The 121,896-nt window shown below is 37.6% G+C and overlaps 20 protein-coding genes, 1 long non-coding RNA gene, 1 other non-coding gene and 1 pseudogene across 44 annotated transcripts in view; 10 read left to right on the forward strand and 13 right to left on the reverse strand.

The window, feature by feature from the left end:
- Window positions 1-3,102, forward strand: part of LOC113682317 (dimethylglycine dehydrogenase, mitochondrial) — a 10,870-nt gene extending 7,768 nt beyond the window's left edge. For both annotated transcript variants that reach the window (XM_089203040.1, XM_027199481.2), the window contains 6 exons: window positions 1-83; window positions 754-971; window positions 1,114-1,271; window positions 1,679-1,738; window positions 1,826-1,960; window positions 2,429-3,102. The exon at window positions 1-83 is cut by the window's left edge and continues 48 nt beyond it. In XM_089203040.1, coding sequence (XP_089059166.1) covers window positions 1-83; window positions 754-971; window positions 1,114-1,271; window positions 1,679-1,738; window positions 1,826-1,960; window positions 2,429-2,659 — 885 coding nt within the window. In that variant the 3' untranslated portion in view covers window positions 2,660-3,102. The remainder of the gene's footprint in view (window positions 84-753; window positions 972-1,113; window positions 1,272-1,678; window positions 1,739-1,825; window positions 1,961-2,428) is intronic.
- LOC113682319 (betaine--homocysteine S-methyltransferase 1) lies at window positions 3,087-9,709 on the reverse strand. 2 transcript variants are annotated; one of them, XM_027199484.2, is made up of 8 exons: window positions 9,176-9,709; window positions 6,249-6,367; window positions 5,961-6,152; window positions 5,578-5,725; window positions 4,958-5,161; window positions 4,567-4,697; window positions 4,201-4,298; window positions 3,087-3,775 (listed from the first exon to the last, which is right to left on the reverse strand). In XM_027199484.2, exons 1-8 carry the CDS (start codon window positions 9,324-9,326, stop codon window positions 3,592-3,594), a joined length of 1,227 nt encoding a protein of 408 aa, XP_027055285.2. In that variant the 5' UTR covers window positions 9,327-9,709; the 3' UTR covers window positions 3,087-3,591. The 2 variants fall into 2 exon arrangements, with proteins under 2 accessions (XP_027055285.2, XP_089059186.1); XM_089203060.1 differs by having other exon boundaries at window positions 5,961-6,176; window positions 9,176-9,707.
- A 3,434-nt stretch (window positions 9,710-13,143) lies between these two features.
- On the reverse strand, window positions 13,144-16,682 carry LOC113682314 (RNA-binding protein 8A). Its single transcript, XM_027199479.2, has 6 exons — window positions 16,386-16,682; window positions 16,238-16,297; window positions 15,823-15,900; window positions 15,200-15,336; window positions 14,440-14,573; window positions 13,144-13,736 (listed from the first exon to the last, which is right to left on the reverse strand). Exons 1-6 carry the CDS (start codon window positions 16,447-16,449, stop codon window positions 13,703-13,705), a joined length of 507 nt encoding a protein of 168 aa, XP_027055280.1. The 5' UTR covers window positions 16,450-16,682; the 3' UTR covers window positions 13,144-13,702.
- Window positions 16,683-17,359: 677 nt separating this feature from the next.
- LOC113682302 (uncharacterized) lies at window positions 17,360-19,130 on the reverse strand. Its single transcript, XM_027199462.2, has one exon. It carries the CDS (start codon window positions 19,128-19,130, stop codon window positions 17,571-17,573), a length of 1,560 nt encoding a protein of 519 aa, XP_027055263.2. The 3' UTR covers window positions 17,360-17,570.
- Window positions 19,065-27,601, forward strand: LOC113682303 (mitochondrial import inner membrane translocase subunit TIM44). The gene is made up of 16 exons (XM_027199464.2): window positions 19,065-19,276; window positions 19,395-19,538; window positions 19,935-20,036; window positions 23,504-23,593; window positions 23,889-23,969; window positions 24,125-24,184; window positions 24,412-24,501; window positions 24,739-24,808; window positions 24,961-25,030; window positions 25,267-25,352; window positions 25,441-25,533; window positions 25,832-25,956; window positions 26,076-26,126; window positions 26,309-26,398; window positions 26,542-26,652; window positions 26,844-27,601. Exons 1-16 carry the CDS (start codon window positions 19,229-19,231, stop codon window positions 26,961-26,963), a joined length of 1,431 nt encoding a protein of 476 aa, XP_027055265.2. The 5' UTR covers window positions 19,065-19,228; the 3' UTR covers window positions 26,964-27,601.
- Window positions 27,602-28,071: 470 nt separating this feature from the next.
- Window positions 28,072-30,824, forward strand: LOC113682291 (transmembrane protein 35B). 2 transcript variants are annotated; one of them, XM_089203076.1, is made up of 3 exons: window positions 28,072-28,202; window positions 28,836-28,963; window positions 30,010-30,824. In XM_089203076.1, the coding sequence occupies exons 2-3, from the start codon at window positions 28,850-28,852 to the stop codon at window positions 30,328-30,330; spliced, it is 435 nt and encodes a 144-aa protein (XP_089059202.1). In that variant the 5' UTR covers window positions 28,072-28,202; window positions 28,836-28,849; the 3' UTR covers window positions 30,331-30,824. The 2 variants fall into 2 exon arrangements, with proteins under 2 accessions (XP_089059202.1, XP_027055249.2); XM_027199448.2 differs by lacking the exon at window positions 28,072-28,202 and having other exon boundaries at window positions 28,747-28,963.
- A 46-nt stretch (window positions 30,825-30,870) lies between these two features.
- On the forward strand, window positions 30,871-36,769 carry LOC113682292 (uncharacterized). 2 transcript variants are annotated; one of them, XM_027199449.2, is made up of 13 exons: window positions 30,871-31,400; window positions 31,932-32,049; window positions 32,153-32,185; window positions 32,303-32,329; window positions 32,546-32,602; window positions 32,733-32,840; window positions 33,062-33,097; window positions 33,275-33,387; window positions 33,497-33,551; window positions 33,897-34,077; window positions 34,552-34,811; window positions 35,148-35,254; window positions 35,590-36,769. In XM_027199449.2, the coding sequence occupies exons 1-13, from the start codon at window positions 31,330-31,332 to the stop codon at window positions 35,810-35,812; spliced, it is 1,389 nt and encodes a 462-aa protein (XP_027055250.2). In that variant the 5' UTR covers window positions 30,871-31,329; the 3' UTR covers window positions 35,813-36,769. The 2 variants fall into 2 exon arrangements, with proteins under 2 accessions (XP_027055250.2, XP_089059185.1); XM_089203059.1 differs by lacking the exon at window positions 30,871-31,400 and adding an exon at window positions 31,487-31,792.
- Window positions 35,457-39,133, reverse strand: LOC113682288 (DNA-directed RNA polymerase III subunit RPC7). 3 transcript variants are annotated; one of them, XM_027199445.2, is made up of 7 exons: window positions 39,001-39,133; window positions 38,502-38,631; window positions 38,243-38,305; window positions 38,066-38,131; window positions 37,644-37,708; window positions 36,889-37,002; window positions 35,457-36,479 (listed from the first exon to the last, which is right to left on the reverse strand). In XM_027199445.2, the coding sequence occupies exons 1-7, from the start codon at window positions 39,121-39,123 to the stop codon at window positions 36,393-36,395; spliced, it is 648 nt and encodes a 215-aa protein (XP_027055246.2). In that variant the 5' UTR covers window positions 39,124-39,133; the 3' UTR covers window positions 35,457-36,392. The 3 variants fall into 3 exon arrangements, with proteins under 3 accessions (XP_027055246.2, XP_089059199.1, XP_089059200.1); XM_089203073.1 differs by lacking the exon at window positions 38,243-38,305; XM_089203074.1 differs by lacking the exon at window positions 38,066-38,131.
- A 24-nt stretch (window positions 39,134-39,157) lies between these two features.
- On the forward strand, window positions 39,158-41,760 carry LOC113682289 (pyroglutamyl-peptidase 1). The gene is made up of 6 exons (XM_027199447.2): window positions 39,158-39,238; window positions 39,820-39,872; window positions 40,013-40,129; window positions 40,487-40,613; window positions 40,913-41,018; window positions 41,135-41,760. The coding sequence occupies exons 1-6, from the start codon at window positions 39,205-39,207 to the stop codon at window positions 41,295-41,297; spliced, it is 600 nt and encodes a 199-aa protein (XP_027055248.2). The 5' UTR covers window positions 39,158-39,204; the 3' UTR covers window positions 41,298-41,760.
- A 425-nt stretch (window positions 41,761-42,185) lies between these two features.
- On the forward strand, window positions 42,186-46,770 carry LOC113682310 (uncharacterized). 6 transcript variants are annotated; one of them, XM_027199473.2, is made up of 10 exons: window positions 42,186-42,580; window positions 42,992-43,066; window positions 43,352-43,401; window positions 43,695-43,752; window positions 44,168-44,398; window positions 44,491-44,663; window positions 44,779-44,920; window positions 45,056-45,163; window positions 45,797-45,925; window positions 46,123-46,770. In XM_027199473.2, the coding sequence occupies exons 1-10, from the start codon at window positions 42,539-42,541 to the stop codon at window positions 46,255-46,257; spliced, it is 1,143 nt and encodes a 380-aa protein (XP_027055274.2). In that variant the 5' UTR covers window positions 42,186-42,538; the 3' UTR covers window positions 46,258-46,770. The 6 variants fall into 6 exon arrangements, with proteins under 6 accessions (XP_027055274.2, XP_089059188.1, XP_089059187.1 ...); XM_027199474.2 differs by having other exon boundaries at window positions 42,515-42,580; window positions 42,995-43,066; XM_089203062.1 differs by lacking the exon at window positions 43,352-43,401 and having other exon boundaries at window positions 42,508-42,580.
- On the reverse strand, window positions 46,233-48,479 carry LOC113682309 (uncharacterized). The gene has a single exon (XM_027199472.2). The coding sequence runs from the start codon at window positions 48,477-48,479 to the stop codon at window positions 47,034-47,036; it is 1,446 nt and encodes a 481-aa protein (XP_027055273.2). The 3' UTR covers window positions 46,233-47,033.
- A 905-nt stretch (window positions 48,480-49,384) lies between these two features.
- Window positions 49,385-51,034, reverse strand: LOC113682323 (activated RNA polymerase II transcriptional coactivator p15). The gene is made up of 5 exons (XM_027199487.2): window positions 50,872-51,034; window positions 50,699-50,776; window positions 50,020-50,128; window positions 49,795-49,893; window positions 49,385-49,596 (listed from the first exon to the last, which is right to left on the reverse strand). Exons 1-4 carry the CDS (start codon window positions 50,932-50,934, stop codon window positions 49,811-49,813), a joined length of 333 nt encoding a protein of 110 aa, XP_027055288.2. The 5' UTR covers window positions 50,935-51,034; the 3' UTR covers window positions 49,385-49,596; window positions 49,795-49,810.
- Window positions 51,035-51,586: 552 nt separating this feature from the next.
- On the reverse strand, window positions 51,587-62,606 carry LOC113672727 (uncharacterized). Its single transcript, XM_027189060.2, has 15 exons — window positions 62,430-62,606; window positions 61,806-61,882; window positions 61,377-61,453; window positions 60,828-60,899; window positions 57,143-57,703; window positions 56,743-56,807; window positions 56,295-56,368; window positions 56,138-56,201; window positions 55,858-55,945; window positions 55,614-55,661; window positions 55,140-55,260; window positions 54,970-55,018; window positions 54,449-54,580; window positions 54,077-54,172; window positions 51,587-52,451 (listed from the first exon to the last, which is right to left on the reverse strand). Exons 1-15 carry the CDS (start codon window positions 62,496-62,498, stop codon window positions 52,254-52,256), a joined length of 1,791 nt encoding a protein of 596 aa, XP_027044861.2. The 5' UTR covers window positions 62,499-62,606; the 3' UTR covers window positions 51,587-52,253.
- Trnat-ggu (transfer RNA threonine (anticodon GGU)) lies at window positions 58,897-58,969 on the reverse strand. The gene has a single exon. It is a non-coding gene; the product is annotated as a tRNA-Thr (tRNA).
- Window positions 62,607-62,629: 23 nt separating the features above from the next.
- On the forward strand, window positions 62,630-67,846 carry LOC113672663 (ubiquitin-like protein 7). Its single transcript, XM_027188984.2, has 9 exons — window positions 62,630-62,860; window positions 63,278-63,391; window positions 64,243-64,325; window positions 64,437-64,521; window positions 65,462-65,519; window positions 65,690-65,843; window positions 65,923-66,094; window positions 66,445-66,614; window positions 67,098-67,846. The coding sequence occupies exons 1-9, from the start codon at window positions 62,728-62,730 to the stop codon at window positions 67,215-67,217; spliced, it is 1,089 nt and encodes a 362-aa protein (XP_027044785.2). The 5' UTR covers window positions 62,630-62,727; the 3' UTR covers window positions 67,218-67,846.
- Window positions 67,703-72,207, reverse strand: LOC113672665 (uncharacterized). The gene is made up of 11 exons (XM_027188985.2): window positions 71,967-72,207; window positions 71,510-71,561; window positions 71,268-71,326; window positions 71,007-71,086; window positions 70,512-70,585; window positions 70,275-70,345; window positions 69,777-69,883; window positions 69,368-69,432; window positions 68,947-69,041; window positions 68,812-68,870; window positions 67,703-68,708 (listed from the first exon to the last, which is right to left on the reverse strand). Exons 1-11 carry the CDS (start codon window positions 72,025-72,027, stop codon window positions 68,601-68,603), a joined length of 831 nt encoding a protein of 276 aa, XP_027044786.2. The 5' UTR covers window positions 72,028-72,207; the 3' UTR covers window positions 67,703-68,600.
- Window positions 72,208-72,351: 144 nt separating this feature from the next.
- Window positions 72,352-73,540, reverse strand: LOC113672666 (uncharacterized; annotated as a pseudogene). The gene has a single exon (XR_016185645.1). The product of XR_016185645.1 is annotated as an uncharacterized LOC113672666 (transcript).
- A 185-nt stretch (window positions 73,541-73,725) lies between these two features.
- LOC113672667 (ras-related protein ORAB-1-like) lies at window positions 73,726-82,080 on the reverse strand. Its single transcript, XM_027188987.2, has 2 exons — window positions 81,105-82,080; window positions 73,726-74,737 (listed from the first exon to the last, which is right to left on the reverse strand). Exons 1-2 carry the CDS (start codon window positions 81,226-81,228, stop codon window positions 74,157-74,159), a joined length of 705 nt encoding a protein of 234 aa, XP_027044788.2. The 5' UTR covers window positions 81,229-82,080; the 3' UTR covers window positions 73,726-74,156.
- On the forward strand, window positions 75,371-80,473 carry LOC113672661 (uncharacterized). Of its 4 annotated transcripts, none has more exons than XM_027188977.2 (3): window positions 75,371-75,506; window positions 76,292-76,754; window positions 77,221-80,473. In XM_027188977.2, exons 2-3 carry the CDS (start codon window positions 76,337-76,339, stop codon window positions 79,383-79,385), a joined length of 2,583 nt encoding a protein of 860 aa, XP_027044778.2. In that variant the 5' UTR covers window positions 75,371-75,506; window positions 76,292-76,336; the 3' UTR covers window positions 79,386-80,473. The 4 variants fall into 4 exon arrangements, with proteins under 4 accessions (XP_027044778.2, XP_027044779.2, XP_027044780.2 ...); XM_027188978.2 differs by having other exon boundaries at window positions 75,381-75,502; XM_089203041.1 differs by lacking the exon at window positions 75,371-75,506 and adding an exon at window positions 75,609-75,730.
- Window positions 82,081-82,226: 146 nt separating the features above from the next.
- On the forward strand, window positions 82,227-94,185 carry LOC113672662 (COUP transcription factor 1). Of its 4 annotated transcripts, none has more exons than XM_027188981.2 (4): window positions 82,227-82,299; window positions 92,049-92,368; window positions 92,487-93,023; window positions 93,259-94,185. In XM_027188981.2, exons 2-4 carry the CDS (start codon window positions 92,068-92,070, stop codon window positions 93,531-93,533), a joined length of 1,113 nt encoding a protein of 370 aa, XP_027044782.1. In that variant the 5' UTR covers window positions 82,227-82,299; window positions 92,049-92,067; the 3' UTR covers window positions 93,534-94,185. The 4 variants fall into 4 exon arrangements, with proteins under 4 accessions (XP_027044782.1, XP_089059192.1, XP_027044781.1 ...); XM_089203066.1 differs by having other exon boundaries at window positions 92,049-92,362; XM_027188980.2 differs by lacking the exon at window positions 82,227-82,299 and adding an exon at window positions 91,634-91,903.
- A 3,971-nt stretch (window positions 94,186-98,156) lies between these two features.
- LOC113672668 (uncharacterized) lies at window positions 98,157-107,118 on the reverse strand. 5 transcript variants are annotated; one of them, XR_016185646.1, is made up of 5 exons: window positions 106,860-106,994; window positions 106,449-106,569; window positions 105,768-105,865; window positions 100,264-100,337; window positions 98,157-98,842 (listed from the first exon to the last, which is right to left on the reverse strand). It is a non-coding gene; the product is annotated as an uncharacterized LOC113672668 (long non-coding RNA). The 5 variants fall into 5 exon arrangements; XR_016185647.1 differs by lacking the exon at window positions 105,768-105,865 and having other exon boundaries at window positions 106,860-107,118; XR_016185649.1 differs by lacking the exon at window positions 106,449-106,569 and having other exon boundaries at window positions 106,860-107,054.
- A 1,347-nt stretch (window positions 107,119-108,465) lies between these two features.
- On the forward strand, window positions 108,466-112,624 carry LOC113672670 (protein HTATIP2). Its single transcript, XM_027188991.2, has 6 exons — window positions 108,466-109,021; window positions 109,674-109,785; window positions 109,926-110,026; window positions 110,590-110,733; window positions 110,926-111,028; window positions 111,771-112,624. Exons 1-6 carry the CDS (start codon window positions 108,899-108,901, stop codon window positions 111,932-111,934), a joined length of 747 nt encoding a protein of 248 aa, XP_027044792.2. The 5' UTR covers window positions 108,466-108,898; the 3' UTR covers window positions 111,935-112,624.
- LOC113672671 (protein JTB) lies at window positions 112,480-117,838 on the reverse strand. Its single transcript, XM_027188992.2, has 6 exons — window positions 117,688-117,838; window positions 117,493-117,611; window positions 116,427-116,518; window positions 114,345-114,424; window positions 114,222-114,270; window positions 112,480-113,767 (listed from the first exon to the last, which is right to left on the reverse strand). Exons 1-6 carry the CDS (start codon window positions 117,819-117,821, stop codon window positions 113,651-113,653), a joined length of 591 nt encoding a protein of 196 aa, XP_027044793.2. The 5' UTR covers window positions 117,822-117,838; the 3' UTR covers window positions 112,480-113,650.
- Window positions 117,839-121,896: the final 4,058 nt, after the last annotated feature.

Raw genomic sequence — 121,896 nt, forward strand, 5'->3', positions numbered from 1 at the left:
TATGCTGAGCTGACTGTTTCCACTGTGTCACCTGAGCATTATTTCTTGTTGACAGGAAGTTCTTCAGAGTTTCATGATCTCAGGTTAGTGCGACGCTTTAAGTTGCTGTAACTGCTGTACATTGTGTGCATAACACATCTGCATTTATCAACCAAAAAAACTGTGTAACGTAATTATCAATTTATTATTCTGAAACAACTTAATGAATGGATACAGTGTACGTGTACGTTGCTGAGGGAATCCACCACAACTGTCCACCACCGATTACCTGTGTTGTGGTTCTATTTCGTAGTTCTTTTTCTGACTGAAACACGGCTGTTACGTCACTTCCAATGCTAAATTTTCTTTTCCTTCCTTTATACAAATGTCGAGTCTTTTTTCAAATGGTGATTTCACAAAACTTCCGTTTTATGCCAAGCAAGCTAACCAGCAAGAAGGGAAGCCATCTTAATTTTGCAAATTACGCTTAATTCCAAAAGTTATGATGCGCGAAGTACAGGATGCACAGTGCGGTATTTTGTGACGCGCCTCTTTGACTCTCATAAAAAAAAGACTTAAATCAAATTTACCTGCAACAATTTGACATGTTGTAGAGGCTCTACATTCGTTATCATTCACCACTCCCTCCTCACTAATCGTTACCTTTCTTTTTTAATAAACAGGAATTGTAATCTGCGCTCTTTCCATAGCGGGAGGAGAGAGACGGAATGTTCGTTAAAAATGCTATTTTTTCTGTTCTCCAATTCTTTGTAGATGGTTAAAAGACCATGCCAGTAAGGGGAATTTTGATGTCACTATTGGAAATGTAACAGATGATATATCAGTGTTGGGTATAGCAGGGCCATACTCCCGCAGCGTCCTGTCCAAACTTACTCCCACGGATATGAGGAACAGCCAATTTAAATTCTTGACTTTTAAGGACATTGAACTAGCTGGTCTTCCTGTGCGTGCTATGCGAATTTCGTACTCTGGTGAGTAGAACTTTGGGTAGTGGAAATCTGGTCTTGATTTCTTGGCCATAAATTTTTTGAGTATTTCCAGGTTCGACCTCTTTGATCACTTTGCATTATTTAGAAAATGACAAGTGTTCCTGATATTTTCATTGGGTTGTAGGTGAACTCGGTTGGGAATTATACCACAAGAATGAACACACAGCTGAGCTGTACGAAGCTCTGTTGAGAGCTGGGGAGGAGTTTGGTATTGGAGACTTTGGTACTTACGCCATGACGGCACTGAGAATTGAAAAAGGATTTAGGGCCTGGGGACAAGAGGTAAAGTGTGTCTTTCAATTCCATCTCTCACAAGCCGAGTATCCTCAGATCAAGCTATAGATATAAGGCGTGATTAAGTTGATCTGATTCCTTGTTGTTCGTTTTGGTAGTTTTTTGTGGAGTGGTCCTCGCATAGTTTGAGATCTCTGAGGCTTCCTCTTTACGTCCTATGAAAAAGACTTGACTGAAAGCGGGATTGCACGGCAGCGAGACGAGAGAAAGTAATAAAAGGAGGGAAGAAAGGGTTCTCTCTCTTCCATGTGACTTCTGCTGAAAATCCCGCCATTTTTTTTTCTCGCCCACCTGTCCGTGTCCGCTGACTGACAGACCGGCACAGGGTAGAAACTAAATAGCTACATTATATTTGAGTGAGGAAAAAATGTATTCATTATCTCACTTTCCAATAGATGAATATGGACACCACCCCTCTAGAGGCTGGCTTGGATTACTTCATCAAATTTGAGAAGGTAAACTAAACATTGACATAGCTGAACGTTATATTACATTTGGTGACTGAACTCAAGCTTAAAAAGCAACGCTCTATTTGTTCGTAGGGCGTGGACTTCATTGGGCGACAAAGTTTACTTCAACACAAGGAGAATGGAATCAAAAAGAAACTCTGCATGTTAACGGTGGACACAACTGATGTGGATCCTGAAGGAAATGAAACTATTTGGTTTGGAGGAAAAGTATGTTACTTGTTATCTGCTTTTGTTTTCGTTTCCTTTTTCCACCCTCCAAAATTGTTTATGAAACTCATCTTTCTTTAGATTTCACGACTCATGATCACACGAGTTTAAGTTACAGCAGCACCTTATTAATTCAGGACCAGCGGTTAAAGTTTATTGAATCAAGAAAAAAGGAATCTTAAGACCTCAACATTTTTATGAGTCACAGAACAGCCGAAAAATTTTGAAAATCTGATTCACCGCGTTGCCTCATGGTCTGTCTGACAAGCTTTCTACCGGCTTCCTCGTCTTTTGTTCGTTTTCCTCTCAGCCATCCCAGGCTCCATTTTTCCCTTCTCCACCATCCCAAAACCCAGAGTCCATGTTACTCGTTCACCACCCTATCCGTTCTCTGATCGTATATTCCCAATCATATTCCTTGGAATCGTACCTCTGTGAACTTCACACTAAAGCAAACCTCTTTGGCAGGTTGTTGGTAACACGACATCTGGAGCGTACAGTTACAGACTTAAGGAGAGCATCGCAATGGCTTACTTACCTCTTGAACTGACGGAACTTGGATCCCGGGTCGAAGTGGAGCTTTTGGGAGCCAAATGCCCCGCAACAGTAGTAAAAGAACCACTGTTCGATACAGAACCTGTGCGCACAAGACGGCAACTAAAAGCTGCCAAATTAATCAAAGGAAAAGCTGCTTTATAATGTATAAGAAGACAACAAAGCACTATCATCTTCCCCCTCCCCCCTCATTAGACATTCCCTTTCCTATTCATTAGTTCTAAGAAATAACTCATTACGTTTACACGGCTCTTTGTCTTCGCAAGAGGAAGCTAAAGATTGAAAACAGCAACACACCCCTCCGATCAGAAGCCTTCCTTAGAGGATTTAATCCTGACAGATAGAACATGCTTTGTGCCTTCCTTCTCGTGTCTATACATCGAAACCCATTACGGTTTGGATGACCTAACACGTTCATATTCTGTACAGTGTGTGATTTTGAGTTCGCATTGATCAGAACTCATTCCTATGGGGTTTTTTTTAAGATACACACTAAAAATGTGATGTTGTGATGTTAAAAGAATATTGTAATAGTTTTCAACCTGCCTCAGGGCTTGTGAATAGATAAATCTTTCGAGCAAAAGAAAGGTGTCAGCGTTTATTATGCATCCTATTGAGTTTTACAGCTCACGTTCATTCGTTTTAATTTAATTTTCTGATATCAACACATTGGCTGACCCGCAAACAACCACAGCGAGCCGAAGGCGGGTCGGTTACTCAGACACCACCATCATTATTTATGCTAAGTTAGTTTATGAAGAAGTCCATTGGGGTAGTTCCTAATTGAATTATCTATAACCAGAAACGCTAAGGATCAAATGCTAAATTATGACAAACTCTTTTTGGTGCAGAGCGATTGACAACGAAAAATCCACAATTAACAAAACAATTTTTAACAAGTCGTTTGATACCTCCAAGCTTAAGACAAATATGTTATCACACAATGTGTCATTAAATGTCCCTTGAAAACGTATCTAGACGGATGACTTGGCGAGAGAATTAAAGACATGAAAAGGAAGACTTTGGAAAAGCCGAAATTAATGCAAACAGAGTACAAAACACTCAAGTTTCATGGTTCAGTGAGTCTCTGCGTATGCAGCAAGCTTATGCAGTTCCTCGTCAGTAGTCAGAGTCTTTTGTTGAATCATGTTTTTGTCTGCCACCTTAAGATTTCCCCACTGTGAATCCAGCTCACGTAAAGCGCTACTGAATGGCCGACCACTGGTGGGCTGCAAGTTCTCCCAATGTGATCGGCGAGCCCTGAAAATCATTAACGGTAAAAAAAGTTTTATGGAACTTCGGCATATTTTAAATTTTTTTGTATCAGTTGCACTTGCCACAACTTATTTGGCTTTAAAGACTAAAATGTTACCATTCTTGGATCAGCATTTGCGAACAAATTATCAAAGGCATCACTTATTTAGCTTTAGTTACTTTACCCCTGGGATATCATTTTTTTTTTCGATCCTTAACCCTCGGGTTTAGTTTTGCTGCGGGATTGCGAGTGCCTATAAACCAAACTTGTCATCAGAGGTACTGTACGTTTCCTTTGTCAGATCCCAGGGGTAATATCTCATTTGGTCCTAAATTACGGCGAATGTGCTGCCGAAAGGCCTCTCCTCATAGGCTATGCCTTTCATCACAACTAACCTTTGCTTAGTTTAATCCCTGAGGGGTTCTCTTACCTGGCTCTAACCCAAGGATAGGTGTGCTGCCGTAGGGCGTCTCCCCATGGAGCATGCTTCTCGCTAGCTGGAGGTAATTTACCACGTTCTTTTGCAAGCTGGTAACAGCAACAATAAAAAAAAAAGATATGTTGAGCTTTGATTGTAGTTTGAATATCTCTTCTTTCTTATTTGTCAAAAACATGCACGATCCACAACAAAGATTAAAAGAAAGCTTGCAAACCCAAGCATTTTCATGCACGGTTTCATTCATTGTTCGCTGATGCATTTTGTATTTTCTCTGCAAAATTGTTCAAGTAGATACATTGTGGGACGACGGATTTTACTTTAATTTATCTTAGTTACTCATGACATGAAACTAGAGACCTCTTCAGCTATGGCTCGAACGTGATAAGGCTCCATTCCACAGCATGCTCCAATGTATCGAATGCCCATATCATAAGCTTTACGAGCGTACTTGTGCATGTCAAACCGAGTGAGCAAACGAGTCTCCATAGCTAAAAGAAAAGGGAAAATAAAGAGTGTTTGCGTCGAAATATCCCGGAAATAATAGTTCTCAGGTAAGTGAGTTAGACATCAAAATTACATTACTTAGGAGTAGTGAAGTGGAACTTTCAAGGTTATCAAGGTGGTTCTAGGCTTCACAGTTTGTTAATAAATCGAAAAAAAAATAAGAGAGCAAAGTAAAGCAGAACCACGCGCATTCCAAATCACTCTCGACAATCAATTAAAAATTGCAGTATCTTAACTATCACACCATAAGGAAACTCCGCTAGTCCTGTAATGCCCATTCGTCTGGCTGGGTTAGTGTGGTCGAGACACTCCGGTGTCTTGTAACCCATTGGCTGAACAATCAGATGACGTTTGAGTCCTTCCTTTTCCAGGGCCTGTTTCATAATCTTCATGGTTTCCAAGCATACGTCCGGATCATAATAACAATTCACACCGATCATGTCGGCACCTGCCGAAAAATAAGAAAACCAAAAAAATTGTATCATTTTGTAATTCATGGTAGTTTTTTCTTCCTTTTATTTGGCTAAGAGCCTAGAATGTGGCCTGCAGATAACTGCATATACATGCATGATACCGTTTATTGTGTCTTGTTGCTCCAGACGTAATGCGTATAATATTTTTCTCATTCACGCTTGAGCCCGTGATCGTGTGCGGAAAAAGCCAGCGTGATTTCCTCGGCTGTTAGAGAAGAAAATCTCCTTCCCGACTCAGACGCAGATTCATTCAACTAAATTGAGAAACTTATGCCGCAGTATGGCTCCCATGAGACAAACACTTGAGACAAACCCAGTCTTTGGGCGGATTTAAAGCATCGAAGTAGTAAGGCATCGAAGGAAGGCTAGCAGAGCTTCAGATAACTGTTACCTGCTTTAGCGATTCTCACAGCACACTCTTCAACAGACACTCCTTCCAAATCTCCGGCAGAACAGATGTTAAGGCACATGGCAATTGGTTTTCCTGTGGCTTTCATCACTTCAAGGGCCCATTCTGCTTCCTCTACATAGAAAAACAACTAACAAAGACAATTTAATCAGTTCACATTCCCAATTTTAACCAGAGTTCGTGAAACAAGCCATATCCTGCACATAGGATAATTTATGTCCGATGTGGAAAGCTGTGAAAAGGGTAAACCAAAGTTATTTCAAAATTACTATGAACAGAAACTCTTGTGTTGCTTAGTTACTGGGGCGGAATTACGGTACTGATTATGTTCAAGTAATGCAAAGCGTAGGAAGATGTAACGTTACCTCTCCGATCAGAAAATCCACGTCATTCTTGACAAAAATGTCGATTTGTTCCTGAAACTCTCTCTGAACGGCTTCTTTACCAAGTCCTGACATGTATGAGGGCGTTTGGCAGATGTTACCTGCTACGAGGGCGTCGCCCTCGTTGGCCACTTGACGCGCGAGATCACACGCAGCTTGATTGATGCGCTTGCACTTAAACAGAACGAAGACAAACAACTTGATCAAAGTTTATTTTTAAATCACTACCCTAAATCGATTTGAAAGAAACTTCAACTGAGTTGTTCTTACCCCAATCTTCTCGGAAGCCGTGTTACCACGATTGCGTAACTTGTCATCACTGGCGTAGAAAGTAAACGTCTGCATCACATCGGCGCCTGCCCGAAGAAACTCTCGATGCAGCTGTAAGACTAAACAAAACAGAAGTAAGAAGCATTTATTTTCTTCCTTTAACCATTGGAACAAAAAAGACTCTCGGTTTCCATCCATCTCATTTTTTATGGCCCGTAATTCATCCCTTACGTCTTATCTTTTATGTCTTTCCGCCTCTTTTAAATTTTTATTTGTATTTGACATTCGACATTTTGAATTTTCCATGCCAATACATATTTTCCGGTCCTTATTCTTTATTCTCCGTTTCTTATTTTATTTTCAATTCAGCCTTTTCCATTGCACATTCTCTGCGCAGCATTTCCGCTTCGTCATTCCCCATTCTACATTTCCCAACCTCCAATAGGGATTTTTCCTTCTGTAGTCTCGACATTGTATTCCTCTTTCTCGCTCCAACTCTCACACGCTCTCCATTTCTCGTTTTCTAAATTTTGATCGCCCCTCTATAGTTGACATTATCACAGATGCTATTTTTTTCAACGATTTTCCATTTACCCTCTGCCATTCCCTTTCCCCGTTCCTTCCTTTACGCTCTTTGTACTCCAATTCTTGCTCCCGACCCTCATATCCCGTTCTCCGAACACCATTCTTCTTTCTCCTTCGCCCGTTCCCCAGGTTCCTCAGTTACTCGGTTCTACTGTTCATCGGTTCTCTCTTTCCATATGATAACATGGTGTAGTTGAACAGACTTATCTTGAAAATCCGGTTGAACAAGTTTTTTGATGCTCTTACAAAAGAATGTTTAGGAATTACATTTATCTGCGTCATTACGCTCGCGCCAATGTAAACAACTAGCAGGTAGTGGTCATTGGGCCCTCAACACCATGACAACTAACTGTGTTCCAATGAGGGTGAAGGTGTTCACATGCTGATCACGTGTTATCTTGATGATGATTGACGTTGTCATGCACGGACAGGTCCGGGTCACATGACGAGCACGAGATTTTTGCTTAGAAAACTCTTTTGTCGGTCGTTTTGTATTTCAACGTGTTTGGATTCCGATCACCTGAAGCATCATAGCGCAAACGCTCGAAATACTTACAGACGCATACACAAGTCGTATTGTTCGCGGCCAATCCACACTCTCTTTTGTAGCACCGACTCTATGGAACTCTCTTCCGAACAACATAAAAGAGAGCAGTTCGCTATCAGACTTTAAGACCTGTATAAAGACATACCTTTTTAACAAATTTTATAATTAACCTTCTTAACAAATTTTATAATTAGCTTAGCGAGTTAATTAGCTATTTTAAAGTTAGCTTGGTCGCTAGTTAGTTGGTTAGTTAATTAGTTAGTCAGCTAGTTAGTTAGTTAGTTAATTAGTTAGTGAATTAGTTCTATTATAAGTTTTACAGATTTTTTATTAGCTAGTTTTTACTCATATTTTAGTGATGTTTACGTTTTTATAAATTTATCAATGTCTTTTATAAATGAATTGTAAAGCGCTATTGAATAGCAATAGAAATAGCGCTATATAAATACTGTACTATTATTATTATTATTATTATTATTATTATTAAGATGTTATTGAGCGGTAATTTTGGACCGGATTGAGTCGCGAACTGTGTATCCGTTGTAGTTTCTGGTGATTTCTGCCGTTTTAAGCTTGCTTTACCATCACTGTTATTCACATCATCTACTTTTATTACGTTGGTAAAATCTGTACAGACATCACACAAACCAACTCGCGCACAAAGTAAGAAGAGTATATTGAAGGCTTGAAATTATATTACGATCGATTTTCATCAAGAAATGGGCCAGGAATTTTCCACAATAGTGCAAATACTCGTGAAGGCTGATCGAGGAAAAGCGATTGCGTATTGCGTGACACTCGGTAAGCTGTAAGATGACATGTTATTATTTACCAGACGTAAAAACTCTTCAGACTCTCAGTCTGCATTTTGTACCCACTCTGCAGTCTCCAGTCTATATTTTGTATCCGGTCTGCTGTCTGCATTTTGTACTAACAGGTATCTGTGGCACCAATACAGTTTATTTTTGGTTACATTTATTCGCACAACACACATAATCTACCACAAAATACCTGTGTGTGAGGTAATTCGACATTTTCGTTCTTTTCCACGTTAATACTCTTCTTTCCTTTTGTAAGAATGTAGACCATAAGTAATCCACCCACCCTACAAAAAATAACTCTTGCATGCATAGCGTGCCTATGTCTTGAAATAGGTGTATGCACCTTAGCCAGACTTGAGCTCACTATTTCAGTATACTAATCCGACACCCGTAGTATCACTACACTTGATTCCAAGGATCCAGTACCATCCAGGTATCCCAGTTACCCTGCTCACAGGGTCTAGTTCAATGTAAACAACTACATGCATTATGCAAATTATAGTTCAACTAGTGGGGCCATTCACACTTTTTGTCCCTTCAGTTTAAATTCATCCACTGATGAATTGCCTGACAAGAAGGGGCCGCTAAGTTATTCTTGAGGATTTAAGGGGTACCACGTAACATCACAAAGAGAGGAGTTAAATTTCCGAAACAAATTCGGGAGATCCATGTTATTTCAACAGGGTTCGAATTATCAGTTACTATATTTAAGGACCCTCTCCCTCTACTTAAAAGGTCACTTCAGGCCAAACCTTTGATGTTTCTTATTTTTTCGCAAGTGATTATGTTTTTCACCTCCTATACTCACTACAACGCACTCCTGATTGTATGTGGTGATGAAATGTGGTGTCTGAGATCGACGCTGGTCGCATTTTAAAGTTAGGTTTCCACTATACATATGCAAATAGGGCATTGTGTTGAAATTGATTCGACACATACGATCAATCCTCGAAAACAGAAGGAATAGATCTTACCTGCTTCTGGATACTCTACTGTAGCTTCTGGTGTCCACACTCCCGCTTTAACATAGCCCCTTCTCTCCATACAGAACAAAAAGCCCCCATCTCCTACAATAACCTCGCCGGAGTCAAGACGCTCTAAAATCCCTCGCTTTGATGAAGACATTGCATAAAATGAACTGTTACTTGGGAAAACGTGTTCTTACGCTTCAAGTAACAAGCGCAAGATGAAAAAAAAAAATATGTAGCTAATCAAAGCGTCATGTTTTTCCAGGTTCAAAACAAGTTGCAACTAGTTTGACCAGATGTAAACCAGATTGCTCGCGGCATCTTTAACATTTGCACCAAAAATATTGATAGTGATTTCAAAACGTTGTTAAGCGAGTAAAACTCATACATATTCAGAGAACTTCTTCCCTCTGAGCCACCTTGCCTGAAGGCATCATAAAGAAAGGAAAGAAACCACAAAAATAAAAGTAAAACTTAATAATAATGGCTAAATGTTTTCTACGCCTTTGTGTCTTTTCTGTGTCACGCACCAGTCAACACGTAACAGTGCAAATCATGAAAATTTGGAAGCTGGAACAAGGAAATCTGGAACTGTTCCCGTATCTCCATGTTTAGTTCAGAGAAGGATTTGGTCATGAAACTTAACATGAAGCGCAACGCAGCAACCTGAGTCAATTGAAAAAACAATGTTCAGATTTCCAAAATTTAATTAGTAATATTAAAAATGAACTGTTAATCAATGTGAACAAACATGTTACAGTCCCTATGATTTATTTGATTTAAAGGAAAATGATGGTTTATTGCGTTGAAACATTGATCTCATCAGTAGTTAGTGAACGTGCAACGGAAAAATCGATAACATCAAAGGATCAAGCTTTCACCCCTTTGAAATAATCTTCTCCTCCCTCCTTCGCGTCGGCGCTATTTGGCCATACTTAGTGGGCTATCATTTACGCGAAACCCACTTCAATCCTGCTTAGCATGAGAAGTACACTTTCCTATCTTCCAGCATAAAATCGTTATCATTCGAAAATACCATTATGTTCCTCCACGAGAGCGTTAAGTATCGGAAGAGGAAGTGGCGGAGACAGAGTGGTGGAGTATCATAAAACGCGGAATGACAGGCATCAGAGAAAATATCTATTTAGTATAAAAAAACTTGATACTCGACTCGTTCTCCAAGTAGAATAAGGTTCATTTCTTTTTTATTCAGCCAGAATTTCATGCGGTGGTTTGTCTAGACGAACGTAAATGTTTTGTGAGCGAGAAAATGCAAGGAAAATATAATCATTCACGGAAACTCACATAAAATAGTTATTTACCTGAATTTACCCGAGTTAAAGTCATCTTGGATTTCAATTTCCCTACGTCAAGAGGTCACACGGTCCTCTGTCATTAGTGTTTGGGTAAAAAAAAAAAAAAGAGACAAATATCATTCCTACAAAAACATTTATGCGCGCAAATAACATCGTATCACGAACTACTAAAATTACGAGTGTTTGGTAACTACTTAAATAAGGAATATTCTGGCTGAATGTTTAGGAATTGTTTAGGCCAGTTACACTATCTTGAAATCCTTATGCGAGTCTCACTTGTGAGCCTTGGTTTGTTATATGCTGCAAGGCCACTCATTTATTTTACCCTTTGAGTGATGTGTCCTTGACCGTATTGAGGCTTCATTCTCGTGCAATGATCGTCATTGCTGGTCGAGTTTGGGTTTGTCTTTGACCTTGCTCAAAATCCACACAGGAAGTTTTGATTTGGTTTTAGTTCTCGAAGATTGGTTGTTTTTCAAGTACTTTGTTGTTCGAATGTCTTGTGAGATTTTTTCGGTTAGCGCTCTAAAAATATGTGTACTCTGCCAAGGTCAGTTGTCCCATAATTCAAAACATGCCTACCAGTAGGGTAATTAAGAGCATATACTTAGGGCTGAATTTAAGAGAAAGAGGAAGGAGACAGTTTCAGAGAGTGAAATAAACTGTTCTTGATCAGACTCCTGGTGCCTCCCGATTGCGCGCGGATGTTGGAGCTGGTCTACCCCAACAGTCCAATAATGGAAAACACGCCTGAAACTCTAGTATATCAAAGCGTTTTCATTCTCAATTCATTGTAATGGCGATCAAGAGTGCACAAAGAATGCGACAAGCCCTGCATTACAAGGATAACACGTTTTAGCGCTTATAATGCACAACAAGATCTTTCTAACTTTCATGGCATTGTATCGCTTCCATTATTTTATGCTAAGTATCTAAGTAGGTTTAATAAGAATTCCATTCGAACTAAAATATAATTATACTTTCCCAGTAACTTACTGGATCAGATCCTAGATTATGACAAACCGTTTTGCAAAATTTGGTGCAGAGCTATTGATAACAAAAACTTATCGCTGAAGAAAATAAAATTTCCAAAAAAGTCTCTTGGCACCTCCGAGCTTTAAACCAAAATACAAGCACACAGTACGTCATTAGCAAGCTGACTCAGCAATACTGTGACATCGAAAGTAAGACTTGGGAAAAGCCCTAATTAATACAAACAGAATACTGACACTCAGTTTCATGGTTCAGTGAGTTTCTGCGTATGCAGCAAGCTTATGTAGTTCCTCGTTAGTAGTCAGAGTCTTTTGCTGAATCAAGTTCTTGTCTGCCACTTTTTAAAGTAATCTTAAAAGATTTCCCCATTGTGAATCCAGCTCACGCAAAGTGCTACTGAACGGCCGACCGCTAGTGGGCAATGAAATCGGCGAACCCTGAAAATCATTAAAAGTAACAATAAAACATGATGGAACATTACTTTCTCTAGCCTTCTTCTCTTGCCTTCTCTTTTTGAACTTCGGCTTTTTTTAATACATCGGTCGGACTTGATTGAGCTTATTTAAAATTAGCTTTAACATAACCCCTTCTCTCCATACAGAACGAAAAGCCCCCATCTCCTACAATAACCTCGCTTGCATCAAGACGCTCTAAAATCCTTCTCTTTGATGAAGACATTGCATAAACCGAAACATTATTTTGGAAAACGAGACTTCACGTTTCGAGCGAACAAGCGCAATGATACTAAAAATTTTCAGTTATGCTCAGCTTTAAAACAAAGTAGCCCTAACCCTAAGCAAAAACTTGTTTTATCGAGTTCAAAACAAGCTCAACTAGTTTGACTAGACAACTTGACAATTAGACTGCCCTTAAGTCATTGCATCTGCAAGAGAAATTAGTACTTAAATCTTAAAGACGTTTACATCGAAATAGCTCTCCTGCTTCTGACCCGCCTTGCTCAAGACGGAAATAATTTTGGAAAAACCAAAAAGAAAATATATATTTTTTACCATATTTGGCAGTAATGTCGCAATCTGATTGGTCAATTGGCCGTTGCCGATAAGAGTACAGACATCGCTGCTTGCATCAACGTGTCACGCAATGTCTATAATGAATGACTCTGAAATTTTGACGTCGATATCGAGGTGGAAGACAAATCCACAGAGATAAAAACCACATTCACGCAATCAATTTACAAGGAAATATGTAACAGTTTAAGAGGAGAGTTAACAATCAGCTCTTGGGATTTAAATGATTAAGCCCCAGGAAAAAATACATGCTATTACTGCTATTGGTAAGTTTCCTCTTCGCCAGTGCGCGGTTTTTAAAGAACACAAACCCAACACTCGTCTGAACTCAGGAATCCAAAGAACATACGCAACATGGTTGACAAACGAGTTGGACTAATTCAAAATGTTCACCATGTGATGAAACATCCAAGGCTTTAAAGGCTGAGTAAATAAGGGAGGCTTTAGAGGAAACGGTATCAACGATCATGAAGAAAAAAGAAAAGCTAATAATAACTCCCGACTTTGTAAATGAAATAGGACAACTTACAGAGCTCAATATGAGATCAACGAGGGCCAGATTAACAGCAAGAAATAAGGTTTTCTTACAAATTGTCTGCTTTTTTGTTTAGTTGCACAAATAATTTAGTTTCCCAAATTAACTCCAAGAAATTGATTGAAAACTAAAAGCAGTGAATTCTCCAAGTAATTTACAATCTCTACGTAACCAGCATATATTTTATGTGACAAGATTTACGACAGAAGATAATAAAATGCGTAGAGTAATTAACTGCAGTATGATACTTAACAATTTTATAACAAGCAATCAGAGCTAAAATACAGTTGGGTGTGAATAACAAGTTTCCATAAGACTCTTTTGTTTTTCATGCGCTCTACTGCACTTTCTTTATCCACCTTAGCTTGTGACTGCCATAGTCTAGCTTCAGAATCAAAGTTGAAGGCATAACTAAAGGATAAACTTATATTTTGGTCACAGTGAGACAGAGTTAATAATGTTTCATGATATCAAAAAGCTTCAGTCCTTGTTCATGTACCTTAGTGATGATATTTTAAGCATCAAGATGTGCAACTCTAAATCAATATCCCTACTCAGTAGTAACGTGAGAATCACATGTGTACAGTTGATACATTTGTTACAAAACAGATGAGGATAAAGTCAAACTAATCAGTACTTTAGGTGAAAATTAAACAATGGTCTAGTATCTTCTTGTGTCTCTCCTTCTCCCAGATCTACAAAAAGAACAATACATCGGGAGTAAGTAAGCTTGAGAGACACTTTGATATATCCCTTAAAATCTCGTTATATATTCTGAATTTTGCAATGTATTTCATCAATCCTAGCGCTGATTGCAATTGACTCATATGCATATAAATTAGCCTTCCTTGGCTATGAGTACTTCTGCAAGCACCTCAGAGAATAATAATCATACCTGACAAAACAAAAAAGGTCTATAAAACCTTGTAAAAGGTTTTAGGCTCACTGATAAACAGGGCAGACTAAATTTGGGGGTGGGGAAGGGTAACAACTTGTGTCAAAAAAACACTGTTCAATGAGTTGAAACAGAATACATTTTGGAAAAACAGTTCAAAGCCTTAAAAAAGTCTTCCATTTGCAGGTTTTGATTGCATGCTAGACAAACTGTTTGCACTAATTGCAATAGATACAATGCAGGATTTAATACTTAAATGGTGACATTAGCTGGGGAATACATGAACAGTGATCTCAACTTGATTCACAAAACAGTTCTATGATGTGCTTGTTCTAAATGAGAAACCCTTCTTAGAGAGCAGGTGCAATAGAAGAAACATGACAATGAAAAATTAGAGTATTTTTGTTCAGCTCAAAAGCACTTAGCCAATCATGTTAGCTTAACAATAGTTCATACTCTGAAATAGACACAGACAGTCATAGAAATCTAAAGTACTCATCTACCCTGCAGATTTTCTTGGCCCTCTCACAAATGCCCAATCCACAGATATTTTTTGCTCCAGAAGGTCTGACCCATTCAAGGCTTCCATTGCCGCTTCGGCTTCTTTGAATGTCTCATATTCCACCAGTGCATAACCCTACAGTACAGTGAACAAGCTCATCTGTTAGTGACATACTCAACTTACCAAAGAAGTATATCCTTAGAGAATCTAACATCTCAGAGTAAAAAAGGAAAAGGGGTTTCAAGCCTCGCACCCAAATTTCTTCACATAAAATATTTGAGTAGTATGTGGAGTATAATAATCTACTTTTGTTTTAACCTTTTGACCTTTAAGAATGACTAACATCTTATTTCTCCTTCCAATTTCACCCAAATCACACAATAGGTCACAAGAATATAGGTAATGATCACCACCTAAAAAAGCTCTTGATTTTCATAGAAATTCTCCTTGTCAGTATCTGAGGAAATGCATAATGCAAATGGTAATTTAATGGCTTGGCAAGGATGGGGAGCCAAACAACCAAGGAAATCGATTTCAAAAAGGCACTGCACATAATTTGTCACCCTATCAACATGCCAACATTTGTCCAAATTCTCCCATGAAAGTTTCCAGCTCTTTGAACAAGACATTGGGGCTTAGCAAAAGCAGTGGTAATTTAATTCAAATGAAACAGTATGGACATTATAATATGCATATTGATATCAGAGAGTAAAGGATTAATTGCACTAACTGTTTGTACTCCACAACACTCTTTGATTTACCTTCAGAAAGCCAGTTCTTCTATCCAAATTGGCATGAAGATTTTTTATTTCTCCATATTCAGAGAATAAGTCATGAATGTCATCTTCTTGAGCTTCTTCATGAACATTGGTAACAAACAGAATCCAACCTTCGACAGCTGAAATAAACAGCAAACTTGTAGAATCCTTTAATTTTCTTTTTCATAGTTTGCTTAATTAGATATATTCGTTGAAGGTTCCAAGATAAAGAAATTTTAAGTAAAAATATATGCAACATTCTAAATTATGCTGAACATGGGCCAGGACTGAACATAGCAAAAAGATATATTTGTTGTTTGCTGAATCAAAAACTTTATATGTCTCTATTCATATGTCTGTGAAGTCTCTGCAAACTAATCACAAACTTTTAAGTGCTCCAATGTGATTAATATTGCTCATTCAGGGCAAAGAGTGCAGTTGGAAATGATTGAAAACCCCATTCTGTAAGCAACTTTATAATTTGATAAGTTTATTATTTTGTTCCCATAGTTTTGAGCATTCTTATGCATACTTGGAGTGGTAGGTTGACAGTTGCTGAGTCAAGTTTCTTTTAGAAATTCATTTAACTAATCAGATATGGTTAAAAAAAAAAAGAAAAAACATACATCGTGCTGGGCCTGTTCCACTAGCCTCATCAGTTTCCATGGATTCATACTGTTCTTGGGCACGTGAGGATGAATCACCTGGAATATTTGACCACAAGATAAGTCAGCAATGCATGGACCTTAATCCAGTAAGGCTGTGTTAGCAGTGAGTTGTAAAGGACAAAATATCTCGGTTCAATGTGCCAAATAGCAGTTTCTCTCCCCCTCAAAAGGAAGTTTTCTTTCAGTTGATTAGGTCTTCGATCGATCCTTAGACATAGTGACTGTACATTTTGACGCCTTAACTGAGTCCCAGTGAGCTTATCGCGCACCAGAATCGAACCTCTCAAATACTACGAAGTGTTATTTGATTTACTTGACATTCACCACGGCTCAAAGCTTAACGTTACTGATCGAAAAGTTTTGCTTTACGTACTCGCTTTGAATCCTCTTCCTTTACGCTTTGTGACAGTAGACTTCAATCTCTGAATTCCGTCTGCAAAGCAGCACAAATCACAACAAAATTAGTTTGAAACTCGCATAATCTTAATATTATTTCTAGCTGATGTCATAAAAGCTCTTACCATCGCCTTCGTCCTCTGAAAAACCACCTTTGTCTTCCACATCCACATCAAGAACATCCGCCATTTTGCTTTCAAGCGTGGTCTCAAGTTAACAAACGCATGCTCAGCGGATCATAACGCACGCTAGTCAGTTTGGGGTAACGCGGGCCCACCAATGAAACAGACTTCCCTGTTAGAAATTAGACGATTTCTGTTATATTTAGGTTTTTTTACTGTGTGACGAGATTATGAAGAGCCTTTTTCTCATTTACATCTTTTTTGAGACCAGTGGAACTGGAAGGGCACTGGCACGAAAGCTTAAGGGAATGGGAAGAGAAGAGATACAACATTCATGGGGGTGTGAAGTGGGAAGGAAATACCATTATGTGGGAGTCTCCCGGATACAGAGCGAATCTCTCGGTCTCCCATATGGTTCACCAAATCTCCTGTGTGAAAGGGATGAACAAGCTTTTAAAGATTTTGCTCCACTGTAGACTAACATTGTATCCCCAGATTTACCCAAATCAAACCAATATTGGTTTTTCAAACTAGTCTTGCCATTTCCAACAGCATTTTCATGCAACCACATCTCGACAGACACTCAAACATAGCCATCTCTGTAATTTGGGAAGGGAGATCCATTTTATTGGGGCCAGATCAATTTTTTTAGTTGGGGGGAGGGGTGGTGCTGAGCTGATGCTGTGGTAGCATAAAGGAAAAATCTCTGGATTTTATATCTCCACAGGTTGGCATCTGTAAAATACTGAATTGTGAACCTTGATTAGACTTTAGTTGGCCTTTGTATCTGGTGAAAAAAGATGGGACATAGGGTTTATAAGTAAAGGAAGCTGGAGAGCAGGATGAGTAAGAGAGGTTTCAAGCCATGTCTCCTGACTTAGTACAGGTCCTTTTGCAGCATTGTGATAAAAGTTATAAACATTACTGTTGTTGCGTTTTTGCATGACACTTTTCAAATAAAGTTACAACTCACAAGATATTTTGACAGAAATTCCTATTTTTCTTCAGAATGATCTACTGTAGTACATCTTTTATTTTGTTTTAGTAGTTATTGTATTACCGTAAATAACAAGTTCATAAAGGTTATAGTTTGCAAGCAGCTAGGAGAAGGATAAGTGCAGTTTTAATGATAATGGTTTAAAAATTAGTCCATTAAATAACAATAGTGACAATGTCCCTGCTTCAGAATCAAGCATCGCTGTCTTCATCATTGTCATTTGAAGCGTAGAGTGTCTGATTTCTCCTCATAATTTTCAAAACCTTTTTTTGAGGTTCTAAACATGAACTATCATGAGTTACCTCCTCATGCTCACAATGTCTACCCTCAGTGTGAGGAGAGTCATCTTCACACAATGCGTAGTGCTCTTCACTTTTAGTAAAAATATTAACAGGCTTTGGAAGTTCCAAAAGAGACCTGTTTTGATTCAGTTTGTTCACATCAGGAGTTGGAACAATACTGACAACAGATGAATCAATGTTGGGTTCTGCTTCAGTCACATCAACTTCATCATCATCAACAATAATTTCGTCAGGATTGCCAAGAAAGGTGGAGTTATTTTCATCTCCATCACTTAGCTCTATTTCTTCAGGATTGGGGCAAGGAGTAACAGACTTTTCAGAACAGCAGGGATTGTTGATTCCAAGTTTGGCACAAAAAGTCTCAGTTTGAGGGTTCATAACAGCCAGTATTTGAGCCATGTAAACCTTTTTTGGTTTATCTGGATTGTATGGAGTGGTAGTTATCTCAAAATTGTCTGTAATCTTTGGTGGGCTTCCAAATGTTTTAACAACTTCATCAACCATCTGACCATCAGGTATGTACTGTGATATTTGTTCTGCATTTGGTATAAATGTTGTCCTTGGTGTTGAATTGTTAAGGGAACTTGTAAGCTTTGTTATTGCAAGCCATTCAGGATCATAAGTCAGCTCTAGGGATGCTTGCGAAGGACCAACATCAATCACCTGCAGAAACTCTCGTCTTGGAAGGCATTTATCAAGGGCAAGAAACTTGGTGAATTTGAATCCTTCTTGGGATTCATGTGGTACTAAGGCTGGAAACTTTGTGTGCAGGTGTGCTGAAAACCAGTATGTTGGCTTCAGTGAAGTCAGTAACTCTGCTGCTGGAGGACTTCCCAATGTGTTGCTCTCAATCTCCGGTTTAAGAAAGTCTTTAAACCTGTATAATTCTTGAAGGTTTCCATGGTGATAAACTCCTTGAGGCCAGTCATGTGACATGAAAATATCAATTGGCTGTGAAATAAGTTTCAACATGAAGACATCAAAACTTCTAATGTGATATGCACTGCGAACAGTGGAATTGTTGTATGGTGGCCTCTCAAAATGTCCTTTGTAGTAATCATGACTTTTGTAGATGCCTGACAGACCACCAATTCTCATACCACCGAAGTTGACCACTCCAGCATACCCCAGATAGTAGATATTTGGGGCTACCCACCCTCCATAAGGTAGTTCCCACAAATGATTGGCAGCCTCATGATTCCCTCCTATGAAGATTGTAAGTACAGGGGCCTTCTTCTCTCCGGAATAGTACTTGTAAAATGTTTGCATATGCCGATACTTTGGAGGGACTGCCATGCAAGAAAGATCATCTTCATTACGAACAGCTTGAAAATCTCCACAGCACAACAGCAGGTCAACTTTGATGTCTTCCTTCTTTTCCAGGTGTGCAATGGTTTCGTAAATCTTGTCCAATTCACCATGACAGCAACCTTCAACAGCGATCTTCATTTTAAGGGATTTTTGATCAAGCAGCAATTTTTATAACGCCACGAGCTCAAATCCTTCGGCACATGAGCCCGCATTAGGTTGCACTTGAGCATTCGCGCATGCTTCGATGTTTCCTCGAGTTGTCACGAAATTTAAAGATGGCGCAGGTTAGTGATGAAATACTTAAGTTTTATTTCCTTAGATTGTCTCCTTTCCTCAACAAGCTTCATCACCCTAGCGGAAGATAAGCTAAAAATTCTGCTTTTGATTCTTGTTTTGCTACAGCAAATGTTACTCGGAAGGTACGTCTGTCAAAGTTGTCGTAACTTTGCGCGTGTTGGTCTGTTAGATACACGTGCAAATCAATATCTTGTGAGTTCTTCCATTCTTCCAAGTAGACTTCGACAAGGAGAATGCAACTCTCAACAGGTACTGTTTTTCAGTGTAGTATTTGTGTGTTGTAGCGCATTAAGTTAGCGCCACAGTCCTTTGGAAGTGTAATGTTGCTAGCTAGTAGATTAGACGATTATATAACTATGATCATCAGGTATTTCACGATAAATTAATTACTCGCTGCCTTGAACGACTGATTTTGAAGTTGTATGTAAATTGTATAAATCTTCATGGTTTTTTTTCAAGACATCTGGTGTGACATGACAATTTCACACACATGATATGAGGACTAATCTCCCTAACCAGTTGACAGTCAATGAGAATTTTTAATTTCTATCGAGACAATGCATTAAGACTGTTTGGTGAATGTGCTAAAAGATTGTTCCTTGGAGTGAAAGAGGTGATGATGGTGTTGATGCCTTTACATCACAGATCAGATGGTATGCTTACAGAAGACCAGACCAACAACCTGGGTTAATTGGAAGGTTTATAGAAAATATCAAGGAAGGCTTTGAGAGAAACAAAGAAATGCAGGTTTGTTCAAAGAATGTGTTCAGTCAAAGTTATCAAATATAGTTGATGAAGGTTTATTAAAAGTATTCAAAAATAGCACCCAAGTGGTGAAATACATGTGAATTTACAAGCATACTTCAAATATTTAAAAAATACAAAAATCTTACATTTGACTTCAAAATTAAGAGTCTAAAGGGACTGGGAATTACAAGAGTCAGTAGTTATATACCAATGAAAAAACGCTTAGGTTTGCTTGACTACAAGGACTGGGCGTTAGACGCCATTGTTGGAAAGAAAGATTTTTTAAATCTTTCGGTCCGGCATTTAAAGAGTGATACATGGTTTTTGTTGCGCAACTCATAAACGTGGCAATCGGCGCGCTTTGGTGGAATAAGGTGGTACAGCCGTGACCCAGGCACACAGATACCGTCCCAAACTTTCTTGCAGAGTTCGTCTCTTCTCACATTTAAGCGAGTGGAGTTTGCAGCCACAACGGCGTCTTTGTAGCTCAGCGCCGGAAATAATATACGCAGAGCTCTTTTCTGAACTCTTTCGATCATGTCCTTGAGGTAAATTGGTAGGCTAGTAGACCAAGTGACGCAGGCGTATTCGAGGACCGATCGTACCAAGGCATAAAATATGTTAATAAGGTCTTCGGGTGGAATTCCGGACCGCTTGAGCACTCTTAAGATGTAAAGACGTTTTGAGGCTTTGGAGACAATCTCACGCACGTGCTCATTCCACCCAAGAGTGTCGCTGATAGTGACTCCAAGGACCTTGTGTGAGGAGACCCGTTCTAAGGGACGTCCATTGACGCACAAAGGGCCAAGATCTGGCCGTGTTTTAAGCGAACAAATCACAAGTTCCTTGCACTTCTTTGGGTTGAGGTTCATATTATTGCGCGACGACCACTGTGCAATGGCGTCAAGATCTTTCTGAAGGGATGATGTACCGCCTGATGGGATGACCTCGGATATTGTTAGGTCATCTACATATTTCCAGTGGCTCGATAGTAATGGAGTTTCAATCGCGAGATCGTTAATCATCAGGAGGAACAGGATGGGGCCAAGCTTAGTGCCCTGCGGGACTCCAGCGTGCACGGGCAACCAAGGGGATACAATGTTCTTAATCTTAACAGCTTGGCGACGGCCATAAAGAAAACTGCAAATCCAACGGATAATAAAACCACGGACCCCAAGGTGGATGAGTTTACTGACTAAGATAGTGTGGTCAATATGGTCAAAGGCCTTACTAAAATCCAGGAAGCAGGCCCTTAAGAACATACCTGGTTTGTCAATAGAGGACAACCAGTTGTGCATCATATCCAACAGGCAATAGATGGTTGAAGTCCCTTTGAGGCAGCCGAATTGGCTGAAATCGATGAGGTTCACAACATCCTCAATTAGCCATTCAACTACGAAATCCTCCAGGACTTTAGAGACGATTGCTGTTAGGGAGATAGGTCTTAAATCTTCCCTACCGGTTATGGGCGTAACCTTGGGTACCGGTGTGACATTAGAGTCTTTCCATGCAGTAGGAAAGGAGCCTGATGCAATAGAGGTGTTGAATATTCGCGTGATCGGCTCAGCGAGCTCAGCAGCATATTCTTTCCAAATACGAGTCGGAATCCCATCAGGCCCAGGGGCCTTAAAGGCGCTGATGGCAAGTAGCTTTTTGTAGACCCTTTGTGTCTCGATCACGGCGGTTGAGGGGATGGTAGGTAGCAGGGCAGTGCACTTGTATCAAGTGGCTTAATGTCAGATATTACAGATACAAAAAACTCATTAAGGCGTGATGCGAGAGTCGCGCCAGAGATAATTCTGCCTTCCTCGTCAGTATAACTGAGTTCGTTAGGGCTGCTAGCCTTCCCTGCAAGCTTATTCACCATACTCCACCATTTCCTCGGGTCAGTGCTCTTGAGGTTATTAACTTTGTTTTTATAGAACTCGCATTTCCGGCGGGTGATAACCTCTCTGACCTTATTTCTAAGGCGACGCCATTTCTCCTCCGGGCCATTTAGATAGGCGCGTTGGCGCTCTAATATGAGAGCCTTAATCTCAGGTGACATCCAAGGCTTGTCCATTGGATGAATCTTCACGTATTTGGACGGAAAGTAGATATCGCTGGCTGATGAAAGATCCTTAGTAAATGAGTCAGTGAGAGAGTCAACTGATGGTGAGTCACCGTCTACTTCTAAATCACTGAACCAACGGTGTGAACACGCCCACCTCCCAAAAGCGCTTATTGCCGACTGAGGAAAGCGACGCATCGGGATCCTTTTCTTTTCAACGCACAGCGGGTTTAGTTGGTTCATTGAAAGCGGATTCCAGTGAACAGAGCCATGGTCCGAAGACCCTAATTGCGCGCTGACAATTGGTTCGCTGTAGTATTCACTAAAATCCGTTAAAATAAGGTCTAGTATGCTGTTGCCCCGAGTGGGTCTGATAACTACTTGTTTTAGGTTATGATTGGCTAACATGTCTGTGATGTCCTGGGTGTTAAAATCGCCTAATAACACTACACCACAGTCTGGATAAGAAGTCTTTACAGAGTCTAGTGTTTCTATGATGTACATTGTGCGATCTCGCTGCACTTGCGCAGAGGCCACAGGAAAATACACCACCCCACATATAATACCAGATAGTGGGCGTGGTAGACGATGAGGGCGTAACCATAGCCACAAACACTCGTGTTCTGGAGACTCCAAGTCAGATCTACGCTTGAAAGGTATCTCTGAAGACACGAACGCGCACACGCCACCCCCTATTCGGTTGTGGCGGTCACGTCTCGCGATGTTGTAACCTGGAATGGTAAGGATGTTATTATCGATGTAGTCATGCAGCCAAGTCTCCGTAATAATTGCAATATCCATGTGAAACGTTAAAAGCTGAGCAGTCAACTCGTCCAGTTTGTCCCTGACCGATCGAGCATTTGCCATGTAGAAACTTGGGAAGCTGTAATTGGGGCGTTTTTGAGAAGTAATCCTAGTTAAATTGATTACTTTCACTGCTCGTTGACGATTTACTGGTTTACTGGGTCCACGCACTGCGCTGCGAGGTGTGATCCTGACCGGAATCGATCGTGCGTCCTCTCCTATTGTTCGCGGAACAAAAGGACAGCTACGAGAATTAACATAATCACCAGTAAAGATGGAGACACAATTATTTAAATTTCTTGATCTTGAGTTGTAATTATTCCTGGATTGACAGGGTCTTGAAATCACAGGAATCGGCATGTGTTTTTGAGTGAAGGTATTCCGAAAGCGTAGAATGCCCAGGTCTTGGAGTCGGTGTTTTAATTCAGGACACAAAGAGACGCTATTAATAGAGGCAGCCAAATTACGCAAAGCCGATATGTTCATATAGTAAGAATCATTTCAAAGTTTGAGTTTGTTTTCAGTGTGTCAAATGTGTAAATTTGTATACAGTGAATATTACCGGGGGTACTTAAGACGAAAATGAAAGATTGAGTTTTTTTTCATCGTGTAGGAAAATATTAGAAAATTTCAAGCAGAAACAAAAAAATATGAGCAGACAGAGACATTGTCAGGGAGAGTCAAGCTTGTCAATAAGATTAAGGTGAGTCTTGAGGTGTACTTTTTAAACAGAGGAGTATGCCACAAACTGCACCACTTGAAGTAACCTAAATGTAATTTACAGCTCCATTGTAAGTGAGGTAATCTGAATAAGGGTAGTCCTTAAGAGCACTGTTCATGATGCTCTGACTGACTATCCATCTACCAGCTAAGAAGTCATTGTTTATGTGATAAAAGTAACTGTTACTCAAAGGTTCAACCTTTTAACTATATTAAATTATGCAATCTATAAAAAGTTGAATGTGATGACAAGAATGTGTGGCATTTGTCATTCCTAGGATAATGTGTCATCGGCATCAATGAAAACTTCAGCAGTTGTGAAGAGCTTTTCAGGAGCATTTTCAACAAAAGTCTCAAAGGTTTGTTTGTACACCAGTGTGTATTTATTGGCAGGGTTTGATTCGTTGCTTCAACTTGATATGTGTTGTTACCGAGAGAAATGTCTCATCATTTGATAAGTTATTTAATAATGTGTATATAAAAATGACCTAAGTGTTAAAATTGGTTTCGTCAGGCATACGATGAAGCAACATCAAGTGAAGCATTTAAAAAAGGAATTGAGGTCACTGAAGAGGTATGTGGAGTAAAAAGGAAAAACAACAACCACAATAACTGGAAATACTAGAAATGATTGATCATCAGTCAGAGGCTTGCTTATTAGTGAGCAACATTTTGAGGGATTGTTAGGCAGACTGACCAACTGACAGATTCACTGACCATTTGAATAAGCAGGTACCAAACCAGACATGATTGGAGCATGAATCTTGTATATGATTGTAATATATGGTTCTTGTTTTTTAGTTTGCAAAATCTGCTAAGGAAGCTGCTTCAAAGGTCCAAGAGCAGAGTGAAATCCTTGGAAAAACAGAAGCATTTAAGGCTGTGTCCACTGTGAGTAAACTGCATAGGTAGCAGTTTTATTGTCTTCAGAGGGATTTACTTCTCATAATATAAAGTACTGAACCACTTTCTGTAATTTGTGACTCTTTTTGGTGAGATGGCTTAAAAACCTCAGAATATTACTTCAGGGATAACCTTGTTTGGAAATTTAGATGAACTTAAAATTTATCTTTAACTTGCTGTTATTTCAGTATTTGCCTCTTTCAAATCTTTCCCACCTTTTTGCAGGGTTTTAAAACTTTCAAGCATGAGGTTCTTGATGAAGAACTTGAAAAATCAAAGCCATATAGAACACCAGGTTTGAGAAACTATGCTATCATTGTAATCAGTGCACTGGTCAAGCTGATGAAGCTTGGCAGACTGTGCTGTGTACATACACCTTTTTTCTTTCTTTTTGGGATAATATTCATATGACTAACATTTATATGTATTTTTTCATGGATTATTAAGAGAAACTAAGACGGCGTACTGAACAGGAAGAAGGTGTCATGAAGAGAGAGAGGAGAATTGAAGCAAATGAGTAGGTATCTATGTATTCATAGGCAGCTGTTCAAAACACAATTTGATCAAATATTATTTGGTTTTTTACATGAAACTTCCATTTAATTTCCATACAACAATTTACAGAGATGATCAAACTAAGGAACAAGCTGTTGTGAAAGTTGGTGTGTTTCTTTTGCAGCGGCGTCCATAAAAAACAGATGATTATTGTTATTAATAATGGTAATTACTAATAACAATTGTCATACCTTGCAGGGATGCAACGGGAGTGGTGCTTCACAAGGATTCAAAATGGTACCAGCAGTGGAAAGAATTTAAAGACAACAATCCTGTTGTGACAGGTAAGATCCTTCATACCTCCTCATGATGTAGTGTTGAGATTTTTAAGCTGTCAAATATAATGTGATTATATTATTGGTCTCTCATCAGGGCTTTTTAATCTTAAAACAAAATATGATGAAAGTGACAATGTGGCTGTGAGAGCATCAAGAGTTGTGACAGATAAGCTGCAAGACATTTTTAGTAAGTAAACAGTACTAACACACTTGTCCACAAAGGAAAAGTGCATAGTAAAGAAGGCTTGTTAGCCAGTGAATACTTTCTCTCTCCTTCTGTTCAAATGATGTTGCACCAGAATTAGTAACAAAAAATTTTAAAGAAGTATTGGTGGTTATGACTAGGATAAGGATCATGATGGTATTGATTGCTTTTGAATAGTTTTCATGTGGATAATAACAAAGATAAATTGTATTAATAGCAACTTTAAATAGTAAAGTTTTCATGTTTTTAATAAGTTCTCAATAATTTCCTAATTTTTCAGGTGATGTATTTTCCCAGTCGGATACTGCAAAAACAATGGCTGAAATAACAAGAATTGATCCACAGTTTAACAAAGACAGCTTCCTAAAAGAGTGTGAATTTGAAATCATTCCATCAGTTCTTGAGGTAATTGATCAGATGGCTTTTGTAGTGAGAAAATGTGTTACTTGCTTATAAACATGGTTTCATGTCATATTTTTACATGCAATTATTAAAAATATTATTTTATCTCTTTTGTTTCCAAGGCTTTCTTAAAAGGTGACCTGGAAATATTAAAAGACTGGTGCCATGAACCGGTAAGTTATTTATCAACTCCTCGGATAAAAACTGTAGTAGGTGATAATTTTATGACACTGTAAAACCAAGCCTTTGTTCTGAATTCTGAGCAATCATACTTGCAGCAATTAAAACGCCCTTTGTATACTGTTAGGTGTCTCAAAGAAGTCTAAAACCTAAGAAAATTTTGTTTTTTGTCCAGGCGTACAATGTCTTAGCTGCACAGATTGAGCAAACTAAACAACTGGGACAGAAATTGGAAGCAAAAATCCTTGATGTCAGAGATGTTGATGTAAGTGCTGAAGTGTGTGTCAATTTTGTTACTCTAGTGACATGTTTAGTTGTTAATATGTCTGTGGTTGAGAGATTGATGAAGATGAGTATTTTACCAAGAAGCAAAGCCCTGATAATCGTATCTCTACATTACATTCTTAGGTGGCAATGGCCAAAGTCATGGAGCAAGGACCAGTCTTAGTTCTCACCTTTATGGTTCAGCAAATAATGATCCTTAAAGATGCTGTTGGCAATATTATTGAAGGTGGTGAGGTAAGAAATCTTTCTTAAACAGTTTCATTGTCTATAGTGGCATTACAAGCACAAGCTGTGCATCGAAGTCTCTCAAGGGGTATCTGTTGATGGATCTAGTAAGTAAAAGTTGAAAGTGAGGAGTGGAAATATTCATAAGGTTTTATTTGGTGTAGGGTATAAATTATTGGTTGTTGTTTCTCTTTTTGTAGGATAACATTGAAAATGTAAGCTATGTGTGGGCACTGTGTCGTGATCAGAGCATATTGGATCACAGATCTGCGTGGAGGGTGTTAGAGTTTGGAATTCAGAACAGCAGCTCTTATCTTTGACAAGCCCAAAATTGAAGAATGGGGAACTTCCATTTTCTTTTAATTCAACTGTACAAAATATTGAAAAACAAAAACCATTGACAACTTTGTCCTCTTATTTGCCTGTTGCTGTGTGTCTTTATTACATGATTTTATTAAAAATATTTGCTAACATATTGCATCACCATGTATCTCATGTTATTTTGCATGGACACTGTTGTGATAATGATCTTCCATCTAGTAGTGGTCTTCTATGTTGCTCAACCAATTTTTAGTGAGCAGAGATTCTTTAAGGCTCAATTTCACCTGCTCTTCAAGACTGGAAAAACAAATTTAAGTAACAGGAATCAATTATTTTAATCAGCAAGAATACAGTACCTGTGGTAAGCTTCAGTTTGGTTGTCTATCAAATTGTTGATTTGTAAATATAATGCACAGTTGGACAGTTTTTATGAGGAGTTAATTATTATACTTTGGTGCTTCTAGTTTGGCATACATTATGCCTGATGATGTTGAATGCATTCTTATGTTCACAAACATTGTAATATCTAGATTAATGATACTACTAGTAGGATTTGTGACCAATTTGGGTAGAGTTAATTTATGAAAGCAGATATGAATGCCACTGAAATAAACATTGTTTGTCTTGTTTACCATCATCTGAGGCACAATGTATTTGAAGTTGTGTTGTGAATTTTGTGAACCAAATATAATGATAAAATGTTTTCTTGAAGGTACCTAGACCTCCTAGATGAGCCAATTTGATTATTTTAAGAACAGTGTAAGAATTTGAATCAGGGTAAGGATGATGAGGTGAGGGGATGAGAATGGGAGGGGAGGGGAGGGAGAAGGGAAAACATTTTCAGCTCTTTAATTTGTATTTACCTATAGTGCGATCGATTTTAAATGTTTAATCTTGAACGTGTAGCACCAGATTCGTCTGAATTTACCTTTTTTCCCCCAAAATGTCACGCAACGAGCTATCCACCGTATCGAGTGAAAAAAGTACTATGGGCCTCATCTGGGTGAGGGAACCGTGGGAGAGCTGGATCTCAATTTGGAAGTTACAACTTAATTTACATTACACTCTTGCTTGTTCTTACTCCTGTGTTGCAAGTTGAAAAGAACAGTGAACTTGGCAAGAAACTTTTCAAACCTCTTTCCGACGAGCCTCTATTTGTGCGCGAGCTGACGTCACGTGACGGTTCTTCCCTGGTCACAGCTTAGTCTTTCAGTATTTGCACTTTGGTCTTGGTATAACATCGTGCGCGGTAGTTAGATAACGGCGTAATATGTGACTAACACAGTCTATATACTGTAAGATTTTACGCCACTAACCCAGTTGGTGATTAAATTATAATAAATTAAAATATAATTAAATTATATTACTGGCATAAAATGTTACATATATATATATATATATATATATATATATATATATATATATATATATATATATATATATATATATCACCGACTGGACGAAATTACGCCGTTAGTTACTGGCGTAAAATCTTCCATATAAAACAACCGACTGGAAGAAATTACGCCGTTAGTTACTGGCGTAAAATCCTACATATAAAACAACCGACTGCAAGAAATTACGCCATTAGTTACTGGCGTAAAATCTTCCACATAAACACAACCGACTGCAAGAAATTACGCCGTAATTTCTTTCAGTCGGTAGTTTTATATGGAAGATTTTACGCCAGTAACTAACGGCGTAATTTCTTCCAGTCGGTGATATATATATATATGTAACATTTTACGCCAGTAATATAAATTAATTATATTTTAATTTATTATAATTTAATCACCGACTGGGTTAGTGGCGTAAAATCTTACAGTATATAGACTGTGTTAGTCGCATATTACGCCGTTATATATATTCCCCATCGTGCGAAGACATGGTCAGTCAAATTATTAAGAAAACTGTCACGGGGCTTCTTGTGATTGCTTTCTGCCTCGCAGGCATCGCGAAAATCACAGACAAACTTTCTCCTAAAGTCCACCACCAAATGGTAAGCAGGCTCGATCCTTAAGTTTCAGGTGCTGATTGTTAAAATTTAAGTTATCTTGCGTTTACAGGGAATATAGTTTAGTTAAAACTCACACCTTATGCTTTAATGTCTTCTTGTTATATTGCTATGTATTAATTTACCTCTTAACCTCGTCTTTACCGTCTTGTTGATGTTGAGTAGCCCTCTCTGCTTTCATTAAAATTGTTATTCCACGACCCGAACAGCGATCACGCGAATCTCAGACAATCCCCTTGAGTTGTTTTGGTTTTGATAAGCACTATACCAGCTCTTCAGGAGCAGTTTTGCTATCGTGGAAGTCTGTTTTTTCCAAAACTTACACAAGAGTACAAGTTGATATTTAGCAGTGAATAACTGATTTCTGATATCGCTTTTCGTTTGTTTACATTAATCAAACTTAGCCCTTGCAAAATACAAAGCGTATTACTTCTTCAGCTTGTGTTTAATGTACACGCTTTGTTGTTCACCCCTCTTTTTCTTGATTACACATAACTGGTTCTCTTAATCATGCAGGGTTTTCATGTCAAATGTTTAAAAAAATCAGCGATCAGGATTAGCAAACAGCAGGAGGGGGGGTCTTGATCCTGTTTCACGCTTGAATTTACAGCTGACATTCACACAGTTTTTCATGCGCCACTCATTTTAAAAGGAAAACTTCTGATTGCACCTTATCTTGTAATCCTGTAAAATCACATGTCACATGTCCCTAGCTCTAACATTAAACCTTTTGTCATGTATAAACCCTTTGCAGCCCAATTCAGGTAACTTTAAATGAAATAACTTCATTTGCTCTGATGAAGGGCTAATGCTCAAAATGGCAGGTTTGAAACTCTCAACAGCGGCTAAGTTACGTTATGAACTCAGTTGGTCAGACCAAATCACCTCATTAACCCCAATTCAGGTGGCTCAAAGAGATATCAAATTGGGGGGTAGGGTCATTAATCTTCTGGAATGCCTCTAATGGGTTAGTTGTTATGTTTCTTTGGAGAACATGGTATTTATGACAGTGTTTTCTTTCAACTCACCAGAAACGTGATTTTGCTGACCTGGCAAAGGTAAATCCTTTGAAGGTGTGGTTTCATCATGATGTAAACTCAGACATGTATTGTCTGGTTATTGGCTACCTGGAAGTAATCTGTGCTCTTGTTCTGTATTCTGCACCAAGGCCTTTAAAGTTTTTAGGCATAGTAATTCTTTTAATCATCATGGCAATGATAATGCAGGGACTCTATTGGCTGGGAAAACCTGCTGTTGTTTTTGTACCTGGAGCAGTTTCCTCAATCCTGCTTGTAATCAATTTCATAACACTGCTGGCAGAGGCTCCACCAAAGCAGAAAAAGAGAGAGTGATTCACAAATGTTGAATGTGTCCTTATCATGGCCTAATCATATTGCTAGAGGAGATCAAATGCTTTAGGATACATCTGTCTATCTGTCCAAAACCTGTAAAAATTAATTTTTTTGCATAGGAGTGAGGGATCATTTCCTGATCAGTACCTGGTATTCAAACCACTTTTTGCATGAATGCAACTTTGTATGTAATGACTAAATTACTACATCCTTTAAGCTCCTGTGATTTTCTGCGGAAGAAAAGTGAAATTTTTTTACCAAGAGAGAACAAACTAAACTGATTACTATGGTATGTAGAATCCTTTGAAGATTTATCCATTTTGCTTCAGTTCACATGCAACACACATTCAAAAAGTTTCAGTCTTGCTAGTTGGAGAGCATTTTATATCCTTGTGAATTAGAACTAAGAGTGAGACCAGCAGTGACAAGTTCAGCGTAGTTGCTGGTTTTGGATTTTTTTTTCATATTGCAATAAAGAACATAACTTTAGTTTACGAGTTTTTTCTTATTTTATGTGGCGCTCTCCCCTCCTCCTTCCTCAGTCAAATACAAGGCCCTACGGATATAAGCGCACTCAAATCTCAGCTGCAGTAATTTTCATACCGTAATCTTGCGGCATGACGAAAATATTTTTATTTATTTGCGAATTCCTATCCTTGGCAGCCGAAGTCACGCAATTTCGTTCCCGCATCAATTTGGGGCTTCTTTGCACGCGAATTGCGCGCGAGAATGTCTGTTATCTATCCACCCGAATATAATTCTCTAATTGTGCCAAAGTAAACCATCGTACAGTTCATTTGGCAGCTCAAAAAATCCTGACTTGTTTATTTTGGAAGCGGAGATGTCTCGGAGGATATCCTTTAATCCTTTTTGACCTGTCAATCTGTGCCAGTGGGGACAGGTCAAATTTCGTGTTTCCTGCTGTGAAAACGAAATACCGTAAGAACGCCCCTGGATTGCAGCTGTCTGTTACAAATCGAGCTAAAATCGGTCGCGATTATGGCTAATAAACTTTTCCCTGTCGTATTTGTTTACATGGGAATCTGTTGTTTGGCAGAAAACAACGAAAGGTAAGTTAAGATTTCACTTGTATGACATATGAATGACGCCTGCTCTTGAGATCTACAGACAGCTTTGTCTGCTTTGTGCTAGGTGTACTGTTGTAGCTAATTGCAGGTTTAAGTAGGTTAAGTATTATGCAAATCTTCGTTTACCTTGACGCATAATAAACGAAGTGGGCGTTCATGATCAGAATAGCGTTGTTCATAAACTCCATATTTATTAACATGATAACTTCCTATCGTACTACATGTAGCTTGCTCTTTCAGTAATGGAACCACACAACTGTGAACGGAAACTTTTCGTAGTCATTCAGAACAGTGAGGAATGTACTATTAGGAAAGTGGTCGAGTGGATGAAGGCTAAAGCGAAAAAGGACAAAAAAAAAACTCTCCTCATACCAGTAAGAAATAAATATGCCCGCACAGTGTGGGAAAAAAATATAGACAAATTACTGTTGTTTCCACATAACTTAATCTCCAGGGCACAATCTTGTTTATTATAATAGATGTGACTTTTCTTCATTTCGTTCACTGTCTTAGGAATCCTCCAAAAATAGTTACTAAAGATGGCAGCCTGGTTTTAAAAGCTGGTGAAGAAGGTGATATCATTTTTGAACCAGGTCAGGGAAAACAAGTCTTCATTGGGAAAAATGCACTGGTAAGTAATGATCTTTCTCTTGGTAACCTTAGATGTTTGCCGTCCTACTTTAGTAGCTAATCTATCTGAGTACTTATAATTTTTTTTTGTCATCTTTTGGTAGAATATGTCTGGAGTCTCTGTTGCTAAAGGAGAGGTATTTTGACAATTTTACTCCAAAATTTGGTGTTTTTTAATAATGAATAACGACTTAAATTACATAAGATTAGCAGTATAATATTATTACTAACTCAAAACTGTTTGAACTTTTAAGAAAGGGGATCAAGGAGGTCAAGGACCTGTGAGTAACAGAATTCATTAAAACTATAACTTGATTTTAAAATTAATTTCTTCATGTTCAATGATTAGTTAGTGACACTCATTATTCCAAAATAAGTGTTAATTACATAAAACGTTTGAAAGTCTAAAAAGTGGGAAAACATTACATCATTGTGTAAATTAATATTAATAGTAGTCACTTAAATTATTCATTGTGGTATAATTTTCTCAACTGTAGGCAGGTGGTAAAGGAGAAAAAGGAGAAACAGGGCCACCAGGACAAACAACATTTATGGTAATCATCATCATTATTGTCAATGTCATCAATCACATTGTATGGTTGATTTTTAACACTGGAAACTGTTAATAGTTTGGATTGCATAACAACAGATCCCTTCACAAGTTTGCATGTCTTTATAAATCAGAATGGAACTGCAAACATGACTGGGCTTCCTGGACAAAAAGGAGAACAGGGAGACGAGGGAATAAAAGGCAAGACAGGAAATCCAGGTCTAAATGGGACCAAAGGGCAGGTAATGGATCAATTTTATATCACCTCAGTTTACAAAAATTGTAAATTGAATATATTGACCCGTTTGTTGACAAAAAAGAATATAGAAAATATTTAGGGTTAGATTCAATCAATGTCTCAACAGAATTAGTGTGATTCACTATCTACTTGTATTCAATGCACCCCTTATGACTTTAAGTTTCTGGTTTTTTCTTTTTAATTATTTTAAATTTTTCTACCCAGAAAGGTGAACCAGGCATTCAAGGAGTACCAGGGAAGGTATAAGGTTTACTTCATGCAAAATTGTCAATTTTAATTTTTTATTTAATTAAAAGTTCTCCTAACTTGCATGCAGGGAAATGTAATGCAAACACTAATAAGAGTGGTGTGTTGAAGTAGTGTGAACATGAAAAATCATCTGGAAGTAAACTGTTGGTATATACACTTTTTGGATAGAATGGGTCTGATGGGATTCAGGGTGCTACTGGTACAAAAGGAACAAAAGGAGAACCTGGACAGCATGGCCCACCAGGGTCATTATTAAACACCTCAAATCAGACCACTTTGAGGTAGGTCCTTTTACTGATAAGTGTGGATGAAATATCATAACAACATAATTAGTCTTTATTATTCTCTGGTGGAACCATGTGATGTTTGTTGTCTCTGTATCCTTTTCAGATGTGAAAATGCAAGTGATCATGGCTCAGTTAGGTTTATATCAGGATTTCTTCAGGTAGTTACTGAATGTTTTTTCATTAACTCAAAATAACAAATAATCTGATTTATAAATTGATGGGTCCAGTCAAATAGTTGCAGACCATAAGAGATTTAGGTGAATAGAACACAAATTTTTTTTTAATGTTTTTTTTTTAATATTACCAGTACCGGTACTTCTCTTCTCTGGTCTTGGCCAAAAAATTAAACGGCATCCATGATTGTATGATCAAAATTAGGAATATATATCAGTCATAAAAGGTTAATTACAGAATATTTCTGAAAGTGAAGTAAGTGTAGTGACCTCTTAAGGACAAAATATAATTTGGCAAAATTCACCAACAATCACTCAAACATGCTGTAGGTTTGCACTAAACTAGGCTGGCAGAAGCTGGTATATCAAGGAGGTGTGTGTGAAGGGCTGAATGTACCACAGATAAACCATGAAGCTTTTAAAAGCTCAACATTTGGCCTGCTGTTACAGTTTAATGGAAATCTGGATGTAAATCTCAGTCCTAACACAACCTTAAATAATATCACTACAGGTAAATCTAATGGTAAAAACATATCCTTCAATTCTGTGCAGTAAGATGTAAGTTGTGAAGACCTTACATGACTCTTCAGTGATTAGAACCCAGGAAGGGCATAAAGAGGTGTTTGCTAGCAAGTGTAATAGATGCTATGTAAGTTCTGTTACATTGCAAATGTTCTCTACTTTTGTTAAAATAACTGACTTCCTAAAAGTGACTGGCTTATAACTTCTCCTTCCTTCTCACAGTATCACCCTTGAATCACCAATTTAAGCAGCTTCTGATTGTCAAACAACTTCTCCTGACAGAACCATAAGAAATGTAAAGAGATCAGTGTGAAGAATATGAATACTAAATTAGTGACAATGTGAAAGGTTTAGTAATCAACATACAAAAAAATGCAAAATGATAATAGATTTAAATTAAAATAAATATGGAATTACTGTAACACATCATTTAGGATAAAGACATCTATATCTCTGATCTTAGAGTACCTAGGTAATGCTGGAGGGCAAAACATCACTCAATATATCACCAGTGTAATGGGTCAAGCAGTATGGCTCAAAGGCCTGGAATACATCAATTTGCATGGCATCCCAGTGGATTTCTGGAGTGGTGATGAATGGTCTGTTATGGCCTTACTTAGGTCTCATGATGATGGCATTCTAGGAATTAACAAAGAGGTTCTTGTACTTGGAGATGGAGTAGCAGCATATAATAAGGGCTTTCACCTCGGATTGCAAAAACAGGTATAATCTGACAGCCACAGACCTCTTTTGCAACAGCAAAGTAGCTTTTGAGTGAAATCCCATTGTTTTTTTCTCATGTTGATGTCATGCCAAGTGGGCAAAGATACATGGATAAAAAAGAACCACAACTAGTAGGCTCACCATGAAGATATCTTTGAATCAACCCTCAAGATAAATAATGTTTGTTGTAAAATTGCCATTAGAAAGCCTCTCTATGTAAAATGATGACCAAGAGGGAGGTTTCACATTAGCTATGTGACTTAAATTTGATTTAAATCTGCCCAATTGAAAAAAAAATGTCTTTTTTTTCTTTTGTTAATGGATTGCACTCTCCAGAAAGTAGTGCATGGATTCTATACAAATGACCTTAAGGGAATTGACACACTTGAATATGGAAGATGGTACCACATCACATGGACTTGGACTAAAGCTAATGGAATGCGGTGAGATAGATGCTCTATGCTCACTTTATAAACACTTTGTCACGTGACCACTACTTGTTCTCTTCCTTCCTTTCCTCTTTCCTCTTTTTTAGTATGCTGGGCTGTGCAGCTTTTCTGGCCCCTGCTTGTACAGTGGGCAAGGCCCTCATGGCAGAATTTTCTTTACAGGAATTCTTTTCATTAAAAGCAAGCGAGAGCCAAATTGGTCAATTGATAATTATTTATATTTGTTTATTATAACAGAAAGTCCTTGTCAAGTCTACAAGAAAAGGAACTTGTTTTAACTGAGAAATAACTATTAATTTTAGGTACACCAATCTTGTTAATCTCCTCAGAAAAATATTTGTCGATGGTAAAAAAGACAACTCTGTGGAAAGGGGAAGTTCCTATGATGGAGTGAGTGGAAAAACTCAAATTGGAACATGGTGGAGTGGAAATAATGGATTGAAAACCAATGTAGAGATTGACAATCTCTATATAATTGACAAAGCAATTCAGTACTCTCCTACAGACCAGCAGCTGTGTTATGCAAGGGCAATCAACTTGAACACGCCGTAGAACTCTGAATGCCAAATAGCATCAAAGACAAAAGGTGTAAGAAAAAATTAGTGAGTTCAGTCATCACTTTTCCACAACATAGGCAAGATCAATGCTTCTCCTTTCCTTTTATCAGATGATTTGTTTTTTAAAAGACATTTCCATCAGTTCTTTATCATTGGTTTTCATACATTCAACCACCTTTTATTTGCCATAGTCCAAAATCTTCTGGTGCATTGTACGCAAATTGTATACTTGGTATTCGTGACTTTCCTTCTTCTTTATAAAGATTGCCATCTATCATTTTCTGATTGATCATTAAGATACTGTGCAGTCATTGAGCCATGTAAAAATGAATCCTCAGAAAGGGATAGAAGACTTTTCTATGTGAAAGAGCAGTAGTAACACAATACCAACTGTGCTTTTCCTTCACTTGATTTCCAGTTGAGCCCATTTTCAATCCTTTGTCGAATCATTTGTGAAGATGCATGCCTCTCCCTCCTGGCCTCTTTTTAATCTATTACAATCTCAATTGGCTGGACAGGTCAGCTAAACAAGCTGTCCCCAATTGCTTTCTTCTTTCACTTCATGATGTTAAGCATCAGTAGATTGGCCCTTCATCCATGTCATCATCATCCATAAAGGCATCTTCGTCATCATCAAAGTGTGACACCAAGTAATCGTTTTCCTGCAAGATTTAGAAAATGTAAAACCCAGCCAGTCAGTGGTATCTACTTGAGATATGGCTCAGTATGTTTTATTAAAGGGGTGTGTACTACACTTCTTTGAGAAGTGAACTCTTCAGGCAGATATTTAGTTTTGTTCAAGCTTGCATCAGCTATTGCTTGGCAAAGTGTGTTCATTAAGCATTTAAATCAGATAATTCTACACCCTCTATTAGTAAGTAGAACCATCAGCCTAAATTTCAATGGCCTAAGCTATGTTTTATTCAGATGTGGAAATAAACCTGTTCCTTAACATTTTTCTCCTCCTACCACTATCTTTTCATGAAAACCCATACCATCCAAAAATGATTTTTTGTTATGGTGAAGATAAAAGAAAACAAATATGCTTCAAGTGTTGATTATTTTTTTTACCTCTTCCTGTTCTTCTTCGTCATATTCCAGTTCTTCCTCGCCACTTTCTCCTTCTGTTCCTTCTTCCTCTTGATCATTAGCTTGATCATTATCACCCTCTTTCTGGACCATTTCCTGGAGAGGCAATGTAGATGCAGAATCAATTAAATCATCATAACTTTACCTTCCCCCCCCTAACAAATTGGTGAAATTTCCTTCCAATAATCAATGTTTATGTGGCATAAGTACTGCATGGTGAGTCTATTTGCCCAATAACAATAATCACCTGCCATGAAAGCAGAAGGTAACTTTTTGAATTAATTAATATATAGATTTAGCCAAGCCTAAAAGTGGACCTTGCATTTTTTTTTCCTGCATGTCTCAAGGGCACAACGCCTTGCCCTGGCCAGGACTAGAACCTGGATCATCCAACTCAGAGCCCAGTGCACTGACCACTGGGCTACTGAACAAAGCTGTGGTGTTGGCGTGCCTACGGTACAGTTGACCACGCATGTTAAAAGTAGCACCTTGTATGGTCGTATGGTCGTACATCCAAATTTTTTCAGCTTGATGGGTTACTACTATTTTGTATAATTATGGGGCTATGCTCTGCAATCTCCGCTATAATAATTTTTAAAAATGGAACCATTTTTTACCGTGAGTCTAGATAACACTTTATCCTCTTAAATGTTTCCATTCATTCTAAATGCTAAGAACCAGGTATACAAATAAGTCAACAAACACACAGAAGAATTTATATTTTAAATTTTTGGTACCTCAAGCTGCTTCAAAGCCTCCACACCAACACTATTCTTTTTAACTGGTTTGCCAATTCTTGGTCCTTCCACAAAGGTAAAAAAAAAAAAATCCCATAGAGATGTTTCTTTTAAATCAGTCATATTTTTTCTTGTATTAGGATTTAACAATACCTTACCAAATAACATAAATTGAATGCTTGTCAGTATCATATAAAGTGAAGTGAAAAAGTGTTGAGAATCAGTGTCATCAAAAGTTAAAGATGTTTAGATGTACAACTTAAGTCTTTTTCTTGACCAACAACAAAGGATTGGTTCACAAGTTGAGAAAATTAAATCCCAGATCTTGGAAGTGAAGAGAAAATAATGAGAGGAAAGGGCTGGCACAAGTGCGAATGGCTAATTAGAGGACTGTTTCTGATTAGGATTTAAATTATTCATACTTGCATTGCTAGGATTCCTGTGTTTTTTCACCCTTATTTTTAACTCATTTGGAAATAATCTCCAGTCTGGAATGAAAGAGACAAATTTTGTTGATGATCATGTATTTCCAAAATAAATATTCTTGTATACTTGCATGCACCATTAAACATAAAAAACCCTATGAAAATTGCCTTTACCTGGTTGCCACTCTAATTCTTCCTTTTTCTTTTCTCTGTATCTGTCCGAAAACCTCTCAATATCTGATGTGGAAAAAGAAAAACGCCAGAAACCTATTATTTTTTGTAAAAAAAGATCTGAAATTCAGATTGGACAATTTTAAACAGCCAAAGAGACAATCATGTTTCCGAGCTCATTTGATGGAGTGTTTTATTCCAAATCTGCTTATGATTTTTACTGAATAAAAAAGGAGCGAAATTCGAAAAAACTGCCTCTTACCTTTGGACTTAATTTCTGCCTTCACGAAATAAGGTAGTTCACGCATACACCCTCTTAATTCTTGTTTCAATGCAAGCATGTATTCATCGGCATCTGTCTGTCTTAATGGCAATGGTTTGACATCTTGAGGCTAAAATATTCAGAGATCAGGTGATATAGGTATCGTTGTCATCATCATCGTCATCATCATCATCATCATCGTCGTCATCATCGTCATCATTGTCATCATCATCGTCATCATCACAGCGTTCGGCCGGGAAAATAGAGCAAAGTCAAGGAAATGGTAGAAATAAGAGAAATAGGCCGCTGTGTAGTATATTGCAGACTAAGTGTGGGGCAGCGAGATGGAAGTGAATGGGAGTGGAGAGTGTGTCTGACGCAGACCTCACAAATGGCCTCGATAACCATTCCTTAACAATACAAGAGCCCGAACCCCGTTATGATTGAATTAATTATCGGTGTAATTTCAATGTAAGAAAGACACAACAAATTCACCAACCGGGTAAAGTGGAGGAGGCTGTTGTATTGTAGCAGGTAAAGCTTCCCCACGCTTAAAGCCAATCACTCCTACGTCAAAGGAAAATCCTCGTCCTCTGCCTCTTCCTCGACCTCGGCCCGCCATCTTGGAAGAGGCTTGGATGAGAGACTGGGTACGAATTTTGCGTTATTCCTTCTCAGTTTTCAGCCGGTCACACTTGTCAACATGGCCGTAGAGAAAGCCACGGTTTTAGTAACAGGTGAGGCACATGTTATGATTTGCTACCAGATCGATCGTTTTTCCCACTTAAAAATTGCTTCGCAAAGGTATGTGTACTAGAATTCTGTATGAAGCCTTGCTTGATTATGCATACAGGTATTTAATAAAAGCAAATGAAAACTAAAAAGGACTTGGACTGGGACAAATACTTTGTTTCAGAATAGTGTGGGGTTATGCAGAAACCTTTCCGGGCTATTTTTTTCTACCAGGTTACGATTACTCGTATGACATTAATATCGTTGTGATTTTGAAAAAATTGGTGGTGACCCATGGATTTTAATTGATAATCGCAGGCCGACTCGGAATAGAAGGGTTATGTAAATATGCGGGTTCAGGATAATGCGTACAAAAACAACATAATTTTGCGGATGTTTAAGATAGATCCATTTAAAAAAATTGAATTTATTTACAAGAGCTTTGGCTTATTGAAGGAAAATTTTTAAAGTATGGTGTCTACTCAGGATCTCTCCAAAGTTAGGGCCTCATGTTAGTAAACAGTTGTGGCAATTTTATTTTTACTAATAAGGGTCACTATCATTTTGTGTTTCTATTATCTGGCAGGGTTTGGTCCATTTGGTTTGCATCAAATTAATACCAGTTGGGAGGCTGTCAAGGTACACCATGATGCTTTTAAATGCTCCTTATCATACTGTTTATTGTTCCTATACTTACATATAGTTTATGTGATTTTGGCCATATTCAGACTGTGACGGTAGAGATCTCCGTGTTCAGTAAATCTGTTTTAACATCTTAGGAATTACCAAACACTGATCTTGCAGAAGAAGTCAATTTGGTGATAAAAGAGATTCCTGTGGAGTACAATGCAGTGGATGAACAGGTTCCTCAGTTATGGAATGAAGTAAAACCCAAGGTAACTTCAGAGATCTTTATCATCATTAGAAGATACCTCTTCTTGGCATGCAGAGGGTTGACCTCAAATATAGTGAGGATTTTAGATAATTTGATGAATAAGAGGATGTAGAATAGGACAGTGCAACAACTCTGCTTCAGGAAAGAAATTATGACAGTAATGATGATGATGATGATGATGACAACAATGGTAAAGATAACTGTTATCATGGTGAAGATATATATTATCATATTTTCTTTATAAAGAGATATTGTATGCCCCTGGGGATCCCCACCCATACCCAACCCTATTTACACCATTGTAGCATTGATGTCAAAACTGGGTAACCTAAAGCACTGATTTTCCTCCCTTTATCAGCTCTGTGTACATGTGGGTGTCCATGGTCTTGCAGACAGCATTCAACTGGAGATGTGTGGTCATAACTATGGCTACAACAGACCTGATGAGAGTGGCAAAAAATGTGAAAAAGGCTGCTGTGTTGATGGTGAGTAGTTCTTCCTCTTTAAGTTGACTGCAGACAACAAAAAGGGATGACAGCTGTTCTCACCAAAAGCCTGACTTTTCAGTATGTTCCTATGAAAGTGTCCCTGCCCCCCCACCCCCCCTCCACTGCCTTCATCCTTGAGATCACCCCTAGAATCAGGCTTCCTTGTCCTCTTCTGCTTCTCTGGTGAGTCAGCAAATAGCTATGGAGGCCTTAAAAAGTTTGCTTTGTGTCTGCACAGATTGTAAATGTTTCAGTTGTGATACCTCATGATACTAAAATAAATGTGATTTGTTCAGGAGGAGAGGAGTGCCTGTTTACTTCTCTTGATTTGGACAGACTGTGCTCTGAAGTGATGACAGCTAAAAGCCCATGTCTTGTAGGAACTTCTGATGATGCAGGAAGGTTAATATTTTTTTTTTGTTTGGTGTTTGCAGAAACATTAACAGCATTGGAAAATGATTGGTCAGCTCTGTAGTGTTGATGTATTAATCATGTGTATTTTTGCTTTCCATTCTCAGGTTCTTGTGTGATTATTCGTACTACAAATCTCTTCATCTTGGACATGGCAGGGGCACTGTGGCATTTGTTCATGTACCACGTGCAGACTCACCCTATAGCCTTGAGGATCTAGTAATCTCACTAAGACTAATTATCTTTGCTATGCTAAAGCAAATCAGCTAGTGGAACTAGTCTTTCAAGCCTGTTGAGGGGGGAAGGATTGCTCAAAATAGTTGTTTGGACATCTTGAACAATACCATTGTATTTTTCTATTCTGTAATTATAAAACAATCTTGCAGAAAAACAGAATTGAGAACAGTTATACAAAGCTGATATCACATCATTATAATACTATTAAATTGTCTGCAATGGAGTACTACCGTTGCTGCTACAATTTTGCTATTTTGCATGACAAGCTAAGGAAAAGAATGAACACGACAGTTGTCCAGCATAACAGTAGTTGGCCATATTATTTGTTATACTTTTGTGCCATGATCTTAATTCTAATTAGGCAGCCATAAGCACACAGCTTATAGCTACCATATCTGAAGCAAGACCTCTCGTACTTGTACACAGGGGCCTATAGCTCAGAAAATAGTCTTAAAAGGATTCCTAATAAACAAAGATTGGATTGTGTTTTGATAGTGAGAACTGTCAAGCATTTTGATTCTTGTCGATCTGCTCAAACCCATCAAGTAATTGTTATCTTCATGAGATATATATTATATCTTAGGGCCTCCTTATCGCAGTGCGGTTTATTTTGGAGGTGAATAGGGGAATACCATTTGCAAGTAAAGTTGTATTTGGATAAGATTTTTAGGCTTCTATTTCTACTGATGATTTATTCCACACTTGAATACATTTAATTTATCGTGTAGGTGAGGGAAGTCCTCAATCGGTAACAGGCCAAATCGCAGGAAAGTCGTCTTCTCCAAAGTCAATTTGCCCGGAACGTTAGTCTCGTCTCCCGAAATCTTAGTCGTGTCGCCTGAAGTGAAAAGTAACATGACTAAAATTTCGGTTGACGTGACTCAGGTTCCAGGCCACATGACTTTCGGCCACATGACTTTCGGGAGTTGTGAACATTAACTGACGGTTCTTCTTGATGATGAAGACCGGTGAAACTGGTTAAAACTTCGTCACTTTCTTGTACAACGAACCTTCTCAGAGCTAACCATGATACCCTGACCCGGACAATCACATATATGACCAACTGTTACTACCAGATCCTCACCACCTTAAGTAATACCCACATTAGTTGAGGATGACGGTGAACATCAGAGCAAAATCTCAGAAAGCTGAGTGGCAAAACGAGAAAATAATAGCTCGCAGTCTAGCGAGTCCACGTGCTGCTAGAGCCAGTTTTTCCAAGTTTTCCTAATAACCAACTGTTGCGCGAGGCTTGGTACTGAAGTCATTGTAAAATGGCGGCCAAGAGTGGAGATGTAATTTTCAGAGTTGGAGAGGTATGAAAGCGCGACGTTTTAAACAATCTTCGGGACTTTAGGTCTATTATGTTAGTATTTTATTTTGAGTGATTTTACATCTCTTTAGAAACAATTGTATATTCAAGGCTACCGTCTCAAACACAGATGTTACAACACAGCCGTCAGCTGATACCAGCACTGGATGCAATTTTGTTTGACCATCTTTAATGCCCTGGCTATTTGACAGAATACAACCATATTTTTTTTCTCCTTAACTCGAAGAAAATACCTTTGGAAGCCTTATAATTCATACCTAGATCCACATCACCAATGCAAACCGTAAACGTTTATTCCAGTAATGTTTAGTCATAGATCGTCTACGGTTAGTGAAAGAGACTTAGTTTTGAGAATGTGTCCTAAAATCTTTGAGTTTGTTGACAACTTTTCTAGCAGGCTGACACGTCAGACATCTGGGATGACACCGCACTAATAGAGGCATACGATCGAGCAATAAATGCTATTAAGGTATTTGCAAGTTGTTCTTTATTTTCTCTATGACAGTGGGAAGCCTTAACTTATTACTTCGTTGCAAGTGTTCATAAATTCTTAAGATTACTTTTCTCTGCTCAGCTTGATTTTAACCTCCTAGTTATAATGAGTAAAATTACTAATATTTAGTTTTATAATTTGCTATACATCTAAGTTTCATTGGTTTTTCTTTTAACAATGTTCTTCTTTTCTGCCTGTGATTTTAATGTATGGCATGTTGTTCAGTAATATCCCTTTTTTAATGACTGTTTCATCAACCAGAATGGAGGGAAGAATGGTGGCACAAAAGGAAAGAATGGTGGTAAAAACAGGTACAAGTTAAAACATTGCAGAAATTCTGTTTTCATCATCAGGGGAGAGATGAAAATTCTGTTTAGAAAATATGTAAAACTGTGAGAATGATATGAACAATAACAGCTGAAGTTGCTCCTAAAGTAGAGAGCTATTAACAAGTTGCTAACTAAGGCTTTTGATAATCTTTGAAATTCATTCAGTTGCATTTAAACTCCTTCAGGATGTTCCTAAACACCTGTGTTGTTTCAGAGGACTCCTCATTCTATGTTAAGTGTTGCACATATTATTTCTTCCAAACTTTACTTTTTAGGAAACAACAGTCCTCAAAGAAAAAGGACAAGAAGAAAACAACAGGGCAGACAATTGAGGCAAGAGTTAGTTTTGAAAATTATTTTGTGAATGCTAAGAAAGAAATAGTAAATAGGAAATGTTTGGAAGTGCAAGGGATGATTTCTTAGACTTTTTTAGACAATCTTAGGGTAGGTAAAGTTGGGACAAATGTTAGAAAAGCAAGAAATTCAATTTTGGTAGGGAGAATTAAATAATCCTGTGCTAACTTTGTTATGACAATGGAGATGGAGTCAGCTATAACTTAATGTTAAGTCTCAATATCCATGTGTGAGTTCCAACAGAACTAGTAGAGTAACCCATCCTAACACCAGGAGGTACGAATGCATTTGATAAAGTTTTTGATATGTAAAAAATGTTTTATCATTTAGAGTTTGAGAAATGAATCTTATATACATTTAAGTGTAAATTTGATGTATTAAACTTTTCTTTCAGTGGCATGTTGGTGACAAATGCCGGGCTTTTTACTCTGAAGATGAACAGATTTATAATGCAGTGGTAATCTCGCTTGATGGCAGTTCCAATACTTGTGTAGTCAGGTTTTCTGGCTATGGTAATGAAGAAGAAAAGAACTTAGATGATCTTTTGCCACCATCCAAAGGAGATTTTAAGTCTCCCAGACAAAGTGGACATCATTGTGCTCAGCTGACTTCCCCTGAACAAAATGTAATTGTTAACCATAGTTTTGAGTTTACTGATGGTACACAGTGCTCTACATTTTCTAGTTCAATATAACTCTCATTGTGATTGTTTGTTAGAGTGGTGATAATGAAATGGACTGGAGTACTGGGGGCCAGTCACCCATTAGATGGCAAGTAAGTGACTTGTGTCTAGCTCCAGAACAACCAAGTCAGCACCTACATGAAGCAGTTATTAACTCTTTTCCAACACCATACACTTGCAAGGTCACTTTCCTCAGATCCAGACAAAGGTTAGAACCATCATGTTTGTATTAGTTTTGAAAAAGACTCCAGTATCAAAGTTTTACCAAGCGAAAAGTAAAGTAGCACTGGTGGAGTTTATTAGCTTCAATGTTTACTATTCAGACAAGATGTGGACCTATCAACACTGAGGCCTTCACACTCGTCGCGCCAAGTACGCCCCCACCATCACAATCATCATCATCCTTACTTAACTGACCAAAGATACCCTGTGTCAGGAGCCCCATTTACCAGCCATCAGTTTCCTGTAAGTATTCATTGAATTAGACGAGAAAAGTACTGCATTTTTATTCACCATTGAGAAAGAGAGATCTTTAAATGACTCTAAATACTGACTGTCTACTGTTCCTTATATTTACCATTTATTAAATCATTTTCTCAGATGAATTTCTTTACACCATGTCCTCCTCCTCCTCCTGTTCCCCCTGTGTTCCTTCCTCATCACTGGCCAAATGCAGTTGGATCACAACCCTCAGCACCTACAAACTCCGTAAGTAGATCATTTACAGCACTGTAACCCATACAAGTGTTTGGAGCATCAGGATCTATGAAATAACTGTGCTAAATTCAGTGAGGAATGGCAAGTTATAATAGAGTAATAGCTACTTGTTTATCTTTTTTTTTTTTTTCAAGATTTTTTTGACCCACTATTTTCAAACTTAAATATATAGATTTAGCCAAGCCTAAAAGCAGAGCTCGCATTTTTTTTTTTTCCATACGTCTCAAGGGCACAACACCTTGCCCTGGCCAGGACTAGAACCCGGGTTGTCCAACTAATGGTATAACATAGGAGTGAACCACATTGTTCCTTTTTTTCTTTAGTTCTACTTCAGTTTACTCCTCTTTCTTCCCTGTGCCATCTACCAAGGGCTTTTTCCATCTACCAATAGAGCTAGAATGTGTGTAGAATTGAATGTCCTTTAATTTACAACCGAGAGCAAACAGAAAGGAAAAATAGATGGGATAGTAAACATTGGAGAAGTGCCAACCTTCCTAAGGACAAGAACCAGTAATGTTCTGTCAGTCAGATCACAAACCTGTATGCCTAGGTCTTAAGTCTAGTTATTCGCAAATTTACTTAAATGTGTCAATTCTACAGTTAGTACTTCTTCTTTATCAACAGTTTCCACATGCACCTATGCCTCCTCCTCCAGCTCCAGTAAACAGTAGTGATGTTTCTCATGACAATGATGCACTAGCCAGTATGTTAATGGCCTGGTACTTGAGTGGCTACCACACAGGTTATTATCAGGTGAGTGGATAACTTGCAAAGGGAAGTTCACTCAATAATTACAAAGAAATAGTTCAGTCACATAAAGTCATCCAAAAGGTATGTTTGCACTCTTTAAACACTTGGACTAAAATAAGTGGTACTTATTTGTTTTCAAAGACAGAAAAAAAACATTTAGTGCCCTATTTGTAATGTTAGTTGTTTTGCATACTTCACAGGCAATGCAAAATCTGCGTCACAGCTCTAACCCTGGATCTAATGAACCTCAAGTATCTACAAGTGATGCTTGTGATGCAGATACTAGTGAACAGACTACAGATGAACTTCCTTTTGGAGCAAAACAGCAGTTGTGACATTTTATTAAATTTTGTAGTTTATTTCTTAGAGTGTATGTTTGCAATGAAAAAAATTATGAACTTGTAACATTTAATCACTAATAAATTTATTAGCTAACTGCTGGGTAAGCTCATTATATTTCATTTTTACCCACAAATATGGTTAAAAGATAGAGATTGGTTGACAAAGAGAATGTATAAGATAGCTTACAAGCAGGCTTTCTCTGGCTCAGGTAGACAAGCAGCTTTGCCTGATAGATCAGGCCAGCAATCAAAGCAAGTTGGTGAAAGGTGTGCGAAGCTACATATAAGAATTTTACCTTTACCTGGATTAGAAAAATTGAGTGGAGATGTTGATGATCATTTGTCTACTTGGATATAATGTAGAAATTAGACTTGATTGCTGTTGCATCTTTTTCTACTCTTGAGAGCAGACACCTTTTTCAGTTTGCTGAAAAAGTTTTTTGCTCTCACAGACAACATCATTCTGCACCTGAAGTTTTTGGTAATTAAATATAAACCGGTGATGATTTCTAGTTTTATATCACTGCTCATTGACTGGCTGTTCATTGGGTGTTAAAGATTGGAAAATTGTCCATCTGCTGCACAAAATTATCTGGGTAAATTTTAATTGCATAAGCTCCTCCTCATTTAGCAAGGGAGACATTCACCAGTTGTTTTACAGTATTCTCTTGCTTCTTTTTTTCTTAATGAAAACCCTGACTTCTTGATCTTCTACAGATGTCAGAGTAATGAAGGCCTATAACAGTATTTCTGTGAGTTCTTTGTTATAATCAATCAAGGTTTGAGGATGCCAGTACTGTGGACAAAGCTTTAGCATAAGCTTTCGGGTTTTTATAAAAAACACAGTTGTTAGCACAAGTATCAGGGTTCGTGTCCCAGATTGTTAGCCCGCAGGAACACAAGGGGGGAAGAACAATGTTCCTGCTTTGGGCCTTGTCTCTTAAAACAGCCTGTAAAGCTTCAATGTATCTCTCTGTTTCCCTCTCTTTTTGAAGTTTTTTTTGTCTCCTAACCAAATCCATTTCCTTTTTCTTTTCCTTTTGAGCTTTGAGAAAAGACTCCTCTTCTTTTCTGACTCTTTGCATTTTTAGCTTGTCGACCTCCTGTTGCTCTACCTCAAGGCGTTCAACTTCTTTTTCAACTTTCAGAGCTTCCATTCTTTTACGATGCTCCCTCATTCGAATGTTTTCCCTCACTTGCTCCCTTTCAATGTCCATAAACAGCCTCCTGTACACAGCAACTTGAGATTTTGCATGTGCCCTCTTTTCCTCCAAAAGCCTAGAAGGCTGTAAGAGCATTTCAACATAATTGTCTTTTTTCTTGACCGATGCATCATCAATCTTTTGAAGCTGGCTTTTCCAGTCCTGGTTTTCAATCTCTGCATTCTCGCCATGTTCAAAGTGAACATGTTTCTCAGGTGATGCCTGGTCTCCACTTACCGGCAGACCTCTCTCTGGAATGAAGTGATCATTGTCCAAACTTTGATCTTGTATGGCATTTTCTCCAATCCAATAATCACCGATTTCTTTTAATGAATCACTACTGAGAATTTGTTGTTCTGAGTTAGAAACTGGCTGCCTGGATAAACCATGATCTTTAGTTGGAGACGTCCGCCACAAGCCTCCAGGAAGGAGTTTACTATAGTGCTCAACTTCTGCTCCAAGACTTTTGGAACTGAGAACCTTCCTCGCATGTTTCGAGCAATTTCTGATCTTTTTCGCATGTTCATCCAATAGCTGACTTGCAGTATCTACTGCTGTGAAATCTCGAGTCACGCTCCTTTGGATTTTGAGCTCAGATTGGTCGCGATAAACACAATTGTCCCGTCTGATAGTACTTGGTAAAGAACTTTGGCGCACAACATTGCGCTCCACTTCAAAAGCCTCCATCGACATGCCATGTTGCTCCTCTCGTTTCATATGCTCAATATTTCTGACTCTCGCTTTTACCACCTGTTGGAATTCTTTGAGCCTTTCTTCTTTTTCTTGTATAACTTTTCTGAGTCGGAGTTCTTCTTCACGGGCTCCAAGTGAGCTTCCATGAGTTGGTCCACGATGCGGTTCTACCCAAGCCGAAAATGGCAAGATTGCAGAAGATCGATGTTCAAGTTGTCCCTTCGATCGCGTTTTCTGCGGTAGCTTTTTCTTTGCTTGCAGGTTCGCTCTTATTGGATTGTTTTGAGGCACTCTAAACTCGATAGAAGCTGCCATGTTCATACCGCTCTTCTTACCGTTGAAATTTCAAAAAAAACAAGTGTAGGTGGTCAGCGGTTATTTCCTCAGTAGAACATTAACTTTTTTGGCGTGACATTCGTGTCAATTCAAACAATCGTGGATTAAAATGTCGTGACTATGTATCATTTCATTGCACTTTTAGTCTTTGTACAAGATTCCAACACAACAGTGCTTATTTATGTATTCCTTTAACAGTGTTTTACTTATGGACCTCAGTTACTGACAGGGCTGTTAATAAATTTTATCATTAGATCTGAACAGATCAATTGCGTGTGCTCCTTTAAGCTGGTCTGTTCAAAACAAATTCTCTAAACCAGAGTATAAGTTAGAAATTTTCAGTTATTTTTTATTGCATATTATGCTGGCCTATTAAGCTGGTCTGTTCAAAACAAATTCTCTAAACCAGAGTATAAATTAGAAATATTCAGTTATTTTTTATTCCATATTACAGCTTTGCAACAAGGTTTATACTTTTTCTGTCAAGTCTTTCCCCAAAACTGACATTTAGCTTTAAATTAGGATTTAATATTAGGAAAATAATGTTAAGTTCTTTCCTTGCATCTTAGATAAGCACAAATCACCTCCTGAACTACCATCTTCAATGTTTTGACAATGTTTTAACCAAAGAAGTGTAGGAGCAGTAACAAATTTTTTGATGCAGGAAAAAATTGTCAATTTTGAATAGATCAGGGAAGGAGTACCTTTGATGCTCAAGTTTTTTGCCCTCCTCCCATACACATGCAAGGTCTAATGATGGGATATTAAGATTTCAATACTCCTTGGCTTTCAAGAGTGTGTAGCATCTTAGTAACCTATGACCCCAAAGGTGTGAGTGCTGAATATGAGGTAGACAACAGTGAGTGTAAGTTATGGCAAAATCTGTCCACTTGTTGGTTTAACATTTTTTATTTAGAACCAAAATCGGCCACATGCCTTCCAAGGTCACAATAAGAGGATTTTTCAATATGTGAACAAAACAAATTGTGAAACACAACATTTGATACACTTTTGCAAATTGTCTTAAAATGAAAGAGATGATAATCTAGGTATCAATCCAGACTTGTTGACATCAATATCACATTGAGCTGTGATATAAGACCTGGAAAAAAATAAAAAACACAAACAAAATTACATGTTAATTTAGCACTTGAATTGAGATGAATAATTTTAGTCCCTATTTTTATTCCTTTTTAAGTCTTTCAGCTGTCTAGGATTGTTAACTCCTATCAAGATAATTAATGGCTAAGCTTTCTAAAGCACTAATGATGAGCCATTTGGCTGATTTCAAACACAGTACCTTGTACTAACAAATATTACTTCATCTCTTCTATTGCCTCATCAATATCAGCTATATGATTCTTCAAAGTTTCCCACTGATCCAGCTGCAGTGATATCCCTAATAATGAAAAGCACCATTTAAATCTTAAGACATTTTGAGCTTAATTTTGTTCTTGGACTTTTATCTTTCAGTAGACAGTCACAACTGGTTCTGAGCTACTCAGATTCCATATTCTTGTCTTACCTTTTTTTCCTGGCTTCATTTCACCAGCGCTATCTTCATAGAACTCCCTAATGTCAACCAGGATTTTGCCTTTAAACTCTCGCACAGTTACTCTACGTTTGTTAGTTAACTGAAAAAGGAAAACAGCAACAAAAAAAAACTGTGTTTAGTTATAGAACCTGCCTAAGGTGTACGATAGTTAACCTTAGGTGTAACATGCTAGATCACCTCACTCATGCCATCAAAGACATCTACTTGGCGAACATTTCCCTGAATGTTGACATCAAAAGGTTTAGAGACTCAATTGAAACCCAGTGAGCCCTACCTTGGGATCTTTAGCACACCACTTTCTACTTGTCTTAGATTTGGGCGAGAATATAACAACTCTATTCATTTTTAAGTCAGCCTAATCCCTAAACCTCAAAACGCATACAATTTCTTACGCAAACAAAACTCCCCCACCCCACCCTCTCTTCCCTAAGCCATACCTTCGCTCAACGATGCCTTCACGTGAGGCAAGAAGAGGGAAAGGAAATCCAACCTTTTTCCACCCAAATCTAAAAATCAATCTATCTTCTTACGATTAGAAAAATTTTAAATGTTTGCCAAATAGCAGAAGTTTCAAAAAATCCCACTTAGTTCGATGTTACGTACGATGGACAGCGCAAGCATTGCTACGTATTACAACCTCTAAACTAACCTCAAACACACCCGGCTCTGTATGTTCGGTGCCACTCTCCTTTTTCGATTTTTTAGGCTTGTTCTTTCTTGGTTTGATCTGAGACAGAAAATGCAGCCAAGATGAAAAATAAAACCCTGAGTTTACAACTTGTAAACTGTACAATCAACTGATTCTTTCTTACAAGCGCCTACCTCTTCTTCATCTGAATCGCTACTATCTGATACAGTTGGCTTCGATGTAACTCTTTTCGACATAATGCGAAAGCAAGTAATTTTACAAGGACTTAGAACAGCAACTCAATTCACCTATTTCAGTCTGTCTGGGTTCCAAGAAAATGCGCGCCAATAACTAGGTAACCTCCCACTCCAGCCCAGTCTTTGTCAACCGTGGACCGTCACGACATTCTATGCGTCTTCTTAGCATAACTCGACTCTAACTCTAATAGGAATCCAGTCCACCTCGACATTCTAGTCCACATTACAACATACGTTTGGTGTTCTAGGCTCAAATAATGGTCGGGAACAGCCCGGGCCAGGAGTTAAAACATAAATAAAAATCTCACACCTCGTTATTTTTGTCATCCAAACTGCTGTCTTCCACATGGAGGAAGCAGATCCTACCTTCATTCAACTATTCGTTCATGCGAAAAATAACGTCACTGAATCTTCACGTGAGAAAACCAGTTTCAGCCCCAAGCCTCCTTATCAAGATGAATTTCAGAGAGAGTACTCCAAAATACTGAGATAAAAAAAGGCCTATGTCAAATGAGTGATGAAAATGACGTTCTTGTTGGGTTTTCGGCAAATGATGTACATACACAAGAGAGCTTTTCTTCAATTTCTGGATTCACTCACTCAGTAACAGTTGAAGGGCAATCATCTCACACACAAAAAGTCAAGAATATTGCGTCATCGTAGGTCCTTTATTGTCTGTAACGTAGGATAAAATGCCCCTGTTATAAAACATTAATTTTTTGTTAGTTAACAAACTAAAGGTCCATGGCACTTAAAAAGGAAATCTGTTCCTTTTCATTGTAAGAGTGTGCTCAGTTATTTAGTCGTGTTAGTCAACTAATGTAAGGTGCAGAATGAAATTGAATTTTTTCTAACTCGATCTTTTTCATCACAAACCTATAATAAAGATACCTTAATTTATACTTGCAACCACGACTGCTTAAAAATACACATTTGATGCGATATTTCTACAGGACACACCTTGTAGGGACTTTTTCTAAATCTCACAATAAAGTGAGCCTCATCATTGATTAAATTTCTTTCGTCTTATGACTGACTATTTATTTTTCATCTTGGCAACTTTATGCCCAAGAGTGTTAGAGACTATGGCTATGTCCTACAGATTGCAAGGGCTATTTTATCAGCAAAATCTGCCACTTGTCAGACTATCTTAAATCTCCTCTGCAGTCTAGAACAGCGCTAAAATATCCTGGAAGTGCATGTTATCTCTTTTGTAGAGACGTTGCTACGGCTACTGAACAACCGAAACGCGGCGTAAGTACATCAGACTTTCACGCAAAGGAGCGTGGATTTACTACGGGTACAGCGATCTTCAGCTTTCAGCAAGCCATTGCTCTTTCTGCCCGCCTTATCCTCTTTTCTGCTTCTTCTCTGTTTACTCTCCCTTTTTTCTTTAACGTCGACTTAAACTCTTCGACTTCAGCATTTGTCACAGTGGACTTGCTTCCCTTCAGAAACATTTCCTCAGCCCTCTCCCTGTTCACGTGATTGATCTCTTGCATTGACCAAATTATTGCCTGTGGGATGGTAAAAAGATAACATAATCTCTTGTACATGCAGTTATTAACAGAAAAAAAAACCGAACATGTAAGATTTAGGATTTTAAGCCGCGCCACCCTGGGATATAAATTTAACATAGCTATTAATTTACTATTGGTATAGATGAAAGTTTCAGAGCAGTTAGTACCTTAAACCTTAAACAGAAGTAACACAAATGGTCAAGGTAAGAAAAGCTTCCCTTCTGAAAATTGGATTTTTTCACGCTGTTCACAGAATTTGAACCTTAAACTACTAATAGCTACCCTTTCTGGCTTTTAATTAGAATAGGTAATGACATGATTTCGAGTGCAGTTTAGTGTCATCAAGCACGAGTAAATTTTTCAAAGAGTTATCCTACGTTCATACGATCATGAATCATTTCAGGACGATCTCAATAATCTGGCCTCCTAGGCTCAAAAAAATAAAAGGAGCTTTAATAACGATCTCCAATCTCTGCTCCGCTACTACTGGGTAGTACTCCTCTTGAAGCTACCACTGAGTTCTCTGATCTTGCTTTACTAACTGATTATAAATTGTCCCGGAACTCTCACATAGACAAGATCGCCAGCAAGGCGAATAAGGTGCTTGGTTTAATCAAAAGAAATTGCAGAGATTTGAGAGATATTTCTACGCTTAGAACTCTTTATTGCGCCCTAGTTAGGCCTCAACTTGAATATGGCTCTGTTGTATGGTCAACCTTCACTACCAGAAATATCGTGACGTTGGAAAGAGTGTAACGTGGAGCTACGAAGTTTATTACAAAATGTGAAGATGACTACGATACTCGCAACTCTAAGCTTAATTTGCTGTCCTTGGAACATAGATTATTTCTTTTCTATGTGTTATTTTTTTAAAAAGTTTTGAATGGCTATGTTGACACTGAAATCTCTTCAGCTGTACAATTTGACTCTGATTTTGCTAGGTACCCTTTGAGAGAGGACTTAAGATGGACTTACTTTAGAGAAGAATTATGCCCGTACAAATACTTTCAAGTTTAGTTTTTTTAATCGCATTGTTGATATGTGGAATTCCCTCCCATTTTCGATTAGATCAGTGTCTAGTATCTCAAGTTTTAAGCGTGGCGTGAGAAACTTCTTAATGAATAATTCATAGTCACATATTTTAGAATTTTTTTAATCAGATTTTAATTATTTATATTAATTAAATTAATTATACTTTTAAACTAAATATTTAGTTAGGTGGTCTGTCTGAGGATGGGGTCTTGGACTCTTTTACAGACCATCCTTATGGCATTTCCTTTGTTATAGGTAATTATTTTATTTTGTTAATTGCCATTTAATTGTAATAAATAAAAATGCACGAGCCCATGGGGCGAGTGCAATTTTGTAGTAACTGAAAAATTTTACAAGTGCTTATTAACACCAAAGTGCACTCGAAATCATGTTGTTACTTTTTAATAATTTACATGAAGAAAGCATCACAGACAGCCGAGACAGACGAAATTTTGACAGCGCACGCTATTTATTGTTTGCACTCGTGTTACAACACTGTCATAGTGTTACATGCACTTGTTTTCAGCCTCTCAGACATGCGTAATTGTTTTCACATATACAATTAATACAATAACAAATCGTGTGCGTACCTCAGGTAACCACACCTCTGATACGTAAGAGATACCCAGCGTGTTTCCTTTTATTTCTCTGAAGAATTCCACAAGTCTATCCATAATCTGATTTCGCTGTTGAAAGAAAAGAAACAAAACCAATTAACAAAAAAATGGATAAAGAAATAAAAAATATTTCCTATTATATTTTTGCAGAACCTGTAAGCAGAAGCTCGTTTCAACTAGCCGCTGATGATTTAGACTACATGTAAAACACGCGAGAAACGTCAAGCACGCACGCGTCTGCTCTCTCTTGCGCGCGTTACTCACGTTCGTATCAAGCCCTCAAAATAAGCTACTTTTTTTGTATAATTTAGAAGCATAAAGAGATGGAAAAAAATGCAATCTTACCACCGCCTCATTCCCGATAGGACCAAACCCTGCTCGGTGTTTTAACTGATTCCTTTCGTTAGTTGTTCCACTCATGAAAGTCATATGGCGCTCGGATGATCTTTTGCCATCTAAAATCTGTTTCAAGATTGGCTGCACAAAAGTAATCGAACAAAGAAGTCAACTTAATTAGCTATTTCAGACGGAAAGCTGGAATCATAGTTACCATGTTACATGAGAAGTTGCATATATTTTTTCTATACACAAAACTTTTAGATTCCCTAAAGTAAAAAGTTCTGAAAAAGAAATGATCTGCTTTCAGTCTTTGTAACATATTTCGGTGTTACGTGTGAACATCCTTCAGCTCACACCGAAACAGCATCTCTTCACAAGCTAAGACATTTTTTAAGCTTTTCTTTTTCACATGTATGCCATACTTAAGGCCGTTTAGGAAACCACCAAAATGAAAAACCACTTGAAATTGAAACATCATATCATTATCTATGACATAATTGCTCATTATTTTGCGTTTTGATACTCACTTTTGCCTGCCTGATGTACGATAATATGTCCTCGTACTGCGACACTTGCCTAAAAAAATAATATTGAGATCGTCATTTATATATTGCCAGACAAGTAACGATTATGCCCTGCACTTTGTCACTTTAATCCTTTTTTGGCAATGGCGTGAAAGAAAGTCGCCTAAACTTACCTTTTTGTTCGGTATGACCTCCTACGTTCAGAGGGATTGTGAGTTCGTAGATATTCTTCCTCTGCTTGTACATCACCAGCAGATTGCGTTTCATCCTCTTCTTCAATTTCTTCCTCTTCGTCTGGAAAACATAAACCAAGATATCGTTTGTGAGCGGTGTAAAACAGACACTACCTTTCTATTGTATGTCTTGTATGGTTCTTATCTATTAGTAACAACAATCACTGTGCTAACCTACAATGGTTGGGCATATCCTCAAATTGGAATAGCAATACCCTTACGTTGTCTCATGCTAAGCTTGCTGGGTAATCTCCCGTCTAGTGGGCTAATTGGATAGTATATACAGTTGTCAACTTTTCACCTTTGACCTAGCTACATGCGTCTCACAACCTGACGTGGTGTAACTACCAGTCAGTGTTCATACTTATGAGGTACCCCCAAGAGTAGAATCTGTCCTACATATTTGCAGCTCACCTTTGTCAATCTTTGAATCAAGCTCCTCATCAAGACTTTCACCAAGTGCTAATGATTCAGATTTAAACAAAATAATAAATAGTGCCAAATGTCTTAAAATCGTTGTTATACAACACATACAAGTCAAATGATTCTGATATAATACTTCTGTAATTAACAGCAGCTATAGACAGTTGACTTCAAGTACTTGGGTATCATAAATTAAATACAAAGAAGTGCATAACAATTATCAAAAATCTCAGACCTTTCCTTGTTAGAAAATCATCAGCCTCATCAACAGCTAAATCAAACTGCACTACCAAGTCCTTATCATTCAGGGTGTCTCTGACAGGCTACAGACAGTTAAAAACACACCCGTTATTTTCACCCCATGTCATAGTTCTCTATACGTGTGCATCATTCACTAAAATGTGAAAAATGTAATGTAAGAAGTAAGATAAATCCAAACTGCACATACTTTCAATAAGTAAGTAAGATATAAATTTAATGTACTCGAAATATTAAACACTCTTCATTTGACATACCATGAATTTTTCTCGATTTTGATCCCGAGCATAATGTTCTAACTTTTTGGGTTGGACTTTGAACCTATACATATTTGAAGACAGGTAACAGGTGAAGTTATTTACTAAATCAATATCAATTATACTATAAATCCACTAGGGCATTCCTGAAACTTACAGGCCATCATCCCAGCCAAGAAATTTAACCACATATTTCTTTTCTTTTTTCGTTTTTCCAATGATTTTTTTGACCTGCAATGTCAATAATAAAAGTTTAAGTGTAAAAATACAATTATGACCACAATTCAAAATGTCACAAACATTTTTAAAATGTTTAGTTTCTTGCACACATTTTAAAGTTCTAAATATTACATTTTCAATGTATTGAGTAAATGCGCTTTAGTGAAATTATATGAACACACAACTATGATGTTCATTACTGTCTGTCTGTGAACTCAAAATTTTGTACATGTTTGCAAACGTAAAATTATTACAAAGACATGCTTAAAATAAGTGGGTTTTTATTTTTTTCACATGGTCTGTATAGAAAGCTTCATGGAGGAATTTCTTCTTTTCATAAAAGTAATTACATGATATAATGATTCAAATAAATGAGGAAAACTTACCACAGCAGGCCAATAAGGTTCACGATAATATTTTGCCCAAACAATATCACCAACTGAAAAATGATCTTGACAGAAAATGGAGCCAATATTAATGAGATTGCCGTTAATTTTGTGAATAAATTTAATGTAGACTTCACTTACAATCCACAGATTACTGATTTTGTTGTTAAAGTGAAACCATTATCATTATCATTATTGTTCAGATTATTGTCATTATCAATCATCACCTATCTTCTTTAATTTATACAACATTGCATGCATTACCTTTTTTTTAAAACTTAAGACAAAGTATTTAGTATTCCTGGTCAAGCGTAACACTTTTGTTGGATCAACAGATTACTTGAAGATTGAACACGCTGGTAAAAAAGAACTCTTTTAAAGGCAAGAACATTTAACTTACTATCAGCTTCTTGGCTTGGAGAAAATAGTTCAGACATGAGTTCTTCATCATCAGAGCTCCCTTCTGAAGTGATGCTACTATTACCATTTGTACCGATTGCATTTGCAACAAGGTTATCTTTGTTACAAGTTGATGTCCTCAGATCCAACTCTTCCACATTCTTTTCATTTTGCTCTGGTTTTACCTCACTTAGTACAACTTGATCACTTGATTTTGCTTTCTTTGCTGGTAATATTTTTTTGCAAGGGTCTTTTTCCTTTCGTTTTCTTTTTTCCTTTGACAAGCTCTGATGTCTTTGAAAGGCTTGTGAGTGCTCTTTGGTTTCACTGGCCTCTGACATTAAGTAATTTGACTGCCCTTTCAACACATGTTCTTTCTGACTTTTCATTATTCCTTTTTCTTCATTTGCTTTAGCTGTGTCCAATTCCACTTCACAGTTGCTACCATTCTGCTCCAATGCTCCATCCAGACTTTCCAAATGTTGTTTTATCGTAATTCTTCTATTTGTCACATTTGGAATCTTCTGAGTTTCTGAGGAATTTACAACTCTTCTTTCCACGTCTGAAATCCCAATAAATAACAAATTATTGTGAATATTAATTTCTATTAATATGAATCTAGACATTGATAACTGGGAGGCCTGGACTGGGTACAGGTAGGGTGCATATTAATACTTTCTCTTTTCTAAAGATTGAGCAATTTGTTCAGCATACAAGTCATATGACTTGGGTAGAGCCAATGGCTATTCACTATGCTAATGCATTTTAATTGTGAAATTACTTTAGTATATTACCACTAAGGTATCTGTGCATGTCTTATTAGTAATCTAGCAAGCAAGCAATTATTTCTGGCTTTAAGAAAGTTTGAGTTTCCCAGTCCCACCCACACCATCAACAGTTTTGATCGTATCTTAATCTCAATCATGTTTGTAATTTATTCTTGATTACTGGGTAAGAGTGAACAATAGCTCCCATGTTCAGCTGTTGGTAACCTGTCGGCCGACATGATACCAACACATTACTGACAGACTGTATATACCAGTTTTTGTATTTACCTACTTCCTAACTAATCCTAATGGGGTTTCGCAGGCAGGACATCAAAATTTTGTTTAGGGGATTGGGAACAAGGAAAAATTTTCAATATGGCTGACAAATGAAATCAAACTAATACAGGCATGTTTCACTAGCCAATGCAAGCAAGTTAGGCAATAGCCATACTAACTATCTCTCTTTAATTAATTTTTCCTGTTTCGACGTAGTTGTTGAAGCGATAAATAAGTAACTATTTGCAATCATTTCAGCACACAACTTGCCGACACATTGCCGACAGGTCACCAACAGACGGCCAACTATTGGCCAACTGTCAGCTGACACTTTTGTCTACAACATTATGAAAACTTGAATGAAAGTGATCCTCGCAGTGATGTGCACTACTTAGGCAGTAGTGAAAATAAGGCCTGAAAAAAAAAAAAAAAAAAAAAAAAAATTTCAGGCCTGTACGGGATTTGAACCCATGACCTCTGCGATACCAGTGCAGTGCTCTACCAACTGAGCTAACAAGCCAACTGGGAGCTGGTCATGATAGTGGTTCTAAAGAAACCCGTGAAGTGATGAATATACGGTTAAGAATATATGAAAGTCATATATTTGAACTGCGGATAAAGACATGAATGAAAGTGATCCTCGCAGTGATGTGCACTACTTAGGCAGTAGTGAAAATAAGGCCTGAAAAAAAAAAAAAAAAAAAAAAATTTCAGGCCTGTACGGGATTTGAACCCATGACCTCTGCAATACCAGTGCAGTGCTCTACCAACTGAGCTAACAAGCCAACTGGGAGCTGGTCATGATAGTGGTTCTAAAGAAACCCGTGAAGTGATGAATATACGGTTAAGAATATATGAAAGTCATATATTTGAACTGCGGATAAAGACATGAATGAAAGTGATCCTCGCAGTGATGTGCACTACTTAGGCAGTAGTGAAAATAAGGCCTGAAAAAAAAAAAAAAAAAAAAATTTCAGGCCTGTACGGGATTTGAACCCATGACCTCTGCGATACCGGTGCAGCGCTCTACCAACTGAGCTAACAAGCCAACTGGGAGCTGGTCATGATAGTGGTTCTAAATAAACCCGTGAAGTGATGAATATACGGTTAAGAATATATGAAAGTCATATATTTGAACTGCAGATAAAGACATGAATGAATATATTATACATATATTCTTAACCGTATATTCATCACTTCACGGGTTTATTTAGAACCACTATCATGACCAGCTCCCAGTTGGCTTGTTAGCTCAGTTGGTAGAGCGATGCACCGGTATCGCAGAGGTTATGGGTTCAAATCCCGTACAGGCCTGAAATTTTTTTTTTTTTTTTTTTCAGGCCTTATTTTCACTACTGCCTAAGTAGTGCACATCACTGCGAGGATCACTTTCATTCATGTCTTTATCCGCAGTTCAAATATATGACTTTCATATATTCTTAACCGTATATTCATCACTTCACGGGTTTATTTAGAACCACTATCATGACCAGCTCCCAGTTGGCTTGTTAGCTCAGTTGGTAGAGCACTGCACTGGTATCGCAGAGGTCATGGGTTCAAATCCCGTACAGGCCTGAAATTTTTTTTTTTTTTTTTTTCAGGCCTTATTTTCACTACTGCCTAAGTAGTGCACATCACTGCGAGGATCACTTTCATTCATGTCTTTATCCGCAGTTCAAATATATGACTTTCATATATTCTAAACCGTATATTATGAAAACCGTTGGCCAACTGTCAGCCATCTGTCGGCCAATGGTAAGCCAACAGTTGGCCAACTGTTGGCTGACAGATGGCCAACAGTATCTTTTGGGAACTGTTCTTCGCTTTTACCGATTACTAGACTGTCGGTTTAGTGTATTCGTCCAATATCTTTTATATAACAATCTAGTGTGTTATTTATGTTGGATATATACATTTAATAAACTGTCTAGTGCCAAAACTGGTCTCTGTCTGTATGGTGTTTAGAAATACTTTGCAGTTAAACTGCATGAAACAAAGATGACTACAACCAACAAATATCACAGCAGAACATTGTCATTTATAAACTAAGTGACCCACAACCAGACAACCATTACTTAGGAAGAGTAAAATTATGCACAATTCCTTATTTTGTGTGGAGGCACGGTAGCCTCATGGTTAGTGCACTTGACTCCAGATCGAGTGGTCCGGGTTCGAGCCCTAGCTGGGGTCACTGTGTTGTGTTCTTAGGCAAGACACTTTACTCTCACAGTGCTTCTCTTCACCCAGGTGTACAAATGGGTAACAGCAAATATGCTGGGAGTAACCCTGTGACGGACTAGCATCCCATCCAGGAGGGAGTAGCAATACTCCTAGCTGCTTCATGCTATTGAAACCGAAGTTAAGCACGAGCCCCATGGGCCACTTGGGCCTGTATAAAGGCTTTACTTTTTACTTATTTTGTATAAACTATGAGTTGTTCCTCCTTTTTGGCCAAGACTACTAACAAGGAGAATTTCATTCAAAACCAAGACCTTCTTTAGCTGATGATCATTTCCATTTTTTCTTGTGACCTCAATGTGTTTCAGGAGTGACATTGTAAGGAGAAATTAGATGCTTGTCAGTCTAAGAGGTCAAAGGGTCAAAGAATGTTGATGTTGCTATGACCATAACACTTAATCTCACCTTGCTTCAACAGATTATCTGCTTTTGCGACAGCCCTATTAAAAATGATTTTTCGTTCTTCACTCTTTAACGCTGTGACATGACAACAAAAATAAACATATATTGTCACAATTATCAGTTATTTGCAACTAAAGTAACAAATTTGTGACTTGCATTTGGCAGTCATATGGCAAGCAGCCGCTTATCATTGTAGTTTTAGATAGTTTTTATCTTTCCTGGGTACTACAACATTATTTCCCATGACCATATTGTGATCTTAGCTCACCAAATAATGCCTTTGAAAAATGTTAATCCTGGAGACCTGGATTACAGAACAAAGGTTTGTAAACATTGGTTACATGCATAAAATATTTCATTTTTCATGTAAACTGTTAAGGATAGTAATGTTCTGTTTTTGTTGATTTATTTATCTTCCCAGAGTTCACCTGCTTTAAAACCAGTGTATTTTTTTTTAGTTCATAATCTTTTTTTAATCTCACATACTTCATCATTCACATCTTAATCTGAAAACCCAATGCCCAAGTGAAAAAGTTGAAAATAATATGTTACCTCTGCCTTTTTCAATAAATGTATTTTGTTTTTCACAGTTCCACAAGAAAATCTTGCTGGGACTCTTGATGTCTTCACTGCAATATATTTACAGAGGAAAATTTGATTAAATGTTTGGGAACTTATCCTAAAATGTGTACTGATCAAAATACCCAATAGATTGCCAATCAGTTACAATCATGCAGTATAGTTGAAACTTTTGAGGTACAAAACTAAATTCCAAACAAGAAATTTTGTTGCCAAAACAATTAACCCTATTGCATTTGATCAAAAAATAATCTCCTAGTTCATATCTTCCTGTATTCTTGTCACTTGTGTGCTTGATATAAAACTGACATTGAAGATATATATTAGTTTTGGTCCTTCCTTGGATTGTAAGGGTCAAGAATTGACATTAGAGGAAGTTGATCTAGCAACAAAGGTACTTACTATGAATCCTCAATCAGGAAATTTACGCTAACATATTTTTTAGCTGGTATAGGTGCAGTGTCCTTAGCGTCAACCACCTGAAATACATTGACAGTGGCAAGATGACACTGTGGGTTATTTACTTGTCCTCGGAATGGTACTGCGTGTAACAGAGCTATTGCGTACCAATCAATTACAATGACAGAAAGAAAAACAATAAAAACTTCATTGAAATCAAAGGTCTTTTCTGGTGAGCTATAGAGGCGAAGGGAAGGGAGTTCGTTGAGCTTGACTTAAATGACTTATTTTAACAAATCTGGGCATCTGACCTACTAAATTAACTTGATGTTACAGTTGTGACCATGCAGGGTCATGTCAAATACTCTGATTATCTGAGTACAGTATTAAGACTCTGACAGAATGCAAGGGCAATTGCTCGTTTCATGATAGTTGCAAGTCAATAGCCATATGGTTACCTCGCTCCTAAGCGTTCCATACAAAAAAAGTAATTCGATCTTAACTTCATTTCTTCAAACTTTAAGCTACCCTTCCCAAGTTTGCAGCAACTTCGTAAGATCAAAGGACATAAAGAACGTTAACTACTGAGACCACAGAAGGAAACAAATGATGACAATGAAAACTTACCACGCCAGGCCAAAAAATGTCTCTACGGGCACTTGCCCATACGATTGATCCAGCTGTGAACTGGTCCATGAGATGGCAACTTACTTAAGGAACTCCATTCCTTGTTGATTTCTATTTGCGTCTAACGAGACGCGCGAAGTTTAGAAGCTACCATTATCCAATCAAATCGCTAGCTCCAGATTCTCCAAGTAGTCGACACTTTTGATGCCTTGCGAAAAATAGCCGTGAGGTAAATTTCAATAGGTGACGACGTCTGCAGGCAAAAAAGTCATTGACATATTTACAAGAACGCTAAGAAATGCCGTGTGTTCGAATCAAAGAAGCTTATCACAATACTAAGCATATCATTGATGACATCGAGTTAAGTTGCAAAGTTGAGGAATTGAAGGAAAAGGCAGCAGCGAAGACGAACATACCGATTGACCAGCAGAGTGAGATGATCATTGGACTTTTTTAACCCATAAAAGAGTCTATTTTTACCACTATATCCTCCCATTTCCTCCATAAAACTTCTCAATTTGATGCTTGAAAAAAAAAATCCGTCTGCCATCTTTCATTTAAAAGCGGTCAATAAGAAAAGTCAAGGAACACATCATTGTGAAACAAGCGTGCAGCTGTCGTGGATGCCGGGAAACTGTAAAAATACCAAAGAAAACACTCGATCGAAGGAAATCTTTTTATTTTGTTGAAAATATTTTAGCTCATCAAGTAGTTGGAAATATTATATCAGATCCCTTGTATTTTAAGATGGTTATCAGATATTTTAAGTATTGAGATGTAAGATTTACAAATTATTATTTGTTGACCCATACGATAGATTCACTGAAGCTATAAATTGTCTTCTTTAGATTTTATATTTGCTGGAGAACTGCTTAAGGACGAGAAAACTCTGGACTCTTATGGAATCAAAGATGGATTTACTATTTATGTGATGATAAAGGACCCTGAACCAGAACCCATAGGTGAAAATGACGCATTTGTTTTTTAGAATATATGTGCTTGCCAAATTAAAGGCAGTTATTCAGGAAGTAAGTAATTAAGTGTTAACAACTGAGTTGAAAACATAACTTGGCCACCGTAAAGATTGAAAAGGCTGATGTTTCGAGCATTAGCCCTTTGTCGGAGGAATTGGGGACAATCACTCTAATAAAGAGCTAATACTTGAAATGTCAGCCTTTTCACTCTTTATAGTGACCAGTTTACATTTTCAACTCAGTTGTCAACACTAAATTACCTGCTATACTCTCCCACTGATGCAGCACCATAGTTTCCTTAGAAACTTACCCCCTTTATTCAGTTATTCAGGAAGTCAGGTTGTATCAAGTTATGTTAAGTTGTTTGATGATTAGACAAGCAGTAGATCAATTGCTATCTGGTTTGTTCTGTGGACAGTTTTAGGCTGGATAGTAATAAATCCAGTGGAGAGGGTTTTATCCCCTTTCAAACAAGTGAGGCAAGATCACCTAACTAGATAAAGTACAGAGCAAGTACAATGAGACCTTTTTGCTATGCGCTTGTGCTCCTTAGCTCATCTAGTGTTAGAATAGACTTAATAATTAGTTCTTGTTGGATGCTATGAAATACCTTGGGTCAGAAATTGTAAATTCTGAATATTTCTGAGACAAAGAATGCTACAGAGGTAGACTCTCTACTTTTAATTGTGAATGTCTGTTCTTCTTTATAGCTTGGTATAGAGAGGCCACTTCCTAATTATTTTAATTTTTTTCAGTTCAATTTCTTAATATAGTATTGTTAATTAAAGCAAACACATCCATGGTTTTTGTTTAATGTCATTTAATTTTTCACCCAAAAGAACTTGATTCAGATGATGTGCCAATCACTGAAGTGATCCCTGTCTTAGAGGCAGCCATCAAGAGCCCTTCCTACAGAAATACAGTAAGTTTCAGATCTCTTGAAAATTTTGCTGTTTTTCATAAAAAAAACTTAATAAAAAGGAATAAAAAGTATTTTTTTTCTGATTCAACTGGTTTTTGTTGTTGTTGTCAGGTTGAAAAAATTCTTACCAATCCAGACATGCTTGAACAACTGACTGTAGCCACTCCAGGATTATCATCTGATCATGTTGCTATGAGTGAGTATTTCTGATTACAATGAATTGTTATAACTGTTTATGACATAATGTCAGCTTATAAGGCAGAGGGTTTATGCTGTGATAGTATAGTTAATTACCCTTGCACAAGATACCAGCATATTGCAAAGTCACCCCCCTTGTCCTTTAATTTGCCAGGTTTTCCAAACAGTTTTCAGGTACCCATTGATAATCCTAGATGGAGAAATATCCTCTGACAGTAGTGACTTACCAAAGAATCCAACATAAGAACCTAGTTAGTGGTTGAATCACCCTGGACTTAGTGATCCAAGCCCACACACTACAACCACATGGCCTCAGCATCTCTCACTACTTATCAACCAAATGTAAATTCTATGTAATATTTGTGTACATCATAGGTTGTATGTAAAGAATATGAGCTTGGTGAATATCTGATTTCATGCTCTGATGCTCCACTAGACTACCACTGAGCCACAGAGACTCTACAGTGAGCAAGGTCTATTACAAAGTTCATATGACATGTGTCCTGCATAATGCCTCTAATGTTCTGATCCTAACAGGAACTCAGGGACTCAGAATTATTTTCTTTGTCCCACACTTGTGACAAGGCGAAAAACATCTTCCTCAATTTCTTTACCAAGCTCAAAACTTACCATCTCTTTTATTCTTTACAAACATGATGCTATTGACAAAAAACACCTTTCTCAATTTTTGATAATAGGTCGTTATTCATGTACCATACATATACATCTGTTGACCTTCCTTGTAGTAAATGATCTCTTCTGAGACATTTTAAATGTTTTTCTGCCCAAATGCTAATCCTTTTTCTCTTACTGTAATTTACTTATTTTTGGTTCTTCTTTAATTAACTTTTATTTCTTATTATTTCTGTGCTACTGAAGAATAAAGTTAAAACATTTGAATCACTTTATATGCTTATGTTTTTCCATGTAATTCTTAGCTCTTCTTCAAGATCCTGAACTTCTTGAACAACTTGTACAGACAGCAAACGTTGAGACGTAAGTGAAATTAACTTTTCTCTCGAAGTTGTTCACTGTTTACGAATTTCTGTCTTCTTGTTTTACAATAACCTTTCAATAGTTTTAATAACAGCCATAAATTGAATGTGATCTTGAACTCTCTGTGCAAATTGTTACCAACTGAAGTTTTTTGTAATTATCTTTTACAGGGTAATGCGAGAACATCCAAGCCTGGTTCAGGCAGCTTCCTACATTGCTGCAGCAATTGCCAAGGAGGGAGGGGTAGGTAAACATTCCACCAGGAGTCACATGGCTGGTGACACATATGATTCTGATGATGAACTGCGAGGCATGGATCCAGGGGTGAGATATCATGTTTTGTGTCCTATCACATCTAAAATTTTTATTAGATGTTAATTTGAGTATTATCTTTCATCCATAGCTTGTTGCTCAAGCTGAACTGGTGGCAGCAAATGAAGAGAGTATCCAAGCATTAAGATCTGCTGCGGCCTCAAGAGGAGCATCATCATCTCGGCAACCAGTCACATCATCATTATTATCATCGGCTTTAGCTAATGCAGGAATTTCTCCAGGTTCTTCAACACGCAGTGAAGGTTTGTGCAGCGTCCTTTGTAAATAAAAGATGTAAGTGAGGGTATTAGTTCAAAATTATGCTGTCATGTATGTACAGTGTGCTGACACAATAATCCTTTTGAGCTCTGATTGTTGGTTACATTGAATTCTGATGGCATGCACACTATTTGTTATCAAGAAGATGTGATGTGTACAAAAGCAACAACTACATTACGGGTGAGAGGATGAAGAAACTCCTTTTTTCCATGCAAACTATAATTTTTTCCACTACATAATTGCTGGCATCACTAGAAGTCGATATTTCCCATAGGATTGGCCATAAAGGCTTGACTGTATTGTATTTTAAGAGAAATGTAATTCACTTTTTTAGCTGGGCCATCCACAAGCAGAGGTGCTTCAACATCAGCTTTCTCACCAGTCATCCCATCAACAAGTAGAGGTACAAGAGCGTCAAGTTCACGACCAACCATAACAAGAGATATGGTCAGTGAAGCGATGGCATCTGTCATGAACATTTCTCAGCAATCATCTCAGCTTCAGGTTAGAAACTCATTGATCTCACTGTTGACATTTTGGGGACTAATATCAATATTAAGTTATTTTTTTCTGTTTAACTTGATTGTTACTTGTGAATCCATTCAATTAGAAAGGAATAATCTCTATTGAATTTATCCGACATTGCTGTTGGTTTGTGAACTTTTGCATCACATCATTCTGACTTTAAACATTTCTTTGCAATAATTATATCAACTTCATTAAGTGATATTTGTCACCTTCTAACTCCCATCAAGACCTCCTTAATTTAATGTATTCCAATTTTTGTTCACATTCCAACAAATTTACTTATATGGTTGTTCAGATCCCAGCCCTTTTGAGTCATTGAAACAATTATTATAACTTTTAATTTTAGATCATAATAATTTTAATGAGTGTAACTGATACTATTTCATACATATGTGTGAGCTACTTATTAATCTATCAGTTGATAAAGATAAGTGATAACCATTTTTGGAATATTTCCAGTCACAGTTGCAGCAACTCAGAGATATGGGAATCACAGATGATGCACTCAGTATCCAGGCTCTCACTGCTACTGGTGGTAACGTCCAAGCTGCCCTTGACTTGATATTTGAAGGATTATAAACCCACATGTCCCACTCCTGTGTCTAAGTTCCATGTCTTTTGAATTTCAGAAAAAAGAACTTAAAGCTCATTGCTCTTTACTCAAGTGGTTTTGTTCAAAATAGTTATTCTTTTGACTTTTGTGGAATGCAGTATTGGCTGAAGCCAGTGTTATAGCTGTAGTAGGTCAAGTACAGGCTATCTTTTACCAGGTTGAATGTATGATGACACTGAATACTATTTAAATTTTGTTAAAAAGATTACAGAAAGAAGCTTAGGTAAGTCACCTAAGCTGCTATGGTTGGGAAAAGTGTGAGTTGTTAGACACTTTTATTTGTGACTGTTTTGGAAATACGCATATTATTTGTAGGCATTAATCCTCTCAGGTTAATCATTCCCCCAAAAAACTAAAATATGAAAAACTTACAGTATTGAAGGTGAAGGAGAAAGAAAATGTTCAAAGTAAGAAAGGACAAGTAATTCAAACTGAAAAAAAAACTACAGTCTCCAAAGGTATTTTTTTATTAGAAATAACACACAACATTGCAGCAGCAAGCTGTCTTTTTTCCCAGCTGGTATCCTTAGTTTATAAGCCGATATTATATCCTTGTTATTCAATATTTCAGGGTAATTAAATAACATTTTTTATTTTACTACCATTGTGAATATCCATTTAGAATGCAATTTCTTTTACTGTTTAATTATTTTTATACAATGTAAGGAAACTGTCTTTGTAACAGTTTTCTAGTGACGTATGATTTTAACTGAATGCACAAATAGATCGATGTTGTTGTTTGGATTTCAGTTCATTGGCTCTACACACTTCTAGTCTATTTGAACAGTTATTGTTAGTAGTTCCAGGCTGATATTTTACTTTGTTTTATACACCTAGACATGAAATTTTTGAGAGTATTGGAAATTTGAGAATAGCTTGTAGAATACAATCTTGATTTGAAGAAAAAAAATTCATCACTCATATTGGTGTATAACAGTACATAGTTTGAACAGAGATTTTTTTTTTCAACTGAGTTAATTATGTAAATTGGCCCCCATGAAGGATTACTAAAGCTGATGATTGGAGTGTTAGCCCTACATTAGAAAAAAAGGTTTACAGTATATTATACTCTGACTACCCTTATAAACTGATAAAAACAATCCCTATCCTTTTAAAATTGATTTAAACAGGTAGAGTACAGAAAAGTCATTACATCTATTAGTTCACAAAAAATATCCTAATCCTATCTTCCTGTTTACCCACATCTATCATTAGTCTTATCTTTTACCATCCCTACATTTTTTATTGGTAGTAGTTTATTTTCAAACTGCACTAATGCTATCAGAGCTACCTATTAATTTCATTTCTAACTTGATTTTGGTCACTACCTATTGTAAGAAAATTCAAGGCTAAACACAAGAACATGAAAATGTTTGCTGGGCTTCAAATTTCTTTCCTGGCTCAAGTACAAAAGGCTTGCTGACATATCCTGCTTCAACACATAGCATATTGGGATACTACAAGAGATGAAAAGGAAATAGTTTTAAAAATCATTCCAAATCATTTTCTTTGTCCTTCAAGGGCAGCAAAGTACTCAACTTGTGGTAAAGAGGAACAAACCTCATCATCTCCAAAATCAGCCATTGAAATGGCCTTTTGAGCCCAAGGATTCCACACAACTGAAAAATAAACAAAAACATGCATTAGTCTACCAAAAGAAATTAAGTCACTTACAATTTAATTTTTTGATGTCACCTGTATCTGGAAAATTTTCCTTCCAGAGAGTTACATGACAATTTTGAGAGCCAACATTTGTTATCTTGTGTTCACTTGGAGAGTTCTGGTAAACCCTAAAAAAAAAAAAAAAGAAAAGAAAAGAAAACTTTCACCCATATGGTCCAGCCTAATTGTTAGACAAGTAGCATGAGTGGCTTTAATCAAATGATGTAATAACAAATACTTTCTCAGCTCACATATGAACCTTTTCATTCTAAGTAATGTTCTATTCAGGTTATTATTAGTCATGACTAGATTTTCAGATTATGGAAATTGAAAAAAAAAATTGATCATGAATTGCCAATGAAATTATGCATACAATGTGTCTGAATTTCAATTTGACAATTTAGGTAAAATTACATTTATTTACATTTATTTACATTTATTTACATTTATTTACCTATCTGTAAACCCATTAATTTTCACAGGTTCATTGCTTTCTGTGAATGTTTTTCCACCAAGAACCTACAAAGAATAAATTCAGAGTACTCAGCACTAAAACACTAAAATAAACATTCTCTCTTAGGACTTGAGAGGTTAACCCAAGTTCTGGTTGTTAATTCTCTCCTCTAGCTGCTACATATTTCCTTGTAAATTAGTTTCAAGAATTTGATGTCAGAGTAAGATAACAACTTCCACCTGATAAGTTTGAGTATTCCCATTACCTGTTTGCTGGGTAGTGTGTAAATACAATAAGGAGAAGTTACTTGTTAATCACTACTGGGAGTTAGAGGGTTCAGACATGAGGCTGTGTACATTCCCTGTTAAACTTACCTCAAAAAAGCATTAATTAAAGTTGGAACACTCACCTTATCAACATAGTTTAAGCCCTTTAATCCAGAAACTGTAGTTTGGGTAACATCAGGAACTCGTAAATAAGTGTGTAGAAGGGTGGTAAAGGCAAAGGCTTTCTCGTCTGCAAAGATCACGAGTGCAAACTGTCTAGTTTGAATTGTATAAAAAATTCAAATGAAGATCCTAAAATATTTATTAAATAGGTCTAACAAAGATGGTTTCATTCACATCTGTCAGCATTAATCAAAATTAATTAGTTAAACCAATGGTCAAAGTTCATTCAATGTAACTTAACATATTTTCCAAGGTTTCCAACATCATTGTCACCTTCAGAAATATTTTTAAAATTTGACTGACCTGATTTTGACAACAGTGTTTTTAATCGAGGACAAAATAAATTCTTAGAAAAATAACAGGCGGTAGCTGTTAATCTAGACAACTAACTAAAAATATGTTACTAATGTTGTATTTGTATCCTTGGTTTTTTTTTTATCTAGAACATTTTATTTTACCTTTGTTTTCAACTGTGATGGTGGTTTTTAAATGCTGCTTTCCCACAGTCACTTCATACAGAACCCTAAACCTTCAAGAGCAATAATTGTGGAATTTTAAGAGAAATGTCTCACAGGGAAAAAAAATTTTAAAAGTTACCAGATTCCAAAATAAATATTTGCACCTGCCATAAAAAAACAACAACAACAACAAACCCAAGCACTTTACTGGGTCCATGATAAGAGTGGGACACTTACTTATAATCCCACATTTGTCTTGTACTTTCACTGTCCTCTAGAGAAAACACTGCTCTTGTTTCACCATTCTCTTCCTTGAAAAAATGAGCACCTAATGAATTTAAATCCTTTGAGATACCACAGACCTATCCTGATACCTATGGAAATAACCTCCATCTCCTTTGATTAAAACTGATGTACAATTTGTTAGCCATCCAGTCTTCCAAATATCTCCCCTACATCTGTGCTTAACATAGAAAGTGAATTAACCCTTTTGACCCCTAAGAGTAAGTCTAGCATCTAATTTTTCTTTCCAACATCACCCCTGAATCCAACATTAAAGTCACAGGAATAAAGGAAATGATCACCAACTAAAGAGGCTCTTGATTGTTAAACAAATTCTCCCTGTCAGCACCTTAGGAAATGACTAGCGAATGGTATGGAGAATATACATACTGAAGTTCTAGTGTAGAGGGTTAGGTTAAATTGCAAGGCCCATTTGATTTTTTTCCAAACCTTTGGATGTTGGCTGATGTGCCATTGGCTAGTTCTGGCAAATCCATGCTGAGGCCCAAGACTCCATGGTCCAAAGTTTGCTGTTGAACAGAAACCATTCTAGGATTCGTTCCTCAAGACATATTGCAACAGCATAAATTATATCGCAATCTTGATCCTGGCTTTTTCAAAGCATTATATCCTTCACGTAGAATCTGACTGGATTAGCTTCCAATATATAGCAGCTGATTTCTGTCCTCACAATATACGATTATTACTTACGAAACACTACTGGAATTCCGCCTCTGATCGCCTTCTTCTTGTCAAAAACCGCCTTTTCACTGTTAAAAAAACAAATTATGAAAGATCGATTAAAACATGTCACAATGAGTGGCTTCTAAAGGAAAGTTTTTATTTTCTTTCAGTCAAACGTTGGTAATATTTTAAAAAAGAGCTAATCAAGTTTTTTGCCAGTCTGCTGGTATCGCTAGATGGAAAGGTTTGGAAGAATTTAAATTATTTACCTTACAAACAGCATTTCCCGTCCTTTGCACTTCCATGACGTCACAGTTGCACCTGTAGAAATCATACCAACCCAATCATTATTATTTTAGCTACAAGTCGCAGATTGACATAACAAATGCACTTGATATTAACCTGTTAACATAAGTTACTAGGACAGAAAACTTAACATAGAGAAGAAAGAAAAAACTCTCTCGAAAACAGTTAATTCAACGTAAAACCGGAGTTAAATTAAGTGGGAAGCTTTCCACTCAAGTCTGGAATACGCTGATTTGATTGTCAGGGTATAGTCCTTTTTTTTTTTCATCCGGAATTTGGGAGACGCGGAATTCTCGTTCCCCTTGCAGCTAGTTCTCTCTCCGACGAATATTTCACTGGAGCAACAAAACAACAGATGGTGCCTAAGGAGTTCTTTCACGTGATGAACAGCACACAAAATTCTCATAATTATCCACTTGCCGTGAAGTTGAATAGTTGCATGATCTCCATCAGGACTTTGCAGCTCTACAATATCGCTCATTATTCGAAGAAACGATTCGGATATCTTGCAATCTCAACGGTAAAAAGAGTGTAATCCAGACGTCTACTTCAGAAAGCCTTCACGTCAATATTGGCCCTGTTCCCTCACGTGGAGTGTACTATTTGTGCATGTTACATAGCCAAACTTAACTCCGCTGAGCCATATTTTGGTTTTTAAAGGCTCAACACAACCCGCAGATGTCACGCAAATCGTGACGCAGATCAAGGGGAATACGCTGAGTCAATATAGAGCTCGGCGAAGATCAAGATAATTTGAACTAAAATTTTTGCCGCGATGGTTTTTAATTATTTACTTATTTGTTCGTTTATTTATTTATCTGTATGTTTATTAATATATTTACTTTTTTTACTGAATCATTTATCTCATTTTTGTATACAGTGTATGTAGTATACTGTGTTCAGCTCTCCTCTTTAAGGGCTTTACTTGGCTGTCAAGAAACACTAAGCATCATGTGCGAGAGTCGAAAACATCTGCTCATCGATCATCAGTGACCGGCATCTCACAATATTTAAGACAATACAGTAATTCCTGTTCGACCACTGATCTACTATGTAAAAAATTAGGAAAAACTACAGCATTTCTGCCGACTAGTTGATTCAGCAGGTAACTGATTGTCGTTCAAACCTAAACTTTTGGCCGAATTTTTGGGAGAAGCGGCCATTAAAGGTAAACCACTCGCCAACTTTTCGTTAAGTTCTTCCACCATTGTGTTAAAAACAATGTCGACGTTAGGGTCATTTTTCGCGCTTGTTTCAACGAACGAAACCCCAATGTCATCAGCGAAATTTTTTGCCACTTCATAATCAACTTGTCTTTTACCTTCCAGATCGCATTTATTTCCAACAAGAAGTCTGCTTACTCTGGCTCCTGCGTTTCGTTCGACTTCTTTTAGCCATTGATCGATGTGCAAAAAACTTTCCATCCAATTGACGTCGTAGACCAAGATGATTCCATGCGCGTTCCGGTAATAAGTCGCCGAAATCGAACGAAAACGTTCTTGTCCTGCGGTATCCCATATCTGTAATCTGACAATTTTTCCATGCACATTCATGGTGCGTATTTTGAAGTCTACTCCTATGGTGCTTATAAAACTCTCTGTGAACTTGTCGTCTATGAAGCGCATCAGTAGACACGATTTTCCAACACCAGAGTCGCCTATCACAAGGATTTTGAACAAGTAATCGTAATCAGAATTCATTACGAAGAGATCTCTGTCTTGTCTCTGAACGCAGTCGTTAGGGTTTGTCGTTCATCTGAACCAGAAATAACTGAAAACTGAATAGCTCTTAACACTGGCTTCTTGCCGATTTATATGCCGGCTGTCAGTGAATATATTTTGCGGTCCAGTGCCACAATATAATATGCACACATGCAAATTTATATAGCCCAGAGGCCCTTAAAAAGAAGATCATTTGAACCTTATATCCTCCAACTGATTAACTCCTGTGCACCTCCTAAGAGAGATGGAGAGCCTTAACCCTTGGAAAAATCCTCCTGACATTGCATATTTTGCTTTTTTATTTGCCTACCAAAACGGCCAACTATCATGCAAGGTAAAGCGTCAGTACTTTCATGTCGATGTAAATTCTAGATTTTCCGTTCTAGTTGGTAACAAAAGACCTCCTCCAATTCCCAATATTAAAGCTGCAAAATATTAACTTGGTCAGTCTGAATCCCTACTTTTCATCTTTTGTTATTTTTAATAATAATAACAATGATAAAAACACATATACGCACTTGGAATTTACCCAAAATGTTGAAATCAAACTGTATCTGTCCAAAAATTAAAAATTTTTCCCTTTTTGCATATAACATTTGAAAGCCATATTCCTTCCACAATTATGTATTGAATAGTACTTTGTCTTTCTCAAGAATTTTGATTTTCCAATGAAAGCTTTCGAAAGTGTTTCTTTACCCATTTTACAATGTCCCTTACTTCCAATACAACACTACACTTTCCTAGTGGTTGCGCATGCAGGTTACAGTTTCACCATACTCCTTGAAGACAAATATTTTTAATCGTAATCTCTCTTGAAGTGATTGTCTTGTTTATGAGCAAATATCGAGCCTTTTTATTATTCGTAACAATCGCAAGTACTACCACTCAATCATGAAAAACTGCAACATTTCGGCCAGTTACTTGTATTAACCGGAGTACTGTCTTTCAAGCTTAAATTTTCACCTCCACCATCGGGAGAAGTCAGGGGTGACCCAAGCTTCTCTCTTAGTTCTTCCGCCATTGTATAAAACACGTTGTCAACATTGGTTCTGTCCTTTGCGCTTGTTTCAATGAACGAAATCTGAAGTCTTTGCGCGAAACTTTTGGCCACCTCGTACTCAACTTGGCGTTTACCCAACAAATCGCATTTATTTCCCACAAGAAGTTTGTTCACTCCGCCGCAAGCATATCTTTCTATTTCTTCCAGCCACTGATCGATGTGTAAATAAGTTTCCTTTTCATTCACATCATATACCATGATGATCCCGTGTGCGCTTCGATAATAAGCTGTCGTTAGCGTGCGAAAGCGCTCTTGTCCAGCAGTGTCCCAAATTTGTAACTTAACGATTTTTCCCTCAACATTTATGGTCCTTATTTTGAAGTCCACTCCTATTGTGCTTATAAAACTGTCCGTAAACGTGTCGTCTGCGAAGCGGATCAGGAGACATGATTTTCCAACGCCGGAGTCCCCTATCAGGAGAAGTTTAAACAAATAATCGTAATCCGCATTCATCAGGAAAATATATAAGTACGCTTGACTCTGCTCGTTAAAGCAATATTTTTTCAATGGTTTAGTTGTAACTGCCTTATCTGTGGCAAATCATGAGCTAATTTCCATATCCATGAAAATAAAATTTCATTTGTCATGTTGGCTTTGTTGAAATTTTTAAGGGTACCTGCTGTTGCGCAAGGTGACGTCAGAAGAAAAGAGAGGCCACGTTGCTAGTATAATTATACGGGACTATGGGAAGATAATTGTAACTCTCATTTACGTAAGTTCTTTTGCTTGATTTGTGAGTGCAGGAGACACACAAGCTGAGCACATGCAATATTAAACGCATACGAACAACAACAACAACAAAAAAACAGATGTAAAGTCAAAAGAAAAATTAGTACTCTGTCATGACACCGCGGCTGTATTCACCGATTGATTGATTTTTTTAATTGATTTATCTGTTTATCTTTTTACTCATATAGGAACTCAGTCTGAATTAAAAATAAAAGAGGCAAATCAAATTTTGCAAATCCTACTAGAGGTGGTGAGAAATTAGAAAGTGACCTGTTGTGTTGCGTGACAAAGGCACCCTTGACATCTGTTCGAGCTTTCCTCGATGTCTCCTGGGAACTACAAACTGTTTTGACCGCCATTTTACATATTATCCAGAAGCGTAGATATATCTTGTCGATCCTTTCGAATGGTTCGCAAATGGCTATTGTAGTCTCGAGAAGTATTTGGTGTGTAAGTATGTCTTGAGTATTAGCTGCTGCGTATTACTTAGAAAAAATCTTTGTATTGCTGAGTTTATTATGTTGAGTAGTTCGACAGAAGCGAGTGACCAAATCTCTAAACAGGCGATCGCCTTGTTATCGCAAAGATATGCTTAAAAACCCTACAGCATTTTTTAATTTCGAAGGACCAGCACCAGATGTATTTTTTTTCTCGAAGTTTGGGACAAATGAAAGGTGCACACGTAATTTCATTTTATATACGATAGCTACTCGATCTTATTTCCCTACAATGTATAAGTATTGTTTATTAGTACAATCTGACTTTCAAATGCATGGAAATCTTTCAAAAGCATCCCCATGAAAGCCCTATTACACTATTCTCATAGTAATAAATTGGATGATAAGAATACTTATCAGATTTTTCGCATATTTACAACAACAGTTTCGAAGCTTATTTCTCTTAATAAAGGAATGATGACAGTTTATTTTTACCTTTAATATTAATGGTGAATACTGTTATTGTTATACAGCTGTTATCACTGGTATGATTTCAGACCGAATTAGACTCCACTTAGTCCCATTACCATCACAGATGATTAGAAATCAATCTAAGTGATATTATTGTTATCATCATGATAATTTTTGTAATTATTTTCTTTACCTTTACTATCATTATTATTATTTTTACTATCATCATTTTTTAAAATTATTACCATTAACATTATTATTGCTATAATTAGTACTATTATTATTCAAATTAGTTTTTGTTTCATTTACTGTCTTTACACTCAACAGATAAAAAGCCTGTTAGGTCTTGGGTAGACAGACTGTCCAGCAATAATGAACAGCAGAAGGGAAAAAGCTGATAAAGGCGTGTCTGTGGATACCTTCATAAAACAGAACACATTGCGCTCAAGTCTGAACCGAGAGATACGTGACTTCAAGGTTGTGTTGGATGAAATTGATGTTGGAAAGTGTATTCCATTGCCGGGGAATGTTGGATTTTCAATACAGTATTTGCCATCTGCTGCAAAACACCTTGGCAAGAAGAGAGTGGGTCATGATGTGTCAGGAGACTCCACACAGAGGAAATCTAGACGAATTTTGATTACAAGCAGGTGTTGTTCTAGTACCTGTCTTGGGTGCACAAGTGGAGAGAGATGCGATAAAGTCAAGCGACGTGATCCAAGGGTAAAGAACGCGGCGAGAATGAGTGTTAGCGCTGGAAGAAAGAAGAATCTTGCAAGATCCCATCCTGGTCAGTAGAGAAAAGGATATTTTTTAAAATGGACTGTACTATTTTCCAATTGGTTAACTCAATTGTTTGACCCAGGATTTAAGCGCACTGTGGTTCTTCTCTCTTATTCTATTTACGAACATGACGCTATCGACATATGCTGATCTAAGCAGTATGCAGGACGCGTGTCATATGAACTTCGTTATAGGCTTCGCTCACCTTAGAGTCTCTGTTGCTCGGTAGTAGAGCATAGGTGCGCGGAATGCGAACCTCTGATGTTCGATTCCTCACGGGGACTCTGAATTTTTTCTTTGTCCCACGCTCGTGACAAGACGAAAAATATCTTTCTCTATTTCTTTACCGACCTCAAAAGTTACCATCTCTCTTATACTATTTACTGTGGTTCTTCTTCCCATTCAATGATATCTTTTGTTGATTTAGAATTATTTTTCTTACTTTACATTTCTATTCTCTCTTTTCTCTCTAGGTTCTATGCCTGTTGCATTGAATAAAGGTAAAGTGTCTTCAAACATGTCTGCAGACAAAGTTACTTGTTTCCTGGGAGGGGGAGAATTGCAGCAGCCAATGCACATGGCAACACCGACTTCTCAAGTGGCCACTCCTTGCCTTAAGCTCTCATCAGGGTTGGTAACTGGCAGTGGTGAAAATTCCAGCCATTCAGATAGTAATCAGCGTTACGCAGTTCCTCCTGAAATGCCAAGCCGTCCGTTGAAACAACAAAGATCCTCTCATGGCTTGTTATTACCTGGGATAATACCTCAACAAGCGAGTAAAAATAACTGTAACCGGACATTTTCAGCTACGGCCAATGAAGAATCGTCTTTTTTTTGTGTTTCTTCTGAGGCATCCAATTACAGAAAGACGTCAGCATCAGATAGTGTGCCTCATAAGGTTCATGATGTAGTTACTCAAATAAACACTGTAAAAGAGATGAGTTCGTTGTCTTTCAGTAGTCCTAACATGTACCATTCGGCAACTCTGCGACCATTTCCTAGTGCTGCGTCTCCAAACGTGAGGACAGTAAAAGTAGAAGACGCCAACGCACAACAGTACTATTCGCCATCCTCAATAACCACGGCTCATTCAGGAAATTCTTTTGTCGCGCCATCGAGCAGCCCAAACATGCATCCTTCGAGCAATCTGCGTCCAATTCCTAGTGACGCGTCTTCAAACGTGAGGCCTGTCAAATTAGAAGACGCCAACGCACAACATTACCGTTTGCCTTCCTCAATAGCCACGGTGCAAACAGGAAATCCCATTGTCGCGCCTTTAAGCAACCCAGATAGTCTGCAACCCTTTGTTAGAGCAGCCTCTCCAAACGTGAGGCCAGTAAAAGTGGAAGACGTCAAAAAACAACAATGCCGTCTGTCATCCTCAGTAACCACGTTACGTACAAGGGATTCCGTCTGCATGCCTTTGAGCAGCCCCAAACTGTTTCCTCCGGTCGATCTGCGAACATCTCCAGATATGACGTCTTCAAACGTTAGGCGAGCAGTAACCACGGCACAAACAATGTACCCTATTGTCGTGCCTTTGAGCAGCCCAAGCATGCATCCTTCGGGCAATCTGCGACCATCCCTTAGTGTGGTGTATTCAAATGTCAGGCCTGCAATAACCACGGCACATACAGGGAATTCCATCGTCGTGCCTTTGAGCAGCCCAAACATGCATCCTTCAGGTAATCTTCCACCATCCCACAGTATGGCGTCTTCAAACGTCAGGCCAGTAGAAGTTGTCAACGCACAGCAAAGCCGTTTGCCACAATCAGGAAATTCTGTTACTGTGAATACGGTGCCGCCTCAAACACCCCCAGCAAGTCTCCAGCGGTTTTATCCTCTAGTAGCAATCCCTTTCATTCCACCGTCAGGCTGGCAGCAACCTAGCATTCAGTGTGTTTCTGTGGCGCCACAACCAACTCCTGTGTATCCCTTGGTGCAACGTCTTCATTTTGCCACTGTGAGAGGGTCTTCTATGAGCAACAGCGTTGATATTCCTGAGCCATCTGCTCAGTCAGTCAGCAGCAGTCTGAATCAGAACAGGGCTACCCCCGTCAACACGGACGCTGCTCCTTTAAGGAATAGTCATAAGGAAATATTACCAAAACCCTGGACTCAATTTCCTCAAGGTGGAAGTTCAAGCGAAAGAAAGAAACAACTAGACCAGGCATGTGATCAGCTCACTCGTTTCTTGGATGTAGTGACAAGACTGAGCAAAATTCGTGGTGATTTTGGTTTTCTTGTTCAATACTATCGTAGGACATGTGAACTTGATCCCTCCAGTGCGATAATCATCGATAGTGTAGAGGCACTCATACATTTCCTTAACATCGCGGAGTGTAAGTTGAAGGAAGAATCCCACGTGCTGCAAAATTCTTGTCAGTCGTTGCAATCGCTCATTAAGAATTACCAGAAGAATATTCGTACTGAAGGAAATAACTATCAAAAACTCTTGGACACCAGACTCTGCACAGAGAAAAATATTGACTCAATTAATGAAGACAAAGCGGCAGAGATAAAACGAGATTGTGATGAGATGAAAACAGAATTGAGTGAGCTTCGAGTGAAGATGGCAGAGCTCCGAAAAGAAAAGGATGAACTGTATGAAAAATGGTTAAAACTGGCTGATGTATAGAGACAGGAAGGCTTTTTTATGCATCAGCTTCAAACAATGGGAAGTGGACTGATTCATTGTAACGTAAAATTGGCTAGGAAACCTGCCTATTCTCGCGGGCTATGCAATTTACGTTTATATAGCGTAACTTTCAAAAACGTTTTTCAATCGTAACTGTAGTTAGTAGATCAAGCAGCTGTAGATAACTTTTGCAATTAATGGGCGCAAATTAGTAAACGGGCAAAAATAACTCCATCAGGATACGAATATCTAAGACTATATAGATGGTTTCAATGGAGTGATGGCTTTTACGGCTAACGGTTAAAATTTTGGCCAATTTTGGGCTAACGGTTGATATCTTCCCATTGTTGTCTCCAGAAATTGTTTTACGGTTGTTTTCTTTTTACGACTAACATCAGTATCCGTATTCTCCTTACTACTCCCTAGACATTTCCAAGGGTTCTGTCAAGGAGAATTTGTTCTACTATCAAGAGCTTCTTTAGTTGGTGATCATTTCCTTTATTCTCATGACCTTAATGTTTGATTCAAGGGTGATGTTGTAAGGAGAATCAAGATGTTAGTCACTCTTACGGGTTATAGTGTTAAATTTGTCAATTGCTTACACCTGACGGCTAATTTTTGGCTGTTTTCCGGCTCGCGGTTAACCCTATTGAGACCCTCTGTAAACGTGTTTTTTTTCTTTCTTTGTGAGAATATTTCTATCATCGAGATTGCTTGAACGATACTTAGAATTTTTTAATTGTCTGCGATACACTTTGGTTGCCCTGTATCGCCGGCAGGTTAACAGCTGCGTTTTAATTTATGGAGCATTTTTGTACCCCAAAGAATGGGATCGATATCAACTGTTCGTTGAATCCTATAACAGCTTGCTCAATTCTCTATCCTGAGCTCAGTTGGAGCATCAAGTACAAGTCTTACTTTACCATTTCCCCCTCATTTTTTGAAAAACCGTACAAACCTTGATCGTCGAAAACATCTTGATTAGTTGTTTCTTTCCCCATCTGCCATGAATATACAGCAATAATGATGAATCCGAAAAAATTTGTAACAAGGTACGCACAATCTTGCCAATAAATTGAAATCCAAAAGCTAATTATTTCTTTGATATAGTGCAAAGAATCAGCAAGGTAATTTGTCCACCCTCCCCACTTTTTTTTTTTTTTTTTAAACAATACGGTTCACAAAGTAATAAATTTCAGTCTGCAGATCTGCAGATTGAAGTTAAAAATTTCCTAGTTTGCTGAAGGAAAACATCGGGCTGCAAATCAGGAAGAAAACGTTGAGATGATCCTTCAGTGTAAACTGAGCCACCGCACTCGCAGACTGTCTCAAGGTTGTCAGTTCTTATCAATTCTTTTTTTTCCTAGGCAGGACATTTTAACCCACAGCCAGCCTTTCGGAAGTATGTAACTAAATCTATGCTCTATTGTAGTATTACAGTTTTAAAGTTTTACTTTTAAAGTAGAGGGATTCCATTAAAAAGATTAAGAAATGATAGATTGAATTATTCAGGACGAAGATGATAATTTAAGAAAGAAATCTAATAAAAACGTCAGCTAAATTGAGATCTCGCCAAAGTAAACTTTTCTTGGTAATTAAACCACGTGCCCCACAAACTTCCGAGTTTTCTACGATCGTACGAACTCCTTGAAGAAAGTGTTGACATCTAAGTGTTGGCAACAGAACAATTATTTTCTCATTACGTAAGATACAACTGACCGTAAACATCGTATAACGATGGGGAGCTGATGAACGGAACGAGGCCATTTCCGTTCTCACAGCCGGGACAAGTGTTCTCACCAGTAGGAATCTTGTTCACTTTTACGAATTGTCCAAAATACATACTTGCCTACACTGATGTGCTTCCAATTCCTGTTTTATTGTATCTGGCCCTTACACCCGAAGATATACAATGTGGACACATTGCTTCACGGACGTTATGTTTCAAAACACTGTCTGTTTGCTCCATATGAATTTTTAGACAAGGTAAGATCGTTAAGCAGTACCATGTGGGTTGTGATAAGACACACGCATGCGCCTTTTTTCACTGGCTTCCGCGACGAAATCATTCGATCAGGCTATTGGAGGGTTCGCGTGACAAAGTTCATTAATAGTTTAATTCTCATGACAGGCATCCTTGAATTTTGTAGGGTTTTCATAAGTGAAAACAAAACTCACGAGAATTTTGTATGATTTTTTATTTCAATTTAGTAATCTAGCTCAAGGATGAAATGAATAGAATGTTTGGCATCAGTTTTCAGGCTTTGCTTCCCGTGATAAAGAACCATAAAAACATACTTCCGCAAAGGATTATCGAGAAATAACCTAACGGTATAGGTCGGATCAAAGCTTTTGACGCCGACCCAAAATTAGCGAGAAAACAACATAGAGAGGGTTGCAGATGAGGTTTCAACCGATAAAATCTTTTGACATTTTTACATCATCATATTAGGTCAACAAGAAACTTGTGAAGGTCGCTTTGATGGTTACCCCAAAGTGGAAAAACAATTATTTTTATCGCACAGAACTTTACACGTCTGCATTCGCGACTTTGGTCGCGGATAAACGTTTGAATGCGATCTCCTCTTACGGGGCTTTAAATGCCTAATTAAAGCAGAGAAAAAAGCGATCAGCCTCGAATTTACATTAATCTTCCTTTACCTTGTTTTATTAGGGAAGCAGATCTCAGTTTTTATCCTCTGTTATGCAGTTGCGTTCGCGCTGGCATTTATGCTTTTAGATCATCGTTTCCGTTAGATTAAGAAGTCTGGTCACGAGATATCGGTGAACCTTGGTACGATCATATTACACCTCAGCAACATAATATTCCTTGAACGTTGCTTGGTGCTGTTCTTTCGGAAGCCACTGACAAACCATTCATACGGCTGAAGTGAAGGATAAACATCTCTGCAAGGTAATGTACAACCGTGTCAGATTTTAGAATTTATGTATTTAAGTGTTTGGTAAAGACGAGTGCAGACATTAGATGACATCGTGTTGTACGAAATGTTGGTTGCGATTGATCTCGGCTAAAATTAGAAATACCTTTGAGTGCAAATATTGCCCCTTAGGTCACTAAGAACAACTAGAAGAAACATTTACAACAACCTCGGCTTAACTAGAAAACCACAAACTTAAACAGTGAAGTGTGAAATGTGAAAGTCAAAGGAAATGACGGCGATCTCTTAACTCGCTTCCTAACTGTGTAATGCAAGATAAAACTGAAATAGTTCTCGAGGCCATTTTCAACTGACCAACACCAAATGTATTTGAATGCCCCAAAGAAGGTTCACCTCTGTAAACTTTGCCTCTTTTAAACAATTACATACACCGTTCAATTAATTGTTTTATGTTTTCATTGGCGCCTTGGGTCTTGGATAAGCGACTGCCCTTTCCGTGCCATAACGGTTTATTTCGTAACGTCCTCATGTTAGGGTATATCAATCGCACGCGCGTCCTAGTGCTCTGGGACTCTAACTTAGCGCACTTACAGAATCATGATCTCGGTGTTTGCATATGCGAACGTGATGCTCCTTGTGCTCGGAAATACAAATGTAGCGATCGTGGTGAGTTAGTATTGCGGCAGACGGAGTCAAAATTTTCAGACAGTCGTGAAGTCTGCAACATAAGCGGTAGACTGGCGTGCGCGCACTTTATTCTTCTTGTCATTCGCGACGATTGTCAATTTGGTCGAGTAAAGAAAGCTGAAATCTTATCGATTGTTGGGTGTAACTTTTGAGGATGGGATGTAAAAGGCCTGAGAATCTCGTGCAATTTCCTTCTCTTTGAAGAGGGCGTCGTAAAAAGTGTCCTAGAAGATCACATTTCACATGTCATATATGCAATATTACACTGCAACATTACACTGCGCGAAAATTATCAATCATGATCTCTTTGATTTATTTTTATTTCCGTCCGTTCCGCCGTCTTGAACCAAATAATGAAACGCAGACACCTGAGAAATCTTCGCCTTTCAAATTCAGTTCAGCTTATTTTTCTTTGGCTTCTATCATTTAAGAAGTGGGTTTACAAAGATTAGATTGAGAACATTAGCGTCAAGAAATTTTGTCGTTTGCAATTAATTTGCTCTGTCGAAAGGTTTTAGGTTAATATTTATCCAATTATAAAGAACAAGATTAAACATTTATTGCCCCATAAAAGTATAATCTTTTTGTGGCTTTAATATGATACTGCAAACCATAACAATCTTCAATCATCCTGATAAAAAAGAAAAAAAACATCTCCAGAAACGTGACTGAACTAAGTAGGTTGCTTACTTCAAAGATTAATTACAATTACGGATTTGGTTGGCAGCTGTGCACTGCCTCGTATTGCTGTAACTGAGATGGATGTTATTGTTGTTAAAGAACTTTTCTTCGCCTCGGTAGAAGAAGATCAAAGATATAGGATACGTCGATACGATTAGAGACATAATTTCTCGAACACGAGCATACAACGTGATGTGTCACCTCAAGCCATATTGTGCTGAGTTCTACAAAGTGAAACGTGGTTCTAATTTCGACTTAACGCCAGACAACAAGGCAGAAGCTGTTGTCTCTATATACTTTCATGTGCTCCGGTTAATTGCACAGTTGAACTTTTGGGTCTAAAGATAAAAGTCTGAAAAAGCTGTTGTCTAGCAGCTATACTAAGTGGCTGAAACGCAAGCTAGTTTCTCAGCGTGTACTTGCGTACCGAAGTGTCCTAAACAAAATATGAAAATCATGTGTAAACAGGAGTATTTTTCACAAAATTTCGAGTACCCGAACACATGTTTTACTAAAACAACACGTTTTCACCATCTTGCTGTCATACTGAAATATTTTCACTCATTTTTTTAAGACTGATATTGTTCAGTAACTAAAGCCAATAAGTGCATACCTGTGTACTGTGAAAATTGCTTTTAAACTTCATTGACTAAGTTTTCGGTTTCGATGAAACATTACAGTATTTTTAGTTTTCAAACGGAAACTTGAAATGTCACTTTCATGTTGGAATGTCTCTTGTGATGTACAATCTTTTCAAGTCTGTGTTGGAGACTAAGCTTAGCTAAGAACAATTCTTTCGTGTGTGTTTTTTACGTAAACGTTTGAAACTAATCCTTAAAAGCCACCACCCAGTTATGACTACCTGTTCGAAACTTTTTCTGCAGCTGCAAATCTCACAACATACTTGGTAATAGTTTTGAATTATTTGCGTTTCAAATAAACCAAAGTTAACAAAATAAACCTTTCCTTTTAAAAACACATCGAACACATGATACATTGTCTTCTGATACCTCAAAATTCGGAGTTTTTTTTTTCTAAGTCATTTGTGGCTGTCGCTCAAAGACAAAGCTAAAACCGAAGTGTATCTCTCCCTTGCTCTCTTTGGCTAATTTGCGTTTAAATTTCTGTGAGGCATTTATCCGTTGTGTTCTTTTACTCAACTGTCTCAGGAAACTCGATATACTGAACCTTTTCATAACGGACGGTGAACCCATATAGTAAACGTCTTCGTCAATCTAAGTAGTAAACACGACGGTAAACACCTAGTTGTATCGAAGACGTCTGGCCTGTCCGCTAGTGTTTTGTTAAATCAGTGATACATTCACAACCTTAAACCGGAACACATACTTCACATTGTGTTGCATTTTGCCTACTGTGAGGGTGACAAGGGCAACCTTTTCCTTTGCATTGCCCACGCTCCTCTTCAGACAATCTTATCACTTGTATCAAAATGGTTACTCGTCGTTTTCGTTAAATAGAAGAGAGAAAAGTTCCTTTGTTGGAGCCGACTGCTTAGATTTTTTGATAACTCCTTGGTTGACTGAAAGAGAATAAAATTTTTGGCAGACACATCGAAAAATTCTAAGTATTTGAAATGGCCAAGTTTACTGTCAGTAACCTCTGCCTGGTGTCTTGGATTAAGACAAAAAGGATGAACTCATTGCTCGACAGGAGCCGTGTGTATAAAATTGGAACATTGAAGAAATGCGTTGAAACATATTGACTTTACGAAGTATTTTAAGATCCTTAGGTTAAATAGTGATGATGTTCAAATTTCATGCCAAATCAGCTGAAACATGTTAAGAAACGTGACTAATTATAGAGGGAATTTTAGCTTTGGCGATGTGTGCCAAGTTTTCAGCTTAAAGGTATATCTCGCTTCTTCTTGGTTTCTCACGCAATACTTACGTCAATGCACCGACAAATCTGACCTTTTGTGGGAAATTGTAAATTTCGGGCTTCATGTTGCTCAGGATGTTTTGGCAAATCGGCTCAGTGTCATTCTCATAGGGTTTTGTGAATTACTGGAGAATTTTTTGTAGAGTTTTAGTAGCGTATCCGGTACCTCCTTGGAAACTGAAAAGTCCTCGAACTGTTTTAAAACACGCAAAGAAAAGCTTGAAAAATAAGTTTCTTGAAAAAAAAGGCTCTTTCTCACCAATGACGTAAATGAAAGAAAACTAAAACTATCAATACAATGATAGTTTAGGAAGGAATAACAATGAATGGTGATGAAAGTAAACAAATATATTGCTTCATGATCATCATCGACTGACTATGTTCCTTCCTAACTAAGATCCTGCGAAATGTTAAATTTACAGCCTGGACGATTTTCATAAACTGTCTTAGAGAGGTGGTTCGCTAACTTCTCTATCAAAGCCCTCTCAACAGATATTAACAGTTACCAGCCTTCTCTCACTAACGACTTGTTCTTAAGGAATCGAGTAGAAAAAATAACTTTACCAACTGACTAACCGCAACTAGCGATCGCATCCTGAGTGTGGCGACCCAATAACATCACTGTAGAAGTTTAGTTCCCATGAACCAGACCTAACACATTGGACTAACAAACAACCCCCCGTTTGACTCTGGTGTTGACTTCCGCTCAGGATGTCGATAACATTAATCACTGTCACCGGCAACAGTAAAATGCATCAAAGTACAAGATCGTCTACTCAAAGTATTTCAGTGCTTAGATAACCATTAAGCAAAACTCAACATCCTAAAGGGCCGTGGGTTCAACGAACGTGAATCTAAATGATTTTCCTCGTTAACATAAATCGGTTTTGAAAATGGCAAAGAACCCCTATATGTTGTTTCTCTTTCCCTTGTCTGTTCCTCAATCGAGAGCTGTCACATGGAGGAAAAACTTATTGATGCCTACAATTAAAAACTTCCTTTTGTCACAGGTACTGCTGACATTTTTGTCATGAAAAGAGTCAGTGTTTCCGATTTTCTTGAGAGAGGGGAAGTTATTTGAAATGATACATAAATAAAGAAGATGTTGTCCTCAAATTTTACCTGTGAATCTTCAGGCTTTTCTTAAATCGTCAATGAAAACTTCGCTTAAATTCCTACTCCGTTATAATAAAAGAAACGTTGACAACATTCACAAAAACTTAGGAACTTATTTCATTAAGAGAAGGCTTTTCTTTTCAAAAAACAATTGCGATGAATTGGGACGAGTAACCGTTGATTATATAATCATTTTTGCGCTGTTTTCCTCTCGGGTTTTTGTTTGTTTTTGTAGTTGAAGTTTGTAAAAGGTTAGGTTTCTTTCTATTTCAAAACAAGTCGTAAAAGTATTTTTTAATGAATTTATTTTGAATTGTTCCAGCAGTAGTTTTTGATTTAGTCCAAAGAATAGTGGGTTTGTTTTAGTTTAAAAAACGTGGCCAGTGGGCGTGCACAATATTTGTTAAGGCAAAAAGGGCTTATATTGTTCTTATGACCGCAACATTGCCCAGTTCGTTCTCGTCGCTCTTGTCTGAGTGATCCTAAAACAATAGAAATCCTAGCTGTGGGTGTCTGTCTGGTAATTTGAGTCGAGAGCAATCTTCAAACTCCCAGAACTACGTTTTCTGCCATAATTCTCTGAACAGAACATCAATGGAGGACTTTTAGTAAGTATAAAAGTCAATGCCACTTTTCTCTACGAACCTAGCTTAGGCAGCGATAGGGGGACAAGAGAAATTCATCCTTATTTAGCGTTTGTTAATTGAGTAAAAGTTTTTATCAGCATTGCTTCACTTTGGAGTTATATAGGTCGTTGCAAATGGGTATCATAGCCGTTCTATTATCGTCCACAAAGAAGTCTCGTTTACCTTCCTTCCCTATTGGTTGGTTTGATGTGTGACAGAACCCCTCGCTGTTGGTGCATGTGAGACGAAGCCCTCTCCCTGTCGGTACAACTCATAGCCCCACCCTTCATATCATTTTCTCGTTTGCTTCTACAATGAAAGCAATATTTGCCATCGCTTATGTTGAGAGGGGAAAATGCCTCAACTTACATTTGTGAAAAGAGTTCAAAAACTTCAGTTTTATAGCGTTGTTTTTCATAACTACTCTCTTGAGTATTTGATACTATCTTCAATTTTTTAACATATTGGAGTTTTTGATCAGTTTTGTTACTATCTTCTCGCGTGCGGGTATTCTTAGTCTCGACGAATGTATGATGCTAAATGGAAGCTTTTTTTTCGTAGCATAGAGATATTACTTTTCTTGCGATGTTAGTCTTCTGTTGATCGGTCACTAAAGGAAACCGAATCGTTCTTGAAATTTCATTTGTAGCTTTGTAGGAGGCTAAGGCTGGTATTGGCGGGGCAGACAACAGATGTGCTTGAGATTTCAGATCAACTTGTGCTCACTCCATCTATCTTTCTATTGTGCGCTTTCTATCTAAAGCAGAAAAACTTGTTTAGATCAGTAAAATAATATGTGAAGTCCGATTTGTGCCTTGTTCTAACACGGTGACAGGGTAACATTTTATCCAAGGGTAACATACATGCTTTGAACTAAAACCATGTTAAGGAACGAAACATATGGAGACCATTGGAAGTTTTAGGGAAAGTGGCGACGGAGACGTGTTTTAGGAAAGGGTCTGCGAAGCAGAAGAATGCTCCAGCTTTCTTTAAGATTTGTGGTATTATGTAAAATAGCTGTCAGATTTGAGAGCCATACAATTAATAGACTGATCTAAAGGGCGCTAATATCTCAAAGCTAAGATCTCCAATACTATAGGGCGGTGTTCATTTGTTAAGAATTGGCAGACAGACGGAAAGTTGATGGGTGTCAAATATATTAATCATTTGGAGATAACAAGATAATGGCTTTGGAAAACACGCTCTTATATTTAACCTTAGAAGTCAAATTGGCAAGGGATTAGCTGTGAAATGCCAGATACCAGAAAAGGCATTAGCAACGACTTGTAAGAAATGGACCGAAAGCTTCTGCTGTCTTGTTTTAATTGGGTTGTTGTTATATTGTTGTTTTTATTTTTGTTTGATAAAGATTTCTTCCTTTCAAATGTAGATTGTGAGGTAATAAGTATATCAAGGTGTTTTAAAGGACATTTTTCACTCCGTGAAAGGTAACAAGTTTTTCTTGCATCGTTGGGGAAAATAAATCGATAGTGCTTGCTTTGGTTGTATAAAAGAAAAACAAGATATTTATCCATAGGGAATAAGCGGACAGTGTTGATGAAGAAGCTATGGGAAAACCACATTTCTCCGTTAATGACTGTGTTATTATGAAACATTCTTACCAAAGGTGATTGTCAATTATTGAGTGGGATGGATGCTACTGGTTATTGTAGCTGGCTATGATATCCATGTGATAATTCTTGGATTTTCACGCCGCCGATTTTAACCCGCGCAAAGACATCACAGTAAGCCCCCCTTGTAACTAGCTAAGAAACACCTCTTGCAATTGGATTACATAGCTCTCTCTTTATAATCAGGTTTTGTTATTTGCTATTGTGGAGAGAAAGGAATGTGATTCTCGACTTTAAATACCTGTGGTGTTACCGTGAAAATTGGATTTTGTTCACCCACTGTGTTGCAGTAGACAATCTCAGAATTTGAACAATTTGTATCAGACAAAAAAGGCAGATATCAATTTTAATATGCTTTGGAAAGTTGTCCATTATAATCTGTATTCAGAGGAAGAGAATAATTTTTACATTAACAGCAAAATCTGCAAGGATTTGAGAGTTTTTGGTAATGTTTGCACTATTGAATAGGCCAGGTCACACATAAAATTATTAGAGGGAAAAGATTTTTGTTTCAAAAGGATAAACTTTGCGAACTTTGATCTTTGTGGTTACGTTCATCGTAAATACCTTCACAAAGTGGTGTTATGTGGGCTTAAAAGTTAGTACAAAATAACCCAAAATTATTTTCGCTCCACAAATTCCTGAATAATTGGGTAAAGAGAACATTTTTGATAAATTTTTTACCATCAAGTGGGACATTAAGACTCGCGGTAACTGCTGCATTACGTAAACTGTTTGCGAGAAACATCCTGTCAAGATTAATGTCGAAAAGCTTTTTGACCTAGTAACAAGTGGCATTTCCTTCTTCTTAAACTTGGTAATGTTTTAATTAGATCATTGTTTCAACCTTTGGCTTCACTGCTTGAAATTTCGTTTAACCTTGGATTCATTGAGCCACGTGCTCCACTGACTGGCTCTGTACACATTTCACAACGCTATCTTGAGCGATAAAGTAATTTTCCGCTTTTGTTAGCAAATGTTGGCCTTCTTTATTCAGTGGGGGCCCGTGAACACTGCAAATTAGCTGGGGGAAATCGAAACGACCCGGAAATGCGAAGCTATTGTAAGCTTAGGCGTAAAAATCAACTAATGTACAACTCCAGTCGAAACACACTATCGATCACAATAATCAACTTCTATGACCTCATTGTGTTCGTCAACAAACTAACCAACATCGTGAAAAAGCGGAACTAGCAAGTGCATTTTTATCGCGGTTTGATGTCAACATCTATATATTTGCAACTGGTAATTGCAACGCCTTTGCGAGATCACTCTAGATAGTCCTAGTTACGTTGTACGGAAAAATAAAAGAAAACAAGATGAACTCATTGTTGGGGTTTAATATTTAGTTACTGTGTCTGCGGAAGTTGGATCTAGTTTCGCACGCGAAACAAAGACTTAAGCACCGCCCTTTCTGGCGTGTCAAGGTTAAATATAATTTTGTATAAACACAATTCATCAAGCTGTCTTTTGGCTATTATCATCAGTTCTTAGTGTTTTTATAATGGTGCAATTTTATCCGCGCAAAATGCGAGCTATTAAAAGAATGCACCCAAGCGACTCTTTGTCTAGCTAGCACTGGAGAATTCGACAGAAAAAATGATTGAAGCTATTTAAATATGCAGCCGTTTTAAAACTCAATAATTGTTCTTGGGGTTTTCTAATGGCTCTTAGCACTGAATTTACGTCGATTAATAGCCAAGGTCGTTAAAATTAACCATTGTAAATTGCTTCTTCAGAAACTATAGTTTGCGTGACTTGGTTTAATGATATTTCGCGTACGGGGTTACTGATAGCAGGCGGTCGATCAACTTCAATAAACATCTTTGTTTAGTAGTATCTACTTGGTATTTCTCGCAGTTTAATTATGCAAATTATATGAAAATCATTTAGCTTGTATCTCTGGGAAAGCCAGGATTTGTGGCACTTGGCAGTGCGATGTTGTCGTCGATCGGTCAAATTTCCCGCTGGTTCCGATGTTTTTCCGCTTCTACGAACCCCACAGCTTAAGACATGGATCGCCCTCTCAAACAATACATTGTAGAGAATTGTATAATGCCTGTGTAAATATTCAAAGGTTGCGTGTCTTAGCGTATGTTTTTGGGAGAAGTGAAAATTATCCATCTAGAATCTGTAAGATCCGTTATCAGGGCTTGTCATTAAATTTGCCGGCCGATGACAGTCCAAGTCTTATCATAACACGCGAGTCAAATGGAATTTCTAACTTGTTTCCTGAACAAAAGACCTCCGCGTAAGGGGAGGGAATGCTCTGTTTTATATCTACCGGCGTGACTATGAACAAAACGAGTAAGCGGAGGAAAAGGTACAATTACTCGTACAACGCCTTGGCGAGTCTGTAGCCGTTGTATCTTGTTCGTGATATCTAGTTTCACGTGCGTACGTCAAAGTGTTAAATTGCTGTTTACCCAACGAAACTCACGCATGATAGTCATGCGAACCGTTCTAGCTGCCATGGCTATTTTCAACGATGGTCAGTAAATCTGACATTAAAATTTCTCTCGTTGTCTAGCCGAAATAGCCTGAAGCTGTTGTTCTATAAAAGCGCGAGTACTGAGCTCGCGAAGTTAGAAATAAAAAAACCACACTGACGTTTCAGACAAAGAGTCTTCGCCGTGTCAGTAAAGGGCGATTCTGGCCAATCACTCGCTCCTCGTGACAAATAAATGCAATCAGGCTGAACGTTCCTTAGCCCTGGAGCAATTTTTCAGTCACAACTGTTAAAGAGCCCTTGAACCTCGATTTGACAGCCGAACCATATATAGCAGTGGTTTCCACGGATACCCGACAGTTCCAACAGATTATGTCAAAGTTCAGCTTTTACAGACATGACACAGTTGATGTTTTTACATAGCGAGCTACTGTTTGCCGCTTCTGTGCTCTCCCCTCTGCCGCTACACGTCTACATATGCCACTTAGCTGCGTGAAAAAAAGCATTCGCGCAAAGGATTTCTAGTCGAGTAAGTGAACGCGAGATCTCGCGCTGCTGGGAACTCACTAATTATTTCCGCGTGCAATGATCTCTCGCTACTGAGCGATTAATCACAGGAACACGGGCCGCTCGCGAAACAGCACTAACTGTTGGATTTATAATTATATCCGTAGTCCTAATTTACCGGGTGGTATGGCCGTGGTCCCTGTTTCAACCTGGTGCACGGAGAAGACCGAACCGGTTGAGGAGCCGTCTGAAAAAAATGTGCAGCAAGTAGAGTGCGCAGTTTGTGGCGACAAGTCCTCTGGAAAACATTATGGAGTGTTTACCTGTGAGGGATGTAAGTCGTTTTTCAAGCGCAGCGTTCGCCGTAACCTCAGCTACACTTGTCGAGCATCGCGGAATTGCCCCATTGATCAGCATCATCGAAATCAGTGTCAGTATTGCCGGCTGCGAAAATGCATCAAGGTCGGCATGAGACGCGAGGGTACGGGTGAGAAATTTTCATATGAGTAGCAAATCCGTAAGCGTCACTTTGACTATAGTTGTGAGTACCTGTTGTAAGTGCATGAGTAACATGTTGAATGAACCTTTTCACCTTTTCACGACAGCCGTCCAGCGAGGTCGCATCCCTCCTACACAAGTACCTCAGCCAAGTCCGCAACACTCAGCGTTGAATGGCGCTGATGTTACAAACGGGCACTCGTTCCTTTCTGGATTCATCAGCTTGCTGCTTAGAGCCGAACCATATCCCACGGCGCGATTCCAACAGGGTCTAAACATGCCTTGTGGGATCATGGGCATCGAGAACATCTGCGAATTGGCGGCTCGTTTGCTTTTCAGCGCTGTGGAATGGGCAAGAAATATTCCCTTCTTCCCGGACTTGGCAGTCACCGATCAAGTAGCACTTCTGCGTTTGGTTTGGAGTGAATTGTTTGTACTAAACGCCGCCCAATGTCCGATGCCTCTTCAAGTTGCCCCTCTGTTGGCCACTGCTGGTATCCATTCGAACCACATGTCCCCAGATAGAATGGTGACTTTTATGGATAATGTAAGAATCTTCCAAGAGCAGGTCGAGAAGTACCGTAATCTCCATGTGGATGCAGCAGAATTCGCGTGTCTCAAAGCTATCGTCCTCTTTACATCAGGTGAATGATTTGAAAGGATACAAGTTTTAATTTCAGGCGCAACAATTGTAGCTACAAGTGGTTTTCTAATATATTTTAATATTTCATAACTGCCAGCGAAAATCAGCAGATCTTGATCCATCGACCGCGGCAAATTAATAGTAATGCTGTTTGGAGTGTGTTGCCCGCCTATCTCTCCGCTAAACAACATCAGCTCAAGTTTGCAATGTCACGAAATATAATTGTATTTTCGCAGATGCCTCCGGTCTGACAGATCCGCAGTACATCGAGAGTCTGCAGGAAAAGACACAATGTGCATTGGAGGAGTATACAAGAAATCAGTATCCAAATCAACCCACTCGCTTTGGAAAATTGTTGTTGAGGTTACCATCTTTACGAAGTATCAACCCTTCCATTGTCGAACAGCTTTTCTTTGTGCGTCTCGTGGGTAAAACGCCAATTGAGACTCTGCTTAGAGATATGTTATTGTCCGGAACGCCTACAAGCTGGCCTTATCTTCCTTGTACATAAGAAGCATGACACGGAGACAAATTGGCGTTGCTTGGCCGGTCGCCGCGCCGCACTTGCTGTTCTTCCAAAGAACACTAAACGTTTTCGTCTTGTTCCAAATTTCAATGTTAGGAAATCACGGGCTTTGAGCCTTTAAAACCTTTAGTCATCTTCATAGTTAGCGAATTATAGAGGATATTTGTTGTACTTTGAGAAACGTATAGTATTTTACAAGTATTTGCAGAGGACAGAGAATGGAACGCTCGTTCCAGAGTGAAACTAAAAGGTATGATCTTTGATATAGCTACGTAGAGGTTCGAAGTAAACTATGTTATGTAAATAACTTTGTCAATTGTAGACGCCACGCGAGTCTTCTCACTAAGGCTCGTGGTAAGACAGGTAAAATAGACTTTCTATAGAGGTTCTATAGTTTTGTTTTTCTTTCATCGCCGTTCGACAGCGACGTAGCTTAGCTATCTGTTAATGTATTTCATTCCCTCGAACTGTGAGTTCGTCGTGTGTTTGATTTTGTTATATGAGCCAAGAAATTGGCCATGTTGCTGAGAGCAACATCATTGTACTAGTATTTTCTTTACTGTGTGTCCAAAACCTGAATGTCCAAGACATCATCACTGAAATTATACAAAATTAAAGAGAATTTTTAGGAGAAAAAGTGGTGTGGCTTTCCAGAATTATCTTCCAAGGTCCATGCAATGGAAAAATACATCGCCGCAAGCGGTAATGGTAATATCACATGCAGACGTATTTTTCGTTCATAGTAACTAAATATGAAATCTGGGTTATTTGGTTTGGTCGACATAGGTCAAGATATCTCTTGCCTTATAAATAACAGAAACAATTCGGTCATTTCTGGTCGTATTACCCGCCTTTATCGAAACGGTTAAGCCGAATTTATTGGACTTCTTTTCACGCCGATAAAAATATTCCACGTCGACTGAACGAGCTATTTGGAAGCATAATTAGACATTCCAGAAACTATTTCACGTTGCATTAACATGAGCGCAGGCTCTCGGCTTGTCCAAGGACCTACTCTCATTATTTCGAATTTAACCGGATTAAATAGCCGCTCTGTGCGCGGAGAAAACAACCGATAGGCGTGGAACCTGTCCTATCGTTTTCCAAAACGAAAAGTGCTCAGTGTAAACAAGCTCTTGTTTTCAAAAATATTTAGGCGGTTAAACAATGCTAGCTCCGGTAATAAGTCTGGTTCAAATTTATCGGTAAATTGTGCTGATCTTTTTGTGCGTGTCTGTTGGTCGATTTGTAACTCAGTTTCTGTAACTAGCGAGGCCAATTTTCTGTGCAGGGGCTTATTTTGAGTGTTATGTTTTCATCTTGGTATTTTGTCCGTGTTTCAGCTCCAAGTGACAAATAGACACAAAGCTATTGCCTATGGCTTTCTCTAAAGTTAATATCAGTTGGCGAACTGTCACCCTGAGTAAGAAAAGAATAAGCTTTACATCACCAGAGGTGACTTGTACTATTGGCGAAGGTCGGGAGAGTTTGGTGGCGTAATCTTTTGAGTAGCAGTATTTATATTACGATAGCCCTTGTACACAAAGGGAAAACGGAAAACTCACCGCAAGAGAGCGACCTACGTAAATAATTGCTTTGACACGGAAATGCCCTACTCACATCTCTTGATATTTATTTTATTGGTGTACAGAAGCTTGGGAAGTTACAACTAGATTATGAGGTCAAAGCATGTAGTTGTATTATCGATATCCTACAGTGTTTTTGTCGATTAAAAATGACCTCTACTTCGAGAAGACGGATTCTTGGACATATTTGTTTTCACATAAGCTAATGTAGAGGTCGGATTTTTCCTTTCTCACAAGAAAATCTTAATCTTCACCGCTTGTCAACCGACTTTGTATCCGCAGATTTTGCGTTCTTGGCTATATTCGCGTCAAGTCCTAAAACTCGGACGTGAGTCGCGTATTTGCACAGAATCATCAACTGTCCGTCGATCGTTAACTTTGAAGACAGAATGCAATTCACTGTTACACATCAAAAGTGACCTTTGAGTTAAAGACTTGTTAAACATCACACCAAGAAACTACAAAATTAACCTCCTGAACCTCGCAAGTTCGCCATTGATGAACTATAATAGACAACTACCCTGGCTGTATAGGGCTCGCTTTTTCGTACTGAAAGAGCCACTGGTTGGTTTGATGTATACGTGGCTAAAGGCGGAATTTTTTTAAAAGCTCCGCTGTTGTGGATTGTATTAATCTTCTCAGACACCAGATAAACACTCTTCCTTTTGTACAGATCTCAGTGATCTCAGTTTTTATTCAAAATAAAGAGCAATGTTTACTCTCTGCCACTTTTGCGTAATAACTTGCCACTCACAGAGTCCAAGCCGCGACTTGAATAAGCTGGGAAAACGACCTAGTAAAACACTATTTGTTTTAAGTTTTATTAAATTTTTTGCACACTTCCTGCTCTTAAATCTCTCTTTTAATATTGTTACAGCCGTTTGGAATCGCCCCAGCTTTGCATGTCGCGTGATGGCGTGATCTTTCTTCTGTTAGTTTAATTTTTTTTTGCGGGATTTTGACTTTGTAACAATACACGCTATTTCCAGTAGAGCACACGCTGTAATCACATTACTGCTTCGCAATTATCGACCTATCGACCCCTGGTATATCTTTTCCTTATTGGTTTCTCCCCGTTTGAAGTACCTAGCTTTTATGTGGAAACAGAGATTCTAAAAAAAAGCTGTGCGTGATTCATCGCGTAAAAAAAGGCTTTGGAAAGCCATTTAAAAGTTTGCGTGCAAGACGGATTTTGTCGTGTACTCATAAAATTCAACAATGTCTGCCTCGTATGTATATTAGCTAAAAGCAATTTTACTCGATTGTTTGAGTGTCTGTTCTTTGAATTTCTCATTGTCGTAGCTTTATGTAATTTTTTTCAGTCTCACTAAAATTTTGTCTCATTTTTGAAGTGGAAGTTTTTTATTAAAGGAAGGATTGTAATTTTACTGCTTGAATTTCGAATGGATTTATTTTGTGAACTGAAAACTAACTTCCTCGTGGCAATTTCAGCTGATGGCAAAAGGAAATGGATCAATTTCCATTCCAGCTGTATGTCAACAGTCTTCTGCATAAACGCACCACTGAATCTACGTTATTCTCGATCCTACTAAAAATCGCCCCGAGAAATATTCCATCCGCGTTTTAATATTGGTAAACGAATGGAGGGAAGTGGACAGAGATAACAATAATCCACAACATGTCTTAACCCTGCTCCTTTCGGAGAACCTCGAAACAATTGCCCTCGATGTTTTTATTATAGCAATCTATTGTCGGCATTAACCTTTTTGTGTCAGGTGCTCAGGAAAGCTTCGCTTCGAAGCTGTTGGACATACAACAAGATGCAAAAGAGAAGACAGGCAGCAAGTTTGCGTGTTCTTTTAGTGCTGATTATTGTTGAATTCCAGTCATTATACACAATTTGTAGATGGCAGCGTTGATTACACGGCCAAGGTGCTTTGTATTTTGACGTGCTTGCTTTATGTTATGACTATTCACCTTTAAAAAACTCGACCTTGAAAGCTCTACGCCTGATACTGTCGCCGATTTTCGCCCCCTTAACGAGCTCTGATAGACTTTACAAGGCCTGTTATTTATTTCTCTTTGAGAGCAAGTGGGATTAAAAGGAATTAAAACGTTCGTGTGACTCGATGTTATCCACACGGGCTACTAATTAACATTCTTAACCTCAGGCAAACTCTATTGAGATGGATTCATTATGTCTATGCCAAACAGCCTAGTGAAAATTGTTACACATTATCCGCACGCAAAACTATACATGTTTTCTTTAATGGCTGCATTCAAAATTCATTTTATCTGCTCCTAGATTAAGTTGAAACCACAACAAGTCTTACAGCATTACAATGGCGGTCACTCAGGTTAACCTTTTAGACAAATACTCAAGCCTGTCTGAGATATTTGTTTTCTTCTCATTGACCTAGTTTATCGCTTGCTTTCGTAAACTTTCATCAATGCTTCCTTTGCCACTGATAGAGTTACGACAAGTATTGCGTAATAAGCGGCAGATCTTCAGCCAAACGCGGTACTGTTTCTCTTATAATCTTCTCACAGCTTCCGTCGCCCACTGATCTATTTATAAATTACTTTAGCTGTATCTTTTGGTTGAGTGGGTCTTTCTCGGAAAATGCACTCGCTCGTGAAATTGAACTTGTGCCCGGCTTTGAGGGCCGTTTTCCGAAGCAAATAAAAATTTAACAACAAAACTATTTTGGTTCTTTTCTGGAAGGTCGCTTACGTTACTGTTCTGCGTGCTTGAGTTATAGCAATTAAAACCACAGACAGGTAATATTGACATCCATCATATTCGAATAAATAGACTAGGAACTGCAATTTCAAACCGCCGCCAGAGAGGCGTTGTTTTACCAATTTCCCGGTCCGTTAGAAAATTAAAAGAAACATGGGGGTAGATGATCAAGTCCTAATGACAACAAACGGTTCTCTTGACTCACTTTTTTTGTAGCTTTGTTGCCTTCGTGTTCTATATATTTAATAGCTTTCTGTCATTGAATCAGGATATAATTTATTCAAGTCCTCCACTTGTTCGTTCTAAAATAGTTGCGCATTTTAAACGTGACAAAAAGTCGAATATTTATTCAGCTTTCAACATAAACAACAGTAGGGAGGAAAATTCGCTTCACGCAGTGATTTTGAGTTTCACGTTTTTAAGCTCCTGCACTTTAGATTGCGTAATGAAGTGCAGGTGAACTACAGTTTAAGTATACATTTTCAAAGCTTAAACTGACTAAAATACCACACAGTCCACTCTGTTTTTTTACTTTTAAATCAAGGTTTGCCAAAGCAGTCACAGAAATTCACCCCAGTGAACATACTCAAGGACTTGCAATCACTTTTCACATTGACTCGTAAGAATTTCATTGCGATTGAAATAAAATGTTGACCAGTTTTCTCAAGGGCGAAGGGGCGAGAATGGACTCAACTAAAATTTAGAGAGATTTTGTAGAAAATTTAGCATTTTCCATTGGATAGGATCAGAACTGATTTTAATCAAAACAGCTGTTTCGAAATAAATGAAAATGACTGAGAGCATTAGAGGGTGTTCTGTAGTTTACAGTGGTAAATACAGTTTTAATCATTAAGTAGCATTCTAACTGATTATAACCTCGCAAGGACGTGTGCGATAGCTGACAATTCTACAAAGTTTTTCGAGCTAATAACACCTTGCTTCCGAATCTCTTCTTTCCAGACTTCTGATTGTTATTTGACAGTTCAGTGGCCCTAGTGCGTCACCTGCAAAAACGAAACATACAAACGTCAATTTTTCTCAGTCTGAAGTTGTCTCAGTTCTCCACTGTGACTTAGAGAGACTATGTAAAGCCAGAAAAGTTTGTAAGCAGGATATCACGTCTTCGTATTTTACTAGGCTAGCATGGGTCAACATGACTGAAGTTGAAAAAGTCTGGCTCATATTAGTTAATTTGGACGTCTTGTAAATCGGTTTTGAAGGCAATTTTTTTGTTCCTGATCTATCGCGAGGCTGATACAGTAAAGCTGAAGGTAAAATCAGTGGAACGACAGACTAGAACATCGGGTGTTTCAAAACAGACAATGATTCCTGAGGCAATATTCGCATGAGACCTATCTGAGACATTTTTGCACGTGTCATACTCTTTTGTACTGAATGCTGGAGTTTTCAGCGGATTCAAGGCTTTCAGGACAAATAGATTTCGACCACTGCCGTTTATTTCCAATGACAACACCATTTAGAATGGTGGTGTAAACTGTGATATTTACGACGCAGACGAGCGGACAACCCGAATCGTTCTGATCAAACTGCAGCTGAAAGGCCCTAGTAGCAAAATAATGCAGTGAATTTGTAGTTGCGGTTACCTCCTTTGTTCAAACTCTCTTGGGCGCGTTGTAATTAATTTCCGCTGAAAACATGTCTTTGAAATAACGACAAAACAAAAAGAAACACGCGATGACAAATTGTTCATTCTCAACGCCCTCCTCCAATTCAGCGAGAAATCCCGGGCATTAGTGTGATTAAAAATGGACCTAATAAGTCATCGAGCACCGTAAGTCTCTAAATTTCAAGTTTAAACTCTTGAAAATAAGAGAAAATACAGCACAATGAATCTGTACTGATCAACTGTGTCTATTTTTTGCTAAAACGCTACAAAATCGCTCTAAGAAATTTAGACAGCTCCGGGCTGGTGCTATCCAAATCTCAGTTTTATGTACCCTGACAAAATAATTTTTGAATTAAACTTGGAGGATCGAACGGTCTCAAGCCAATAGATGTCTAGAAGTTTTTTTCCAGCTCCTATAATTCTTAACCTTGAAAGTTCAAAAACTTTGAACCTGGAACAGCAAAACAAACAACTCATCGAAGAAAATTACTATTTATATTGCAATTCACATCACAAGGAGACTGGTGATGCATTAATGACGATTCTTATGCCCCTCAGTGGACCAAGCTGTATGTAAAAGTCAGCTTCCGCCTTACTATAAAACCCATTAAACAACGACATGAAGAACTATATGAAGCCTTCCAAATTACAGCATGTATTTTTCTGCCAAGAATGATTCAATCCTCATTTACTGAGATATTCAACTACATTAACTTTATTGTCATTGGAATTAAAGAGCTTTTTGTCTTTAAAGGATTTTTTCTGGGTTACTGTCTGAAATATGTGCTAATGACCCACCTTGGATATCAGTATCTTGGCAGTATTTCTGGGATTGGAGTCGAGCAGGGATTTCTTGACCGTCTGGAGATGTGCTGGATTGAATGTTAGATTTTGCAATAGTCTATGTTTAGCAACAGATTTATATAGATTTTTGAAAATTCTTTAAGAATTAGGGCTTATATCTCTTCAATCAGTTTGAGAAGGCTCTCTATTATCAACAGAGGGTTAAAATGGTACAGTTTATTACAATACAGTCAAGCTAAAAAAAAAAAGGAAAAAATTTGCAATTCAATCACATCTCAGAAAAAGTGTCAGTTTCGTAGTATTAATTTCACCAGAGCTATCACTTGCAGCTAGGACTTATCGCGATGTCGTGAAAAGGTCAAGAGTATTTTACTCAGTGGAACCAACAAGCACGAAAATCTTGCAATCCTTGTTTTTAACCCTTAGCCTCTAAATTTTGGCCCAAAGATTCAAGGTCTGTCAATTCAAGTTAATCAGTAGTTCTTGGTGGCATTTGTAGAAAACCACCCCGAAAATTCCTTGTCAATGTCCCCAAGGGTGTTGAATAAATAAGATCATATCTCATATCTGTCAACAAAGCAAGTGATTAAATTAAATCAAAAAACATTGCTGGAATTTTTCTTGTAATGCTGAAGTTGTAACTTTTGCCTATTGCCTCCCACATACAGCTAAAGTACAGCTAAATTGAGATTCCAAAATTTGCTTGAAAGTTCTGGAGCTCGCGGGTGTTAATTCATCACGGAGTTACATCTGAAGCGCATGCTACTTTTTATACAACATTGGGGAAAACAAAAAAAATACAGAGTTAATGAATGTTATGCCCGCATTTGTTCATTGCTAAAAACCCAAGGTCACCGACTACAGTCGCACAATCATATGACAAAAGCATTTTATAAGATTATGAACGTTGCTAAAATTTCATTATATCCTCCAACACAATTTGGGAATCTGCATTCTTTTATATAGGAAATTAATGTCTTACGGTAAGCAGGAAATATTACCTTAGGGTTTATCTTCTTAGATGTCTTAGTAGGTAGGTTTATCGGTCATTTGAATCCTTAAGCATACAAATGTAAAACCATTTGTTTATATAGAGTCAATTGACTGCTCAAGCAAGTTCGATCCTTCATTTTTTCTTTCATTTATCCATTCATCCATTTTTTCAGTTGGCCAGTAGGTCGGCAAACCAGTACGTGGTCGGTTCTTGGTCAGCCAGCTGTCAGTCACTCTATCAATCAGCCACTCAGTCAGTCAGTCAGTCAGTCAGTCAGTCAGTCAGTCAGTCAGTCAGACAATCCTCCAGTCGATCAGTTAGTCAGCCAATCCGTCAATGAGTGGGTGAGTGAGTTTGCTGGTGAGTAAGCGAGTCAGTGGGTAGGTGAGTGAGCGACTAAGTCATTCAGTCCGTAAGTCAGTCAGCCAATCACTAATAATAAGTCAGCCAGTCAGCCAATCACTAATAATAAGTCAGCCAGTCAGTCAGTCGGTCAGCCAATCAGTCAGTCAGCCATTCAGTCAGTCAGTGAGTCAGTCAGTGAGTCAGTCAATCAGTCAGTTAGTAAGTCATTCAGTTAGTCACTCAGACAATTACTCAGTCATTAAGACAGTCAGCAAGTAAGTCATTTAGTTAGTCAGTAAGACGATAGTCCAGTCAGTCAATCCGTCAAACATTAACTCAGTGGACCAGTCAGTCCAGTCAGCCACTTAATCAGTCAGTCAGACAATCAGTCACTCAATCAGTCAGTCAACCAGTCAGACAGTCAGTCGCTGTGTGCGAAGACTCCCTGGAAAAAGCATCCAGTCAAAGCTATGTCAGACCTTATCAGGATCGGAATTAATCTTGATAAATTGACCAAGGAGGCAGATAGAAAATTCAGTAGCAAGAAAAAAGTCATACTCATGGGAATCTAATATAACAAGAGGGTAAACATTTACTCGATGCATCCAATATATTAAGTTTCATCAGTCCGACCCCCATCTCGTTAGCACTCATACCTCCAACCGAGTGGCAGACGTGCGAATTAGTTTCGCACCCTGTTAATAAGCAACCTTGTTACGTCATCATCGAGCTCCTTGTGACCTTGATTCCTTAGCAATCCTGAAACCTTCGCTAATATCAGCTTTTATTTGGAATAAAGATTATAGGCGCCATATGGTCCAATATTATTTGTATAGCAACTTGTAAGGTCAGCTTGTGTCGCACTCATAAACCTCTATTTAGTTTTCAAGTCTCTTTTGCGTGCTGAAGCTTAAAAGAGAACGGGTGGAAAAGATAATCCTTCGCTTTGCGGTTTTACCTTTCAGTGAAGTACACAGTTTAGCGGTTTACTATCATATGTTGTCTTCACTTGGTGCTGGATACTTTAAACGATTCTGTGAATCTAAGGCTGAAAAGGATGTACACTTTCGCCTTTTACGAACACTTTTTATAACTGCAATTGGAGACCATGAAAGATCAACAATGAGGTAGATGATAAATGGATTTGCAGCTCATTCTGCTTTAAATGGATGATAATACGCATTCCTTTGCAGTTGGTAGCGATTAACAATAACCGGAAAGTTTAATTAAAAGCTAGTTGACTTCTTAAGCCTCTCAATGTTGAAAAACGCCCGGCCTTGAATGATGTATCGATCACTTGAGCCGCAGTGGGTTAAGCCGTCACGGAATTAAGATATATGCTCAAATGTATGGCATTTTTGTTCCTAATATGGGCTGCGTATTTTTTTTCCACTCGTTTCTCTATAAGGGCTATCGTAAACATGGTATCAAATGATATTTTACAGTACTGCCCCACACACCAGACGTTCGTTGCTAAAACAAAAACTTTAATGAAATTTGTCTATAATTTGTCTCACTCTTTCCTAATCGGAGATTAATTGAAAATTTCGGGAATCTTCGCAGAGAGATAAGAATGGACGAAGCGTTTTCAATAGGAATGTTTCTTTTTAGTCGTAAATTGGGAAATATTAAATATATCTAATGCCCTACAATATAAAACGAACCAACATCACTGAAAACATTTGGGACAAAAATAGCAAATTACCGTTCATTTATAGTAACACGAAGGGTCATTGAGATTGATTTCTGAAGACAAGAATATGACACAGTGATAAATCATTATTTTTGTGTTAGGACAAGGGAACCAGTCGAGCGAAGCCTCGAGCATTCAGTCTAAGTTTAACAAAGGCCTCTGTGTTACCAATGGCTGACCAGTGCACCTCAGAGAGTACCGTTTGCAAGCTCTACAAGATTAACGTTTCATAACAACAAAGAGACAGCGAATATATTGAAATAAGTATGTGGAGTGAAAAGTCAATTGCACGCAGCTCATAAATTGAAAATAATTATTTGGATATGGATTATAAACAAAAGTTGCGTCGGACATGTAACAACAGACGGTCGGGTCATTAATATAGTTCTGCTCTTCAAAATCTCTCAAATACTGTCCACATAGACGTGGTATTTCTTATCACTGGATATAGTAATTAACTGCTGGAACCACCTAGAGCTGGGCAAAGAACGAAAAATCTGTCGAATTTTGAAAATAAAATATTATCATTTCTGAATGCTGTATAACTTTGTTTGAAAGGTCACGCTCTATATGAGCATAATATAGTTTTTCTTTTTTATTTCATGTGTGTTTGCAAAAAGCGAGCTAACTCGATAATGATCACAAGAAATAAAAGTTTCCGTATTAGAGGAGTTTTAAATTAGGCCATAATAAGCGTAAGCCCTTAAGATTAACACTGAACCCTGGCCGACTCCTTAAAGAGATAAAGCACTTCATTAATTCAAGGCTTGTCCATGCGCTAGACTTTATTTCCCACTAAAGCCAAGGGTACTATTTGTATGGCATTTACCACACACGGTAGTATGTATCTCAGTGAAAAAGTTTCCCGTCCTTATGGAAAAGATCGAGCACAGGGCTTTGGATCTTTAAAACTCAGTGAAAGATGAAACAGCCATGCATAACTGTCAACAGTGCTTCATGAAAGTTCTGCTCATCAGTTGAAATGTTCTACCTGCAGCGGTTCACATGCATACTACTTTGCTTAACTGACTTTGTCATTCCCCATACAATTCTGTTTCTTAAAAATTAACTTTTTTTCGCGTGCTCTTGGCCCATTTACCTTGAGACACTATAACAACATCACCATAGAGTTATAGCATACCGGGTTAGCATGTAATACTCTTTCAAGAATTCAGTCTCAATATCTCTCGACTGCAAAGCTCTACTTCACTCACTTATGCTTTTTATAAAACATACTTTTAGCTCCGATGTTTACTCATAGAAAATCCAAGATTTGAAAAGAAGTTATTTACTGTCAACGAAGCTATTTACTGTCATTTCGTCCGCCATTTTTCTACCGAGAGCATCTTAAAAAAACAATTTCATAATGTTGCTTTATGTCAGATTTTTATTTTAGATGAAAGTATCCATTAAAGAGTTGTTTGAGTTATCAAACTTAGTAATATGACCGTAACTTCTGTGGATGCTATTTAGTTTTAATTTAATTTATCAATGTTCAGGCTTGAAAAGAAAGCCTCCCTAAAAAAATATCTCAAGACAGTATTTACTGAAAACATCATCAGGGCAAATCGCAAGAGTCTGTGCTCTGTGGCTTGATTTGCCAGGCTATAACTTTTGTACCTTTAAAGATTATCTGCATCTAACTTGCTGCCTTGAATGACTATACAAAATTTGATCGTTAGAATAAACAAGTATTGAACATGACTAGCTCAGGTGAAGCTTACAACTTTGATGACACTAACATGTAGTCTCTTGATTCGAGTAACCTTCTGTTCTCTGAAGAAATATGTTGCCTTTTTATATGATATATCAAGCAATTAAACTGAGAGCTCTTTACTAAGTTTTTAAAATCCTGGAAAATAATACAACTGAAACTTTAAATTGTGAAATTTTACATGGCAAAGGCTTGCGCTTTGGCATCGTCACAAGTCTTTCAGCAAGACAGAGATCATGCTTTATAAACTTCCTGTCCTGTGTCAAAGGTTTTCGAATCGTAAGGTTCGCTGATTCGAAAGAAAAACATTCGATTAATTTGTTATCATCTTGTTTAAATTGAATAAAACTAAAACAAATTTTTTGAGGGGTCAATCGGTTGTTTATTGGAAGGGGTTGTCGTGACTTTGTGTGCAATCTACATGAGATAGAGAATCAGAGTCGATCCACGTGTTTGCTTTCGTTGCTTCAGGTGAAGGACAAAAAAAAACTTCGAAATGGAAAGCCCTACACTTTGAAATCATTCCTTGCTTTAAATTCTTTTAAAGTAAACATCAAATCTCTTTTTTATAATCTTAAACCCCGTCAAAGACAGCAAACTAAAGGCAGGAATAAACTACATCAACATTGTTTTTCATTTCGAGCAATGAGGTAGAAGTATTAGGGTTCACAAAACATTCTTCTTCGGCTCACTAATCAGTGAATTTCTTGCCATTGTTATTTCTACTACTTAATATTTTTCCAATAGCTTACTTTGATCACTTCTCTTATTGCTGAGGGGAAAATACTGGAAACTGCAGTATATGTAGTAGAACATGACATCACTGCATGTTCGATAAGGCGCCGAAGACCTACAGTGTGAACAATTTTTATTTATTAAAATCGCAAGTATAGGAAAGTCATATGGATTCATTTCCTTACTCTTAATTTCAGCACTAACAGTAACAACTTCAGAGGCAAATGAGAAGTTTGACTGAATCGCTATTTTAAACTGAGTAGGTTCTAGTTCAGTTGGATAACAACGAATTGCGTAACAGAATTATTTAGTCAAACAGCAATTTATATGGCCAATGAGACTTTAGAAAAGAGCGATAAAAACGCATCGAGTCGAGCGAGTGTTGTGATATGAGAGCATGAGCACCTGCAGAAAAATATCAGAACGAAAATTTTTTACAAAAATACTTCGAAGCAAGAGCATCGAGAGGCTGACCAATTAATTTAGTCAAATTACGTCAAAACATTTTGCTTTAGGGAACTTTCTACCGCTTTGATCTTTCAGTTATGCTAAAAATTCTGCCATTCTACAAAGCAGTCTCTCTAAATTTAAAGCTAATACACGTCAATCGGTACTTGAAGTCTTTTTGCTCGATAGATCAGTGAATATTTTTAATGTCCTCAACGTTTGATCCTGCGGGAGATACAAGATTGAATTACCTTTCCATGCTAAGAGACCCTTCACAAGAAATATCGTCGGGTGAGGGATCATTTTCCTTCCACGAAACTAGACACCTGGCCACTTGTGAATCCATTCGCTGTCTATTTAATGCGGTTTTACCTGTTTTCAATTTTTCAGTGAGTTATCATGTACTCGAAGCAATGAACAATTGCGGTTTCGTTCCCGCGCGCCGCGCCACGCATGTCTAAGTTGAAATTGCTAATGCTTCGATTTATGTGAAGTTTAATCCAATTTGCTTTAGTCGTTGTACGATTCAGCTAAACTTTGATGCGACAGAAACATTTCTCAGACTATGACTCTAATCGGCGTTGGATATTTGTTAGGGAGTTACGTCGAAACAAGTGCTATTATCTCATGAAAATTTAACAAAGACAATAAGAGATTCAAACCTTTCTGATCTCAGTGGACCGACAACCTTGACTCTTCTGTTGCACGTGTTTGTCGCATATGTCAAACGATTTGGATTGTTAGGAAGTTTTACATCGGATAAAAGATATGGTTTCGTTAATTTGCTCCACTGTTCATGGTTGTCAATGAAATTTGCTTAAAATTTAAGGTCGATTTTCCTTTCAGATGAAAAAGTTCAAGGGTCTTAGACACTCGTCTGGGTCAAAAACAAACTGTTGGGTTGTTTGAGTATTTTATTACAGATGAGATTTATTCCTGGTATCCTTTCTGAACAAACGCTTAAAATAATTTCACGTGTAATAGACAAAAGCTCGGAAAGACCATTGTTTGATTTTTCTGTTACGTAAGTTAAGAATGGGCAGATCTGCGATAAGGTGGCCATTAAGAAATCCCATGATACTACACGGGGTCAAATTTCGTCTGCTAACGTGGAGGATGAATCATACTAAAGTTGAATAACTCATTGGATAATGTCTGGATAGTGCCTTTGCTGTTTTTCGTGTGGAGATGTGGTTGATTTAAGTCAGATTTTGAAGACTTTCATTAATGGATAATACAAGAATACCATTACAGGATGTAATACACCTGGTAAAACCTCTCAAAATCAGCTCGGTCTGAATTTAACCTAACAGCAAGACGCCATATTTATCATTGAAGAAATACTCTTTATTTATGGTTTCTAGAAAATTTCAATGCATTGCTGGCGACAGTCATCTTTATTTTTTTAATCTGGCAAAATCTCAAGAGTTGGAAAGGCTTTGTGATTCATTTCGTTGGATGATCCCTAAAAAATATTTGAGATAAGTTTCTTTGAGGAGAATGCCAAGAGAGACAGTTTTGAAACGTTTATTTTTCATTAGGGAATTGTTAAAATGAAGTCATATTTCATAACCACGAATCTTAAACTCGTCAAATGATCGTGGTATGTAGTTCGTGTAACTAAACGTAACTACGGGAACCTTCTCGATCCTCTAGTACTTGAGATTTTTTCCGGGATAATGGCTGTTGGCCAAAATATACAGTAATAAGAATTAAAAGGGTTTATGAGAAAAAAAATCCTGTAAATATGACAACCTTTTTGTTTATGTAAGAAACAAATTTTTTTGAGGCGGAATTATGCAATAGTCTGTGTTTCCATAATCTTGTTATCAATTAGAAAGAACCATTGTTTTAAATCTAAACCTACAGACGCGTCGGCTGTTAGCCTTTGCCTCCAAACCCTTGAGGGTCTTACAATTTTGGGAATGGGAGACGTGGAGGGGAGGGGGAGGGGGTTTGGCTCAAAGATTAGCGGATTTCTTCTATTTGTGACTATGTAAGGTTGTCTTAAATGTCTTATGAGTACAAATTTCCATTTTTTCTTGGCAAATCAGGTGGTTAGATCCCCCCCCCCCGCCCCTTCGACGCCCTTGCCTGTGTTACACTTTTCAGTACGGAAACTTGAGTGGAGAGCGCCTGTCCCTGGGAAAATGTCCCATGAAGGGTTAAGATAAATAAAAACATGATTAAATTAACCTGTCGGGTAATTGTCTGAAGTGGTGCAATGGAATACCCACAGATAACAAGGATCCACTTATCAAGAATTCTACAGTTTGTTAATTAAAGTGAACAACCAAAGAATTGTTCGGCGACAACGCTTCAAGAAGGCTGATACACTTTTCTTTTATGAAATGCCTTGCTCTGAAAGAACTCCGCGAGCAATTTGTATCCACATCGGTTTTACCAGATGCGAAGCCACCCGAACTTACTGATTAGTCACGGATTGATAAAGTCATATCTAATGGTGCACCTCAGCGGGCTCTTGTCTCAATGTACATCAAAGACTATTATTTCCTACGTTGACATTTCGGCTGAACAGATGGCTTTAATTGAATTAATCTATCTTGTATGGAGAAGTCAGCCTCAGAAACGTCACAGAGGGAAAAAAGGCGGTTGAGCTGCTTTTCAATCTCTAGCTCTTAGTCTCCCTCTTGCACGTCTTAGACAAAGCACGCAATGATACCTGGGGTATCAGAGAAATATGGCCGAAGGAACTATTACAGGTTCGAGCGCAGCTGCTAAGCCGCCGGGTATGAGGGCTGTTATGATCGGTTCTACTGGAGCCATCGGAGAACATTTGCTGGGAGAACTTTTGAGCTCTAAGGTTCGCTTCTGCGAGAATAATCCCTTTCAAGCGATATTATATCGTGATATTTTTAGAATTTACTTCACAACTATTTGATCATGGCGTGACCCATTTATGTAATAAATGAACAATAATTTATTTTTAGTAACCTTACACTGTGTATGTTCATAAGTTTAAAAATACCGTTATTGCTATTTGTTTTAACATTTTTCTTTTGCTATAATGCAATCTTTGAGCTCTCAGTGCAAGAAAATTTTTATTTTATTTTTATTTTCGAATATTTAGAAGTCTAATCGTTGGTAATCCCAATCTTTGAATAAGTCGATTTAATTTCAGAATGTATTTTGAATGCTTTAAAATCACGGAAGAAAAATGATAGGCTGAACATTTATTGTCATTTCTTTGTTTGCCTTTTTTGTTGTTGAATGCAGTTGTGCAACAGGCAAAGTAATTTTAAAATATTATTGGTTAAAGATATTTATTTAATTTGTAAACTCGGCAGGCTATCATTGAAAAGTTTATTTCAAATAACTATGGGAGAGTTTGATTTGATTTTATAACCTTTTAAAAGAGTTGGCAGCAACATGTACATGTACTGATAATCATGTTATAAATTAAAAACCATGTATATTGTGTATTTTAAAAATTGCTTGATTATAAACAATTTCAGAATATATCCAAAGTTGTTTCTTTGGGCCGGAGAAATGCCACAGTCCCTGCAGAATATTCTGTGGATCAAAAAGCTGAAGAGGAATCTGGAAGACTGGAGCAACATGTCATAGGTAAAATATATTCTAAAATCACATATTTTAATATTTTTCATGTTAGAAATTCAAGCACTGTTGTTATTGAATGGTTCTCAAAGTTGTTATTTTTTATATCGCATGTCAACCTGAAACAAATTGTCTCTCTGTAACTTCAGACTTTGAGAAATTAAGCACTGAAACAGTTGGTGAACATTTTAAGGACAAAGATGTCTTCTTTTGTACTCTGGGCACAACTCGACGAGCTGCAGGATCTGCTGTAAGTATTCTGGGTTATGGTCTCATATCTAGTGGATGAAATATACTGGTACCTCTTTCTAACTAAGTTCAAGTTTGTATTGTAAGTTACAGACCAAGTTTTTTCTGCTCTGATTTTATGGCCCATCCATGAAGGGCACAGACCTTTAATTCCTTGCATAAAAAACAACGTAGCATAATTTGTGGTATTGATCAAGAAAATGAGGTTAGTACGATATTTATTATATCTCTGGGGCCATTCTGGGGAATTTAGGGACCATAAAGTGAATTGGCTGTGACCAATTACTATCCATGTACAAACTCTGAGATATAATAAGTGCATTTGACAAGGTGAAAAATCAATATGAGCCTGTCATCGAATAGAGAGAAATTTCAGAAAAATTTCAAACTATGACCAACCTGTAGGTTGGAGAGATTAATCTGTGTCACATGCAGAAAAAGTCCTATTCTACAGATTATGTTAGTTGGAAGTTCCCAATCATTCCTCCGGTCAATTATCTTAATGAAGTAACTTAAATTATTTAACTTATAGAAAGGTTTCTTTTTCTTTATTTATACTTATAGGCTGCCTTTAAACATGTGGACTTTGACTATGTGGTTAACTGTGCAAAAATTGCTAAAGAGGCAGATGTCCCTCAGGTGTCCTTAGTATCTTCTCAAGGTGCATCAGCCTCAAGTTCTTTCCTCTACCTGAAAACAAAAGGCCAGGTATGTTTTTGATAACTGTTGTCTTCTCCTGAGATATTCACTTCTTCACCTCACTCTGCCATGCATACAAAAATAAATCAGGAGAGAACCTGAATTGACACCACCCAAGCACTACGAACTTCCTTTGTTAATCTGTGCAATAACAGTAACATTTGGGCCAGAGTGATAACTGTTTTTTGAAACTGTTTTCAGGTGGAGAATGCATTGAAGGACATGCAGTTTCCAAACACAAGCATTTTTAGACCTGGTTTTCTTGACCGAGGGAGCAAAAAGAGATTTGTAGAGAAGATGGCAAGTAAGTGAGCAGGTTATATTCAACTTGGGTTACTTTCATCTGCACTACCCCTTAACCATGGAGAATGGAGGAAATGATCACCAACTAACGAAGCTCTTGATTGTTGGTCAAATTCTCCTTGTAAGCACTGTAAGAAATGTGTGGAAAACAGTATGAAAAATATGCATTCTGATGTTAGTGTGTAAAGAGTTAAATGAGTGCTGCTTCACTGTGAGCAATACCTGATGAAACTGTGTGGGTAACCTGACAGGCAATACACTGAGGCATTCCATGCAAAGAGTAGCAATACTCTTCATCATCATTGTCATTTTTGTGTCCATTCCTAACGGGGAGAATGGGGCCACAGGATTACTCTTAGTCACCTCAATCCACAAAGGCTAGATGCCCTGCAGCTCCATAGGTCTCTTGGCTCATCAGCCTACTAAGGCCTTGTTCTCGCGTTTTTTGTCCTTTGTACTCTTTGTCCTTTGTACTCCTAACCCTTTAACTCTCAGAATTGATTAACATTTAACTTCTCCCATTAATATCCACACATTATCCAGCGAACAGGTAATGAGATTTAATCAAACTTATCAGGCAGAAGTTGTTACCTTAATCTAATCTTATTGCTCACATCTGATTTACAAGGAAATGTGTAGCAGTTAGAGAGAGTTCATGATTAGATTTGGGAGTAATAGGGTTAAAGAATTTGACCCTGATTTCATCTCTTATCCCAACAATGATTGTTTTCTTCTGTTATTAGAACTGGTGATGACATCCATACCTGTGGCAACAGTTGCTAAAGCAATGGTAACAGATGCAGAAAATTATATGAAAAGCAAAGAGAGTGGTGGTGATCCGCAAAGCACACCTTCATCTGTCACTTACGAAAATGCAGAAATATTAGCCCTTTTGTCAGCGAATTGAAGGGAACTTCTTAAGTAATTCAAGAATTTACTGCTGCACAGCTTTTACTTTCAATAACAATTATTGTCTTGTAAATAATGAAAATATTTGGATAATTACATTTTGTCAGGTCAGAGATATTGGCATCTAATTTCTCATTATTCATGAGAATTAAGGAAACAATCACCAACTGAAGAGGCTCTCGATTGTTGTACTAGTGTCTTAGGAAATGTATATAGAACAGCATTAAAAAAATATGCACATTGATGTTAAAGAATAACAGTCAGGTCCAAAAATGAGACTTGTCAGCATTGCATCAGAAAACCAAAGGATATTTATATAACTTCATTGTGAGCCTTCTTTCTGATTATCAGTAAATATATAAGCCTGGAGAAAAAGCTTATCTTGAGATAGTTAATAATTCAACTGCATCAACTGCGGTCGAAAACAGATATCATTGTTTTCTTATTATTTCTATTATTAAATTGAGTATGTCTTTGACAATAATTTTGACACAGCATAGAAAGAAAAAAACCAACAACAACAACTAATGGGAACACGTACAGTTTCTCAACAAACTTCATCTTTATTATGTGCACTAAAAATTATATATTTACAGCAACTGTCGAGAAGAACTCTACATTCATATTTATATTATCTTATCCATACTTTTCTGAGGGAACTGATTAAAGTGGATATTTCTAAATATTTTCATCAGTTCTAAGTTGTGTGTGTATTTGAAACAACTGGTACTACGCATGGCAACAGATAATAAAGATATACAGTATGTTTTCATGTCACAAATAGCACATGCAGGAGGGAATGTACAGTTTATAGTGCACACAAGAACTGCTTCATCCATGTATTTTGCAAAGGTAAGTGAACTCACCATTACTCTGCAGTTTAACACAGTTAAACTTCTACCTCAAAACATTTTGTTCTATAAAAATTTATCTGAACTGATGCATGATATCAATCCTGCTTCAGTACCAATAAACAGAAAATTCCTTTCTTGACATACACTGAATCATTCCAAAGGAAAAATTTCTGAAGTAGTTATTGGCACCTACTGAGGTCTTTCCATATTTAAGTCTACACTAAGCCATTTTCCTCTTTCCAATTCTATCATTTCTAATAACAATTTTTTTTATTTCAAATGAGTTGTTTCTCACTAGCACTTCAGTTATTTCAGTGGATTCATCTTAAATAAAATACAATGCATGCCACATGCACAGTACATGTATATCAAGGTGACAGCCATCTCTATTCATTTTAATAAATAAAATATATCAAAGTAGGTTTAAAGAGTATCAGTCAGAATATTTGAAATAGAATTTCAAGAGGTGTGTTGAGTCAAACCCAAATCACTCTCTGGTACAAAAGTCCATAACTCAGCCTAAAAAAGCAGAAAACTGATATTATTCTCCATCTTTCTGGGATGACAAGCGCATGCAAACCATGAAGTTTCTACCTCAGTTATGGACATTCTCTGCATGTCAATAAAAGACAAATTAAATGTATGATGTGTTGGAATCTTGACAAAAATTATATTTTGGGACAGCATCTGCTATTCTTTCATCAGTTTGGGGTAATGTATCTGCCTCCTCCTTAATCACTACTGAATGGCCAACTTCAGGTACTTCCCTTCGAATTGAATAAATATTAGGTACAGGACAATCCATCGACCCACTCCACATTTTATTGCAAATTTTCCTATTCCTGTGCATCCATCCATAATTATATTGTTTCGCTTTCAACTTGTTTCTGAACCTTCTGATAAAACACACTATCCAGTTGCCGTTGTCTTAACCATACTGCAGACGATGAAACTATTAACATGACAAACACAATGCCCTACAGATAGATCACAACAGTAACATTCACATAAAGAGAATCAATGTTGCAACAAATTGCTTAATTTTTCGCTAAAGAATTGGATCACTGGAACGTGAATTTTAGGTACACTTGTTAATGCAAGCAGCATTTAGTTATCTATGCCATAATCTCTTTGCTTATGTGGAATGCAAATTGGTTACCCCATGCCAACATTCTCAAATTTCACAAGTTGTGAGACATGACCTTACACGGGTTCAATGATTATTATCTACAAAATAATAAAAAATTGTTTCCAAAAGTAATCAACTATTAACATCTCTAGTCCTGGCCCCAAATGAAAGTGAAATAATTTCACTGAATGAATGTGACTGTATTCTTATCACTGAGTTTGAGATATCCATGTAAAATTTATTGAAAAGCAACTAAAAACCATGTTTATGATGTGTATGTGAAATACTGCTGGAGCCATTACCTGAAACATCCAGAATTTTTTTTCCTCCCATTGTGCAATATGTCTACAGCTAAAGAAAAAAAAGATGGTTTGTTGAGTTCTTCCACCAGAAAACCTGCTACTCTTCAATGGTTTCAAACCCACCTTCCATAGAATTTTATATTAGAGGTAACACAGTATGTAAGTTGTATATTCCCAGTTTGTAGACAGCCTTTAATGCTTTTCTGTGGAAAGAAAAGAGACGAACAGACACATTTTACAAGTTTCCCATATTGCAAGTTGGTACTGTAAGGCTCCAGGTCATTCTCTCTCTGTCGTACTAAAAATAAGTTTGTTTTATATACAAATTATACAATTACAAAGACTAGAAGAACAATGATATTGCTTAAGCATCATAATGATTAAAACTAGCTATTTAAAAATTTAGATAATAAATATTTCTTCAAATTAAACTTGAATAAGCTTACACTGGGACTAGACTGGATATGAGAAGGAACAGTGTTACTGACTCCTGCTTCATGATGTATGAAGGACTGTTGAGCAAGTGAGGTGCAGCATTTGGGTAAGCTTAAGCTGTCTTTGTTCCTAGTGTTATATCTACGCACCTTAGAAAGCTCAGTTTAATACTGGGGAGCTAAGTTATTCCTGATTTTAAACATTGTAGCCACCCTGATGAAGAGAAGGTCAGGTATGGGAAGAAGCTTATTATAAGCTGTTTCATCATTGGAGTAAAATGATCAAACTTCCTTTCGCTGCATATGAGACAGCCCACAAAGTTTTACACTTGTTGCAATTTATCAATGTTTAATTGTTCCTGACCATACTGTAGAACAATTATGGTTAATTACAGTTAATAAAGTTGATTAATCAAAAAGGTGCATTATCCTACCTACCACTAGATAAGAAGATTATATGTGACTTTTGTTTTAGTTTTTAAAATCTCTCAGTTACATAGGTTATCATGATTGGTAAATTTAGCAATTGATATCGCACAGTATGGTCTGCTAACCTCAAAAGTTTGTTTGCATTGAAATCTTCCAACTTGACCCAGAGATAATAAATATGTTTCTAACCATGTTTTCTTGGTCTGTACTTAACCCTTTAACATCGCACAGTATGGTCTGCTAACCTCAAAAGTTTGTTTGCATTAAAATCTTCCAACTTGACCCAGAGATAATAAATATGTTTCTAACCATGTTTTCTTGGTCTGTACTTAACCCTTTAACATCGCACAGTATGGTCTGCTAACCTCAAAAGTTTGTTTGCATTAAAATCTTCCAACTTGACCCAGAGATAATAAATATGTTTCTAAGCATGTTTTCTTGGTCTGTACTTAACCTTTTAACTCCCAGAAATGATTAACATGTAACTTCTCCCCTAAATGTCCATACATTATCCAACAAACAGGTAATAAGAATAAACAAAATAATCAGGCAGATCTTATCTTGATCTAACACCAAATTCTAATAACTACTTGACAAGGTAATGTGCAGTACCAAGAGGGAAGAATTAGCAATCAGATCTTGGAGGTTGAAGAGTTAAGTTACAAAATTTTTTTTCTGCTTGTATTTATGGCCCATGTGCTTCCTACTTGGGCTGTAAACCTGAGTGGAAAAAACTTGGTCCATGACTTACAGTACAGACATTGATCTAGGTAAGTACAGGTAAAGGGTATGTATATAGAGATTGTTTTACTCTTTATTTTGGGTTATGATTTATGACTAAAAAGATTTATCAAGGGTTTTTTTGGGATATGATCAATGACTAGAAACTTCTTGCCATCTTTCTTTTGAGTATTTATTAATTCTTCAGTTTTATTGTTAAAAAAAATGTTTCCTTTCCCCTGAGGGGTGCAAAGAATGTAAAGGACATAGCAAAGAAAGAGTGGGTCAGAGAAACAAGTTAAGTATTCCACCATGAACATGAGAACCATCTAAAGGAATATTTTGACCAAATTTGCCAATCACAGCTGTGAAATTCCACCCAATCATAGCTGAACAGACAGTTGATAAGTTGAGGCAAATTCATTCCATCTTATTGTTTAAAGAAAACTCCCATCATGCATAATGTCACAGTGTCATAATGTTATGACCACATCTTAAGTGACTACATTATGAGACAAATGATTTTAATTCACGTGTTCAGCATATTCACCACAATGAACAGTACTGTAGAGAAGTTGTTGGTTACTGATGGCATAGACCTTGGGCATTGCAAAAGATTTACCTTCTCATAATCACTGCAATGAACACATTCAGCAAGCCTTTGAGTTTCCTCAGTCTTCCCACAGTCTGAATTTGGAATCATCTTTGCATTCTCTGCACACAACAAGGAGAGAACAATATGTCAACATGTTGTTTCAGCTCTCATAAAAAATAAACAAGTTCCGAATCATTCTTAAAGAAATTTATGTTTTTGTGGAGAGTAATGTGAGTCACTAATTCTGTCATTAAGAAATGCGCAATTATTACTGTGATTAAGCATAATAAATTAAACTGGATTATAAAAGCATTTAGATCAGCTCTTACTTATAATCTAGCAGAGGACAGACTTATAAATAGCATCAACAATATCAACTTTTGCCTCTTTATTATATAAAACATATATTATTCCATGTAGCGGAGCAACTTCAGAATACACCGCAACTCATTTACATGTCATTGAATAAGAATAGCGTCTATTGTGTTACGACTCGATCTTCAAAGCCTCCCGACACATGTAAGTGAGGCGGACCAGAGTTGCGGGGTATTCTGAAGTTTAGCCCATGTAGCTATGTGTCTGTTCAGTTGTATACACCGTAGATCACTGAAGACCTCAAAATGTGGGCTAAACTTCAGAATACCCCGCAACTTTGGTCCGCCTCACTTACACGTGTCGGGAGGCTTTGAAGATCGAGGCATAACACAATAGACGCTATTCTTATTCAATGACATGTAAACGAGTTGCTACAAACATCAATGTTCTTGCCACACTTGAAACTATTACAGTAATTACAGTAGCTATGAACCATCGATTGACAGACGCATGGAAACAAAAAATGCACATTATTTGTTAGTACATAGAATAGAATGTTGACACGTCAACGTTTGTACATGTTTGCTTGAGAATTAAAATGGCGAAGTAAACTTGTTGGACCCACATTCGCATTTATCACTTCAACATCTACCGCTAAGTTAAATATTATTTTGAAAATTTCCTCGAGTAATTTTTTGGCACGCGAATACAGTTTAATGTAAAGTGAATGAAAAACTACGAATATGTCAATTCGTATCATCCAACCGACAGAACTTACCCACAGAACTTGTGTTTATAGTTTCTGGACCAGCTGAAGTGGATATCTTATCGATAACAATGGATTTTCTCTGATTTTCTTGTGCTTTACCACGTTTGGACCTTTTCCTGAACTGTATGCTACGGCGGCAAGGGAAACTCGAATACGTATTCAAAACTAATTTTTAATTTTTGAACATAACCCTCCATAGCTTACCTGAAATTTGCTACAAGCAGTAAAACTACAAGGCTAAATCCTACAGCAGCCAGCCGCCATTGCTTCATTTTCGTTGCCTCGGTTTTATGCATGACCATGTGGTATCCAGACCCCCATTTGCTATTTTTTCTCATGATGTAACTTCTTCCACGTTGGATGAAATGTACGTACCATTTTGCTGTGGCTCGTAAACTACAAAAATACCGAATTTACTTGAATAAGCGCCCACGCTCTAATAAGCACCCTCCCCCAAATAAACTTCCACCCCCAAGACCAAAATTTCAAACAAGCGCCCCTTCGAATAATCTAATTGCCTTAGGATCAAAAGTATCGCTTTCTGTCGAAAGCTGATAGTCGACTCCAAAAATGAACACAAATATAGGAAGAGGTAAGGCTCCTAACAGCAGATCAGCAAAGGGCCATGCTTATAACTAGAGAGAAACCTTTTTTCCGAAGTGTTTTTATGTATGTGTGGGATTGTCTTTGTGATGTGGAGACGTAACGACAACAAAAACGAATTTCAAGAGATCACGGATGCAACTTTTCATGTTGCCTTACTAATAGATCACTGAAGCAAGCGGTAAATTAAGTAGCATTTCAAGAACTGAAATACATGGGTCAAGGATAATATGAGGTTTCAGTAGCGCTGTTTCCAAAAAATATCCAGATATTTGTGGAATGGCCAAATTGAACGCTCGTTTGATTAAATAAAATCTATTTCCTGCAGCCGCACTGCCGTCGAGTGGCGTTTATAAATGTATGTAGACCTCAAATTGGACAGATCATAATGCTGGCCGAAAACTGATAATTTTAGGACAACATTTTTTTAAATGGTATCATATTATACTAATATAACTTGAGACAGGTGAGACTACATCTTCATGCGGAGTCATTTTCAGACTTGAAAGTGTAATTATTTTTAGTGGTTAAAAGGCCAATGCGTGACGTGAAATCTGTCAAACGATATAAAGGTTGTATATAATAAAAAGGTGGGCACAAAATTGATCGATATGAACGATTAAGTAGCACATGAATAAGGACCGATGAACGCATTTTATGTCCACGACATATGTTTAATCATGTCATTTTCCTGCTAAACAATTCATATTATCGAAGAACAGGTGGATTTATAATGGTGGAGTAAGACTGACAGCTGAGGACAACTTGCGTCAGAGGGATCATGGCAAGTCAGTCCATTGTGAATGTCTCCTTTTAAAATTATATGCGCTTAATTTTTGGGTCATCTTGATGTATATAAAATATTGGGCGTCTCGAGTGTATTATCTCTTAATTTCCCTATATCCACATCGATCTTAGAGGTGACGGGAAGTTCTTGTCACTTATGTCTTCCTCAAAACCAGCAACTCACCCATTTCGCATTTTTCCTGTAAACAATAAACTCGTATGTCGTTTTTCTCTAAGTCAGTATAATGTTAAACTCAGGTACCTTTTTTGGCGCCCAATTTTTCCCGAATACTGTTATGCAGCTTAATTGCAAATATGTTAATTCTGTCAGACGCTGTGCTGTTTCATCATTGAAATCATAATTTAAATTCAAATTTTCATTTTTTGTGTCTTTTCTGTATCACCACGTTCAATCGTTAAGGATCCAGTTGATTCCAGTTCATATCTGAACGAGTATTAATTAATTTTTTCAAGGCAGGGTATCATACTCAGATTCGTAAAAAACAATCTTTATTATGCCAGAATCACATTCAGACCTTATTTGCATACACAATCAACGCAATAAAAATCATAATAAAGGGTACTATCGCAACATCAAAGTGGAAAACTCTCTTTACAAATTACTGATCTACCGCTCTCACGTATCTTTGATTCTCCGCTTGTTTTTCTTTTCCAGCTGGTTAAAGTCGAGTATCTATGTAACATCCTGCTCTAGCACCAGTCGACGAAGACTTCTTAAATTAGAATCGCTTGGTAACATTCTTAGCTTTGTTGTCGTCGTCAAAACCGCTTTCCCGCAATTTCCTCCCTCAGGTCGGTTCGTGATTATGCCTGTTACCCGCCCGGTGCGACATAAACGAAGGGCTTTGTTAAACTCAAAAATTCTGACTGCATACACAGCTGGATTGACAAAAGAGTGGAATAACTTAAACTATTCACCATCAAATAAAAATTCCAAGGTATTGATCCGATCTCAACTACATATTTAAAAAAAATTACAAATGTTTAAAGGAAGCCAGCATATTAACGTCAAACCGGAAACAAACAGCAAAGTATTTGTGAAACTTTTACTTCGAGGGTCTCTGTTTTGCTGTTGTGCCCGACTCTTCCGTTTTGAAATTTTCCCCAAATACCAATGTTGCTGAAAAACATATGATCATTGTGAGACTAAAAAAGAAGATGACTGATGCATACATATAATGTTTAACTGAGGCCAGATACGTTAACTTGATATATATAGTGGATACTAAAGTTGCTAATATCCAAAATGTAAAAATGATGATGCAGTACGTGCTCATCGATAATTTCCTGTAACTAAACGGCCGGTATGTTGCGTAGAATCTTTCTCAGGATATAAAGGCTGCAGAGAGTAACGAAGCATACGTGAAAAGGGTGTCAACGGATTTGAAAAATATCTCAATAGACGAGGAAATGTATCTTACAGTCCAAAGCCCGGGATTGTTCATTCCAAGATACTAGATGAAAATGGGCAGACTCAAAGTTCTTAGCATCAAATCCGCAAACGTTATGTAGATGACTAGAATTAAACCTTTTTTATGCAATTTCCTGTTGACTGCGCAGAGAACAAGAACGAGCGAGTTTCCTGAAACAATTAACAGATGCCAACACAGAAGCGCTGCACAAAGTGATGCCCTCTGCCTTAGAAGACATTATTCTTGATGATCCAGACGTATTTGTCAGACTTGTGTAAAAAACGAAAAATGAAAGCAAGTGGTATTTCAAAGACGAAGATCGCAAAGTTTTATTAACGAAGCAGAATGATAACGCTTTACGTGAGTGTTCCTCACTAACAGCTAAGTAATTTACACAATAACAGTAGTATGTATGTCGGTTCCTTTTCCTTTATTTCATTGTTATTGGTGGAAGTTTACTTCAGTCTATTGAAAGGAAGCATTGTGACCATATTTTATAGTTTAAGGTATCTACATATGTTTCGTTATTATTTGGTTACGCAAGAATGGTAATGATTGGCCGCTCTCATGCCATTAGGTTAAGTAATGTATGTCTGGTATGGCTAATTGGTATTATTCCGTGGGTAAAATAAGTTTGTCTAGTTCGGTTCATTTGTATCGCTGATGTCATGAATAGGTCATTTAAATTGTAAGGTGTCACTTACTGTTGAACACTCTCGAGAAGAGTTTGCAAACCAGCTTTCCAAAGACAATGGTTGAAGGTCATTTTCCGTGTTGCTCTCGCTTTGCTCTGATATGATTCTTATTGAAAAGTGTTTCAAATATGACAGAGGACTTTGTATAAACATCAGTTTACTAAACCAATTTTTCGTTGCATTTCTTTGTCGTCCCGTTTCTGCGATTTTGTTGCTGGTGGCTATCTTTTTTGATTAAAGTTTGGTCTCCTTATCCTCCTGTTCAAGAAGCCCTTGAAAATGACTGGCAGCGGTTTGTAATATTCTTGGCTCTGTCACTTGTCTTCCTTTTCTAGTTCGTTCCAGTTTCATGGCTGCATTTCTCTTTTGCCGCAGCTTAATTGAACTAAGCGCTTGTTTAAATTCAGGGATTCTTAGTACATAGATAACTGGATTTACAAAAGAATTGGAATAATTTAGAATGTTTACCATTAAGTAAAACCTCAACGATATTGCATCGTCATATAAAACCATTAAAATGTTCATGACAAGGAAAGGAAGCCAACATATTAAAGTTAGAGTAGATACAAACACTAAGGTTTTTGTAAAACGTTTTCTTTGCGAGTCTCTGTTTTTTTGGTGTGAAGCAGCACTTGCGTTTTGGAATTGTCTCCATATACCGACGTTACAAACGCATATGATGATCATTAGAGTTAGAGTAAAGGGAACTGCCACGTAAATTGCATATTCTACTGATTGTAGCTCTTTTAACAAGATCAGTAATGTTGCCACTAAGACAGCCAGTATCCATAGCATGAAAATGGTGATGCTGTATGTATTCGTTGACAATGTTCGGTGTTTAAGCGGCTGATACGTGGCGTAAAATCTCTCACAGGATATAAAGGTTGCAGAAAGCA

This window comes from Pocillopora damicornis, chromosome 4, assembly GCF_964200805.1.
Source record: "Pocillopora damicornis chromosome 4, jaPocDami1.2, whole genome shotgun sequence".
Taxonomy (NCBI): Eukaryota; Metazoa; Cnidaria; class Anthozoa; order Scleractinia; family Pocilloporidae; genus Pocillopora; species Pocillopora damicornis.

Bases quoted from the DNA above. Each gene is read 5' to 3' on its own strand.
- LOC113682289 (XM_027199447.2), top strand. From the start codon at position 39,205: ATGGCCGTAGAGAAAGCCACGGTTTTAGTAACAG. The intron at 39,873-40,012 runs GTACACCATGAT...TTAACATCTTAG, and splicing joins CCAGTTGGGAGGCTGTCAAG to GAATTACCAAACACTGATCT. The intron at 40,130-40,486 runs GTAACTTCAGAG...TCCCTTTATCAG, and splicing joins GGAATGAAGTAAAACCCAAG to CTCTGTGTACATGTGGGTGT.
- LOC113672663 (XM_027188984.2), top strand. From the start codon at position 62,728: ATGCCGTGTGTTCGAATCAAAGAAGCTTATCACAATACTAAGCATATC. The intron at 64,326-64,436 runs GTAAGTTTCAGA...TGTTGTTGTCAG, and splicing joins GCCCTTCCTACAGAAATACA to GTTGAAAAAATTCTTACCAA. The intron at 64,522-65,461 runs GTGAGTATTTCT...TGTAATTCTTAG, and splicing joins ATCTGATCATGTTGCTATGA to CTCTTCTTCAAGATCCTGAA.
- LOC113672665 (XM_027188985.2), bottom strand. From the start codon at position 72,027: ATGAGCGATATTGTAGAGCTGCAAAGTCCTGATGGAGATCATGCAACT. The intron at 68,871-68,946 runs GTGACATCAAAA...TTTATTTTTCAG, and splicing joins GGAAAATTTTCCAGATACAG to TTGTGTGGAATCCTTGGGCT. The intron at 68,709-68,811 runs GTTTGTTCCTCT...CATCTCTTGTAG, and splicing joins CTGATTTTGGAGATGATGAG to TATCCCAATATGCTATGTGT.
- LOC113682302 (XM_027199462.2), bottom strand. From the start codon at position 19,130: ATGAAGATCGCTGTTGAAGGTTGCTGTCATGGTGAATTGGACAAGATT.
- LOC113672671 (XM_027188992.2), bottom strand. From the start codon at position 117,821: ATGAGAAAAAATAGCAAATGGGGGTCTGGATACCACATGGTCATGCAT. The intron at 116,519-117,492 runs GTAAGTTCTGTC...TGTTGTGTGCAG, and splicing joins TATAAACACAAGTTCTGTGG to AGAATGCAAAGATGATTCCA. The intron at 113,768-114,221 runs GTAATGGCTCCA...ATCTATCTGTAG, and splicing joins AAAAATTCTGGATGTTTCAG to GGCATTGTGTTTGTCATGTT.
- LOC113682303 (XM_027199464.2), top strand. From the start codon at position 19,229: ATGCTTCGATGTTTCCTCGAGTTGTCACGAAATTTAAAGATGGCGCAG. The intron at 24,502-24,738 runs GTGAGTAAACTG...ACCTTTTTGCAG, and splicing joins CATTTAAGGCTGTGTCCACT to GGTTTTAAAACTTTCAAGCA. The intron at 25,957-26,075 runs GTAATTGATCAG...TTTGTTTCCAAG, and splicing joins TCATTCCATCAGTTCTTGAG to GCTTTCTTAAAAGGTGACCT.
- LOC113682314 (XM_027199479.2), bottom strand. From the start codon at position 16,449: ATGGCGGATGTTCTTGATGTGGATGTGGAAGACAAAGGTGGTTTTTCA. The intron at 15,901-16,237 runs GTACGTAAAGCA...CAAATATTCCAG, and splicing joins AGGAAGAGGATTCAAAGCGA to GTGATTCATCCTCACGTGCC. The intron at 13,737-14,439 runs GTAGATGAGTAC...TTCTTTTTGTAG, and splicing joins GGGCCAAGAAAATCTGCAGG to ATCTGGGAGAAGGAGAGACA.
- LOC113672727 (XM_027189060.2), bottom strand. From the start codon at position 62,498: ATGGACCAGTTCACAGCTGGATCAATCGTATGGGCAAGTGCCCGTAGA. The intron at 56,808-57,142 runs GTAAGTTAAATG...TTTTCTGTCAAG, and splicing joins TCCAAGCCAAGAAGCTGATA to ATCATTTTTCAGTTGGTGAT. The intron at 55,946-56,137 runs GTATGTCAAATG...AACTGTCTGTAG, and splicing joins AAAATCGAGAAAAATTCATG to CCTGTCAGAGACACCCTGAA.
- LOC113672667 (XM_027188987.2), bottom strand. From the start codon at position 81,228: ATGTATTTTGGACAATTCGTAAAAGTGAACAAGATTCCTACTGGTGAG. The intron at 74,738-81,104 runs GTCAGTTGTATC...TTCTCCTGATAG, and splicing joins ATCGTTATACGATGTTTACG to GGGACTCCGGCGTTGGAAAA.
- LOC113682323 (XM_027199487.2), bottom strand. From the start codon at position 50,934: ATGTCGAAAAGAGTTACATCGAAGCCAACTGTATCAGATAGTAGCGAT. The intron at 50,777-50,871 runs GTAGGCGCTTGT...TTTCTGTCTCAG, and splicing joins GCGATTCAGATGAAGAAGAG to ATCAAACCAAGAAAGAACAA. The intron at 50,129-50,698 runs GTTAGTTTAGAG...TTCCTTTTTCAG, and splicing joins CAGAGCCGGGTGTGTTTGAG to TTAACTAACAAACGTAGAGT.
- LOC113672670 (XM_027188991.2), top strand. From the start codon at position 108,899: ATGGCCGAAGGAACTATTACAGGTTCGAGCGCAGCTGCTAAGCCGCCG. The intron at 109,022-109,673 runs GTTCGCTTCTGC...AAACAATTTCAG, and splicing joins GAGAACTTTTGAGCTCTAAG to AATATATCCAAAGTTGTTTC. The intron at 110,734-110,925 runs GTATGTTTTTGA...AACTGTTTTCAG, and splicing joins ACCTGAAAACAAAAGGCCAG to GTGGAGAATGCATTGAAGGA.
- LOC113682310 (XM_027199473.2), top strand. From the start codon at position 42,539: ATGGCGGCCAAGAGTGGAGATGTAATTTTCAGAGTTGGAGAG. The intron at 42,581-42,991 runs GTATGAAAGCGC...CAACTTTTCTAG, and splicing joins TAATTTTCAGAGTTGGAGAG to CAGGCTGACACGTCAGACAT. The intron at 45,926-46,122 runs GTGAGTGGATAA...CATACTTCACAG, and splicing joins ACCACACAGGTTATTATCAG to GCAATGCAAAATCTGCGTCA.
- LOC113682288 (XM_027199445.2), bottom strand. From the start codon at position 39,123: ATGGCGGGCCGAGGTCGAGGAAGAGGCAGAGGACGAGGATTTTCCTTT. The intron at 38,306-38,501 runs GTAAGAGGCAGT...TTTCCACATCAG, and splicing joins GGCAGAAATTAAGTCCAAAG to ATATTGAGAGGTTTTCGGAC. The intron at 36,480-36,888 runs GTAAAAAAAATA...TAAATCTTGCAG, and splicing joins ACGAAGAAGAACAGGAAGAG to GAAAACGATTACTTGGTGTC.
- LOC113682319 (XM_089203060.1), bottom strand. From the start codon at position 9,326: ATGTCTTCATCAAAGCGAGGGATTTTAGAGCGTCTTGACTCCGGCGAG. The intron at 5,162-5,577 runs GTAACAGTTATC...ATTTTTCGGCAG, and splicing joins TGTGAGAATCGCTAAAGCAG to GTGCCGACATGATCGGTGTG. The intron at 4,698-4,957 runs GTGTGATAGTTA...CTTTTCTTTTAG, and splicing joins ACTAGCGGAGTTTCCTTATG to CTATGGAGACTCGTTTGCTC.
- LOC113672661 (XM_027188977.2), top strand. From the start codon at position 76,337: ATGAACAGCAGAAGGGAAAAAGCTGATAAAGGCGTGTCTGTGGATACC. The intron at 76,755-77,220 runs GTCAGTAGAGAA...TTTTCTCTCTAG, and splicing joins TCTTGCAAGATCCCATCCTG to GTTCTATGCCTGTTGCATTG.
- LOC113682291 (XM_089203076.1), top strand. From the start codon at position 28,850: ATGGTCAGTCAAATTATTAAGAAAACTGTCACGGGGCTTCTTGTGATT. The intron at 28,964-30,009 runs GTAAGCAGGCTC...TCAACTCACCAG, and splicing joins CTAAAGTCCACCACCAAATG to AAACGTGATTTTGCTGACCT.
- LOC113672662 (XM_027188981.2), top strand. From the start codon at position 92,068: ATGGCCGTGGTCCCTGTTTCAACCTGGTGCACGGAGAAGACCGAACCG. The intron at 92,369-92,486 runs GTGAGAAATTTT...TTTTCACGACAG, and splicing joins CATGAGACGCGAGGGTACGG to CCGTCCAGCGAGGTCGCATC. The intron at 93,024-93,258 runs GTGAATGATTTG...GTATTTTCGCAG, and splicing joins TATCGTCCTCTTTACATCAG to ATGCCTCCGGTCTGACAGAT.
- LOC113682292 (XM_027199449.2), top strand. From the start codon at position 31,330: ATGGCTAATAAACTTTTCCCTGTCGTATTTGTTTACATGGGAATCTGT. The intron at 33,388-33,496 runs GTAGGTCCTTTT...TATCCTTTTCAG, and splicing joins TCAAATCAGACCACTTTGAG to ATGTGAAAATGCAAGTGATC. The intron at 34,812-35,147 runs GTATAATCTGAC...TGCACTCTCCAG, and splicing joins ACCTCGGATTGCAAAAACAG to AAAGTAGTGCATGGATTCTA.
- LOC113682309 (XM_027199472.2), bottom strand. From the start codon at position 48,479: ATGAACATGGCAGCTTCTATCGAGTTTAGAGTGCCTCAAAACAATCCA.